The 144,179-nt window shown below is 39.4% G+C and overlaps 1 protein-coding gene, 1 non-coding gene and 1 pseudogene across 4 annotated transcripts; 1 reads left to right on the forward strand and 2 right to left on the reverse strand.

Moving 5' to 3' along the window:
- Positions 1–703: 703 nt before the first annotated feature.
- On the reverse strand, positions 704–776 carry Trnav-cac (transfer RNA valine (anticodon CAC)). Its single transcript has one exon. It is a non-coding gene; the product is annotated as a tRNA-Val (tRNA).
- A 3,309-nt stretch (positions 777–4,085) lies between these two features.
- LOC143396535 (splicing factor, proline- and glutamine-rich pseudogene) lies at positions 4,086–9,544 on the forward strand (annotated as a pseudogene). The gene is made up of 3 exons (XR_013155439.1): positions 4,086–5,766; positions 7,102–7,406; positions 9,138–9,544. The product of XR_013155439.1 is annotated as a splicing factor, proline- and glutamine-rich pseudogene (transcript).
- Positions 9,545–26,692: 17,148 nt separating this feature from the next.
- On the reverse strand, positions 26,693–79,299 carry Trmt9b (tRNA methyltransferase 9B (putative)). 2 transcript variants are annotated; one of them, XM_076852447.1, is made up of 5 exons: positions 79,220–79,299; positions 50,500–50,694; positions 38,775–38,929; positions 33,280–33,453; positions 26,693–27,726 (listed from the first exon to the last, which is right to left on the reverse strand). In XM_076852447.1, the coding sequence occupies exons 3-5, from the start codon at positions 38,926–38,928 to the stop codon at positions 26,693–26,695; spliced, it is 1,362 nt and encodes a 453-aa protein (XP_076708562.1). In that variant the 5' UTR covers position 38,929; positions 50,500–50,694; positions 79,220–79,299. The 2 variants fall into 2 exon arrangements, with proteins under 2 accessions (XP_076708562.1, XP_076708563.1); XM_076852448.1 differs by lacking the exons at positions 38,775–38,929; positions 50,500–50,694; positions 79,220–79,299 and having other exon boundaries at positions 33,344–33,395.
- Positions 79,300–144,179: the final 64,880 nt, after the last annotated feature.

Here is a 144,179-nt window from a genome sequence, read left to right on the forward strand (position 1 = left end):
ATGTTTAGGGTTAGTGATCAACCCCTATTGACCTAACATCCAGATGGAATTTCCTATATCCTAGAAATTTTAGAGTATGAATGTTGAAGAAGTCTATTAAGAATTCCTGTTGCCCATGTTTGTATAAATATGTCAAAATATACTGTCATGTGTATCTAAAAAGAACAAATAAAAAATAAAAAAAGAATTCCATCACCGATATTGGGAACTCCTAGTGCCTAACTCATTCAATCTTATCATTTTAGTACCAACGTCTTTACTATGTGCTGGGCACTGTACTAACTGGATTCATCTTCATAGCAGCCTTATAAAGACAGGTGCATGTAACAGGTTTAATTTATAGATAAGGAATTGACAGTGGTTAAAACAACCTTCATCTCTCCACAACCTCCAGATTTCTTAAAGCACCTCCCACTATTTCCCTCAGTGGTCTTTGATCCTTCAGGAGATCTGTGTCTTAGAACTTGAGCGGATCCTGACACAGCCCTGCTGATCCAGGGCATTTCTTCCCCCCATACTTTATCTCTACTACCCTGGGGCCACTGCCCTAAGCATGACACACTGGAACAAGTGTCAAATTCTATAAGAAGTTATATTAAGATATAAAAAGAAGCAAAAACCAACTGTTATGTAAACTCTCACTTCAATGAAGAAAAGAAGGCTAGAAGGAAAGATGGTGATGAAATTGTTTGAGTTCTTTTTTTGGTGGTGCTGGGGATTGAACCCAAGGCCTTATGCATGTGAGGCAAGCACTCTACCAACTGAGCTACACCCCCAGCCCTATGTTAGAGTTCTGGGATAACTTTTTCTTTTTTTCCCGTTTTCTTAATTTTCTGAAATATGGTTATATTAGTGAGAGAGATTTACCTTTTTGATTAATTTCAAGATTCTTTCTCAAACCTGAGAGACATCTGACAACCCACATGGTCACTGTATAATATGAAGTAAGCTTTACGAGTTACTACTCATCAATTGCTTAATAATTGCTTGATATACATAATAAAAATACAATCCCTTGTGGGTGGAGGACAGGGAAGAATGAAGGAATTTGGTTTGTTTTGGGAGGTGGGCTGTGGGGATGGGAAGGGCAGTAGAATGAGACAGACATTATTACCCTATATACATGTATGATTACACTACTGGAGTGACTCTGCACCATGTACAGCCAGAGGAAGGAGAAGTTGTGCTCCATTTGTGTTCAACATATCAAAATGTATGCTACTGTCATGTATAACTAGTTGGAACAAATTTTAAAAAAGAAAAAATATATAAAATATGTAAAATCTTGAATCCCCATAAAAAACTCACCAAAGCAACTATTATGTCCTTTTTGGAGACTGAGGAAGCCAAGGCTTAGAGAGAGCTCGTGATCTTTCCAATTCAACACTGATGGAATTAAGATTTACAATTGCCTAGTTCATGGGACTTCAAAGTGCCCTCTCAGAAAAATCCACATTGCCTGCATTTCTGTGGGCTGTATTCACTCACATCCTCTCAATTTATCAGTTGACTGCCATCATTCAATCATCATCCAACTGGTAGAAACAATTATTATTATTTCTTATTTTCAGGGTTCCCAGAAATTTTGTTAACTGTATCAAGTTCACATGAAGAGCGTCAAACATTGCCAGAATCTACAGCCTCTGACTGTGCTCCTGGGCCCAGCTTCTAACTCTGACTCATTATTAGCAGGTGTGCTTGCCTGGCTCCAGGGTGGCCCCACTGAGTTCCTGGATTCATGCTCTTGCTGAGTCCTCTGTGGTGGTACATCAGGGTTGTTCTGTGTTACCAGTGGAACACAGCAGAGGTGGTGAACTGTCACAGTTGAGACTAAGTCACAAAAGGCATCATGGTTTCCATGGTTACTTGCTCACTGAACTTGAATCACTTACTGTGGGGGAAACCAATGGTATGTTGTGAGAAGAAATATGTAAGCAATTCATGCAGAGGTCTACAGTGCTAAGGAACTGAGACCACCAGCTGCCAGCTAAGCTAAGAGATCTTAGAAGCAGCCCCTTCAGCCCAAACAGGCCTGCAGATGCCCGTCGTGCCAATGACATCTTGAAGGCAAACAACCTCTTGGGAGACACTGAGTCAGACCCATCCCACTAAGTAACTTTTAGATTCCTAATCTTTAGACTGTGTGAAGATAAGTATTTGGGGGTTTTTAAGTCACTACGTTTTAAGGGTAATTTGTCATGTAGCAATAAATGTCACTGCTGAAAAATTGTTAGTTTCATATTTGGGTTGAAAAGATAATTTTGTAAATTCAAGCAGATTTTTTTTTTTTTCATCCTACTTACGATGTTAGTTTGTATCTGGAATGTTCATTCCCCAAGGCCTCATGTGTTGAAGACTTGGTAGCCAGCTGGTGCTAGTATTGGGAGGTGGTGGAACATTTAGGGGGTGGGGTCTAGATGAAAGAGGGGGTCACTTGGGCAGGACTTTGAAGGGTATATTTTGTCCCTGGACCCTTGCTCTTTCACTACTTCCTGGCTGCCATGAAGTGAGCAACTTTGCTCCACCATACCTTCTACCATAAAGCACTGCCTCACTTCAGGCTCAAATAACAAAGCTAAGCGGCCAGAGACAGAAACCTCAGAAACTGTGAGCCAAAATAAACCTTTCCTCTTTTAAGTCGTTTATGTCAGGTGTTTTGTCCCCATGATGAGAAGCTGCTACAACTTGCATTTATTCTTACTCCTGTTCTTCCACCATAAGCCCAAAAATTCATTTTCTTTATTATCTAATTTCTTAGTTTAGACACTTATCTACTCAATAACTGTACATATTATAGAGAACTTAGCTATAAACACAACATTCAAAAATTTTATTAAATAGTCAGGCCCAGAGGTACACAGCTAATAATCTCAACTTCTTAGGGAGGGTAAGGCAGTGGGATTGCAAATTAGAGGCCATCCTGGACAACATAGCCAGATCCTGCCTCAAAATAAAAAACTTTAAAAATAAAAGAGCTTCGCTGGGTGCTAGGGCACACACCTGTAATTCCAGCGGCTTGGGAGGCTGAGACAGGAGGATTGTGAGTTCAAAGCCAGCCTCAGCAATAACGAGGCACTAAGCAACTTGTGAGACTCTGTCTCTAAATAAAATACAAAATAAGGCTGTGGATGTGGCTCAGTGGTCGGGTGCCCCTGAGTTCAATCCCTAGTAACCCCCCTCCACCAAAAAAAAAAAAAAAAAAAAAAAAGCACAGGGATGTAGTTCAGTGGTAGAGCACTTTCCTAGCAATGCACAAGGTCCGGAGTTCAACCCAGGACCCTTAGTGGAAACAAACAATGCATAGACCGTTAGACCATATTGTTCCTCCAGTAGAACTTGTTTCACCTTATTCCTTAGCCCAAACATCACATGCCTTACATCACCAAAAAGCCTCTAGTGTGCAGGAAGAATTTCATCTTCCTAGGGAACAGGTCGGGACCATAAACAATGTCCCCAATGTGTCATTCACCGCCTGGTCTTCAACTGGGGTGAATCCTCAGGAGCTTAAATCATTTGGCAGAGGGATGTTACCCTTTAGAAGTCAATGGCGTGCACCTGCATCTATCAACACCTATTCTCGGTTCATTTTTGCTATGGCACAAATTGGAAAAAGTGTGATCCATGTGATCAGTCATTGCCTGGCCGCTTTGGAGTCAGAAGGAAACCCCAGGACTTCAAAACCGAGGCCTGTGTCATCCGCCGTTTTTTTTAGTGGTGGTGGTGGGGGGCTTACGGATGATTGAACTCAGGGGCATCCGACCACTGAGCCATATCCCCAGCCCTACTTTGTGTTTTATTTAGAGACAGGGTCTCACAAGTTGCTCAGCGTCTTGCTAAACTGCTGAGGCTGGCTTTGAACTCCCGATCCTCCTGTCTCAGTCTCTCGAGCCGCCATCTTGTGCGAAGCCAGGTAGCCTTCACACGCCGGTAGCGTCTTCCTCGCTTCTGCCCGGACCACCCCTTGGCCGCAGACGTGTCTCGTGATTGGTTCCGGAGTCGCGGCGGTGCCGGTGGCGGTATCCACGATTTCCGCTTTCCGCTAGCCGGCATGGGCTTCCACCAGAACCGCGTCCCCAGGAGCCTGAGCCCAAGCTCGGCCGGGCCGCCCAGGCTGCCCTAAGCCCTTGATCCTGCCGCCGCCCTCGCACCAGCAGCAGCCGCCACAGCGGCCACAGCGGCCCCAGCCGCCGCCGCCGCCGCCGCCGCCCCGGCCGCTGCAGGATTCGTCCAAACCGGTGGTCCCTCAGAGGCCCGGCCCCGCTACCATGGTAGGCACTGCGCCGCCGGCTTCCGGCTCGGACCCGTCCGCCCTTCGGCGCCCGACCCCGCCGCCCGCAGTCACCTCGGCCCCGCCAGGGACGCCTCCGTCCGCGCAGCCGACTAGCGACGTCCCCACCACTCCCGGGCCGCCTCCACCCGCGCACAGCCTGGACCCAGGGCCTAAGCAGGGCCCAGGCTCCAAAGGCCCCATAGGCAGCAAGCAGCCTGGAGAGCTGAAGCCTGGCGTCCGCTGGGACCTGAACGCCCCTGGTGGCCACTCCCAGCCACTGCAGGAAGGAGGCGGGGAGCCTTACCACCAGGAGCCGCGCCAGGGTCCCTCGCCCGACAGCCACGGCGAGGAGAAGATGACTCTCCTGAGGAGGCCTGGAGAGAAAACTTATACACAGCGTTGTCAGTTGTTTGTTGGGAAACTACCTTATGATGTCACAGAGGATGAATTTAAAAGACTATTTGCAAAATACGGAGAACCAAGAAACATTTTTGTCCATCAATACAAAGGATTTGGACTTGTTAGACTTGAAACTAAAGCCTTGGCTCAACTTGCCAAAGCTGAACTTGATGATACATGCATGAGAGGCAGTAAGATTCAGGTTCGCTTCGCCAGACGTTATAATGCCTTCTCTGTTCGTAATCTTTCACCTTATGTTACCAATGAACTGTTGGAAGAAGCTTTTAGCCAGTTTGGTCCTGTTGAAAGAGCTGTTGTAATTGTGGATGGTCGTGGAAGATCTACAGGGAAAGGCATTGTTGAATTTGGAACTCTCAAAGCCAAAATGAAAGCATACCAACGGTGCTCTCAAGGTGTTTTCCTGCTGACGACAACTCCTCGTCCAGTTATTGTGGAACCTCTTGAACAATTCAATGATGAAGATGGTTATCCTGAAAAATTGGCTGAGAGGAATTCAAAGTATCAAAAGGCGAGAAAAAAGCCACCTCGTTTTGCTGAGTGTGGCACATTTGAGTATGAATATTCTCAGAGGTGGAAGTTCTTGTATGCAATGGAAAAAGAGCAAAGGGAGCAAGTTGAAAAAAACATAAACGATGCAAAAAGACAGTTGGAAAGAGAAATAGAAGATGCCTACCAGGCAAATCTTTTGCGCCAAGGTCTGATGACACAGCCAGGAGAAATAAGAGGTGGGGAAGAACTTTACGATCAAATGCAACGGAGACAAGAGGAGGAACAGCATAGAAGAGAGGAAGAGATGATCTACCAATGTGAAATGGAAGAAATGAGACACCAAGGAGAAGAAAGTTATAGCCAGATGGACTATGAGGATCCAAGTGAAAGAGACTTGAAAACAGGTCGGGGAGGAGCCACCAACATGGGAGCTCACTATGGTTCAGGAGGCCAGAAATGTTCACCTGTAGGTGGTGGCAGCCGAGGGACCCGCGTAGATTATGAAGCTAATCCTGGAGTTCCACCAGCAACCATGAGTGATTCCACGATGGGAAGCTACAGGTGTACTGAGCCCTTTGGGCAGGCAGGTGAGGGGCCTGAGTGTGGACAGGATCCTAGAGGAAGGGGCCCTGGGACTCCAGTAGAATATGGTAGAGGGAGAGAAGAGTATGAAGGCCCAAACCAAAAAAACTTCGATTTTAGATGTGATATCTAGGCTTACATTCCAGTTTAGTTTTGTCTTTTCTTGTTTAGATACCACTTTTAAATTCTTGCATTTTAGTAAGAAAGCTCCCTTTTTATGTATCTTAACAGTTTATTGACTTAATATTTGTACATGATCTGTTTGGGCAGGTAAAATTATGTAATGCAGTGTTTGAAATAGGAGAAAAAAGGTTTTTTACTTCTTTTTTTCTTTTCTCTCTCTTATTTTTTACTATGTGATGTCCCTCAAGTTAATGGCAGTGTACCTTGTGCCACCGAATTTCCAAAGTATACCAGTTTTCTTTTCTGTGCTTCAAATAAATAGAAAAATAGTTTGCCATTCATGCTTCTGTGCATGTTAGGGTAAGTATTCCATTTTGGAAGCATGAGAGTGTTGAGGCCTTTGAATGACAGGCATATGCCATTTCTGGGAAATGTAAATGGGGGCTAAATATTGCTTTCTACAGGTAACTGCCCCCTTATTTTAAAAAGAAGAAATTCAGATTGAAGTAGTTCACAGTTTGCTTTGCATTATAGGAAGCAAGCTCGTGCTAAGTATTTTTAAATGGTTATGTGAGCAAAGCTGAACTGTAAATCTACATTTAGGAATATATATTAAATTATGGAATGGGTATGAAAGTTGGTCAGGGAGAAGGTGGGTTTTGTTAATGGATCTTTATGGCCCTATGGTCTACTCTTTCCTTGAAAGTTTTTGAGAAAAGTAGAAAGATCATTTTGTTGCATTTCCCCTATTCTTGCTTTTAAAAGAACAACAAATCCCAAGCCCTACAGATGGCTTGTTTTGAACTTTTACATTTGAATTAAAAGATTGTTAAACATTGGGAGCGGGGAGAATTTAAACAGATAATGGTCTGGCTTAAGCCAGTTCTTTCAACACTTCTGTGCTTCCTATCAGGAATGCTATATAATACCAAGGACAAGCAATAGTAGAATTTGCCTATAGAACACTAAAGATTCAACTTCAAAAACAAAAAGGGTGAGATACTACCCATCCCCATAGAACCAATTACATCATGCTCTTTTTACCTTAAATTTTAAAAATTGTAATGAGCAGGGCTGCACCACATATGGCCAAGAGGCATCCAATTTCTGGCCCTGTTTGTTTAGCAGGAACAGTATGGAAGGCTTGCATTCAGGGAAATAGAATGTGCTGGATCCAGTAATAAGGTGGGTAAGAGATAATGTTTGTGTCTTTCCAGAAGGTGCTGAGACAGTGACTTGGGGACCTGAGAAAGCGGTGTGTCATGATGGATCCATTAGTGGGACTCAAACCCCAGTTGAAACGATTGCAGGTCACTCCACAAGTGGTGGTGCTGCACAAACCACTGTCTGCCATGTCCACAAAAGAAAAAGGTACAGGAAAAAGAAGCGAATTCCATATCTCCCAACTTGGACTCAGATGGAGGGGCTGATAAGGGAATCTCGGAATACGATTGAGAGTCAAGGAAACTCTGTGACGCCAGCTACCATGTTTATGACAATGCTGGCCATTGTAAGTTGCCAGGTACGTATTGTGGCAGGAGAGACTTACTAGACATATTTTCCAGACCCTCCTGTTACTAATCCTACCTCCTTGGTAGGAGGGTCTGTTCCAGTGTTCACAAATCACTCTGCCATGGTGAGTGGTCAATCTGACTCCCTCTCATTACTTTAATTATACTTATTTTGGGTACAGTGCTGAGGCCCCTATTTACCTGTCTATTTGCCAGAAAACTGGGTGCTTACAAGTGTCCAAGAAAAATAAGACATCTTTGTTGCCAATGTTTCTGGTCCTTTGGAAAATATATACAAACCATCACTAAAGTAGCATTTTCTAAATCCAGTTGTGAGAACCTTGCCAAACACCCTCCAATTCCTTATTGTCTTAATTCCACCACCTTAGAACTAGGGTTTTTCCCCCAATGGCTTGATTGTGCTAACCTAGTCCCTGTGAGACATAATATTTCCCAGACTGAGTCATATGTCCTGGACTGGTCTCTTAGGCTTGATCCAGCGCATCCTCATTATGAGTTCATGCCTCCTGGAGGGCTTGTTAGTAATATTTAGACCACAAGTTCAGGTGGCACACAGAGAGACTTATGTCATCTTTTGGCTGCTTTGGATTTTTGTCAGCATCTCTAGTCAATCATTAACAGATCTAGCCAGTGGTTGTACCATTAGCCCATGATATGGTTTTCATGTGTGTACAGTCTATGTATTATTAACAGGAAATGTTAATATCACCAAAATAGACAGGAAACATTCTGTGCAGTGTACTAATTATAATCTCACTATTTGTGTAACTAGGCATAACAAAGATCAAGATACTCTGGTTTTATACCAGCCTTCCTTTCTTATGCTTCCCACTGACATTGCTGGTGACTGGTATCCAGATGCAGGGCTGTAAGTTCTTCAAGAATTTCATAATGGGGATATAGCCTAGTCAGTAGAGTGCTTGCCTTGCATGCACAAGGCCTGGGGTTCAATCCCCAGCACCACCACAAACAAACAAACAAAAACTTCTTTTTTTTTAAAGAAAGAGGGAGAGAGAGAATTTTAATATTTATTTTTTAGTATTTGGCGTACACAACATCTTTGTATGTGGTGCTGAGGATCGAACCCGGGCCACACGCATGCCAGGCGAGCGTGCTACCGCTTGAGCCACATCCCCAGCCCCCCAAATTTCTTAATTGGTTAACTCAGTCATGTTGTGCAGCAGGACTTATAATCTTTGGTATCATTATCCCAATTACTATAATTCTGCAATCACTTCCTCTGTCACCTGGTGGGGGCATCCAAATGGCCCATTTTGTCAACAATTGAGCTCTCCAAGGTCAGGAGGCAATTGATAATAAACTTGAAGCTAGTTGAATGACTTAGAGGCTACTGTAGTGGGCGTGTGTGATCAGATACAAAGTCTTAAGGTCAGGCAACAATTAAGATGCCAGGTCACTTATCAGTTTATTTGTGTTACACCTTTTTCCATGCAGTCCTTCCCAGTGGGATTGGGAAAAGTTAAAGATGCATCTGTTTGAAATTTGGAATCATGGCAGTGTTAGTTTAGATCTTTTGCAGCTGTACCACTACATTCAAGTGATACACGGAAGCTAGATTCCCATGTTATCTCCTACTAGTTTTGCAGAAAAGCTGTTGGATGACTTAAATGGTTTCAATCCTTGGAATATGCTAGAACATACTACATAGTATTTCATAGGACTTGTTTTCTTGCTCTTAATTCCGTGTTATTTTCTCACAGTCAGCTGCAAAGTCGTTGGATCCCAGTTCCAATTCAGAAGATATACATCGGTTTTGGTTGAAAAATAAAGAAGAGGAAGATGAGGAGAGTGAATATGCCCCAGATGATCCTGCTGTGTTGGCAAAAGCCAAGCCTGGGGAACATTCCTTGCCAGAAGATGAGAATATATGAACAGCCTTGACACTCAGCTCTGATGCCAACAGTTAGCAGATGTTCCAGTATAATGGGTTTTCTGGGTATAGCAGGATAGCTGTACCCAGAGATGTTCTGAATACCGTAACTTTTTAGTGCACAAAGAAGCCTGTTGATAACTCACAGGCCTTGAACAATTTGCAGAGCTTCTGTAGTTAAACTTCCTGAACTTGAAACTCTATGTAATAAACATGTGGAGCTAGTTCTGGCCCACTGTTCCTCCATCAGAGGACAGTGTCCCACCTGGCCCCAGCTTTACTTAAAAATGTCTCTGTGTTTTTATTAATCTCCTGTCACCCCTCCTCGTGATCTTTTGTTGTTGCTGCACAGATCGTGGCACACAGACATATCTTTTTTTTTTTTTTTTTTTTTTTTTTTTATTTTTTTTATTTTTTAGTTTTCGGCAGAAACAACATCTTTTGTTTTGTATGTGGTGCTGAGGATCGAACCCGGGTCGCACGCATGCCAGGCAAGCACGCTACTTCTTGAGCCACATCCCCAGCCCCCCAGACATATCTTTTGGTGGCTTTTATCTGGTCTACACTAGTCCTGGAATTTCTGGGTCATAGCACACTATTGCAGATTGATTTAACCATGGCTCTTTGTCCCTTTCTAAGTCCTTTGCCATGTGACTTTGTAGTGTCTGCCACTGTAGGAGATGCACATTTTTCCATCTTGTTCCACATTTGCTACAACTTTGTGGTTATAATGCTTTTTAATTTGAGACATTCTTGGGTATTATCTCTTTTTTACCCATGTTTTCTGTTTGAAAACTCTTAAGCCATTATGGAATGAAAGACCATATGAACACTGAAGGGATGGAAACAGACTCAAACTAATCTATCCAAACTGGTATTATGTATACACCATGCTTATAAATCAACAATTTATACTGACATGGAGCAACCCAGTACAAATAATAAATCTCTAAATATATAACAGAATGTACAAAATAGTCCTTAACCTTTAGTTCATGTTTTACATTCCATTCTCAAAACTGCAGAGCCATCTGCAGAGATAAATGTTTTTCTAGGGCATCAATGCAGTTGTCCTCAGCTCCTGGTGTGGAGTAGGATGTGGAGAAAGGGTGAATGAGGGCAGGAGGTGCTTGAGCACAGGACTGTTCCTCTCCTGATGTTGGAAATGTCTTTCCTTGGGCCCTGGAGCTCTCTGGCCCCTAAGTCTCTTTGTTGTTCTTCCTCTCTCGCCTCCAGTTCCAGTTTTCATTCATTGGATTTTGTTGTTCTGATGTTGTGGGTGTGAGTCTATGCTGTGCATTTAGGGTTGGGGCAGCAGAGTTGTTGGGGCAATGTTGAGCCTGGAAGGAGGAAGAAAGAATGTGAAAAGAAGCCACTGGAGGTTTGATCTTGGGGTGGAGCAGCTACAAAGCAATTAGACTTTTCTTCCTGCCAACACTTATTGCTTCTTTGTGATGTAGGATATAAAGATATCTCTCTATTCATTCAGACTTGCTTTCGAGGACTGCCTTATAATTATTTTTATTTTGGTTTAGGCAAGGCCTCTAAAACTGTGGGCACAATGTGTGTGTGTGTGTGTGTGTGTGTGTGTGTGTGTGTGTGTGTACCCAGAATAGGTCATTAGCACAGCATGGGGAGAAATCTTGTGTACACAAATAATTACAATATTTTGTGCTGTAAAGTGTTAGCTGCCCCCTATCAAATATGCCCATTAACAAGGCTGTATATTTAGGGAGAACATCATTTCTCAGTATTGCCTCAAAAGAAGAAATTAGGATATTTCTATGACCAGAGCTGGGTGATTTTCAGGAGAGTTTTGCAAGAAGAAATTGGGATTGGGCAGAATTTGCTTTAATAGCTTTGGCTGCACAGGCACAGTGAAATAAGAGTCTTGAAGCCAGGGATGATGCATAAACCATGAGTGTAGAGATTACTCTGCTTTGTTTAGTTGGTTTTCCTCTAGGACCATATATTACTTGGAGCAAGCAGCAAGGCTATTTTTGTTTGGTCGTAATATTATTTAACCTAGCCTATGTTTAGGTTAAATTGTTTTGGTTTTAGTTGCTGGGTTCTATAAAAGTGGGATTATAAAGAAGGGAGGAATTAATTCTTTTAAGGGGAAGGTCATAAGGAAATTCTCAGAATTTGGGGCTGGGGATATACCTCAGTTGGTAGGGTGTTTTCCTCCAATGCACAAGGCCCTGGGTTCAGTCCCCAGCACCACAAAAATAAAAAAACATGGAGTCACTTGTGTCAACAAACAAATAGTAAATAAGTAAATCCAGGAGGTTATGAAGGAAGGGTTGTCATGCACAATGGCCTGATAACAACTATCCAAAAAGACTGTATTACAGCCTTGCATAAAAGCCACTGTGTGTATACACACACAGCTTCTGTAAGCACAACTACCTAGTAACTATCTGTCTAACCTTGGATAGGCACCACCTTTGCTTTTCATCCTAGTGGCCAAAGAGCATTATTTCAAAATATCTTATGTATCCCTCATTTTGCTTTTTTAAAAATATTTTATTTTTTAGTTGGACACAATACTTTTATTTTATTTATTTGTCTTTATGTGTTGCTGAGGATTGAACCCAGGGCCTCGCACGTGCTAGGCGAGTGCTTTACTGCTGAGCCACTACCCCAGCCCCCTCATTTCGCTTTTAAGAACTTCTTGCATAATATCTTTAAATGTCTCATGGCCTACAATGGCATGTGTATTTCCTTTGCATTGCCATTCTGTTCCCAAATAAAGGTAATGTACTCCTTAGAGAATCTCCGTGATTCAGTTTAACAGGAGTGAAGAGAGTGATATTGGGAAAGGCTTAACAGAACAGACTTATCTGAGCCAGGGATTAAAGCACAAATCCAGAGATGCAAGCCAGGAAAGAATCAAGTGTTTCTAACACTTTAATGTCCTAACATTAAACTTCCTGGGGATCTGTGGTTCTGAGTTCCCAAGTAAGGTTGATACTACTCGTCTATGGACCACACTTTGAATAGTGAGTCCTAGACCAAATAGAATGTTTTCAAAACCTTGGCATGAATTGATGGTGTGTCTTCAGGGGATACTGGCATGTTTGTGTAGCTGGATTGTCAAGTGTGTGATATGAGGGTGTGTGTGGTAAGGCATGAGGAGAAAAGAGCAGCCCCACTGCAGAAGGCTTGAGTGCCCAAAGAGGAGTTGGGACTTGGCTCTGTAAGTTAACGAGTTCCTGGCATGACAGCACATTAGAATCCACTAGGACACAGATCTGACTTGGTGGATTCCAAGTGGATCTTGTTCATTGGTGTGTATTAAAAGCTCTGAGAATATTCCTTTTCTTGGGTCACACTTCTTTTTGTTTGTGATTGACACATATAACTCTACATACTTTGGGATAGCGAGGAGTTTGGGGTTCTTTGTCTCATGAATTTGAAGAATGAAATCCATAAACACAAGGTTGAGAGCAAAGTAACAGACTTTATTAGAGTAAATAAAAGAAAGCAGAGCTCCCAGAGGGGAGGGGTCCCAAGAGAGGGATAGTGTGAGTGGCTCTTGTCTAGAGTTTATATTGATCTACAAGGTTAAGACAGCAGCTGCCTACCCAATCCTGGGTAAGGCGCCCGCTCAGTGTCCTCGGAGCTCTTCACATTCTTTTTGGTCTAGTCCAGTTTCCGAGCCCCATTTTTGGTGGGGATCTGTGTACCAGGAGAAGGTGTCTCACTCTCAGTTACCTCTCCATCGACCTGACCTTGATGAGGCTTGGCTTGTGTCTGTAGTTTCTCAGCCCAGCTATACAAACCTGACCTTAAAGGAATCCAAGTTTCCTGCCTATCCATTTTAACCCGTTCTCTTCTCTTGCCTCAGTGAGATACATACATTGGCTACTAATACAATCTGTCACTTGGCCAGTTCTTGTCCTATTTGCCTCTTAAAATGAAATATCTATATAGCGTATTACATTGAACCACATGCCAGGGGACCTAGGCAGCTGTTTCCTTTCCTGAGGTTTTGAATCTTCAGTGTAGGATCTATCTCATGTGATTGGTCCACAACTGTGATCACTAATCTGAATTAGAAATTTTGATCACTAATCTGTACAGAAATTGTACAGATGAGAAAGCAATTTGGTTAAGCCATGATGAAAAAAATCCAGAATGTTTGGAAGCAGAAGTATTTGAAATTTCAGAATTTTTTCAGATTTTGAAATATTAGAATACACATGAGATATCTTGGAATGGGGCCCAAGTTTAATCATGAAAGTCATTTATATTTTGTATACATTATATATATATATATTGCCTGAAGGTAATTTTACACAATAGTCCAAATAATTTTATGCATGAAACAAAGCTTCATGTATGAGATTTTCGTCTTGGGGTGTCATGTCAGTACTCAACTAGTTACCTCCCTCCTGCTGCATGTTCACCATACTCTAGTTTCTCAGTTGTACCGGGGGGGGGGGGGGGGGGGGGCGATTTTTCTCTGCAGATCAGACAGTCTGAAGGAATCACTCTCAGTTGTCAGGGAAAGACACCTTTAAAATCTGAAAACTAAGACCACACTTGACTGGGTTGACCTGGTGTTATGGTTTGGATCTGGAATGTCCCCCAAAACTCATATATTGAAGACTTGATTCCCACTGCAGCCATATCCAGAGGGTGGGGCTTTGGGAGAAGTGATTGGCTCTCGAGCAGTATAACCTTATCAGTGGATTAATCCATTTGATGCATTAATAATTTGAAAGAACTACTGGGAGTAGGTGGAAACTGTAGGTAGGTGGAACATGGATGGAGGAAATAGGAGACTGGGGATGTGCCCCTGGGGACTATATCCTGTCCTGAGCACCCCCCCGCCACACACACACACACACACACACTGCTTCTCAGCTGCCATGAAATGAGTAGCTTTCCTCCTCCACACCTTCCTGCCATTATGTTCTGTCTCTCTTCATGCTCAAAGAAATGGAGCCAGTTGGCCATGGACTGAAACCTTGGACCAAAATAAACCTTTAAGTTGTGTCAGTTGTTATGGTCACAGTGACAAAATACTAACACCTGGAAAAGGGATGAGCAGGGCCATCAGGAAGAGATGACGAAAGGCTGAAGAGACACCCTCAAGCCCTCCCCACCATCCTAGCCCAGTTGGCCTGAGAACATCATCATAGCCCAGAGCCAACTTTCACCCATCAGGTACTTAATGTGAGTGATCACCATAGTTCAAGTACTGTTCAGGTGGGGGAGATGGAGCAGTGACTAAGAAAAACTCCAAATCTCTGTCCTCAGGAAGCCCTTTATCTTGAGGGGGGGAGCAGAAAATAACATTTATGAATAGAATATATAGTGCTTAGAGAAGAGACAGAAAAGGGAAGCTTGGAGGGGAATCGGTGGTATGTTGGGGGCAGTGAGGAGGGATGTAACATACATTTTAGAAGGGTTTGTCAGGGGAGACCACTTGAGAATAAGATATTCCAAGCCAATGCTAGAAGGAAGTAAAGGGAACATTTCTTATATTTCAGGGTAAATCATTCACAGTAGAGAAAAACAGAATACTAAGTCCCCAAGGTCTACAATGTTTGAGGAATAGGAGACAGAAGTCTAGAGCTGAGAAAATGAGAGAAATAGATTAAGAGATGAGATTAGAGTCATGGGGCCAGTGCTGTGGGTCCTGGAAGGCCGTGGCCAGCTTTCTTCTCCTGACTTCAGGTCATGCTGTCCAGCATCCTGAGCTGACGGCCACCATCTGACCCTTCCTAGGTGGACAGCCCCTTTCATGGACCAGGACACATGTAAGGCACAGGGAAGGATTACGGGAGAGTAGACATCTGGCTGGATGTTGGGTCTAGGAGGCAGAGCTGAAGACCTCTCAGTGAGGCTGGTCCCATCGATTCAGTCATTTCCCCCTCTTACTGTTGTCTTTGCTAAACTCTACATATAGTATTTTTAAATTGTTAAAACCCCCCACATTTCAATAGTTGATAGCTTTTGTTTTAATGTCATAATAGCAGCTAATGCTCATGTTGTCATTTATCACTTCTGAACATATTAATATTCTCAGAGTTTCCTGCATTTTTCCTCCATTGATAATATTTATTTCTACTCTTAAGTGAATTCTGCCTCTAAAATAACTCCTGGGTCTGAAATGGTATACACTGGAAGATGTAATAACTTGCTTTGGCAGTCTCTTGTTCTATGCACAACTAGATCTGTCTGAATTGCTACCTGGTTACCAGCTCATTGGTTATCAGGTGTTTGAAAGGCCAGTTTGATTGTACTCAACCTTATTGCTTCTGGAACAGCATTTAAATTGCTCTAGCCCTGGGCTTTAATTCTCCAGAAGAGGGCAGCCTGGCTCTACATTTCTTCCGAAGACCTTTCCTGCAAAGGGTTTCTTCTCTGTCAAGCTTTGTTTAAGAGCGTCTCAGCCTCCTGGGCAGCCAGGTGGGAATTTAGGAGCAATTGTTTCTTTTTTCCTCTCCCCTGACTTTCTAACCAGATTCTAGTTCATTTCCTCTTCATTCTGGATGTATGCTCCCCTGCTGCTGACCCTCAAATCTCAGACCCCCCCCCCACCTGTTCTTTTCTCCAGAGAAATGTGCTCACAAATCCTCAAAGCCTCTCTAGTAATCAAAGAAACAAATACGTATATTAGGCTAATGTCTAAACGCTTAATCCCTTAGCATGGCATTCAAGACCCTCAAGAGTCAAAATGCAACCTACTTCTCCAGTTTTTCCACCTCTTACTGCCTTCTCATGTGTAGAACTAAGGTTTCATGGGAATGCATCTTAGTGCAGAGCTGAACACCTTCATTTTCCACTGATCCGGCCTTGGCACGTAACCTAACCAACCTCTGAATCCCAGTTTCCATCTAGAGGTGGAGCCCACTGATACCTACCTACCCTCCAGGTTGATGTAACAAATAAATGATGAACATTCTTGGTATGTAGTGCACACATGATAAATGCTACCTTCGTTGTTATCATCATCACCTCCCTTTCCTGGCTTCTGTTGTCAAATTCCCTGCCCTCCTTAGCCACTGACATTCTGTCTCCAAAGGTAAGCCTTGTGTCACCACCTTTAAATTCCTCTCCCGCTGTGGGTCCATGGCTCTCTCTATCTTCCTCTGGGCACTGCCGTGTTCTAAGAGCAACAATAAGCTCTTCCTTCACCCATATGTCCTGAGTCCTCCCGACTACACCAGTGCTATGCCAGCCATTGAGGGGCACTGCTGTGAAAGAGGCAAACGGGTCCCTGCCCATGAGACTTGTGTACTCTGGAGGAGAAAAGATATGCTAAAGAAATAAATGTGTGGGCTGGGATTGTGGCTCAGTGGTAGAGCACTCACCTAGCATGTGTGAGGCACAGGGTTCGATCCTCAGCACCACTTTAAAAAAAATAAAGCTTTGTGTCCAACTACAACTAAAACGAACATTTTAAAAAAAAGTAAATGTGTGTGATGAATTTCAAAAGGAACACTATACTGGTGACTCTGGAACACAGTAGGAACATAACTTAGTGTCTGTTCTGGGTTAGAGACTGGAACACCAACATCCTATGTGAAAAAGGCATGTGGAAGTAGAGATGGAAACATAATTAAGTCAGGCCAAGTGGAGAGTAAGAGAATATTCCAGAAAGAAAAGTGCATATCTTGTCTATCCCGACACGTTTTAATTTGCCAGGAACAGGGACTAGCCTTATTTCCAGTAAGTCTCCAATAGAGCCTAGAAAGCCCCTTGTCCACGGGAACTGTTCAAAAATTATCAAAAATATAAAGAAATGTAGAATGAAATCACACCTTTAAAACAATAGGGAAACAAAATCTTTTCTGTCCTCATATTTTCTGTATCTTCCTCAGGGTGGTTACACACTTTGGGTCCCAACATAACATTTTGGAAAAAAACCCAAAAAACTAACAGTTCTGCATAGATCACCTCCCTTTGAGGCTGAGGTCTCACAAGATAGAATGAGTGAGGGTTATTTCCTCACTGGGGTCATTTCCTTGGTTCCTCTGCCTATGTCCGGCTGTTCAAGTCACTTCAGTCCTTATACTGAAGTTCCTTTCTTAGTAAAACAGCAGTGTGGTCTTGGATTGGGACACCCTACCAATCAGCTTCACGTGGGGGTTTCACGGTCCTTTGTGGGTTCAACGACATTTGTTTTGATGAGAGACTTTCAGTTGCCTCTAATGAGGATGACCACAGGCTTCCAACCATCTTGCCTCCATCTGGGAGTGGGGACAGCTCTACTCACTCCATGGCAAACCTGAACACAGGAATCTTTGCCACCATGGAGGTCGGGCTCATGCTCCATTGGTCACAAGGACCATTCCTAATCAGGTTCCTTCTTCCTCAGGGGGCCCAGGCTCACTGCCCCAGCTGACTTCTAGCTAGTACGGCTTCTCCAACCTTCTTTCATTATAGCAGTCTCCATGAGCAAGCCCTTTGGGAACCCTGGCCTCTCAAAGACATGAGTGGAGTGGACTTCATGGTGTCCGTTGGCAGTCCTCTGCATTAAGGCAGCTCAAAATTGTCTTAATGAAGGCCTAACTACCCTGATTTTCCAGTGGGGAAATGTGAGGAAGTAAAGGATTTCCCTTTCTATCTCAACTTATGCTCTTCATTTTAGTTAATTTCTATGAGCTTTTACTTTTTAAGAGAAAGAAAAAAGCAGTAACAGACACTCAAATATTGGTCATGGCTGGTTTTCATTTTTACCCTTCAACAAGGAACTCTGAGGACCCAAGCATACATCATCAGTTTTCATCAGTATGCAAATAAAAATCTCAAACACATGCTGGGCTCAGTGGTGCACGCCTGTAATCCCAGCGGCTCAGGAGGCTGAGGCAGGGGGATCGCAAGTTCAAAGTCAGCCTCAGCAACGGCAAGGTACTAAGCAACTTACTGAGACCCTGTCTGTAAATAAAATATAAAATAGGGCTGGGGATATGGCTCAATGGTTAAGTGCCCCTGAGTTCAATCCCCAGTACCGAAAAAAAAAAAAAAAAACACACACACACAAAAAATTGAAAACTCATTCCAGGCGGAGACAGGAAAGGTAAACCAGAGTGACCAGAGAGGTAAGCTTGAGGACTGTAAGTTAACGAACTTGGGACCTAGCCCTCTTGACCTGCTGATCCAGGGAACAGATCTTCAATGCCAAAGTGAGCTCCTGGAGTGAGCTGGTATCTTAGGGTGGTTTTGATTTGTGTTTCTCTGACTGCTAGATATGGTGAGCATTTTTTCATGTACTTGTTGATTGATTGTATGTCCTCCTCTGAGAAGTGTCTGCTCAGGTCCTTGGCCCATTTGTTCATTGGGTTATTTGTTATCTTATTGTCTAATTTTTTGGGTTCTTTGTATATTCTGGATATTAGGGCTCTATCTGAAGTGTGAGGAGTAAAGATTTGTTCCCAGGATGTAGGCTCCCTATTTACCTCTCTTATTGTTTCTCTTGCTGAGAAAAAACTTTTTAGTTTGAGTAAGTCCCATTTGCTGATTCTTGTTTTTAACTCTTGTGCTATGGGTGTCCTATTAAGGAATTTAGAGCCCGACCCCACAATATGTAGATGGGAGCCAACTTTTTCTTCTATTAGACACAGAGTCTCTGTTTTGTACACAATTCACAATAGCTAGACTGTGGAACCAACCTAGGTGCCCTTCAATAGATGAATGGATAAAAAAAAAATGTGGCATTTATACACAATGGAGTATTACTCAGCACTAAAAAATGACAAAATCATGGCATTTGCAGGGAAATGGATGGCATTAGAGCAGATTATGCTAAGTGAAGCCAGCCAATTCCTAAAAAACAAATGCCAAATGTCTTCTTTGATATAAAAAGGGCAACTAAGAACAGAGCAGGGAGGAAGAGCATGAGAAGAAGATCACCATTAAACAGGGACGAGAGGCGGGGGGAAGAGAGAGAGAAGGGAAATTGTATGGAAATGGAAGGAGACCCTCATTGTTATACAAAATTACATATAAGAGGAAGTGAGGGGAAAGGGGAAAAAAAAACAAGGGAGAGAAATGAATTACAGTAGATGGGGTAGAGAGAGAAGATGGGAGGGGAGGGGAGGGGAGGGGGGATAGTAGAGGATAGGAAAGGCAGCAGAACACAACAGACACTAGTATGGCAGTATGTAAAAACGTGGATGTATAACCGATGTGATTCTGCAATCTGTATACAGGGTAAAAATGGGAGTTCATAACCCACTTGAATCTAATGTATGAAATATGATATGTCAAGAGCTTTGTAATGTTTTGAACAACCAATAAAAAAAAAAAGTGGGAGCTCCTTTTCCCTACATGATAAAAGCAGACTGGGAGTCACGAGTGGGTGGGGAGCCTCTTTATAATGCATTTAGAGAAGGCCCTTTAAAGTGGGAAATGTTAGATTGTTCCTGGAGGTCAGGGCAAGGAGTGAGAGAGGAGAAAGAATCAAGGTAGACAGGTGACTGGAGCCGGCATGGCTTTGGTCAGTTCTCTCTTTAAAAACAAAAACTGGGGAGATTTAGGGGGAAATGCAGGAGGATGCAGGAAGGGTCCTTGCTCAAAGTGAATGTGGCAAAGAGTGTTTTAAAGGAGCCTAAATACAAAGGGCTGTCAGATAGTGAAGAAGAAAATCACTGTGGAGCTGTCAGACCAGGAGCGTGTCCCTGAAATGGGACCTGGACTGGGGATGGAGAGTGACAAAGATCTGAATGAAGGCTGCAGCCACCTGAAAGAATTCAATGTGAGGTGGTGAGCAGCACCACAGAAGGGAGATCACAAGTCTCGTTCTTGGCTTGGCAGGTTGCTTGCTCTTGGAATCAGGGGCTCCTAGGGCCTCTGACAGTTTCCCGTGTACTGGTGTGCAAACACCTCCCTGTTGTCTTCTGTGCCCTGCCCCCGGGGACAGGAAGGGAATGGAGTATACAGTAGAAAGCTGGTCCTGAAGCTGACACTTTCCTTCTGGTTTCTTTTTTTGTGGTTGTTTTTGGACACAATATCTTCATTTTATTTATTTCTTTTTATGTGGTGTTGAGGATTGAACCCAGGGCTGCACACGTGCGAGGTGAGCGCTCTACCGCTGAGCCACAATCACAGCCCATTTTTCCTTCTGATTTCTAACAGTATCGGAGCCCAGCGAGGTGGCACAGGCTTGTAATCCCAGCAGCTTGGGAGCCTGAGGCAGGAGGATAGTGAGTTCAAAGCCAGCCTCAGCAAAAACGTGGTGTTAAGCAACTTAGTGAGACCCTGTCTCTAAATAAAATACAATATAGGGTTGGGGATGTGGCTCAGTGGTCGAGTGCCCCCAAGTTCAATCCTCAGTACCAAAAATCAAAACAAAACAAAACAAAAAACTAACAAAAAACAGTGAGGAGACTTTACAATTTACGTAATTTTGAAGCTGAACTGATACTTAAGACATTTACAAACTGGAAGATGAGCACAATGATGGCTTCTAAAGATAATAACTTGTGGTGTTTGTAAACCAGGAGACTCATGTCCAAGAGTCCAAAGCACATGACTGAGATCTCCTTGATTCTTGACAAAAGATCAGAGCAGAGTGTTACTTTTCATTCATTATCATTTTAGTCTCTCAAGCAGACACTGGAAGGGCCAAACCAATCCTCTGAAAAGATGGAGTCAATTCTGACTTCCCAGGTGAGGAGCTGTCAGGCTACAGGATGCCAGGACACCATCTGCTACTAGATTGCACCTCCTTTGAGCTGTGTTATAGCCACAGCAGTCCCCAACACAAATCCCTCTCTCTGCTGGCAATGATCTGACAACCTACAGATGGAGCAGGTTTTAATGTTGTAAGCAACATTAAAAAAAAATGACTTTCAATACTTCAACATTGTTGAAATTGTTAATGACTTTCAACATTAAAAAAATATTTTTCAATATTTGTATCATATTTTCATACACAGCCACTGTGGTATAGTCTGATACATTTTTATTGATCTTTAAATATGTCCTTTCTAAGTCAATAATATTTTATTAACCCTTTAATCTATCGTTAAATGGTTAACTTGGTTTCCTTTAGACAAAGATAACAGAATTCCAATGTGAGTGTCCCTGGTCCTGTTGAAGTGTTATGAGAGTTGGCTGTTTGACTCAAATGACACCTGTCCTGTCACACACAAGAGTGAAGGAAAGAACAATTTTGTTCATCTGGGGATATTTTTTAAAAGTACATTGACACACAACTTAAATAAGCAACCTAATACATATCATAAACATACAAATTGTGCCATTTTAAATAATATTTAATACAAAATGTGTCTGTAGTTGGCTAATTCAAACAAAATATCTTCAAGTAATTACAGGAGTCAAGATGGTCTATATCAATTTGTGCTTTAGAACTATTGCTAGCTTCCTCTGGGAAAAGCTGAAATAACCATATATTGTAGGAAAAAAAGTTTTTGCACATTTGACACAAATACACATGTCAACACCAGAAGAGACATGATAACATCTAACAATCCTCTTTAAATTTTCCTGAAGCAAAAAAAAAAAAAAAAAAAAATCTATTCCATGAAATACATTTCTATGGTAATTATTAATTTAATGCTTTTGCAAGTATACAAGAGAGCTCTACTTTTTCCTTGGTCAGTAATGACAGCAAACGTGTCTACATCTATGAATATGTATATATATGTATACATATTTACATACATACATATTTAAGAACATTTAAAGGAAATGGGACAGTCTCATACACATATTCAGTGTCACAGATATTCCACTTAGGTCCACATTAGTGAGCTTTATGTATTGCCAGAGTTCTATATGAATAGAGTAGAAAAGCAAACCTTTGCTAATGGAACTCCTCTCTATCCATTCATAGAAAATCTAGGTGGAAATGGAATGATTAGCTCCCATAAGAAAAATGCCTGTCCTTCTCACCAAATTTCTCCTGGGTAAACATAAATGTAATTGTAATTTGTTCTGGGAATTCAACATTCAGTTACACTGGCTACAGATGAATCACAGTGACTCACTGTTTTTCCTGTGTGGAGGTAATATCCATAGAAAAAGAAATGTTCCAAGTGGAGAAAATACAGCTTCGTGTAGATTAATTAATGAATTTCTCTGGGGTAAGCTTTACTTTTTCCAACTTCAGTTGAAAGAAAAACAACTATGTATTTGTCTCAGATCCCTGAGACATATTATAGGACAGCTCCGATCCTTCCCAGATAAAGTGACTCATTATCTGTGCATAATCAATTGGGGAAAACCTGTATTATCAAGAGGGGATAGAATATGGGGTATAAATGAAATGATTCACATTCTAATCGTGTCACATTCACATACCACGGGTTCCCTGGTGAATCAAAAAACTGTACAATTCGGTCGGTATTTTCTCTTTGATTATCTTAGGTTTCTGTTCGTGCTCTCATGCCAAATATATTCTATTTTCATTACAATTTTAATCTTTGGCTGATGAGAGTTCTTTTTAAATGTTCCCATTCCAGTTTTGTACATAACTGAGGTTGCAAATGGAATTTATGATAGCAAAACAGAAATTATAAATCTGAGCTAAGGTCGAGATGAGGGGAATTAAGCATTCCAATCTGGGGCCCACTAAAGCTTCCATAATTCTCTTCTATTCCCTTGCTTTGTCATCTGTTGGATGGGTGTGCAATAACAGTTCTCTCATATGTCTCTTAATGGAACGAAACTCATTTCATGCATTCGTTTTTGGAGAAGGCTTACAATTATAGTATTTTAAATCTGAGTGTATACCTAGGGGGTGGGGCAATTACTTGTTGTTATGTAATTTCTAATGATAGCATTGTTTAAAATCGCAGATTACAGAATAGGAAACATAGGTGCAATTTCAGAAGGCTAAAAAATAAGTCAGAGCTGAAATATGAAAGGTCTGAATGCCATCCAAAAGAATTTGCATTTTACTCTATAGGACCCATTGTTTGGTGAAATTATTTTCACAGAGCATTTGTGCTAGAGGATGTTGTTATGCTCAAGGCAAGCTCAGTTAAATACATTTGGGTTTACTTATAATAGGCCTTATGTAATAGGCCTTATGCTTATGTGCATTGTGATTCTACAAGAGGGGGTTTTTATTCTTTTCTCAAACTAAAGAATGTAACATGGTAATAGACATACAACAAATGTGAAAAATGTTCCAGTTTGACATGGCAATGTTGGAGATGAAGAAAAGCTAGCTGTTATTATTATTTCAAAATTTTCTATGTAACACGAAAGGAAAAATGAGGCTTGCCCTAACTTGTTCTTCCTAGGCTGCAACTGGTCCTTCTTTCCCTCTTAGTCCCAAAATCAGCATTCCCAGCTCATTTTTAAGGGGTTCCCTCCCCCACCAATTTCAACTGTTTAGACTTTCTGTTCTCTAACCAAATATATACATATACACACATATGTGTGTGTGTGTGTGTGTGTGTGTATACACACACACACACACTCATGTGTATATATCTCTCTACCTGTGCATTCTTTTTTTGCAGCCAATAATAAACAAGTACATTCATGTTCCTGGCTAATTTATACTTTGACTATTTCCTCTCTGGAATACCTCAAGTTTTTGTCCATTCAATGGAAGGTCAGTTTATATAGAGAGGAACTCTTGGTATCTAGAATTAGGGAGGAAATACAAAGGAAAACTAAAATACTGACACTATTCTGCATAGGAATGTGTGATGAGAAAAGGAGACCAAGACAATATAACGGGTCCAAAATATTTGTCTGGTTAGTTTGTTAGTTACCTCTTCCATGCTGCTGTTATTTCATTGTTCTGTCAACAACTACAACCCAATAATTTAGAAAGGCTGTTTGTATGGCTTCCAGTATAATGTTGTTTTGGGTGTATCCTGTGGTCATGTCAATGCATTTTCCTCTCAAATTATTTGGATGTTTACAGAAAATTCCTCAAATAGCTCAGTGGGCATCAGTGAGCCAGAAAATTTATTTAAAAGCCTCTCCAATAATCCTGCAAACTCTCCCTTCTATGTGAGATAGTGGGGTTCCACACTGATGCCAGTAAGTAAAAGAGAAGGAAGCAGAAGGACACTCTTTGATCCAGGGTTAACAATGAAGAGAATTTTAAAAGTTCTTCAGCTAGATTAGTAAAATCTAGAATCAAGCCAGTGGAGGCTGACCAAACACTTACAAATATGTTGTCTACATTTGTACTTATTTATGCCTCACATTTCCTTTTGAGGACAATTCTAAAGATGAACAAGATTTCTACATGGTCAGGATATTTACATTAGTTTGGCTCTTCAATGGCCTCCCACCATCCCCCCCCCCCATCCAATCCAAAGACAAAGCTGAATTTAAGGGTTTTTCATATGGATATCCCAAAGAGAGCTTATCAGCCACAGGTTAAATATTTATGCACAAAATTATTTTTGATGCATAGAATTTTTGTACTCTATAGTTGAAGAGCAAAAATATTGCTATTATCAGTGGATTTTATTTACAGCTCTATCAAAATTATGTGAAAATAATTCTCTCCCAAGAATCATTCTAGACATCTTTCTATACAAATTGGAGTGTGTGTGTGTGTGTGTGTGTGTGTGTGAGAGAGAGAGAGAGAGAGAGAGAGAGAGAGAGAGAGAGAGAGAGAGATTGGTCATACAGATTAGCTCAAAAGCTATTCTGGCACAGTCTGATAAACTGAATTGCATGTAATGACCTTTAAATAGTAGGCTACTACCCAGAAAGAGATGACTTCAAGCTCAAATTTCTCATAGCAAGGCTTGGATTAAAGATGTGACAACAGACTTCAGAGAGAGGAAAAATCCATTCATCATAAAAAGGCCATTAAGCTCCAGTTGTAAGAACATCTTTGGCTCAGAATTTTTTTATTTCCACCAAGAAAACCACTTATGCTCATGGTTTAATGTCCTAATTTGAAAAATGGAAGACACACTAAATTAAATTTTAATTTATACTGCACTTCTATGTCTGCTTTCTTTGTTTCTCTAATGCAAAATATGCACCAAATGATACAAATCATATGTATCATTTCCATCAGAGAATCCCACCAAAACAGTGATGATGCAATCTTATTTTGAAGCCAAAAGATAGAAATATTAATAATTTGCAGATGCACTTTGAAAATAATCCTTGAAATTTCTTCAAAACAACATCATTTTAGGTTACAGCACAATAGCTGATGGAAAAGAGAACTCCCAAACAGATGACATTCACAACTGTTTTAGTTAATTTTTTAGTGGGAAAATAACACAAAATTGGATTTTCACGCAGGATTACAGTGGTCCTAGAAATAAAAAGGTTTTTCAATTTCTCCTCATTAAGGAAGTGAGACCATATTCCTGGGTCAATTTGTTTTTGTTTGTCATGTCTCTAGTTCAGTCTTGATTATCTTTATGTCTCAGAATCCATGACATGGATTTAAAAATCTTTTTTATTTTCTTTGGGTGGTTCTGGGAATTGAACCCAGGGCCTCATGCATGCTAGGCAAATGTTCTACGATGATCTACATCCTCTAGGTCTCCAAGGTTAAATTAAATAGATGCAGTGATCCCACAATACCCAGACTATTTATTTCGCTGTAAAGTGGAAGAAATTCAACCTTTAGTAATAGGAGTTAGTTCTACCTAAAATCACTAATATAACTAATAGAATGTGGTCATCTTCAATAAGATCAATGCCCAGATATTGTTTTTTTAAAAATCCAACAACATATCCCAGTTATAACCCCCAACCAAGGCCAAATATCCGGCAACTTCACAATCTATTTGTCCTCAGAGGTAAAATAAAACAGTGCTTCAACTAGTCTCTCCTAATTTCACTTCAAAAGAAAAGGAAGTTTCCTTTTGAAAAGAGTCCCTATAACACTACCTGTTTCTCTTTTCCTTGTCTCTCAATTTTCTGAAGACTTTTAAGTAGAAGTCAGGCCTTGACAATAAAATATCCCATCATGTTTTAATATTTTGCTCATCTGAGAAACACAATAGGTTTCCTTGTTATCTTACACATAGATCTAAATTATTACCTGAGAACCAGAATTTACCCCCTTACTTTATAAAAATACTGTTTTTAAAGGTTTACTTAACAGCAGAATCTTTTAAAATAAATATGTAATACTGAAAACTAATATACATATATTCTCATAAGAATTTCATCGTTGGGGGGGAAATAAAATCTAAACTGTACTGAAGTGCGTCCTCTATTGCTTCTTCAGATCTTTCTATATACACTTAAGCACAAATACCCTGGGTCAAATGCTTTAGGTGCAAGGTGTTGTGCTTACCCAAAGATTTAAAAGATTATCAGTTCATAGTATTTATGGAGCAAAGCATATGTGGGTTTAAAAGTAATAAAATTGGATGCAAATTTAGGTGACCATATATAACTTAGTGAAAAGATTGTGGTTCATCTTTTGGAGAAGTTGTCTCTAAAACAATCCAATTAATCACAACTTTCCTTTTTCTCTGCAATAATACACCAGTTGCCATGATCATTTCCGGAGCTCAGAATACGGAGCTCGGTCACGTTCTCCTGCAGCAGGTCACAGAGCTCACCTTCACGAAACACGTGGTAGTAGCGCATGAAGGCTCTGGAATCCAAAATGTCAGGCTGTTGTTCTTGGACAGAAATTGTGTCATCTGGGTTGGAATCTGTAGAGTCGACGGTAGAAATCCTTCTCAACATTTTACTGGCAGAAGGGTTGCCTTCCTCTAAGCTACCTGCAGTCACATGATTCTCATTGGTATTGGTGCTGTCCAGAAAGCTCCCCTCTCCATTTCTCTGATTTTCTCCTTGATGGTCTCCATTTAAGGGCTTTGAAATACCTGAAGCTCTCAGCCACTCCAAGTGTTTTTGAGAAGTTTCTACAAACACTTCCTCATCTAAGCTTGATGCTTTTGTTGAAAAAGGCTCTTGGTGATCCAAGTCTAAACTGGAATGTCGAGAAGGCTGGATGGATACAGTGCTATTGGCCCAAACTTCTGTGGTTTTCAAGGGTCTCACTTTTTCAATTTGCTTCCGCAGAGTGGACTCATCCAAAGATCTGGAGAAAAACCAGGAACGAAAAGATCTTCCTAATGTGTTATAGATGCCATTCTCTTCCTCACCTTCCTTTGAAGTGTTTCCACAACAGGTCCTAGCCATAACAGGTTCATAGTCCACGCTGTGGGACCGTCTGGAATCACATCGCTCTTTAAAACAAATGGAACAGCCATACTCAGGGCAAGCGGGGTGGTAGGGATGGCTTGTTTCTGGATGTCCACACTGCCTCTTTCTCCCGGACTGGCTGGATTCTGAGAAGGGCTGGGAACAGAAGGCCCTGTTCCAAGGAACAAGCACATCTTGCTTCTCAAAATGTCGGTTCTTTTGTTCCATTGCCCAAACATAAATCATCATCTGTCCTCCAGGAACTAAAACCCTGGCCATTTCTTTTATTGCTCGGATTCTTCTTTGTTTTGTAGAAAAATGGTGTATAACTGAAAAAGAGAAAACTAGATCTCAATGTGTGTATACACACATAAACACACACACTTAACATACATACATAATATGTTTGCACATAACAATGATGAAATTTTGACATATAGTAAAACCTCCTTCTTTCCTACATGGGAGGAGAGATGGAAGAAACAGCATAGGTTTTGGGAGACATAATTTTTGCTTTGGCTTCTGTACATATTAGGCAGCTAATCTTGGGCCAGTTATTTAAGTTTAATCAATTTTAAGTTTCTTAAATCGTAACAAGAAGCCTAGAGTAAATAACCTCTGAGATCCCATTAAAATTCTGTGAATTTTGTTAACCATAGGGTCAGGTCTGAATTACTAAAATTGTAAGGAATACTAAGTTAGGTAAATGTTTTCTGGTAGCATTTTATAAAATGACTCACTGATTTAATGAATGATTGTACTTCTATAGCAATAAAAAATTAACATCACTAATTATTAGTGTCAATAAAATTAATAAAGCAAACAAAAATCAAGAAAAATGTTAAAGATTGCTTTTCTGTCTAAATAATATCAAAGATACGTAGCCTACCACAAATCCAAATAATTACATGTTTTTTTAAATGCTAATATACTATTGTGTGTCGTTAAAAAAAAATTGATAGATTATCATTTTGCTTCCAATCCCTTCAAAATGAGCCTCAAGCAAAACTGCCTTTATCTAGGCTTATTTTTATCCAAAATATGTAGAAAATGTTAGTCTGTTAGTTCCTGGAGGAATCTAATCACAGTATTGTGTCAAGAGAAAACATCAAATTATTTTTCTGAACACAAGTGCACAATATATCTCAGTGAGGAAAGGAGTCCCAAGCAAAGCTGGGAGACTCTGGCTCCCATATGAGCAGTAAGGGCAGACAGTGGCTAACACCGCTGCTCTAAAGCTCACCATAATCTTACTGTTAGTAGTGATTTTAGGTATATTAATGTCTGCAGTTTACCTGCCACAGAGATATATTAAGTATCTAAAATGAGACTCATCTGTAGATAAAACCGTTAAAGGCAGTTCATGCAAGAGGCAAACTGTATTAATAGCCATCAGATTTTTATTCCAGTCAAGAGCATACAAACCCTGCTATCTTTACCATGCAGCAGTGTGAGAAAGCTAGAGGTGTGAGGGTTAGATGTGTTGAAGAACAAGACACCAGCATATTCCAACCTAGATCTATCAAGAGCTAGCCTTGTGATCTTTGACCAAGCACTCTGTCTTACTAGGCCTTAGTCTTCTTTTCCCAGTCCCCTGAGAGAGGGCCCTTTATGGACCCTCAAATGCTTCATTTGAAAGCATATGTTTCTAGAAGTAGTTCTTTGGTCAGTGAGCTACAAGGAGGCCTAGGGGTCAGAACTGAGAAAGATGCAATGCATTGCTGATGTTTATATCTTATCTACCACTGTTCAGGGCTGTTGACCTCTCCCATAACCTGTGCCTGATGCACTCTAAAATTTATACGGGTACTTTTTAAAAAAATTTTAATTTGTTATATATGACAACAGAATGCTTTACAATTCATATTACACATATAGAGCACAATTTTTCAGATCTCTGGCTGTACACTATGAGTACGTTTCTAAAATACAACCTATTCTCATTATTCACAGATTCTGTATTTGCAAATTTGCCCACTTGCTAAGATTTATTTGTAACCCCCCAAAATGAACAGTCCCAGACTCTCATGGTCATTCATTAGCTTGTGCAGAGAAGCAATTTGAGCCTTTCAAAGAACACGTTCCCACCTGAGGTGGAACAAAGCAATCTTCTCATTTTAATTTCAACTCTAATACTGTAAACAAGTGCTCTTTTCATGGTCTATTTAGTTCCCTGTTTAAAACAGCCTCCAAGCATAGCACTGTCCTATTGTCTGGGCTCCTAAGCACAGAGGCTGTGACATAATGTGCCCCAGGGAGAAAATACAGGAGCTACATGAGCTTTATCCAGGCATGACTGAGAATGCTGTTGGCATGAGCTTAAAATTAAAGTGAATTTAAACAGAAACATACATAAAACAAGTTTATGTATCAACTATTGACAAAGATATATATTGACAAAAATGCTAAGGTCAGCAGCTTGCAGGAATCCCATCCTGTATTCCTTCTGGGGTCACAAATGCCCACAAATTTCCTAATTTTGTGCTCATGGGAACTTTTATAGAACATAATTCATGTGACTAGAGACAATTTATTGTGTTGCTTTACAAAGACTATCAAAGGAAAAAAACAACTAAACTGAATTATTTTATGGTAGACTGATAGGTCTCTGATATTTCAGGATTCCATTCAGCTTCCAAAGAAGTTTTATATTTTAAGAAAGAAAGTCTTTATTGATTTATTGATGAGTAAGTAACAATTCACCTCTAACATATTTTCACCCAGAAAAATCTGAACATTAAACATGTAATAAGTAACAACTTTAAATCAATGTTTTTGGAGGAAAAAAGGTTAAGAATAAAGATTTCTTCATTACATATACAATGAGTCACACATGCATATACATAAACTATTAAGAAGCATTACAAGTATATCTGCAATGGGATACAGAATATATCTGAAATATCAAAAAAAAAAAAGAATGAAATATCAATGTCAGGAAACTACGTTGAATTTTTAAAAGATGAAAAAAGTCCCCCTGTCTATAAATCATAATAAAAAATAGCTTAAAGGCTATTTTTTTTTCTATAGCAATATTTTCTTGCTAAGATGCTAAGAGCCTAGAAAATAGATAGGTTGAATTCAATTACTGGATTCCAGAATCAGGTGAAAAGTGACACAAGATTACCTTTAAGGTCCTGTCGTATCTTGATATTTTATGATTTGCTGTTATTTAATTTTAAGTGTGTGGTGTTTATCTCTCTAAGCATAAAAAAGTTATAGGCTTAGCATAAAACCCTAACCCTACTGACATTTGGGTATAGATAATTCTCTGCTGTGGGGAAGCCCCCTTAGATGACATTAGCACACATTCACCTACCCATTTTAACCATCAAAAATATCTCTGGACATTGCCAAATGTCCTTGAGGGATGGGGGAGAGGAGTAATATAACCCCCCAGTTGTACCTTTATTTTATTTATATGTGGTGCTGAGAATCTAACCCAGCTCCTTACACATGCTAGGCAAGTGCTGTCCCACTAAGCTATAACCCCAGCCCCAGAATGTTTCTTTTTCTAATGTGTCAGTAACACATGATGAATATATAACTAGGCATGATGCTTATCTCTCATATTATTATTAAGAGATACCAAAAAGTAAAATTTTCACGTAAAGATAAGCAAAAAGTGCCAAATAAAAAATTTTAAATAGGGAAAATAGAAAAATGTAGACACGAAGAGTCTACTGAAATTTCTCATACTTTTGTTCTAAATGTGAAACATAACTGAAAATGACCATACCCCATTAATTCATAGTTACAGTTTATAAAAATATGTGTTATTTTTCCACCTAAGGGAGCGTCTTAAATTGGAATAGCAATCAGGTGTGCTAGTCATTTCTGTTGCTGTAACAGATTACACAGACGGTAATTATAAACAATACAAGTTTATTTGGCTCATGGTTCTGGATGCTGAGAAGTCCAAGATCAAGGGACCAGCATCTGGCAAGATCCTTCTTGCTGTATCATAACATGGTGGGGCGCATCCCTTGGTCAGGAAAGAAGAAAAATCTGCCCAACTGATCCTTTCATTTGAGGTCAATTTCCATGATAACGAAACCACTCCCACCATACCACCCTTAATACATTCACAAGGGGCATGCCCTCTTAAACTCGTAAAGGTCCCACCTCTTAATATTATTATGATGGCAACTAAATTTCAACATGGGTTTTAGAGGGGACATTCGAATCATAGCATCAGGTACACTCCATTTTTCTCTGAGGAAAATAGAGGATTACCCAGATTCACAAGGAACATTTACTCAAAGTCAAAAAGCTGGTCAATATTCTCTTCCTCAGCAATGGCTCCGTGGCACAGCCTGAATGTGAATATATCCTCAATGGTCCTAAAACTAAGGCAAATGAAAGAACAAAGAGAACTCCTTCTATCTTCATTCCACCGAAAGAACTATCTCTAGTTCTTTCGGTGGAATGACTAAACCATAAACTTTTCCCACAAAAGATTCAGAACATTGCCTAATGTTGCTTCGTTCAACAAGAATCTTAGTAATGTTTATGCTCCCCCAAGATTCATGTCCAAGTCCTACCCCCAGTGTGATGGTGTTAGGAGGCAGGAGTTCTGGGAAGTAATTAGACTTAGATGAGGACACAAGGGAGGGTCCCCATGATCAGCATAGTGCTATCATATGAAATGACCTTGTGAAGACACCGCAATAAGGTAGAAGACAGCAGCCATCTATTAGCCAGAAAGAGAGCTTTCGCCAGAATTCGACTCTGTTGGTACCTGATTGATCTGACTCTCACCCTTTAGAATTGTGAGAAATAAGTGTGTGTTGTTCAAGCCATCCAGTCTGTGATATTTTGTTACTGCAGCCTGAACAGACTAATTCTTACAACCAAATGGACTAAACAGTTTCAAGTGTAGAGAAGTAAGATGTCACAAAGCAGGTTCCCATGGCAACCACCTCTTGTCAGTTCCAATCAGTTCCAAGGTTATGGTATCTGGGCTGGCATCCCTAATTGTGTGTAGTAATGTAGTTGAACAAACTAAATCCTCATGTATTTCAGGAAAGAGAAAACAGTCTTATTCTGTATTTCTTCATGAATAGCAGTAGTCAGTTTTATGTAAGTTCATTTTGCTTTGATAAAGCTTGTTATACTCAAATAGACTAATTTTTAAGTGTTTTGGAGCAAGTAATTGACTCTGAAAAATATTTTCTATTGCAAAAGAGCATATCATGTGATTCCCTTAAATACAAGGTTTCCTAGCACATTTATAAATGACTAACATATTAGGTATCAGGAATATATTTCAAGCACTTTTTTTCTTTTTTTGGTATATGTGTTTTCTGGGCATATTTGTTGGAAAAATATGAGGAACTTGTTCCCTATACTCATAAACAATCTCTGGCATTAAGGAACAGAATGGCATCTGGGACCAGGTGGAACCCATCTTCTCCAGGAACTTGAGTACCAGTGAATGGCAGTTGATCTTGATAACATTTGGTTTTATTAGTCTTAGAATTATGTTAATAAAGGGCACTATTGTAGCCTGAAAAAGCCAATATGATGCCCCCAAATCTACTTCATTTTGGAGGCTGGCTTCATTTCAATAGAACAAAGTACCATTTTCAATGAGCAAGATTTCTCTAATATTTCCTTATTCATTAGTGAAAGAAATGGGAATTAATTACCAAAAAGAATAGAATAACAGCTTAAAGGTTTAAATAGTTATAACAACATATGTACCATAAATGTATCTGAGGTTAGCCAAATAACTCAAGCAGCTGAAATATTTTTAAAAATTAGATAAAATGGATTACATGACCACTCTATATACAGAATAATGTTGAGTCATGAGAGTAGCTTCAACCATGTAAGTTATTCTCATGGCAAAATATGAACATGTGATCCTGCTGCCTTACCTCCTATGGAGATGATGGCATCGAAGCCCTGATCCCTAAAGGGGAGATTAAGGTTGTCACATACCATGACTTCACATCCTCTACTCCGGGCAATCTCTACCAATGGTCCGCAGTAGTCACAGCCCAGGGTATGTACCTGGCTGTTTACTTTAAGATACTTTCCAGTTCCACAGCCTATAAAAGAAAAACCTGTGTTATATGCAATCTTTAATAGAGAGTGGAAAATAACTTTTCTCACATCAATATGAAGTTTACATTAAATCACCAAGGTAGAATATGAGTGTGAAGGTATTCACGGAGGCAAAGGAAGAGGCTTCAGAGAGCACTCACATACTTTCATATAGAAGAGAAAAGAGAAATGGAATGGAAAAAAGATATTTCTTGAATAGTCACTGAGTTAATGCCCTTAGGACTGACTGAGCACACTGCACAACTAGACATGTTAGCTAGCCCATTGCTGGGAATGACAGTTTCAGCAACCTGAACGAGAGACAGACAGGGTACAGTCTCTACCTTAACGTGTATTCCCACTGTGCATGTATGTATATTATAGCATTTGTTCTCCTGATGCTTCTCCAAAGATTCTTATCATTTGCCCACAAGGTTCAACTACTGCCAGCAACTTTCAGTAGCTATAAATAAAAGAATTTACACAATAAAACACACTCTTAAACATTTTTAAATCTGAAAGGGGTGTTGTAGCTCAGTGGTAAAGCGCTTGCCTCGCATATGTGAGGCACTGGGTTCGATCCTCAGCACCACATAAAAATAAATGAATAAATAAAATAAAGATATTATGTCCATCCACAACTAAAAAATATTAGAAAACAAAGATGGCTCATGTGGACTTCTTAAAATTTTTTGAAAATCTAAATATGAATAAAAAAGAATTGTTAACATCATTTCATTCAATTATTATATTATTGCCATTACTTATCTATCACTAGTCCAAGACTACTGGTTTGCAGCTTCGGTAATACGTCATGACACTCCTTAATAAATCCTCCTTAATAGGTGCTTTTCAAACTTCTAAAAAAATAAAAACCAATAAAGAAAAAAGGTACATCAACAAATAAAAAATATTATTTTTTTTTAAGATTTTAGGATACTTTTCTTTGGGGTCAGAAAAAAAAGGGAATTTTGCTCAAAAAAAAAAAAAAAATCCAGCTCTGGACTTTCTCCTACTTTCTAAATTCATGCAAGTGAAGATTTCAAAGCACACAATGCTCTCCATGTCTGATGCACTTAAAATTGACTGGGTGGGGGAGTGTTAGGGAAGAATAGAGGTACTTTGGATTAGACAGAGGGGAGTGAAGGGAGGGGAGGGGATACCGGTAAGAAGGATAGTAGGATGAATTGGATATTATTACCCTATGCACATGTATGATTACACGACCAGTGTAATTCTACATCATGTACAACTAGAAGAATGAGAAATTATACTCCATTTATGTATGATGTGTTTCAGGTCAAGGTATTGCCATAATTGCCCGGCTCACAGTATTGCCTGAAAGTACTGTGGTGTTCCTGCTCTTTGAAGTTGTTTTAAGTTAGGCCACATTTCCTGCTCCTTTACTCCCTGATTCCGAGATTTAGCTTCCCTCTGGGAGTGCCTGCCACACACCTCAGCCAATCAGCTTGGCTAGGGCACTGGGTGATGCGGTGAGTAACATTTCAGTTAACTAAAAGCTTCCCACTAAACTTCGAAACTGCCTAGACATTTCCAGTCTGGGAACTGGAACCTGGTTACTGCTGAATTTTTGTTTTACTACCATGTTTGACTAGTTTTAACTCATTATAATTAATTATAAATTGCTAATGTAATAACTAGTCAAATTAAATAGCATAACAGTCGGTTTTGGCAACATAAAAAAAACTAGAAATCAACTTTCCTTATGAAGATAGTCATATTATCAGGTTGTCTTTTTTTCTGCTCATCCCTTTGGACTCCTTTCTTTCATTTTCTTCTATTTCTTCCTTAACTTTATTTTATAATATATCCTTCCTTTTGTCATCAAAACATTACTGTTTATTGACTAGTTTAAAAGTGTGAATTATACAAAATTCAAAACATATATACAAACGGGCAAAGAATTGTTTGTTACAGATCCAATTGTTGGCTCCCATTGAAGTGTTCAAAGAATATTATTTGCTCATAATTTGTAGCAGTAAAGTATATAAAATAACATACTGTTTGTTAATTTGGCACTATTAGCATAAAATGCTATGTGGTTTTAAATCTTAGGCAACTCTACAAATGCCCAACCATACACACTCCTAGAGGCATAAAGATACTTATATTTACATAAACTATCCCAAGGTATATAAGAAACTAAGAGCATGGTTACCTAGGGCATGGGTTTATTTGGTACCAGAGACTGGGATGAAGATGTTTTTCACCCTTATGTGTCTTTGTTGCTGAACCCTGTGAATGGATTGCCTTTCAAAATATCTTTAAGCAGTTTGTAAACAGCAACTTTTAAAAAACTACTTGTTCATATCCTTTTCCCATTTTCTTTTGGCTGTCATTTTTTTTGTGTGTGGGGGAGGTACCAGGGATTGAACTCAGGGGCATTTGACCACTGAGCCACATCCCCAGCCCTATTTTGTATTTCATTTAGAGACAGGGTCTCACTGAGTTGCTTAGGCTGGCTTTGAACTTGCAATCCTCCTGCCTCAGCCTCCTGAGCCGCTGGGATTAAAGGTGTGTGCCACTGTGCCCAGCTTGGTTGTCATTTTTCTTCCCCCTTTTGAACTTATTTTTTTTTTGTCTAACTGAAACTATGCACCCTTTAACCAAAAACTTCCCATTTCCCTCCCCTCCCACTCCATCCCTGCCCCAGCCCTTAGTAACCACCATTCTATTCTCTGTCTTTGCAAGTTCAACTTTTTAAAGTTGTTGCATATAAGTGAAGTCATGCAGTATTTATCCTTCTATGTCCTGCTTATTTCACTGAACATAACATCCTCCAGGTTAACTCTACTATAACAAATGATAGGATGTTGGGCCTTTTTTATATTCACTTAAAAATGTCCTGGAGATTAAGAAAATAATGTATTTTTTTTTTCTATCAGATGTGTTGCAGATACTTCAGGTTGTTTTTTGTCTTTTGACTTCATTTATATATTTATCTAGAATTTTGTCTTACAGTATTTTTTAGTTTCCATGGGAGTGAAAGTTATCAACACAGTTGATCTTTGTTCCTAATAGATTCATCTTTGCTTATTCTTTTGTATGTTAAAATTTACTTGTAACCCTAAAGTCTGAGCACTTGCATGGTCGCTCTCAGACATGTGCATTGACACAGCAGCCCAAACTTTGACCTGCCCAAGATCCTTGTATCGGGCCTTCCTGTTTCAGCTCTCCTGCTGTTGCCAGGGGAGATCTAAGTGGAGCTGCATTGATCCCAGGCACTTAGAATGGCGTTGGGAGAACTTGTTAAGCCAGGTTTCAGACACAACCGCAGCTGATCTTTGAACAGAGCTGTCTACACCACCCCAGGACATACTGTTCTTGTTAACTGGGCCAAAATGCAATTTTCTGGAATGAAATTCACCAGTCTTTGCAACAGTTTGTGAGATTCCTCTTCCCCCTTAAAACTGTCCAGAGACTGAGAATGTGCCTATTTCCTTTCTTATAATCATAATTCCTGACAAACAAGTGGTGCAATTAGCAACCTGCCTTGCTATTTATGCTATAAAAGCAGGCATCTTCTTGCAAAACCTAAGAGCACAGTTTCAAGGCTACTTAAATTTAGTGTCTCCTGGATTCCAATCCTAATAAGTCCCAAAATACATGTAATTATCCTTTGTTCTTGACTAGATTGATTTTTATCTTGGTCAACACTATAAATAAGTGTTCTTTCCATAATCTATCGAGTGCCATGTTTTTTGCATTTTTGTGATTATTTTGTTGGTGATCTTTCTTTTCAAAAGGCCCCCAAATAGTCTAGTCTTTCAGAACAGAAGAAGGCTGTAAGGTCTCTTAGGAACAAAATATGGAAATGGTAAGCTTTGTTCAAGTATGAGTTATAATGTGCTGTTGTGAGTTCAGTGTTAATGAATCAACAATAGATAGTGAGATGCCTTTAAACAGGAACTCAAGGTTATGCATTGATGCACTGACAAAAATGTTGTGACCCAAGTCTTACAGGAACCCTTCCTATAAGTCTTCTCAGAACAATGTTTCAGTATTCACTAATTCTGTATTTATGAGAACTTCGTAAAACATGAATACCACGAATAATGACAATTCTATTTTCTTTTATAATTTTAGGTGTGTGTGCATATGTGTTATATGCAGAGAGGCCATTTGCTTTGGAAAATATTTTAAAATAAACTAATCATCATCTAGTCCTCAGTGATTTCATTTTCTTTTATCTTTGCTTCATGTGCAACTTATTTTGGTGAAAGCTATAAGAAAGTAACTCTCTTATTATATGTACAATTGTGCCAAAGCCATTTATTGAATACCCACTCCCCCATTAATTTTAAGGTCTTGGTACTTTGCTTAAATTGTGGGTAGTAAGAGTTTCAGAATTACTGCATCTTCTGAAATCCAGCTGGTTTCTTTTTTCCCCCTTATGAGGTGCTGGGGACTGAAGCCAAGATTTCATGTATGCAGAGCACATACTCCACAACTGAATTCCATCCCCAACCTAAAAAATCTACATTACAGCGGTATTTTTCAAAGTCTCCTAATTTCAATGTGACACTCTCCTCTTCCAAAAATTCCACACTGTTTATAACCATATAACAAGCTAGGAACTGTGGACATGTATGTGTTTCTCTTACCCTTATTGAGTGGGTCAACTAGACTGAGAGATTGTAACTGCAGACTTAATGATTCTTATGAGCACAGTTCACGGTGTAATTGCTAGAAAGCAGTATTAGATAGGCATGCCTCAGTGGGAAACCAACCCCATGTTAATTTTAGTCTTAGATCTACTGAGCTGTGGTTTATCACTTCTTGATTCAGAAAGATATAGCGCTAAAGTCTTCCAGACAAATCAGTGATTACGAAAATGTTATCCATTTAAAGCTATGCTCTAATAAAAAAAAATAACTACAGAATAAAAGAGAAGAGGAACCATGAGATTAATAAAAGGATATAAGACCTCTTCCATAGCCCCACGATTCTGGCTCTTTTACCCAAGGTGAGTCTCCACTATAAAACACATTTTATAAATATGACCATCACTACATATGAAATTATCATTGTCACCATCGTTTCTATCTTATTCATTCAATGGATTAGGTCAGCTTTGGTGGAGAATGTGCAAAGATGGACCCTATCTAAATGTGGGTTTGAGGCTGTGCTCCATCTGCTTTGCGACTTGATGGTATGCATTTCTGCTATAAAGAGAATATTCTAGGAACGGGCATGCCAAGGGCACCATTTCAGGCTTCTTGTTACAATAAAAATGAAAAAAGAATCTGAAAAGAACAGGCGGGACGGAATATACATCGTGCTAGGGGGCACAAGCCTGGATTACCGATGTCAGCGACGAGGCTGCCGGGCTTCTGCTCCTGGAGGAACTGGCGAACTCGGGGCCAGGCTTTGCTCTGCAGGTCGCTGAAGTAGGGGGCGGTGTTCTCATAGACATCGTGCACGTGCTGCTTCTCCAGCAGGGCAGCTTCGTGATCCATCCTGGGGAAAGCAGGACCCACCCAAGGCAAGCAGGTCAGAGAAGGCACCAGAGGCAGCTGAGGGAGGTGCAGACTTCCTGAACTCGGGACCTACAACTGCAAAAGTGGTAGGGTTCTTACGCTTTCTCGATGCTGCAAGGAAACTTTCATGTAACCCCACGGTTGACAAAAGATTAGCAAAGTATGCATTTTCTAATCTTCAGAAAAGAATGGTTGGGGAATGAGCTAATCCTTGTAAGTTCCTGTGCAAGATGAATTCTTAATTTTGGAAGCATAGGCACATTCTTACCAAATGGTTCACTTCCGATAAGATCATTCTATCTGATGCTAAATAGATTTTAACGTTTTATAACAAGGAGTTCTTCACTCCAATCAAGAAGCCCTAGGAATTTTACCTTTTTAATGTGTTTGGATTTCAGCCATTTTTCCACATCCGTTACTGCTTCTGTTTTAAATAAGGTGCTGATTTCTTGCCTGAATTACTTCAACAGTCTAAAAATGCATTTTCTAACTCTTCAATGCTTTTCCCTCAATTATGCCTTAACTATTTTTTTTTTCTGAAATATAGATCTAATTGTGTCGCTTCCAATGTTACCACTTCTCCAAAGGCATTTTATAGTTGTCCAGTTGAGTGCAGTTGGTGTAGAAGGTCATGCAGAGCCTTTCTGATCTGGCCTCAACTTACCTCTTAGGATTCATTTCTCACATCTTCCCCCAGTATCAAAGAGCCTGGAACACCCAATGATCCATGGTTTCTCATAAGTGATACATTCCCTGACATCCAGGGACCTAAATAGATACTGTGCTTTATGCGGCTGACTTCTATTCATTCTTGGCATAAGCGTCACTTCCTTCAGGAAGGCTTCCCTGACCTTCCTTGTGAGACGAGGTCAATTAGAAAGGAATGAGAATGGTACAAGGGCAGGTCCTGGAGGTCCCAGCTGCTTAGCACTTAATCCTTTATTCTAGTGTGACATATGAGTGAGCGGCAGCCCAGGGAAAAGGCCATGGATTTGGTGGCTTTTACCAATCAGCATCAAAGTATTTTCAATAATTAAAAATCCCATTTGTCCCTACTTGTGCCTAACAGCTAGTTCAGCACTTTCCCTTGGACAATTGCCTCTCTTGTATATCTACATGTGTCACGAAGTTCTGTAATAGTTGTATTTAGATATGTAGCTCTACCATTAGCTGGAAGGCTCTAAAGGGCAGGGACTTATTTTATATAATGCTGAATCTTTAGCACTTAGGCAGAGTAGGCCCCCAACAAATGTCACACAGGAGAGTGAGGCAAAGGGGGGGACTCTCCACTGCCAAGAGTGCTTGTTCAGTGTGACAAAAGAAAAATATTGTCCCTGGATAGCTTCTGTCCTCTCTTCCCTACCTTCAGCCTGTGAAGTGGGAGGCACTTGGATAAAATGGCATCTACCAGGTCATGTCACTGTAAAGTACATTTTATAAATTTAAGAAATATCTGGTGGAGAGATTCTTTGTGACTCCCACACATTCTGTTTTTCATATGTTCATCTCCTGTTTAAGCATCCACTGTTGATTCTTGCCCAAAACAATCATTCCCACCAGTATCACCAAATTCCCATGTACCTAATTCTATCATTCCTTCTACTGCAGAGAGAGAGAGAGAGAGAGAGAGAGAGAGAGAGAGAGAGAGAGAGAGATTGACTGATTGATTTTGGGGGGATTTACTCTTTAGAAGCAATAGACTGTCTTTTAACTTGGTGGGCCTGCCCATAGTCCCTTCAAAACGCCCTACCAGGCTGCTAACCATATAAATTTAATCTGTAAGGCCTGACAAAACTTCCACCTAAATTGAAAGATTTTTATGTGGCACTTTCAAATGGAATTTACAAAGTAAATATAGGGCTGGCTTTAACTGCTCACATAGGAGAAATATCCAAACACTGCATGCTTTTCTTTTAAATCAAAAATCTCAATAGATTTAAGTCTATTTAAATTCCCCCCTCAAGAAATCAACCAGATGGTATAATTTGGAGAACCCTGGAACAAATACATTTAATTTTATTGTACTTGCAAATGTTAAGTGACAACTGACATAAACTTGATTCCTTCCAATTTTCATTTAAGAAATGGTTCCAATTTAAGCTCAGAATGTGTAGTATCAGAACAGCACTACTTGGAGACATTTCTCTTAATTCTCCCCCAAGTTGCCTGGCCTTGACTATAAGTAACCTTGGAGACTGCTGTTCTTATATGAGTTGGCAATATAAATCCATTTCATTTTTATTATATTTTATAGTTAAGTTTAAATGCTGCAGAATAAATTGCTGACCATGAATATTGATTTATATAGTCGGGGCTATCCAAAATGCTATTTCTAAAACTCTCTGGATTTAAATTTCCTATAATATATATTTTTTGGTAGATGGACACAATACCTTTATTTGTTTGTTTGTTTGTTTGTTTATTTATTTATTTATTTATTTATTTAATGTGTTGCTGAGGATCAAATCCAGTGCCTCATACATGCTAGGCGAGTGCTCTACCACTGAGCCCAAGCCCCAGACCCTCCTATAAAATTTTCTCTGTGAATGTTATATATACTATAAAAGCAAATTCCTTGTGAATTTGATAGCATGAGTAAGATAATAGTAAAATAGTAGTAAAATAAAAATGACAGGTACTGTGACACCTGCCTGTAATCCCAGTGACTGAAGAGGCTAAGATAGGAGGATCGCAAGTTATAGGCCAGTCTCAGCAACTTAGTGAGACCCTAAGCAATTTAGCAAGGTCCTGTCTCAAAATAAAACATAAAATGGGTAGGGGATGTAGCTCAGTGGTAAAGCATCCCTGGGTTCTATCCCTAGTACCAAAATAAATAGATAAATAATAAAAAGAAAAGAAAAAGAGCACAGGATTCCAGTTGAAGCAAGAATATGGAATCAGTTCAGTCAAGTTTCCCAACCTGTGTACTACCAAATTCCAGAGCAATAAAATGTTCCAGATGAAGGGGTCAAGAGTCAAAACCTCAGATTTTGCCCCTTCTTTTATATCCAAAATGTACATTACCATACTATAGGTTTGAGAAACCTGCTAAAGTGTCCCAATAGATTTTTTTTTTAATTTGGTTTTCTCAAAATCATTGTGCCTATAATGCTTTTTTCTTTCTTTAAATATCTCTTTGTCTTCTTATAGAACTATATTCTGCAGGTGACATTTTGGGAAATGTTACTTTAATGTTTTCCAATTTAAGAGTATCCTCAGAACAAAGGGAACTATATTCCCTGGGTATCCTTCAATATTCATGTAATTTTAAGTGAAGAGTCAGAAGGAAGCCTAACAGTCGCTCATCACCGTGTATCTGAGAGGAGCTGCTTCTGAAGCACATGCTAGATGCTAGCTATGCTGGCTGGACCCACACTGAAAACTAGAGCCACAGGGAGACAGTTCATGGGTGAGGCTGGTCCAGCCTTAAGGAGCTGAACTAAGGACCTGCATAGTCAGATGCCTGCAGGTGGTTGGATGTGGTCACTTGGAGCCTGTGTTTGGGAATCTATTTTAAACCATGCACATGTAGATGAATCAGGAGAAAACTGATCTGAAAAATGAAGGTAACTATAGTGAGAAAAGCAGGACACAGTCTTTTTATAAAGATTGTGGAGAGGAGAAAGGGAAACTGAGAGGGATAACTGATATCTGATCTTCTTGTTTATTTTTTATGTATTTTGGTACCAGGGATTGAACCCAGGGGCACTCAACCACTAGGCCATATCCCCAACCTTTTTTTTTTTCTTTTGTATTTTATTTAGAGACAGGGTGTCACTGAGTTGCTTAGGCCCTCACTAAGTTGCTGAGGCTGGCTTTGAACTTGACCCCCACCGCGCTCCACCCCCACCCCCACCGTCTCTAGATCAGCTGGGTTACAGGCATGCTCCACTGTGCCTGGCTTATCTGATCTTAGTGTTTTAGTTCCTGTGTGGGGTCTAGGCAGCAGCTCAGGGTAACTCAACTCTAAGAAACCTGTTGATTTTATAGGACTGGGCTTGTTTTTGATGTACTTCACTCCCTAACTTTGACATCACATCCCGTTTTAGCTGTAAAATATTCTTCACTTCAACTTATTTCTGTTTCTTTTAACTACATCTTTCCTATGCAGGCACACTGTTTTTAATTAAAGAACATTTCAAAACATTGAAAAGTAAAATATGATTTTACACTTCAAATAATTAGTGTTCTGGATGCTGACATGTATTGTTATAATATCTTATCTTCATTGCTACTATTCAAGCAGTCTTATAAAGCTTACAATGGAACCTTTGAAACAAACAAACAAAAAAATAGAATGCTAACAGTCAAAAGAAATCATAAACATTAGAACAAAACCAATAAGTAAAGGTTGGAGATATGACTCAGTGTTGGAGCACTTGCCTGGCATGCACAAGGCCCTGGATTCAATCCCCAACACTAGAAAACAAACACAACAACAAAACACCACAAGCAAAACTGAGAAGAGAGAGGAGTAACTAATTTTGCCAGGAAGCTGATGGAAGCACACAAGAGCCCCCTGAGTATTAAATCATCTCTGCTGTCCCTCCTCTTCCCTGACAAACTCTGCTTGCCCTCCCTAGGTCTCGGACTGGTATTCAGGAACATGCTGCCCTTAGCTACTTCTTAATACTTCCTATACTTGTTCATGACCTATCAGTCATTTGCAAATCTTTCTTATTCTGACTCTAAAAAAAGCCCAGTCTGTGCTTTCCCTTCCTGTTTGCTTCTATTGCAGGCATCCTGCTGACGCTTCAGAGTTCAAGTTCTTTTTGTTTTCTTAATCTCTTAAGTAATTTAAAAGATTTTTTTCCCCCTAATTATCAGAGAAAGCCTAAATGTACTAGATTCTGATTAGTGTCTGCCAGAGCTTGAGATAGAGGGTCGGAACTGACTGCAAAGGGGAATGAGGATATTTTTCAGGGTGACAGAAATAGTCCATGTTTTGATTGTAGTGTTGGTTTTGCAACTTTTATTGTTGTGGTTTTCTTGCAGTGCTGAGGCTGGAACTCAGGGCCTGTGCATGCCAGGCAACCTTGCTACCACTGAGCTATACCCCCAGGCTTGGTTTCATTAATTTTTGGTATAACCTATGTTACAACGTATGGAAATTTAAACTTTAAAAGTATGAATTTTGACTGGAAGTAAATTGCACATATGTTATGAACTACCAAACATCTGAGATTTTATCCTGCAAGTTTCATGGATGCTAGAAGAAGGCACAAGACTCCAAGGTCATGGACAAGGGATGTTATTTTTCAAAGCACAGCACACAGCATGAGCTGAGGTTTGCAATGTTTCCCCTTGGCCTCAAGTCTCATGCAGATAGATGATGCCGAGGCAGAAAATCTGCAACCAGTGAGTTTGCATTACAGATGAGGAATCTCCAACTTAAGGGAAGCTTAATCTGACATGGGGGCTCCTAGTCAACCTACATTACTCTTGCCCTGAAGAGAGACATTTTATTATCATAGAAAAAAAATAGATAAATCTGCTCTCTGCCTAAAGGAGACATGTTGGGTTAAACATTAGTCAGTGCCTTAGGAAAGCTTGCAGTGAGATAAGAAAGACTCTAAAGAATGTGATAACAAAGGAAATGGAGGAGGGAAGTTGGCCACTTCCCTTGTCTCTAATCCTTAGGTGAGGATCAAAGCAGAGCAACCTTGGTTGTAAAGTAAAAGAATGTTCTCATTAAGTAAAAACATCTGAAGGAATCCACCTGTGCAGTTGGCATGCAATCTACCATCTATATTCTTCCTGCTTGTGGGTGTGATGTGGCCCTCCATTGCATCCCAATCTGCTGCCACCAAGAAGCAGGAGACCAATAAAATGTCCAAATCCTCTTCATTGAATCTTCCAAGTTCTTTTTTTTTTTTTTTTTTTTTTAGGATCTGTGAATAGTACCTTGGGGCATTTGCAGCCCTGTGGCTGAACTTCAAGCCCATTAGCTATCCAACCATCCTTGAAAAGATAGTCTAGAACAAAAGTTGATACACACATGCAGAAATGAGAGTAAAACGTGGAGAATTGTCTCCCAACAATAAACCTGCTGTGTGTGTGTGTGTGTGTGTGTGTGTGTGTGTGTGTGTTTTGGGAGGTTGGGAACAAGAAGAGAGAGAAGAGGGGAAGACAGATAAAAGGAGTGAAGGATAAGAAAGGTAAGCAAGTAAAGATAAGTGAATTAATTTCAATGCCCAAAGGTTAAAACATACTTGGGGAAAGAAGGCTCCTGTAGCTGATGCCGCAAGAGAAGGGAAGATCATGTGAAAGGTAGGGAGAAGTCATATAAAGTACAGCCCTGAAAATCAGAACTAATTTGGATTTTATTCAAAGTGAAATGGCAGGTAGCTTTATGTTGCAGGCATGGGGAGAGGAAGCATGACTGGATTTACAATTTTAGAAGACCCCTAGAGGTTTATCCAACTCAGTAAACTAGAATAGCTGTTGTTTTTTATTTGCCCAATTCTGTTCATCATCAACCTTCTTCTGATCATTTGTATCTTGCCCTCCCTGGATGAGCATATGACCCAGGCCTGGCCAGTCTTGGTATCCCACATCCTGGGCCACAGGCATTGGTCAGGAGTGGGCTGGTGATGAAAGGCGAGCCCAGCACTGTGGCTGTCTAAGATATCTCAGTATGGGGCTAATAAGAAATGGTGCTGCCTTTGGCATCACAGAACTGAAGGATGTAAAGATTAAGGTGTTGGCAGCATGTTTTGTACTGTACAGAAAAGAGAGGGTGAAGTCAGGTAAAACAATCTGAGAGGAAAGATAAATGAGAAGAACGAGTCATGGCAGCATGGATTTCTTGTTCAAGTCTCTGAGGTTTGGCTTCTGAGGACTACATCTTACCTTTTTCAACACAGAGTCAATAATTTACACTACACTTAATATTGTAGGATTTCTGACCTTACCATCAGAAGAGTCCTCCTTAATTCAGCAGACTTTTTACACCAAGTATTTGGGGTTTTGTTTTACTTGCAGTCTTTACTTCTTGGAGGATGGAAGAGCGGGGAGAAAGGAACAGGAAGTTGACAGGATGGGTAAATGGCTTAATATATTTCCCATGAATACAGAATCAGAAGGACATGAACAATTCCTACTTCTAGCATTAGGATCCCTTGGGAAGTCCCAGTGTTCGGATTTCCTTTTCTGGATATGTGATTAGGATAACATTCACCCACTTGAATTCAGGCAAAGCCATGGGACTTGCTGTGGGTATTAAACATGATTAGCTGCTTGGCAGCAGCTGCACAGGCCAGTGTGTGGCTTGCTAAATTCTCTTTCCCTGCTCTCTGCAAGGAAAGTTTTCTGTTCATGGAAGGTTAGGTCTCCAGAGGCAATTTAAACTCTTAAAAAAAAATAAATAAAAAGAAGAAGAAGAAGAAGAAGAAGAAGAAGAAGAAGAAGAAGAAGAAGAGAGGAATGAACAGCTTAGCTCATTGTAAGAAATGCTAACTATCTAAATAATGAAAATGTCCTATTAGAAAGTAACTTGCTATGAGCTGGGGTTGTAGCTCAGTGGTAGAGTGCTCTTTTCACACGTGGGAGGCACTGGGTTCGATCCTCAGCACTACATAAACATAAAATAAAGATATTGTATCCATCTACAACTAAAAAAAAATTTTAAAAAGTAACTTGCTACTAATTTTTTCTTGATAAATCTTTCCTATTTCATGTAGATGTATTATTAAAAAATTAGAAAACTGGATACAGTTTCATATCATATTTTAAAAATTTAATTTAATATTGTGAACAAAGTAGTAATTTTTACCTATGGTATTCTCCAATCTTAGAAGATTTAATGCCTAAATCCTAGAAGATTTAATGCCTAAATTCTATAGGACTTGAAATGTTTTGCAAAGTTATCATATATTATTGAAGACTTGGGTACTTCTATCATAGAAAATTAGGTACTTCTACTGGATTCTTAATTTTAAAAGAAGAAACATTTCCTTGTATGTTTATTTAGCCCCCAGTATCTAGCACTAGACTTATAGGTATTGTGGAGAAAAGAGATACCCTCTACACCCCTTAGTTCTTAGGGCTCTTTGATTGAAATCTAGGAACACAATTAATATAAGAGCTGATTAATAAAAGAAAGCATAAAAGAGTCTGGGGTTATGGCTCAGTGGTAGAGCGCTTGCCTAGCATGTATGAGGCCCTGGGTTTAGATCCTCAGCATCACATATGAATAAACAAATAAAATTTAAAAAAATACATTGGCAACTAAAAGATATTTTAAAAAAAGAAAGCATAAAAGTTTTATTAATTTTGCATGTACGTGGGGATCTTCACGAGCTAGTGAAGTCTGAAGAAATGACTAAAGCATGGCACTTTTAATGCTTTTTAGACAAAAAGTAGTAAGTTTGGAAAGAATGAAAGGACAGATGGATCTGGGTAAGGGTAGCTACATGGTGGGCAGGGACATAGAAGCAAGTGCAAGATGAGGGCGACTTTTGCTTATTCAGGTTCACTGCAGCCCCAGTTATGAGTCTATGGTGATGGGGGTGAAGGACATCCCTCCCACAAGAATCTTCATGGCTTGCTGCCTGTAGTGATATACAGGTCAAATGGCCCATTCTGAAGTTATAGTTCCTCAGGTAATTTCGCTTGACACAATCAATATATCAATCTGACACATTTTGAAATGACATGTCCTTTGCTTCTCAGGCTAAATATGTTTAATGAGTAGATGAAGAATGAAACTCTAGCCAAGTGAGCAATATCTCTGTTTTTATTTTTAAATTTTATTTTTATTTTTCACTTATTTTTAAATACTTTTATTTAGGTATAATTGACACATAACAACCTGCACATATTTAAAGTGTATAGTTTGATAAGTTCTGACATATGTATACACCCAGGAAGCCAGCAAGGCAAGATGATGAATCCATCACCCTAAAGTTTCCTTATGTCCCTCTGTAAGACATCCCTCCCATCAGTCCCCACCTTGAATGATCTTCCTGAATGCCATGTTTCTGGAATGGAAAGAGTGACAGAAAGGGTGAACATTGAAGTGTATATCCAACGGTCATGATTTCCAAGGCAACTTTAAATATGTGGTATGTCCACAAATAAAACAAAATGAAAAAGATTTTTTTCCAAGTGTATAACTTCCTAATGATCACTGCAAAGTGCACACATGCATGCATAAATCAAGAGTAAAAATATTGCTGGGCACAGTGGCACACACCTGTAATCCCAGAGTCTTGGGAGGCTGAGACCAGAGGATCACGAGTTCAAAGTCAACCTTAGCAAAAGAGAGGCACTAAGCAACTCAGTGAGATCCTGTCTTTAAATAAAAATACAAAATAGGGCTGAGGATGTGGCTCAGTGGTTGAGTGGCCCTGAATTCAATCCCCAGTACCCACCCACCTCCCCCCAAAAAAGTAAAATATTCAGTGTAGCAGAATATTTTCAGCAACAGGGAAAAGATTTTCCTACTATGTCATCAAAGAGATGAGACACTGCACTTGACCTACACAGATAGGGATCTAGGTTTGAGAAGGCTTTGTTTTGTCCCCAAGAGTGGTTCCTGTCCCTAGGGGCAATATATCATTTGTGTCATGCCTGGCTTCTACCTACAATTTGTAATCCCCACCCTATGGATCCAAAAAAGAAGATTAGAACTCTATTTCATGCCAGTGCTGGATTATTTTTCCTGCAATATCCTTTTACTAATACTCCCTCCTGTTGAAAAACCCTTCAAGGGTCCTCTGTTGCCAGGAAAACCCTCCACAGCTGGAGGCCAGCCTACCTGTCCTGTCTCAGATACTGTAATTGCCACAACTGCAATCTCAGCTCCACCCAAAGAAATCTGCTATGGTTTGGGTCTGTCCCCGAGAGTTGCACAAGCTGGAAGTTTGGTCCCAGTGTGACGTTAAGGTGATAGAAGCTTTAAGAGGGTAATGAAGTAATGAGGGCATCATACCTCGAAGGCATTAATGTTGTTCTTGTGGAGTGGTCAGTTCTTGCAAGAGCAAGTTGTTATGAAAAGATCAAGCCAGGCTCCTAAATTCCTCTGACTTCCCGTGTCACCGTGTCTTCACTCTACCTCTTTTGCACACTCTTGCCACACTTCATTCAGTATGTTGTGATGTGGCCCGGCAGGCCCCCACCAGAGGCTGAAATAATGCAGCCACTCAATCTGGGACTTTCAGTTTCCCAAATTACAAGCTAAATAAACTTGTTTTCCTTATACATTACCTGGCCTCAGGTGTTTTACACAGGAACAGAAAATGGCTAACACATCTACTCACTTTTTCCTTAGTAGGTCTTGTATACTGTCCCTTATTCATGTCTTTGGTGAATCCAGCAAGCTATTCTCTATCGTCTATATCTTTATCATCTGAAATGCTCTCCTATCACATTCCCCTTCAAAATCTTATCTGGTTTTCAAAATTTAGCACAGCTTCTTCTTGCTCCATAAAGGCTTTGTGGATAACTATAGATAAAAATAGTCTCTCCTATATTTCTACATATTGAAAATTTATCATCTCTACCTCTTTTAGGTCATTTCTCCTGATACCATTTTAAGCTCCCAACTCTGTGTTCGCAACTGTATTATAAGTTCTTGGAAGGTGGATATGACATTTGATCCATATATGTGTGATCACATGTATATACATGGTCACACACATACACGTATACATACACATATATACATACATGTGATATGTATGATGTATATATGGATAACACTTACATGAGATAAATATAATTCAAACTATATATACATGGATCACATGTATGGATCATATATATATATGAGTGTGAACAATTAATTATACAGCAAATGAATCAATGGGCTATTTCTTTGACTTCCTCTGCAAAACAATGATACTTTACTCCAGCAAGTTGTTCTTCAAGTCTTTGGTCATAAATTATAAATACACTACTACGGGCCCAGTAGCACTCAGAGGAAAGCAGAGCTGAGACTGAGCTTACCTGGATTTGTTTTGTGTTTTAAGATTCTCTGCTCTAGCAGAGATTTGTTTTATAGACACACCTTAGGTATATAATTGCCACACTTTAATAACTAAAACCAACTATAAGTATTATAAATTCTTCCTCTATTTTAAATGCCACAGAAAACAAGTATTAGAGAAAGAGAAAGAGCAAAAATTTCTGCTTTAAATTTCAAAGATACACTTGAACCCTAATTCTAAATACAAGTTGGTCAAGACAGTTAAAAGCTTTATATTATTAAAAAGACTTAAATGTAATATATGTAGCTTTTATGCTTTTTAATTCATGGGTACTTCAAACTTAATATCTCTATATTATTTTAAAAAACTATCACTAAAGTCTTAGAAAAGCACCAAAAATAAATAAATATGTTTGTAGGATTTTCCTTATCCTCTGCGCCCCCCCCAAAAAAAAACCTATTTTCAAATGTTTTTCTACTTGGTGCATGAACAAACTTTTTTTTTATATCACATTGTTATGCATTTAAAATTATGGGATTTGGAATTAATTAGGTTTATTTAACATGCACATTACCAAAAACATAGTATTTAATTGCAGTGAGAACTGAAAGCTACTAACCTGAGTCATCTTGTGGTTACAAGAAAATTACTTCTTGACTTTGTAAATCATGGCAGTTTCCTCCCTCGGAGAGTGATAGTTGTTTCTTATGACTCAATGTGTAATGTAAATGAAAAGTAGTAGGAGTGAAATCAAATAGCATGGTCCTTCACATGATCAGCCACTTGGTAGGAGTCTCTGAAGGAAATACAGGCCCTACAAGGAAAAAACAAATACTGAGGTCATTTTACATAACAGAAATACTAAAGCAGCTATAGCCCAGCCTGGCCTCTTGACCTCTGCATAAATCATCCAGCAATGAAGGGACTAAAGAGAAAAGTTAATGGGCCCGAATTACAAGAGGAGTTTACAAACCAATTCTTCAGCTTTCTGTAAAATATACAGTACTTTCTCCCCAAATTAAATTGAATGATTTCATCTTGTTCCTGGAAAAATTACAAGGATGGACAGTAAACTCTGAATCCAGTAACTAAATTAAATATATACCAACTATTTAAAACAATGTTACTACATTATATTATATTATTCTGATACAACAGGACTGCTCCATCTTTGTTCCTAGTATCAGCCACTTCCATTACTTTGACAAGGAATCCTGGTTCTTCTTAATTTGTTCATACTTAATTTTTTTCTTTTTTATAAGTATGTCACGAGTTCCATCAAAAGGTTTTTAGTTACTTGAAAAAATTGTACTTTGTATACCAAAAAATGCTTTGTAACATAAAAGCATTTGGATAGAGCATGAGATCCTAAGAGCAGCCTACTATGGTAGGAAAAAATCCCCTAACCCTACTCCAGGTCCTAATTGCTTGTCTGTAAATGAGATGACTGGACCTAAGTCTGGATCACAATCACTTCTCCTGGTCTCCATATCTCTAGTGTGTACACCACTGCCACCACCAGCTGTGTCTCTTACTACACAGGGATTCTCAAGATGGCAGCATGGGATGCATGTGGCTTCCCTCAACTTCCGGCTGCTGCCCACCTCACTCCAATCTGGATCCCTGTTTAAGAATCATTATTCTGTTTATGCTTTCACAAGCTTCTCTCTGGTCTTGGGAATCTGCATATATAATTCATCCTGAGGCAACTCTTTCCTAACCATATGGGAGTATATGAACTGTGCTATTGAGAGTCATAGAAGCTGGCTCTTTAGAAGGTAAATTTAAGAAGGATTTCAAAAGAGCTACCAATCAAAGCACCTCATCTTTCCTCATATAGTTTTAGAATCTAGCTTAATTATAAAGGAGCGTGCATTTGTTAATTCACCCTCACACAGCGCTGCAAGCTAACGGCTGTCTACTTGGATGCCCTTCTAGACCCTGACCTGGGCATCCTCTGTCCCAGCTGATCTGGCTCTCTCTATATCTTTCCTTCAGGGATTAATGCCCAGAGATATTAGCCTTCTCAGGTAGCTACTCAAGACATGTCCAACACCATCGTTAGAAAGAGTAACCTATGAAAAAAATTCTAGATAGTGTAGAAGGCTTATGTGAGCCAATTAATAATTGGGTGGGAGCAGGGGCTGGAGGTTTTTCTATATGTCTAATTCACATCCCCCACATACATACCTACACAAATTACTGACCTCCCTTAATTTTCCAAAATCACAGGAAAATTTTCCCTCTAAAATGATGAATCCTACTATCTTTAGCAAGAAGTTGCTGGGTAAGAATAAACTAGTATAGTACTATATATATAAAAAAGTTGAATGTTGGTAAGTCCTTTTACTATAGCAGCCACATAGCTCTGCATATTTAGAATGTAAAGAAATGCATTTCCCCTTCTTCTTTCTCCTTGAATAAATGGGAAGCCATAGTCTCGAGCAAAGCTCCATAACTTAAACCTTCTGAGATTTGGAGGTAAGTCATATGTGTGAATCGTCCTAAGAAGAGGGTCAACACCTCACACTATGGCTCAGGGAAAGTCAGGGTTTTTTTTTAAATATTAAAAAAAGGAGCCAGAGGTGGTGGCACACTCCTGCAATCCCAGCAGCTCGGGAGGCTGAAGCAGGAGGACTGACAGTTCAAAGCCAGTCTCAGCAATGGCAAGGCATTAAGCAACTCAGTGAGACCTGTCTCTAAATAAAATACAAGATAAGACTGGGGATGTGGCTCAGTGGTCAAGTGCCCCTGAGTTCAATCCCCAGTACCCAAATAAAAAAGGAATTCTGTGTCAATTTAAAAATACACAATCATCTATTCAACAAATACTAATTAAGTATTTGCCAGGAAAATATTCTGATATTTACAAGTTACTAAAGAGAAAGATATCCACATCCCTCCCCCACCAATCAGAAACCCAGGATTTAATATGGGAAATATACAAAGAAATAGAAAATTTAAATATAGTAGAACTTTTAGTTTGGGGATGGATAGCTCCTGACAATTGCTAACCTCATGCCTTGCTTTATTTTATCCAAATAATCATAAATATATAGATATAATTTTATTAACCCCATTACAAATTGATAACATTATGAACTTTTAGGTCACTCACAACCACACATGCCAATGGCCCATATCTGGAGTGTTCAAGTTATGATCCGAGCATGCACAGGTAACATAGGGGCACATGGGCGAGACAACTAATGCAGCCTATAGTGGGGGAGGGGGACAACAAGGTCTCCCCCAAGGGGATCACAGCCAAACTGAAGCTCAAAAGATGGGTAGGGGGTCAGCTAAAAAGGGGAAGGTGGTGATTCTATGCCCCCCAAGGGAAAAAATGAGACCAATTAAATCTTTTGGGTAAATTTAAGGCAAACTTATAACAACAACAATACTAACACACAATATATTAATTACTTACTATGGGCCAGGCCCTCTTGTAGGTGTTTAGCATATTCCATTAGCTCACTGAAATCTTCCCAATAACTGTATGAAACAGGAATTACTATTTCTCCCACCTTCCAGACAAAAAAATCTGAGGTAAAGAGAGCACAAGTGACTTTCTCAAAGTAACACAGCTAATAAATGGCAGAGCCAGGATTTGAACCCAGAAAGTTTGACTCCATAGTTCACATTCCTAACTCCAGCTGATGGGGAAGAGAGGAGGAAGGGAAGGGAAGGAGAAATCAAAGCCTACAATAGTAGGAAGGAGTCAGATCTCACAGGACCTAATTCGGCCTTCAAAGGAGTCTGGATTTTATCCTGAACATAAAATGGGGAACCCTTGAGTTATTTAAGAAATAATGACAAAATTAGGCCTGGGTTTTAGAAATCTCTTATGGTGATGGTGCAGATTAGCATTGCCTGGATGGATCACAGCAAAGACAGAGAAAGAACCTGGTTAAACTCTTCAGACAAAGAATGATATTAAAGATACTTAAAAGGAGTAAAAAAGGAGATAGAACTAAATTGATAGGTGACTGATGAAGAAGTAAGGCAAAGGACACTCTGAAGGTGAAGTTGTGGTAAGCATGGGGCTGACATAGTTGGATGTGCCACTTCTGTGCTAAAGTGAGGTGGAAGAAAAAATATGCAAGGTAAACAACAGGAAACTCTGGTAGGAATCTTAAAAATCTCTGAGAAACCCTTCCTTTGGAATGCATGTGAATACCTCCAAAGACATTTACTTAAGATTTATGCATTTGCAGGACACAGAATATAGGAAAATCTAGGTGTTGTTAATGGGTTTTGAAATGCCAACATGATCATCAATGTGTTATATTTTATATTATGATATGCATTGTTTGTATAGTTCTTTATATTGTATATTTGATTTCAGCACTTTCCAGGCAATGCCCAGAGGCAACGTCTCTTACGATCTCTGCATCTTTGTCTGGTACTGTGGTTTACAGTGTTCAGTAAACGTCTACTACATTAGCAGGTGAAGAAAGAAAAACAAAGAGGTTAAAACAATGACCCTGGGTGTATGGTGCTGATTTACCACCAGAAAGAATGCAAGAGGAGGTGGGGTTTTCAGGCTTGGGCAGTGTTTCTGTAATAACAGAAGGACGTATAAGTAAGATGGACATGAAGCTCAGGGAGCAGGCTGGATTAGAGATCATGTAAAAAAATCATCATTATCCTAGGACTTGGCAGTTACAGCCCAGGGCATAAATTAAATCAAAAGATAATGAGCAGAGCAAGAAAAGGAATGAGGTCAGAACACCAAGGGTCACAAACATTTAACCCCTGTAAATGCCAGTACTAGAGGAGCAGCTAGCCACCTGCATTAGAATTCTACCATTATGGTTTGGCTAGGTGGTGTCTCTTCAAAGCTCCTGTGTTAATACAGGAAGTGAAAGGATTTGATTATGAGAGCCATAACCTAATCAGTCCATTCAAATTTGAATGGACTAACTGGGTGGTAACTCCAGGCAGGTGGAGTGTGGCTAGAGGAAGTTAGGTCACTAGGGGCTGCTCCAAAAGGGTGCATGTTCTCTATGGCCCCTTCCCTTCCTCTCTCTCTGCTTTCTGGCTGCCCTGAGCTGAGCAACTTTCCTCTGCCATGCCAAGGTAGGGCCATGATGCTCTGCCCTATCTTGGAGCCCAGAGGGATGGAACCAGCCACCCATGGACTAAACCTCTGAAACCATGAGCACAGAATAAAATTTTCCTCCTCTAAGTTGTTCTTATCAGGTGTTTTGGTCAGCAATAAAGAGGTAACACAGCTTCTGCAACTGAATTGAATTAAAGAATTATTGACTAAGCACCTAACTAGGCAACAGTGGCATTGGAAGCTCTAAGAGCCAAAGATGTGGGGAGGAAGGTCCCACTGTCTAGAAACTACGGGCTTACACAAGACTAGCATAGCATGACAGCTGAATCACAAGGGTAGGAAGCAAGTATGTGACTGACTGATAGAAAATTACAGATAGCAAGCAAGAGTCGATTCCACAGTTTGGGGGTGACATTGTGACTCCGACTCCCTCTAAATAATGAGGCAAGTGAAATAGCCTCATTAATATTCCCAGCTCTACATTGAACTTCTTAATGATGTGTCAGAGAGATCACAGTGAACATGGAAGGCAGAGGAACAAGTAACTGGCATTTCTAATTGAAATTCTATGAGCAGAACCAACTCAGGGCTTCAAAACAACAAAATATGTGACACTGGGAAAATATGACCCTCTCCCTCTATAATCCCAACAGGGACTATAAAGTTACCTGGAGGAACTATATTTTGAAAGAAAATAGGCAATGGGAGTGAAGTTTATCTTAAAGGAGAGAGACCACATATTCCCTAAGAGTATTTTGTTTTTCTTGAAAATTTTCAAGGATTCCATGTCTCAGTGGACTTCTGATAGGAGTAGGCTATTATCTCCAGTATTTAAATAAAAGACATGAATGTGATAACATGCAGGTGGGGAACGTGAGTGTGTGTGGCTACAGGAGGGGGATATAAAAAATAGGCCACAAGAACTCATAGCCCAATATTGATCATGAGATCCCTTATGAAAAAGGTTGTTCCTCCAAGGCCACACCGAGGCCGTATTGGACCTAACTGTGTTACAATTCATTTTGATTTTGTAGATTAGAGCATGCCAGAAAAGAACAAGAAAATCAAATATGAGATTTAAGGAAAATGAAAATAAAGCACCGGCTTCCCCCAGGCATTCACTGCTGGTGTCAATTTGACAAAACCAGCTCTCAGTCTGTGCTAAGACAAAAGGAATACGATCCCGGGAACAGCAGCTTGCAAGACGAGGGTTCTGCTGTTATGAATGACAATCCCAGAGCAGCAGCAAAACCTTCATTATTCTCCCTTTCCTCTCCGGAAGGATGGTTTGGGCAGAATGGGAGACGAGGAATCCCAGTTATTTCTCTGGCAAAGGACTGTTTGAAATCTGTAAACCTATAAATCATCTAATGATCTTCCAGCAATGGGGTTAAGGGGGAAACATGAGGGTGATTTACATATGTGCCTCTTTCATGTGAATATATTTACAATACAATTGACCCCCAAACAGGCATTCCAGGAGTTGTTACTAAAATAAAAAATAAGGTCTGTGTATTTGGGTTTCAGGAAGAGATTCCATTTGCACACAAGGTGGGGTGAAATCTGGGTTGTTGAAATCTCATCCTGTGCATTCTACCTCAGACTCTCTCCTCTCACCTATCTCCCCATCTCCATGCCACCTCCTCAGCCTAAGGTCAAGTTTTGGACAGTTGAAGTTTTCATATTTTCGTTCTCTTTTTTCCTGGAATTTTCTTCTTCCTCTAGACCACATAACAGATATAACCCAGACCCAGCTGTGTCATCTCTCTCTGAAGTCTTTCCTGTGCCCCAGATAGGATTCATCACCCGTGCTCCCTGTGCTGTTCCTGAATTAGACACACGCACTTGGGTCTTGGCACTGTGGTGGCCAGTCTTTTGTTTACCTTGGCTGTCTAACGTCCTGCTGGGTTTTCCGTTGGAACAACCTCATTGTGTAGAGTACTGGTGGGATCTGGGCCTTGCCTCTCTCCATAGACACTGAAACAGAATATTTCCCACTCCCTGTGCCCCGGTGGGATGGTGACCTCCCCTCCTCCCCCCCCGCCCCCCGCCACAAAAAATGTCCACGATCTAATCATTGGAATCTGCGAATGTGACTTTGTTTGGAAAAAGAGAACTGACATGTAATTAAGGATCTCGAGATGAGCTCCTCCTGTTTTGTACAGGTAGATCCTACACCCAATGGCAAGAGTTCTCACAAGTAGAAGAGGAGAAGGCAAAGAGGGAAAGCCCAGAGGCAGGGATGAGAGCAAAGCTGCCACAAGCCAAGAAATGCCCACAGCTATCAGGAGCAGGAAAAGGCAAGGACAGATTCTCTTCTAGAACCTTCAAGGGGAGCATTACCCCCACTGAGGACTGATTTAAGATAGCTCTAGAGCCGTGAGAGAATGAATGTCTGTTGTTCTCACCCGCCCAGTTTGTGGTAGTTCATTTACAGCGGTGCTAGGAAACAAACACAATGGCCTGGTCATGTGACCTAGATTTGGTCAACCCTGGATTCTGAAACCAAAGCAAAATGTCCAAAGGCCAATGCACTGTGATGGTGTCAGCTGCAACTAGCCTATAGCAGTGGTGGCAGTGGCCTGGCCAAGTGACTGCAACTACAAAGGGACCTTGTCTTTCTCGAATTGCCTTGTCCCATTTCCCAGTTTGGGTTCTCTTGAGTCTGTGCAGTCCCCAGCATAGTCTAGAAAGTTTCTTCCCTGCTCAAGATGTCTAGAGTTAATTGCTATTGCTTGCAATTCAAAATTTTGATTCATTAACAAAAAAAGCATGGGTAGTTGTTGTTCAATCTATTTAGGGAAATATGAATTTCAAAAAGCATCATTAATATTCCAGAAAGGGAACCTGGCAGCCAACAGTATACGGTCGTTAAAATCTAATTTAATTAGTCATGACCTGTGGTCATAGGAATTAGTTTCCAAATAAGGCAAGGTTTGTGGGGGGCAGTCAAGGCTGCTCCCATCAGAGAATATATGACGGCCTGGAAAAGTAAGCCGGTGATGAGGCATCTGCATAACTAATTCTTAGCTCAAGAAGCAGCCTTGATTCTTTTCCCTCTTGAAGCTGCACAGGGCCAGGACAGACTGAAAAAATAAAATCCTGGTTAGAGCCAGTGGCTTGGCAGATTACTTAAACCTGCAGTCTTTCCAGGTATTTTACATGTATTTCAGGCCATTGTCCAAGAGAAAAGATGGGACCCTGAGAACAGCAATAAGAATAGAAGGATGCAGCCCCTCCACCCTGCTTGATAAGGGCAATCCTTATTTTCCAAAAGGCCCTACAATTCTCTCCACCTGTAAGAGGGACATAGTGCAGCCCATTCTACACCTCTGCCTTCCCTCCACCTCTCACTGTCCCCAAATCTGTAACTAGTCACTTTCTGAATGTTCCAGAGAGACAATTATAAAGTCAAACCCGGAAGGCTTAACACAACAGAAAAATTACAGGTGGTTAAGTGAACAAATGCCCCCAAATAGCCAGAAGCATCTATTTTAAAGCATCTTTTTCCTCTTCCACTACTTTTGGAAGAAAGAAGCAAAAAGAAAAATTCTAAATGTTACCCTACATATGCTCGACAATTTTATGTGCAACCTAATATTTGCTATATATATCAAGTATGTTCTTCCAGGGAGTGGAACATTGGGTTCCCAGGGTCTCATAACAGTGAACCCACTCATCTATTTGTATCTGTTCTCAGAGGCGCCTCCTCCTGCCAGAGGGACAAGCACAAACTGTCTGTACCATCCTATGAAACATCCTCAATCAGCTGTACATGGAATCCTGTTTGGATAATGAACAACTTCCCTCCTACAATTTCCTTAATCAAATTCCCCCCTCACTGCTGATCTTTCCCATTAGTGTCAATATATGCTTCAAGATCTCTTAAAAACACAACCATCCCCTCTTACATCATCACAGATCATGGTCTATTCTAGGTCCTAATTTTACTGCTTCCTCTTATGGCAAAGTCCTTTTAAAAAGTCTCTATTTTGTTGACAACTTCCGGCTTATGATCTTTTAGGTGAGCGCAAAACATCTGCCTGTCTCAGGACTGCAGAGCTGTACCCAGAAGATTGGGTGGCAAGAAAAGAAGAGGAAAAGAGTGTCACCTGCTGCTGTCTTGCTTCACGTCCCGTTTCATGCAGGGAAGGTGAAATCTTGTTTCACTAAGAATGCAGGGGATGACCTCCAACCCCCCCCCCCCCCCCCCGCAGGGTCCTCCACTTTCCACCAACCCCAGATCATCACTTTCACTGCAGATCGGGCTGCCCCAGACTGACACACACTGCTTCGTTTTACCTGAGGGCTTCCCCACTACTGAAAACGTTGACTTGCAAAGCCATTGTGTCACACAAGCAGGATTTGTAGGCGATTTTGTGTCCCTGGAAATCTAGCCCGTGGGGCCTGTTCTTCTGCTGCTCTTGAAGAAAACCCGGGCAGGGCCACTGATTTTTACATCAACTTTCAGATAAGAAAATGCTCTTCAAACCCTTCATTTGCAAAACGCTCCCCCTTCTGAAATTAATATTGCCCATCCAGTGTAAAAATCAAGGCTCCGGATTTCATTGCCCTTTGAAATTCCTCATCCCCAGAGCAGCCTGCTGCCATCAGAAAGGTGGTAGGAATTTGAAGCATGGTAATTTGGAGCATGGTGGTCTCCTTTCTTTCTTGACCCCCTCACTCCCAGCTCCAACTAGTTTCTGGCCCTTTTAGGGATGCAGGGTTAGAGGAGAGGGGCTGGCAAGAAGTTGGGGGAGCCATACAAATCCTTTTTGAGTGAGACCGGTATATGTCAATGTCAGTGATCTCTGGGCATGGTGGGAACTGAAGGCTGGATCATTTTGTCCTCATGGAACATTCCACTAGTTCTTTGCAGACCCTCGTAGCTGAAGACCTGTCACCTGCAGTTTCCTGACACAGTGAGTCATTGTTCTGCTGGCTGCTTATGACAGTTCCTTCAGTAGGCGGTCATTTAGCCTTACATGTCCGCTACTTTCCACCCTTGATCTCTTCACCTGTCCAGATGAGACCATCACCCACAGCACCTAGGCCAATGCCATCTGTCTTGTGAGGCCAACATCCAGTCCAAGGAAAACACATGCCTGTGATCCAGCTCAGTGAGGGTGCTGGTGCTCCCCAAATAATATCCCTTCTCCACTGCTGCAGGCTGCTGTCACCAGCCTTTGGGTTTTCCAGGTGTAAGCTGGACCACTGACCAAGGAGCCCTCTAAACTGCAGGAGGCACACGTGGAGTTCACTGTGTGGTCCTTTTCAGTCTCCTGCCACTTGGCTTGAAGATGAGGACAAATAGCTCCCTCTCCTCTTCCAAGAAGCCACATGAGTGTTAGCAAGGGAAGAAGCAAGCACAGCATGTCAACATTCTCCCTAAAAGCATCCTCTCCCCAGCACCCAACTGCTTCAACATAGGGGTTATCCCAAGGGCCACAGAACCAGATTTCCTTGAAAAGGAAGGAAATTCTGATGTGTGCTACAACCTGGATGAACCTAGAAGGCATTATGCTAAGTGAAATTAGCCAGTCATGAAAGAACAAATACTCTATGATTTCATTTATACAAGGTTCCCCCAAACAAATTCACAGAGACGAAAAGTAGAATGGTGGTTGCCGGGGACAGTTGGGAAGGATGGAAAGTGCTGGAAATGAATGGAGATGATGTTGCACAGTGATGTGACAGTACATAACGCCACCAAACTCACATTAAAGAATGGTGAAAATGATAAATTTTGTCACGTATATTGTACCACAATAACCCAGAAATTTCAGCCATTTCTTCTATCAAGTCCTGCTTGTGTAATCTGGCAACTGGCTTGAGGACAGGGGAGTGACTGCCACTAACATACTTGGGACCGTGCCTGTTATCAAGTAATTGTCTCTGGACTCTCCCTTGTACACACTGCTCTGTGCAGTGAGGGTGGGGACTCTACAAACAACATTTTTTCTTTGCCAGGTGACTCTGCCAGAGGGGACACCATGGGGATCCCTGTGGGCACAAGAGGCAGAAGGGACCAGCTCCTGTCTGTCCTTTTCCTGCCAGTGTTGCCCAGCAACAGGCCTTCCCGGGCAGCAGTGTTTGTTCCCAGTTATATCCTTAGCTTCCAGTCTTTTCCACTCTCCCAGAGAGCCCTTTGCACCCCAAGAGGCACCACACCAACCAAGCAAGACCCTCCAAGAGACCTGTGTCCTACATCCTCAGGAGACCTGTTCTGTGTTCTCCATGTATCAGCACAAGCTGCTCAGGGACCCCTCCTCACAGGGCTGGGTCCCAACTCCAGGGAACCCCTCTCAGTTCCCAAGTCTGGGTCTCCTTCAGTTCTCAGGTTCTGACAAGTCCTGGCTCTTCTCTTTGCTCCTCCCAAACACAGCGAGAGGCGCTTCCTGCAGTCACTCTTCCTTCCTACCTTACTCCTTGTTTGCACTTCTACTCCTCTAATATTGGTCCAGCCGATTCCTTACATTAAATTCTCTCTGCTAACATCACTAGTGTGGTTTGTTTTCCTGAACAGACCCCTAACACTTCTTTGAAAAATACAAAAACAAGAAATGATTTCCACTTTATCATCCTACAACAGTTATTTATTGTCCATTTCTTCCAACTAGTTTGTAAACACCATGATATTATACCCACCAGGGAATCTGGGTTGGTAAAATATACACATAGCACTATGAACACAACCTGGCCTGCAGCAGGTAACCCATCATATTCATTGGATAAATGAAAAGGAAATATTTAATTTCAATACACACACACAAAATGTGGTTATAAAACTGTGTTTATAATATATAAGGTAAATATATTCAGAGGAAGATAAGTAACTCAACTTTGCAAAACTCTCTTTCAGAATTTTTTAGCAATATTTATTTTCTGTTTTTTATCTTGCTTACTGATTTTCTTGCTTACTAATTTTTATCAGTGCAAGTTTCTCCATATTCTTCTTGTGCATTAGGGTATGTTATCCATGAGATGCTCATTCAGTCAATAAAATACTTTTTAATCTCAAGTATATACTAGGTGTTATTCTAAATGCTTTAATGATAAGTCCATTTTAAATCCAGCTAATATATAATTGAAAACTGAAGCATCAATATGATGTGTTTAAACCTCACAAAACTTTAAAAGTGAAAGTCACAGCATTTGGGGATGATAAAAACAACAACAACAACAACAACAACAGAAAAAACCCAAAAAAACCAATATTATGCTAGAAGAAGAATACCCAGGTTGTAAACCCAGGCCTGCTATTCCCTGTCAATATGAACTTGGGCAAGTAATTTGGCTTCTCTAGGTATCTGTTGCCTCCTCTTAGAAATAAAGAAGTATAGATAATTTCTCAAGTGTCCTTCCTTTTTATGACTCCTGATTCTTCTTATAGAAATGTTCTCTAAATTTCCAAGAGTACAACAGAATTTACAAACACTGGTAGTCACCATGCAGACTCAAATCTTTCTCATCACAGTCTTCATGCTCATGATTCCCAGGGTCTGAAAGGCACGAAGTGATCGACAGTAAATAGGCAGTCTAAGAAAAATCTGTGGTGGCAATTTCTAGTTCCACTTCAAAATGAAATTACAATTTTCTGTAGTAAGAAAATTATCTGGGTATTTGTAAGACCCTGACCAGTGGAAGAGTATTTATATTGACAGCTGCGTAGATCATCAAACACACTGGAATACAGCTCAGAAAAGACCAGATCGGGACAGCCAGCTCATCTCTTTTACTGACACAGTGGCCAGACTGTGTCAGACAGCCCAGAAGGCAACTGCCTGAGATCTGCACAGAATACACGATTACCAAAGGGGAACCCTGAACCCAAGGACATGCCATGAACATGACCTGAAATCATGGCACAGTGGAATGTAACTGCCATATATGTTCTCTCTTTACTGTAAGGAGAGAACCGCAATATAAATATTGGCTGTGCAGCTCAGTGGTAGGGAGCTTGCCTAGCTTGTGTGAAGTCAATCTCCAGCACCGCTAAATAAATAAATAAATAAATAAATAAATGGATGTTGGCCAAATGCTTCTTTAGAAATAGGGAAAACAGGCTTCCCCTGAAACATGAACCCCAGAAACAAAAGTTCAAGGAGAGTGAAGAACACACCAAGCCATTTAATAACAACACATGTCTACAGAAGTTAGTGGAGGAAATTTTTTTTTCATAAAATTTTATTCATAGAAGTATGGTTTGCATATGCCTAGAACAAAATCAAGTAGTATTGGAATTATCACCAGGAAAGACCTTAAAAAAAAAAAAAAAAAAAAAAAAGGGAAACCTGGCATCAATTAGGGAACCTAGTACCTAGAACAATTCTATTTAAACCTGTCAGTCAGGGGCTGGGGGTATAGTTCAGTGGTACAGAGTTTACCTTGTATGTAAGAGGCCCTAGGTTTCACCTCCAACACTGCAAGACAAACAAACAAATAAATAAATTTAAATATGTAAATATGTGTAGTAAACATTACAAAAACCAAGAGTGGCTGACTTATAAACTTATGTGAATACAAAAATAGGTAGCACTGTCCCAGAGCCCAGGAGGAAAACCCAGGTGTGACCAAGAGAGGCAGGAACTCTGGTTTTATATAAATAATCAGCCCTCTAGTATCTGCAGATTTAACCAACCTCAGATGAAAAATATTTGGAAAAAAAAAAGAATCCATATTGAGCATGTACAGATTTTTTTTTTTTTTGCCATTATTCCCTGAGTAATCATGTAACAACTATTCGTATAGCATCTACATTGTATTAGGAGTTATGAGTAACCTAAAGATGATTTAAATTATCTGGGAGGAGATATGCAGGTTATGCAAATACTTAAGTATTTTCTATAAGGGACTAGTGCATCTGCAGATTTTGGTCCTCTTGGGGATTCTGGAACTAGTCCCTCCTATATGCCAAGTGAGGTCTGTATGTAAATAAGCATACGCTTACTTAGGAGACTTCTGAAGTGCAGTATTGCAGACCTGGCCCATGTAGTTAATGAACAGCATGGCTGCATGTCATCTCTTCTAGGGACTAACTGGAAGATACATATTGGTAGAGGAGGAGGTACACACAAGGAGCCCTGTGTCAGCGACATGAGGGCAGCCTCATGCTCAGGCTTGTCCTTACCATTCTGAGGACTGGGTCCTCCCTGAGTGGGGAGCTGAACATGGAATTCACGTGGGCATCAGCTCACACCTGGAAACATCCCTGACTTAAAATTCCTCCTAACCTAATTTCATTTTATAAAAAATTGGGCCACATATTAAAAGCAGGAAAAGATTTTGGTAATTAATTAGAAGCCATCAAGCTCTTTATGACAAATCAACCTGAATTATTCAAGTATCTTTCACTAGATGTTATGGTTTAGATATGAGGCATTCCCCCCCAAAGTTCATGTGTAAGACAAGCAAGAAATTTAGAGGTGAAATAATTGGGTCATAAGAGCCTTAACCTAATTAGCGCATTAATCCAGTTGAATAGATTAACTAGATGATAATCTTAGCCAGAAGGGTGTCGCTGGAGGGGGCAGGTCGCTGAAGGTGTGCCTTTGGGGTATATATTTTGTCTCTGGTGAGCAGGGCTCTCTTCTGTTTCCTTGTGGCCATGTCCTGAGCTGCTTTCCTCCATGATATTCTACTTCACTGTGGGCCCACAGCAATGGAGTAGGCAGTCTGTGGACTGAGACGTCTAAAACTATGAGCCCCAAATAAACTTTTCCTCCCCCAATTGTTCTTATCAGGTTTTTTGGTGATAGCAGTGAAAAAGCTGACTAAAGCACTGGCTAATATTTGTTTATGAGAGGAAAATTTTTCATTTATAGCAATTTCATCTAAAAGATGTAGCCGGCAAGTTTCTAAATGAAAGGAATAAAAACTGGGAAGATCTGCCCACTCTTCCTGACCTCATCTTCATCAAACAGGCCACATTTCAGAGACTTCACATACTTCTGCAGACCTTTATTGTCTCTTGGATCTTGGATGCCCTTTGTGATTTGAGTAGTATCTCACTTAAAACACAAATAGTTCTATTCTGTCGTCTTTTTTTAGCAGCTGTGTTGAAAGATTCCCTCAGCCTGGGCAATGACAATGGCTAAAGTAAACCTGCAATAATGCTTCAAAATCCATCTGTTAAGTCCCAGTTACCACTTTCATACCTACAATTACTCTATGGTCTAAAGTGAATGTTCTGAAAATGTATTAATATTATTCTGGCATTCTAAGTGGATTAGTAATTGTAATTCTACCAGGGAAGTGACTACTAAAAAAAAAAAATTTAAACCAGCAGATTTTGTCATTTTTTTAAAGAGTCACTTTAATTTGAAAGGATCCATTTAGTTATAGTGCATTGGTGGAGAGAATTTAACAATCTAAATGGAGAAAGCCTGAGTTGGTCAAATGCCTAACACGAGTAAGTTCATTTTCCACGTCAACATTAATATAAGAAAAATTGGTGTGGCAGGCAAATCACCATTGTCATCATCCCTGCCACTGCACTGTGATCTAATGAGGGTCAGCCTTTGTGTGGAAGCTGTAGAGTGGAGTGCCAGAAGCCATCCATGACCCATATGTGAACTGAGCCATGTGTAAACTGAGCCCTGTTGAAGCCACTAGGCAGGAAAGCCAGGGCTCATGTGACATCCTACCTACCTCCCACTCAAGCTCTAGCATAGTTCCGGAGATGGGGCGACACTTTGGAGTCACATAGCCTCTCCCAGATGGGTGTGGCTTGCCAAAATGCCAGTCAACGGTATTTACTGCAAGACCCTGCCACACCCAGAAGCAAGCACCCAACCAAGACTCCTCCCATTAAAACCTTATTTCTGCCTTTGATGTACTCCCCCTTAAATAAAGAATGGGAGCCCTTTCCAGTTTTCAGTTCCAGCTCCTATCAGGTCTGCAAGACCCATCAGGTCTCCCCTTTCCATATCTAGTTTCTGGATCTGTTTTTATTTCTTACTGATTATTTCAGACTTCTTATTTCCCAAGCGGCTCACCCTTCCTGAGCAGGAATCTACCCTGTGGGCATGCTGGTAACCCCATTAGTGGGGCAGGAGTTAAGAACAGGACTTTGAAGACCACAAGTCCCAGCTGCACCATGATCTGCTCCCATCATATGTAATGGATGGTGTGTGTGCCATCTGTATTAGTCTGAAAGTCCAATGCTAAATAAATAGGTACTGATGTCGAAATCCAGCTCAATTTAAGTAAACACTAAGTCACAATATTTAACAATAGATAAAGCTGAGATTGATCCTTTTCGATATTTTAATAAGGTTCATGGAAACCTTTCGAACATATTTTACATACTTTTATTCTAAGCAGCCTATAAATAACATATTTTATTTGCCACCATAATAGCAGTGATGTTCTCCCAGGCTTAATAAAGTTCCAGGGGATTTATTTCTGGAAACTCCACTCCACCCATGGATACCAAAATATGAGGATGCTTATGACCCTTATTTAAAATGACATATTTGCATATAAATATATGCACATCTTCTTATATATTTTAAATTATCTCCAGATTATTTATACTATCATATACAATGAAAATGCTATGTAAATCATTGTTATAGCGTATTGTTTAGGAAGTAATGACAAGAAAAATTCTGTATAAGTTCAGTACACAGTTTTTTTTCCCAAATATTTTCAGTTCCTGAGAAACCACAGATATTGAGGGCAAGGTGTACTTCTTTTTTTTTTTTTTTTCCTGGAATTCTACCCAGGGGCACTTAACCACTGAGTCACACCCCCAGCCCTTTTTTTGTATTTTATTTAGAGATAGAGTCTCACCGAGCTGCTTAGTGCCTCACTAAGTTGCTGAGGCTGAGTCTGAACAGGCAATCCTCCCACCTCAGCCTCCCCAGCTGCTGGGATTACAGGCATTTGCCACCATGCCCAGCCAAAGTGTACTTCTTAATCCTTTCTCCGCCCTACCTTGCTGGCTGTCACTTCTCATTCTCTGTGTTCCCATCTCCAGTAAGTGCTTCCACTTTCTAATTTGCTGCATTTAGTCTGCTTTGGACTTAAATCAGACAATGCTGTTGGAATCCTATCTAAAATATGAAGAAAAACATTTGCCTTTCCAGCATGTCATATGGTTCGGGTCAGGAGGGGTCAGCTTTGGATAAATGGGCTTGGTGACATCAGTTTATAGGCTCTTTGCTCTGGGTAGGATGATGGGGAAGGCTGGCTGCACCTGTGACCTCTGCTGTGTCCTTGGGTACCGGTCCTCTGATAGCCACCCTTCTGCATTTTAGTCCCTGACACCTTTTCAGGGCTCTGTGTTCATTTCTGGGCTAGTTTGCTTTTATATATTCTGAGCCCCTTAGTAGCCCATAGCTCCCCCATTGTCTGCAGCACCCCACACCTGCTTAATACCTGTGACAACTGATGCAGGGAGTATGATTTGCATGTTTACATCACACTGAGAGGCTTTCAATTCTGAGTAAGTGCCACAATTATGAAAGCTGCACTGAAATAGGAAATAGACCAGTTGAAAGAACGGTCTCATTTGCAGGCAGCTCGCATTGTATTTTATAAGAATGTGTTTGACATTTTAAGCTTTCCCGTGGCAGCAAATTATACTTCTCCTAGCAGCCGGAGTTATTAAGTCTGTGCCCAGAATAAACCAGACTGTTTTGGAAAGTTTAATTTTTTTCAGTTTCCATACTCCATTTTATGACTGTGTTTGTTTCTTCAGAGGTAAGACTGCGTAAAAGCACATCGTCTATTATTTTCCATTTAAAATTACAGATATCATTTCTTTAACCCTTAAGGGGTTCCATCATAATCTACTTTTAAAAAGTTAAAAAATAAGTAAACAAACAGGAAAACAGTATTCGGGTCCTAAGCTAAAAATTAAAAAAAAAAAAAATAAGTATAGACGAAACATTCAACCTGAAGTTCCTGAGGCAGGATGGAAATATTTCTTGTAAATGGATACACAACATGTCATGGAAGCTAGGATGCCATCTGTTTTCTCATATGTATAATTATTTTACTTATTGCCAAGAAAGATGAGGATATGCCTCCACTGAAGATGCACACTCATGCCAATGATGTTGAAATGTGAAATAATGTTTTTAAAATAATGAAATACAACATTTTTGGAACTTAGTTTTAAAATCACAGAAATAACATGACAACAAATGACTTGAGTCTTTTAAATTTTCTTAGGAAGACCAACATTCTATTTTGGTCAACAAATTTCTTTGTTTTATGGTGTCCCAAGTTTTTGGAAAATGAGAAGTTCCAGAGCTTAGACATAAGAAAACCAGATGCAAAATTCAGCAAATGGGTATAAAACCAAAGCTGCCGTTTTGTACATACTTGAGAATCAACCAGTACAAAAACTATCTAAAATTAGTTTCTTGAAGACCAAGGACTGGAATCCATGGGTGTTGATTCTACAAGTCCATAGATCCACCATGTCATCCTGCTGTTTAGTTCAAATCCACAGCCTTAACCAAAGTACATGTTACACAAAACAGTCAATAACCTCTGTGAATGTTTCAGTGATTATAATTTACCTGCAATAAAATTTAACATGTCCAAATACAACAGTATTTCCTCCATTTTTAAATTATTCAGTTTGTCTTTGATTTCTCATTTTAATGAATCAGTCATAATACACAGAGCAGTGGGAATAATTCAAACTTCAAAATAATGTGGTTAAAAGTTGGTAACTTAAAAAAGTAAGCTGGCAAGGTAAACATGGCCAATAGCAAAATACAGAGCCTTAGTATGAAGTTGATCAGCTTTTAGTTGCACCGGGAATAGGATTTCTAGGATCTTCTGCATTTCAGAGGTTCACATGGTATACCACCCATAAAGCCATTCATTTTATGTCCAAATTCATCATCTTAATGAGAATAAAATTTTCTGTTCGCATACCCTGCCACTACATTTCAAAAGACCACATTTTAACAAGCAGAATAGACAAACTATCAAACAAGATATCATAAATTACTTTGGCTAAAAAAAGATTCTTTAAAAATATCTAGCTCAAAGTTCTGCTCACAGGTTTCTCTATATACTGCCTCCTTACAGGAGTGGCTATCTAGCCTTTTTAAGGAAATGGTGTATGATCTCCTTCCTTTCCTACAGTTATGTAGCAACCACAATATTCCTTCCTAGCAAAACAAGAGAAGTTAGATTGGCTTTTCGGCCAACTTGACGCAAAACCTCAAGAGCTTCCTGCAGAGGAAAGCCGGGTGGAGAATCTGTTCAGGTCTGCAGTAGGAAAAATCAATAGTAGAAGGTTGGAGGGCCATGAAGATGGATGTCATTGCCACTTTGGGGCTGTAGATTTCTCTGTTTTTGGCCTGTCAATGCATTCCGTGGGCTCTAACTCAAACCTTTAACCAATAGGAAACTGGATGGCAACTCTGCTCAGAAATCTGGCTGAGTGCATCCTTTTCTCCTGCTAAAAGCTTGGGAGAAATTTCTGCACTTATGGTGCATTGAAGCTGATAAGATGTTTCTGCTGGGAAAGGAACAACAGAAATATTAATATCCTTGACCTGGAGCTCTGCTCCTTACTACTGGACCTCTGCTCCTTACTACTGGACCTGCTGTCACTCAGACTCCTTGAGTTAACACTTTCTACATCTTCTATTCTAGCACCAAATAGAATTTCTTGTTCATTTAAAAAAATATTTCATGAAATGTTTAAATTAAAACCTTGCATCCGTGTGGTACTTTCGTTACCACTAATGAACCAATATTGATTCGTGAATATTAATAAACACCCATAGTCTATTCTAGGATCTACTCTTTGTATTGCACAGTTCTGAATTTTGAAAAATGCATAATGTTGTGTATCCACAATTACAGCCTCACACAGAACAGTTTTATGGCCCTAAAACTTCCCTGGGCTCCACTTATTCATCTCTCCCTCTGAATCCAGCCCTCTGGCAACCAATGATCTTTTTAATATCTCTATAATTTTGCCTTTCCAGCATGTCATATGGTTACAATCATACAGTATGTACCCTTTTCAGACTGGTTCCTTTCACCTAGCAATATGCATTTAAAGTTCCTCCATGTCTTTTTGTAGCTTGATCATTTTTTTATCACTAGATGATATTCTATTGAATGGATATGCTACAATCTATTTATTTATTCACCTATGGAAGGACACCTTGATTGCATCCAGTTTTGACAATCATGAATAAAGCTGCTACAAATATCCATATGCTGGTTTTTGTGTTGACTTCCCTATTAATTTTCCAGTCTTCATTGATATAGGAACAGTTCAATGAGAGTAGACCTGAAGACACTGTTCATTCCAGGAAGCTGAAAGACACTAATTTGGGGTCCATTTTTTCTGAAAGCACCTTAATAATTCTTTGGCTTTTGGCTACCATTTCTGATTATCAGATAACTTCTGCAAATGTATTTTCTGCAGTTCAGTTACTACCTATGCCCAAAAGTTAATCAATTTTTTCCAAGGATCCTGTTATTAATGAACAGGTGTCCTCTGTTGATTACAGAGGACTGATACTGCCTAAAGAGAGGAGGAGCAATTACATCCAATGAATGTAGCAATTCCACATGTCAACATTATTCTCCAGGACTATACCTACCCAGTGGAAATAGAGCTACTTAAAATTTCAAAGAATAGTCACATTTCGATGCCTCTGCTTCTATAAGGGGATTAGCTAAATTTAGATCACAGGCACCAATATTCTTGACATTGGCATTCTGATATCAACATCCACAGTCAAAGGTAGATTACTTTTTTCTGTAACTGGAAGGTCCATATTCAAGTAGAATCTGTTTCAGTTCCCAACTCAATAGTAGTTGGTTCCATTCCCTTTTCCCCAAGAAGTACATGATCCCCTGTGTTTCAGAAATTTGGTCACGTGGAATATTCTGGGTTCCACCTCATGCTGTTCTAGTTTTTGGTGCTCTTGAAGGCCACTTGCCTGACCTAGAATCAAATATTTAAGATGCCTGCCCTTTCCCCCTAGCAACATCTGTAGTCTGTGTATGACTGGTAGTTATGACAGAAAAAAAGAGCTTTCTTTCTGTGTTGGGATGAAATTTGAGACCTTGGATGCTTTTTGCAGCAGGAAGTTTCTTGAGGTTATCTGCAACATCTGCTGTTCCTGATGAATTCTGCAAAGGCTGAGCTGGGCTCCAATCTGAAGCAATACTGTGTTGGAGAAACATGATCAGAAAGATCCTATAGAGGAAAAGAATTTTTTTTCTTTTTCTTCCATTTTGAACTTCTTTATTTAAAATCAATATTGTGGGCTGGGGATGTGGCTCAAGCGGTAGCGCACTTGCCTGGCATGCGCAGGGTGCTGGGTTTGATCCTCAGCACCACATAAAAATAAAATAAAGATGTTGTGTCCACCGAAAACTAAAAAAATAAATATTAAAAAATAAAATAAAATAAAATAAATATTGTGAGAATATACCAAAAAGAACTGAAAGCAGTAACTGAAAGAGATATTTATATACCCAAGTTCAGGGCAGCATTATGTACAGTAGCCAAAAGGTGGAAGCAACCAAAATGTTCAACTACAGATGAATGGGTAAACAAAGTATGGTAGGTACATACTATAGAATATTATTCAACCTTAAAAAGGAATGGAATTCTAATACATGCTACAATACAGATGAATCTTAAAGACATTATGCCAAGCGAAATGTGCCAGTCACAACACAACCAATACCGTATGATTCCACTTATGTAAGATTCCTAGAATAGTCAAAGCCACACAGACAGAAGGTAGAATGGTGTTGTTAGGGACCTTGGGGAGGGGGAGGGGGAAGGGGAGGGGGAGTTATTGTTAGGTGGGTCTGGAATTCAACTTTGAGAAGATGAAAAAGTTCCGGAGATGGATGGTAGTGATGGTTATTCAATGGGAATGTACTTCATGCTGTTTGTTGAAGTGTACTTTAAAAGTGGTTAAAATAATATATTTTAAGTTATGCATATCTCACCACAATGGCCTTTTTTTTTTAAAGTCAATATTAAAATTAATGCAATCCTGTGAGATAACTAGCACCTCAATCTTGGACATCCATAAGTCTTGATCACTCAAAGTTTTCTGAGTAGTGTTCACTTATACTTCTTTTCCCAGGGCAAATATTAGTACTGTCCTCTTTATTCTCAGAGTGTCCTGGTTTAGACAACAAGTTGGTCACTGTAGACATGTTCACCTTAGATCTAGTTCATAACTGCATAAATCATTTCATTGCCATCTTTGTTTACGAATGACTTATTCTGACTGTCTCTGTATTTTCTTGAATTACTCTAATTCTAAATTTGATGTCCAGTGAGTAGTTACAGAGTCTGAGAATTTTTTAAAGGATATCTGATTACTTTTTGAACATTGATTAGAGTACCAAAAGCAGTCCTCATCTCTTACAAACACATTACCTCTTTAAATACTAAAGCCCTTTGATTTTCAACAAGCTCACCTATTTCAATTTCTGTGGGTTGAAGAAACAAATATAAGAACTGCAGTTACTTTTTGCCTCTTAGCTACCTTTTAATTTTTGTTAAAAATATGAGCAACTATTCTTTGAGGTTAAAACTATATTTGTTTGAAATAATTCCATCTTTCACCTTGCAATGACAGAATATGCCACTTTCTCTTTGATGAAGCCATGTTCTTCGTGCTTATTATTACAAGAGAGCCCACTATCACAAGCCTTTGTTATCTACCCCATAGAACATCAGCCTCTCAAGGATAAAACACCAGTCACCATTCTCCATACACAACATGCTCTTAATATCCACTTCTTGAATTGCCAAGTAAACAAATCATTCAGTGATGTTCAAATACTAGTTTTGCTTAATTCTCCTCAAATTTTGCCTTAAAAAATATGCATGTTCCCTTTATCTAGCTCCCCCCCTTCCATACGGCTCATCAATGATCTAACCTGAGAGATATTTCAGATTGGGATGTTCTAAAAAAATTCTATAGACTACTTAGCAAATTAAAAGATAATTTTGATTTTCAATCCACAGAAGGAAATTTTGTACTAGAACTTCATTTTTAACCAAGCTCCATGCAGCAGGAGAAAACAAGAATTTATCATTCTTATAACCTGGAGTAAGGGAAACCCAGGGTCTTGCCTCCAATGTTTGTACAAATTGGAATCAAAGGGAAAAAGTGCCTGAAGGGAGAGAGCATTCATGCATTACTATAACACAAAGATGAATACTCCTACTCTCCTTCATTTGATCAAATAACATTTAATTTAGTTATTCCCTGGATGGAAGACTTAAAGCTGCATTAACAGAGTACGAGCATTGTTTTATCTTCATGTGTTAATCCGGGGTGGCTTGGGGTGGAATCAAAATTATCACCACTGAACCCCCAAATGCAGTCATATTATAGTATAATTTGCTCCCAGCAGCTTTTGTAATTCTACACTAAAATGCTTTCATCACCTAACAAGAGATGAATAATCTTACCTTCTGAGATCTGAAACTCAATCTAAGAAAATGCATGCAAACAGTGACAAATTCACTAAGTTAGTCCATTTCCTTAAGATACCCTTCTGTCCTTTTCTAACTCCAAGCATCAGAGGCAAATTCAAGATGATTTTTATCCAACAATCAAGACTATTCTTAGATATACTCATGTAATTTCTGAGTGCAAATAAACTGATAATTTATTACCCAGGAATAGAAGAGATCCAATCATATTCATATTAGTGGTTTGTAAAAAAAAAAGGGAATTGAACAGGTGTGAGGGTATAAAATAAATGATTGGAGTAAATTCAAGCATACTCTTATTTTAATCTATAATAAATAGACCATGTCTATCTTTGTAATCCTTAAGAAGAACACTATGAAAGTTACAGAGAAAAGATAGATTCAACAAAAACACAAGTACACAGTTAATACATCTAATGAATAAACTAGCCAGTCAGGACTATTATTTCTAAGAGTACTATATTCTTTCTTTGCATGATTCATGAAATGGGTAGGCTATCTGGAGCATTGGTGGGGAGAACCATTTTAAAAATCATTTTTTAAAATATTTTACTTTGATTACTAATCCAAATCAAAGGAATATTTTTTACTTAAAAATTTATTTTTACTTAAAATGATTTTTTTGTTTATTTACTTAATGCTTATTCTAGTCATTGTAATCTATAATATCTATCTGTTTGAAAGAGTAACTGGTTAGTAACTAGGTTTTTTTTGGGGGGGAGGGGTACCAGGGATTGAACTCAGGGGCCCTTGACCACTGAGCCACATCCCTAGCCCTATTTTGTATTTTATTAGAGACAGGGTCTCACTGAGTTCCTTAGTGCCATGCTAAATTGCTGAGGCTGGCTTTGAACTCAGGATCCTCCTGCCTCAGCCTCTGGAGCCACTGGGATTACAGGTGCGTGCCACCCTGCTAGCTATTAGGTTGGTTTTGATTTTTATAACACATCTTCCAAAATCAACCTCAACCTGCTTCAAATTAAGTATTCTAAATCTCCAATAAACTGTATTTTAGATGTGGTGGGTATGATGGCTTGTCACTTAACATTTGTTTCTACCTCCTTCAACTGTACATTATTTCACAACTGTGGCTAGAGGCCTAAAAATTACATTTCCCAGAGTCCCTTGCCCCCAGGACTCTGGGCATGGAATAGGTTCTGCCAATAAGATGAGATGGAGGAGAAGGGAGGTGGAGGGTTTCTAAGGATGATGTTTGCTAGTTGGTTTTTGTTGTTGGTAGCAATGGTCAGTCACTAGCTTCCTGGCACTTTGCAGCAGCTTCTCTGATCAATGGAATACAGCCAAACAGTGTGCTTTTGATGTCAGCGGTTCCAGTGGCTCTCATTCCCAGCCTCTAGCCTGTGGCAGTAATGGGAGCAAACCTGGGCAGGTTCAGGCAAGCTGCCTGAGAATCACCTCATGAGGCTTAGCCAAGATCCTCTCATCTCTTATAAGTAGCAACTTTCCCTTCCAATCTTCTCATGAGCAACTAATTCCCTTATTAAAGCTCTTTCTGCTTATAGTAGCTAGGGCTGTTTCCCTTATCTGCAACCTTACTGATAAGAGAAAGTGAAGGCAGAGATGAGAGCATTCTGTACACCAAGATGGAGGGAATATCTTGGGAGAACCGTGAAGGGGGAAAGGTTGTGGCCACCTGACAAACACAGTTACGCAACACAAAACCAGCCAGGTACCTAAGTCAGGGTTGATGGCACTTTACGGTCTGGAGTTGAGAAAAAAAAAAAAAAAGAAAGAACTTATGAAATCTGGGAAATAACTACGGGGAACACTGGAGAGAGAAGGAGACAAAGAAAAACAGACAATAATACTATGTACTTGGGGAAGAGGACTGCCCACCAAGTCCTTGAAATGACCTTGAGAGAGCAATCCAAGGGAGAGGCTGCTTCGGGCCACTGCTCTGCAGAGTGTATATCACAACCTCACAGAGCTGGGCTCAGGGACTCTCAGATACTTTGGTGACCTTTCCATGTGAGAAATACGAAGCAATCGGTCCCTGCAGCTCTTCTATAGATATGGATTAAAACTGAAGGGGTGACTGTGTATGGGTGTGTGGGTGTGATATTATGATAGCTAGAAGTATCCATGACATGTATTTTAAACAGAAATCTGTTCAATTTGAAAGAGAAATTAATCCAAAGCATTTTAAATTCAGACTATAATACAAAGAGCGGGCAAATTAATCTATCATGGTAAAACTGTTTTCATTTCTGATCAGTTAATAAAAGATTACAAATATCATTTTTATAATTCAATAGAGTAGTCTGAAAAACTCTAAGGTAATATGTTTCAAAAACAAATAAGAGTTGTACTGAAACCATAGCCTTACATAGAAAAAAATGTTTCTCATAACTTAGACCTACTGCTTCAGCCTCCTACATACTGTCTTGCCCTCTTCTTCAAAAGTACCTGCTCTCTTCTTTGTTCTCCCTGAAACACACACACACACACACACACAGTCACATTCAGGGTCCCTGCAGATGCTGTTTATTCTGCATTAAACATTCTTCCCTCATATCACTTCCTTATGTAAGCATTCCTATCCCACAGATCTAATTCCTTATTTCTACCTTCATGCATTTCTAGTTGCTATAACTGAGTAGCAAAGGCTGGGTAATTCATAAAGAATTGAGTCTTATTTATCTCATGGTTCTGGAAGCTAGGCAATCTAAGAATATTGCTCTACTCAGCATCTGGTAGGGGACTTCTTGCTGGTGGTGAATCTCTGCAAAGTCCCAAAGAAGTATCACACGGCAAGAGAGCAAGCCTAGTGACTTGGGTCTTTTCCTAAGAAGCCACTAATACAATCCTAGGACCCCAGCCTTATGACCTCATTATTCTGACCTCCAAAAGCCCCATTTCCAAATACCATTAACATACAACTCCAAGGATTAAGTTTCAACAGGAGTTTCGGAGGGACACACACCTAGACTATAGTACTGCCCTTGACATTTTTCCCGCAGAGCACTTAGTAAAGATTAAAATGATAGGTTTACCTCTTACCAGCAAACATGCATTCTGCAAGCAAAAGGTTCAAGTCTGTTTTTCTTGCTCTTAGTGCCTTGGGTGCCTTGGGAATGTTGAATGCCTGAAAAGCTGAATAAATAGTATTACTGCTTCCTTTCCACAGCCTAAATACTAGACCCTATTTCTAAATTCTAAAGGATGTAAATTTTGTGAAAACCAAAAATTAACATCCTGTTATCAAGACTATACTTCTAAAGACATTAACAGAAACTAGTTAAGCAAATGCATAAAATTTATTTTACAAGTTCACTTGGAAAGCTCCTCCCTTGCCCTATTATCTATCTCATCATTATCTCCAAAAATAATTGCAAGTGACCTCTTTAACCTTGGTAACTCAAAGGTCTGTCTAGGGTAGAGGAGAAGCAAGTGTGACAGTGTTAGCCTCAAGCTCCTAGGCAACACTGACTAGGAGAGGAAGGGGGAATGACATATTGACTCAAGTATTAAATTCTAGAGTCAATTATGCAGCAACCCCTCTGCAGCCCCAGGGAAATGATATTAAATCAACACCGCTACTTCTTAGTATAACCACTCTTCACGACTGTTCACAATGTGCCAACAGTATACTCAGCATTTCACACTCATTATTCCATCTGCTTCTCATAACCACCTTAGAAGGATCATTATGCCCATTTCACAGATGGGGAAATGGCACTAAGCTGAATTTCACTCCAGGCCATCTAGTTCAAACTTAAAAAGCTGCCCTGGAGTAGTAGGAAGGGTCTCTGCATGAGATGTAAGTACCCAAAATAAATGGCATTATCTCCTCTTTGAACAGCTCTTAGCTAGGGCTTTTATCCTCTCTTATGCCATCAAGAGAAGAGAATCACAAAAGCTATGGCCATGTAGGATCACTATTCTTTCAGCCTTCCCAGGGACCAAACTATGCCAGAATCCAGCTCAATATTTAAATCCTTCAGTTTGTCCTTACATAATTCTTCAGTTATCTTAATACTTGCATGCCACTCTACAGAACACTTCCTAATTTGTCTAAGAGTAAAAACATAAAATTGCACAGACAAGTGCAGACAGCCTAATTTTAACATTCGTTACACCATGGGCTAACTGCAATTAGAGTATTCACTCAATTCCTTCTTAAAAATATAAACCCAACATCCACATGCAGTAAACACAAGAAATTCATTGAGTTTTTCTCTCAAAATTTAGACTCTGAGTATTGCTTAGCATCCCTAGCTTGTGCCTTCTTCAAAGCAATGATAAAGCCTTCACCATGTGTCTCAAATTTTGGAGCCTAGTTCTCCATACTTTCAAGTGAAATGCATTAAAGTACTCACATACCCATCTCTCAGAAATACTATATGTGGTGTCTGACTAATACCTTTTCTACACTGCCCTTTTAATCATAAGTAAGCCTTTGCTTTGGAAAATACACATAAACAGAGATTTAAGATGTTCTAGGATTTTCTCCTGCTAACCTGACCCTCCATTTTAAGGCAGAATTAGTTAACTATGCAGACTAAGTGTTTTCAATGTCATCATCCCTCTGGTAAGTAAAATTTTATTAAAACCTCCAAACTACCTTGATGCTTTAACTATATTAAGATATATGCCCCAAATGGGGGGGGGGCAAATTATTCCCAAAGAACATCATTACAGTAATTGAATCTTTCTAGAAATATGATTTCTTTTGAATTAGGAAGAGTCTGTAAGAGTTCTCTTTTCAAATCTGACCAAGCACATTAATAAAGCGGCAGTTTTCTGAAGCAGTTTCCTTAGTGACGAGATACTTCCAACTTGTCAAGGTCTCCTTTAAATAAGTTACATGCAATCAACGGCATCAGAGCCGCTAGCATCCTTCTCCAGTGATCCTCTCTTCTGAGCATCTCTAAGGCACCACTCACAATATTAGAGTTGTTTACACTGCATTTTCAGCCAGGAATCAAGGGCATAAAAACCTACAGTCTCCCTTGTAAACTTCCAAACAAATTAACCATTCATTAGCCAGGAAGGCAAAGGATTTGACTTGCTAATTAGTCACACGAATAATGTTTTCCTCTGCTGAAACAACACCAATCATTACCTGTAATATTGCAATAATCTTAATACAAAGCTATATAGATTCATTTGAGCACTTTTCCCCATGTGAAATTTCCTATGTACATTCAAATTCATGCATACTCACTTATATAAAGCTTTGCCCGTATATCTTTGTAATCTTCCCCTCTTTCTACATAAAGTATGGTTTGCTTACATCATGTATTACAAAGAACCAAAGCAATATAAACAGAGAGACAGCGACAAACACACACACACACTCTCTCTCTCTCTCTCTCTCTCTCTCTCTCTCACACACACACACACACACACACACAGAGAGAGAGAGAGAGAGAGAGAGAGAGAGAGAGAGAGATTAAGAACACAAGTAATATTATATAAATCCTACCATCCTATTTTGGCATTCCTTTCTAAAAACCGTATTTTCATCTTCAGCTTTGAAAACTTTCTGCCTTCGAGTTATCTTAGTTCTCCGCCTCCTGCTAGTTAAAAATCAATTCCCAAGTGATAGCTTCTGCAGGGAAAGATACACGTGCACTCCACGAAAATACAAATTCATTTTCGCCTCTAAGCCACTAACCGTGTCCCCTTCAGCTCTGAGCTCTGATTGATGGGTTCTCCCATCTGAAGCACATCCCGCAATCCCTTACAGCTCCACAGGCTTGCCGGCTTTGGTCTTGTCTAAGTTTGCAAGGTAAACAGGTCACCCATGGTGACAGGAATGGCCTAGGAAGAGCAGGAACTCACCCAGGCGGTCAGATCCCGGGCGTGCAAGGCGATCTGTCGCGCCCTCTCCTCCCAAAGGGCGCAGAGCCAGCAGAACTAGGGCGGAAAAGAGGCTTCTCGCGGCTCCCCTCTGCAGACCATTGTCAGCGCCCGGGTCGCAGGCGCTTTCTGCACGGTTTCAGGGCGGGAAGCTCTCCGAACCAAATAGTTACAATGCTCTTCGGGGAGCTGCCGAAGAAAAGCTCTTTTGCATCCAGGTCGGGGCGGTTCTAGGTGTAACTTCCACCTCTTGACCTATTTTGGAGCGTGAGAATGAAAGGAAGAGGGAAAAAAAATAGACGGAGGGCGCGTGAGCGCGCGGGGTGCTGTTGCGCGCGAGGCCGCGGGGAAAGCGCGCGCGCGCCCGCGCGCCCGGGATCGTGTGGGGCTCTGGAAGAGAAGTTGGAGCGAGGCCCCGGAGGCCTCCCGCTCCGAGTCTCGCTGCCCGGCTCCTCCCGCCGCGGCCGGAGTACCACCCTCGCCAGACCCTTCCCCGCGCGGAAACGAGCTTCCGGAGCTCGGGGTGCTTCGGGCAGTCCCGGCAACGGTACCTGGACGACCGCCCGCGGCCCTGGGAGCGCGGGCTCCCGCCCAGTCACCATCCCGCCTCCCAGACCCGCCCTCACCTCTCAGGAGGTGGCGCTCCGGCTCCGACTGTCCGGGAACTCAGGCCCGCGGCGTCTCCGGGGCGGGAGGACGAGCAGACTCAGAGGGGCGGCGGGCGCCTGGCGAGCCGGGGGAGTGTCTCCTCCCCACCCCGTCCCCTCCGAACGTGCCGGGGAAGTGAGGCGCGATCGCTCTCTCCCTGCCTGAGGCCGGGGGTGACCTTCCTGCCTCCTCCCCCTGGCTCTTCTGGTCGGTCTCTGGCGTGGCCCGTCCTCAGTGGGCGAGGACACCGAGGCGGGTACACCTGGTCGGCCCAAAGCGCTGCAACGCAGTACCTGGGGTGACAACACCGTGACGCTTCAGCGCGTCTTTTCTGATTTGGTCCTGGCAGCCACCTACTTCAACGGAAATGCCCCCCATTGGGTACCTGTGTACATGGGATAGATAACTAGATCAGAGGATTTTGCATAGTCCAGAGTGCCACTGCATGGACGCTCCGAATCGTTTTACTGAAACAGTATGCTCCATCTGTTAAAGAGTTTTTGCCAAAAGAGCCCCATCAAGTGGCATCTATCAGAGGACAGGATGGAACCTAGAAGCTTTTCCCCAAAAGGGGACACAGACACACCCCTCCTTATTTCTGTAAGAATATCTCTTCCACGTCTTTAGCGTAATCACATTCAACCTCTATCAGTAAACTACTCATTTGTCATCAGGGGTCTATGTATTTTTTTTTTAAACCCTTGTTTTCCATGTCAAACGATTAGTCCTTTAACTGTTCTGTTGACCTTTATGTACAAGGTTGGGACTCCTGTTCCCATGGGGTGGAGGAACCATTTCACCTTGAGTTGTTTGTTATTCCAGTCATGTTCATTTGTGTGGACCCAGCTATATGTCTAGTGTGTAGACACTGGTGTATTCAGGGTGGTACTAAGAGGGCCTGTTGGAGATCAGCAGACAGTTTCTGATTCTGGAACAGTTTCCTAGTGCCACAGTATATTGAGGTGGGGTACAGGGAACATCTGCTCACACCTCTTTATTGTCATGCCAAGGGTAACCAAATAGGCATTGCCTTTTTCTGTAAGTACCTCTCACTCCCCCACCCCCGTTTAGTGTTGAGGTGTGGTGCAGGTCATGAGCCTGGTTTTACATATTCTTCTTCAGCTGAATGCCAGCCCACAGAAATGTCACTGTTCATTTTCATTTCCATTCAGTGAAGCTGCAACTTCAGTACAGAGGACGCGCATTAGATACTGAAATGTTCCCTGCCTCTTCCAACAGAGCAAGACAAAGCACATCTAAATAGAGTAGTGCCTGACATATTGTAGAGACCTAATCAATACTTATGGAGTGAATGTTATCTAAACAGAGTGTGATGAACAGGAAGGTAGCCTGTTCTAAATGTTTCAGGAAAACATTCACATTCAGATGAGGTGGTTAGGGAAATAATCCTGGAGGAAGTGACAGGTGAGGAATTTTGATACAAGGAACTGGCTTAGGAGGAGGGAAAGTAAAAGTATGTTTGATGTGATTTCAAGATATGGTCATGGTAGAGGTTCTTAACTTTTTGTACAAATAGATCCTTATAAGAATGTGACAGAAGTTCTAGAGCACCCTACCTAATAAACAAATGAAAAATATATTTACATATGTTTTCTGGGAGTTCATAAACTGGCTGAAGCCGATCTGTAGAATCTCTTAAAGTCTGCAGACTTGAATTTCTAATTCTTTGTTTGGAAGCAGGGAGAAAAATAAAGACATTGTGTTAGCTGTTTGCTCCTGTGACAAAATACCTGAGATAAGCTACTTAAGAGGAAGAAAAGTTTATTTTGGCTCATAGTTTCAGAGTTTTTAGTCTATGATAGGTTGGCTCTGTTGTTTTGGGGCCTGTGGCAAGATAGTAAGCACATCATGGTGGGGAGTGTATGATAGAGCAAAGCTGCTCATATATGGTGGCCCAGAAGCAAAGAGAGGGAAAAGTTAGAATAGAATCTAAACATCTAAATAGAATCTAAACATCATTAGAGCTAGAATCTAAACATCTTCCTCAAGGACACCCCCCCACCAATGATCTAACTTCCTTCCACTAAGCCCCACCTCCTAAATGTACCACCCCCTCCCAATAGCTCCACAAGCTGGAGTCCAAGTCTTTAGCTTGTTGGCCTTTGGGGGCATTTAAGATCCAAACCATTAACAGAGATTATTCTAGTTGAGGCCATGAGAGAAGGCACTTCTTCCATGGCACCAGGAGTATTTGGGTAATGGCTATGGGAATAGAATGAAAAGTGTGATATAAAGAAAATTTGTACACTAGAAAAAGTAGCAGAATTTTTAAACAGTATTATATTCTTTTTATATATGAGAATTTGAGATCTCAGCAAAAAGGGAAATGGGATAGATAAAATAGGGTTGTCTAAAATGCTGATGCTGGGTGGGTACATGGGTTTATTGTATTCTTGTCTCACTGGGATGCTTGACATTTTTCAGGGAAAAAAATTTGATGAACTTTTACCCTGGGTTAGTCATAACCAATCCTATGGCATTTCCTAGAATGGAGAATTTGTATATTATGAAGAAAAGAAATGAAAAAGGAAACAATATAAAGATGTCAGTGATGTTACACATAAGATCATTATTAACAAGCTTTTTGTTGTTGTTGTTGTTCTTTTTAGATATAAGTGACAGTAGAGTATATTTTGATATAATATACATACATGGAGTATAATTCATTCTAATTAAAATCCCATTCTTGTGTTTGTAAATGATGTGGAGTCTCACTGGTTGTGTATTCATATATGAACATAGGAAAGTTATGTCCGATTCATTCTACTGTCTTTCTATTCCCATCCTCCTTCCTTTCCCTTCATTCCCCTTTGTCCAATGAACTTCTACTCTCCCTGCCCCCCCTATTGTGTGGCAGCATCCACATTATCAGACAGAACATTTGGCCTTTGGCTTTTGGGGATTGGCTTATTTCACTTAGCATAACAAGTTGAGTCTTTATTGAAATAATAGATTTCTCTTAGAATGAATTATGACTTGTGTTCATCATAGTCTTGACAGAAGCCAGATAGACCACTGTGAACACTGAACAGCATTCCATATTTCTTTATAATCTTACACCTCAGTTTGTACTGCTTAGTTAACTAAGCTTCTTTTAATTAGAGTATATAATTGTATAGTGCATATTTATGTATCTATTATACCATACATTAATATTACTCATTTTTGCCCTTTATACTATTAACCTATTATATAATCATTATTATATTGCTTGGATAATGTAGTTCCTTTGTTAACTCTTTAGTTCTGGCCCACACCTCCTGAAGTAGCAAGGGCAGGCTATGATCCGCTGAGTACCTGCCTTGCTTGCTGCCTTCTTCTGAGCAAAGCAGCCACAGTGGTAACTTACACACAGGTTGGCATTGTTCATCATGTGACTAATTCAGTCAAGGATAGCTGCTTACCCAAAGGAATTACATAACTTATCCTGTGGCTTATGAAGCAGACTCTGGAGAACACGGCCAATTAGGTACAAACTGTGTTGGATGTTGATGACCTGAGCAGATCAGGTTTTTCCTTACTCCCAGGTGTCTTAGAGGCAGGGCTGGGATTTGAACTCAGGCAGTGAGTGCTCTACACACTCTTCACCACTCTGTTCACTGCCTCAGGAGAAGCACAGATAGTTAAATTGAATCACATGCATGACCAAGTCACATTATTGGGAGCAACCGGTGCCTTGGTGACTAAGGAGCTCACTCTTCTGTACTTCCTGGCACTACTGTGTTTCCTCATGGATGGTCCAGAACCTTCTGAGTTGTTCATAGTGGTGAAAACTAATATGTTCTTTCTTCCTTCCTCATGAAGCTCCATGATAAAGTATTATCAATGCAGATCACGTTTCTCTTCTTTATGACCTGGGCCAATAGGACCGTATAACCTACTGTTGCCTGTAATACCTTCATGACAGGAAATAGAGCTATGAGTCTTCCTTCCATGGCTTTATCCTGTGCAGCAGTCTCTGATGCAAACAGAAGATGTTCCTTCTTAGAGAGGTTATCTTAAAATAAATTTCTGCAAATCAAGCCACATTTTCCACCTGACTTTTTATTAGTAAAATAAATATTTTTCCAGAAAAAATTTTCTGAACCATCCATCTGAAAATTATATTTAGAATTTAGCAGCTATTATGTTAACCATTTCTTGAAGGAAATATAGAATAAAAATAAAGTCAATAAATACTAAAACCAAATTATTTCGTGACCCTGTTGCTTGAGGTCCTTTACCACCTCTCCAAGGTCTCATTAGATAACACAAACACATATAGGGGGGTGCAGCACTGCTCACCACCTAGGCCCAAACTAGCTCTCAGAGTCCAAGGGAAATCATGAGATTTCTCAGTTCATGTAGCCCTAAGTTTTAGCCTCTAGTATCTTGAAGTGTGGGATTTAGGTAAATAATTCATGTAAGTTCTTTTCTAGCCTGTTGACCATTATCTTACCCATTTTATCCTCATTGCTTATCATAGTCCCAGTACTTAGTGATAACTTAATGCATGTATTTGAATTGAGTTTGTATATATTGCCATAAGTCTCAAAATGTGCTACATGATGTTTGTGTCACAATTTCATTCATTTAAACTCTGATCACCTACTACATTCAAGGCCCTGGCCTAAATCCTGGCTGTTAGCCACTTTGTATGCTTTATCTATCATTGATATAATGAAGAATTTTAAAAACTGCTGTGTTTTAACCAATGTCCTCATTTCAAAGTCATCTCACTTTCTTGAGTGCTTTTAACTAGTGCCTCATAACACTACCTTGCTGCATGGTAGAAAGGGGTGAGACCAGCTTTGGCTTACAGGAAGAAACTGTGAGATGCTCCAGTCTCCCCAGAACAATCCCTTCAGGAGACTGGAGACAAAGTAGTCCCACAATAGGGACAGACAAAGACCAAGCTTTAAGGCCTCATTAGTTTTGAAGGATTTTTTTTTTTTTTTTTTTTACAACAAAGCTGTCAGACTGGTCTGAGGATCAAAGAGCTCACAGCTGCTTACAATACAAATCAGCACGATCTAGAAATGGGAGTGCTAACCAGAGTTGTCTTTGGCATCCTGGGATGTGCAAGGGCTGCACCCCAGTGTGCTGTCTGCCTAAGTCCTAAATCCTTTACTTCTTCAGTCCTTTTGGTGCCAGAGTCTAGAGCTGCTGCCTTTGTCTAAGGAACTGGGATCCTACACACCTGCGAATGCTGTGTAACCTTCTCAGGTCAACAGTGAATTTCCCAGCACGGTGGATCAGATGGCTTCTTATTTGGCAGAGTTCTCTCTCTCTCTCTCTCTCTCTCTCTCTCTTTTTTTTTTTTTTTTTGTCCAGAAGAGAAACAATCTGTTTCCTCTCTGTTATTCTGAATTATGTGAAAGCAGACCTGCCAGATCTCCTTATTTTTCAAGCCCCTGATCTCCATCCCCTGTCTTTCTCTTGCTATGATCTTTTTCAAGACAACCTCACCCACTTTTCTCACTGCAAGGAGAAACTCTATGGAGATGGCTCAAAAATATGTACCTCTGAACTAGTCTTCTCATAAACCTCCAGATCCACATTGCTGGTGTCTCGCTTGATATCTCCATCAGGGTGACTCAATCTATTTGAAAGCAAGGTCCTGTGCCCTGCATGGACCTAATCCAGCTACTCTTTGCTTTCTTCTACAAATCTTGTCCTCCCAGTCACCTGGCACATTCCTAGACTCTTGCTTCTCCTTGCCTTCTATATACCACTGGCAGCCACACCATCTGCCCATTTTATCTTTGCAGTATATTTATCCATCTATTTCTCTCTCTTCTAATTGTTTCTACTCTAGTTTTATGTGTTCCATTATTTCCTAGCTGATTGTAATAATTGCCTAACCTGGTTTCCTAACTGTCAAATCCATCTCTTCCATGAAAACTTTTAGCTTTTTTTTTTTCTGGAACTTACCACTCTGTCCTGAGAAATTAGTAGTTCTTGTCTTTGTCCCTCTTATCACACTTATCACAATCCTCATAAAAATATTTATTCATTCATTCACTTTTTCAACAAATATTCAATGGCAACTTATGTGTCAGGCACTGTGCTAGGAAAATGAGGGTGAGTAAAACAGATAAAATACTCACTTCTGTGGCATTTATAATCTAGTGCAACAACAGACATTAACCTGGATATCACAACAGTAATAAATAAAATGTGCAATCTCAAAATGAAATGAATATCTTAAAGGAAAGTGTCAGAGTTTCCATGACAGGGATCATGTTCTGTAGGCCTTCCAGAGGGAGAACAGGTATAGGACTCCTTTTTGTATCCTCCAAGTGTAGCCCAGAGCTGTGCACCTGGAGAATTCAGTGAGTTTTGGTTGAAGGACCATATTCATCTTCTGACATAGAAGTATATGATTTTTTTCTGGAAAGCACAGTGCTCAATTAAATACACAGCAGGTACGTCCTCAATGATGACCTCGACATTGCCACTTAAGCTGTTTGCTTTGTTTCTTTTGCCACAAATCCATTGGTCAACTATCTCCAAATACAACCTGTTTCTTTTGCTAGCAAGACAATATGTAAAGCTTGCTATCCTAGTGGCACTATCAAGAGCATTCTTTATGGCAGAAGCTCTTATACACACTTTAATAAATCCCTTTCTTCACCAATACAAGCCCATGCTTCCTCTTCTTTCAGGGTGATAAGATTTGCTGAAGAGGTAGAACTTTTTTTTGCCTCTTAGGAAACTGGGTCATCCTTCAGATGTCGTTTGGGTCATTTACCCACTTCCTCCGCATCTCTAAAGCTATTTAGGTATGACTTTTCCATCCTTTTTTACTTTCTATCATGTTGCTCTTTCCTCCTTTGCTATTTGTGGTCCTATAAATTTCTGGAGTCAGCTTTTTGCTGGAACAGTGAATGACATGTATCACTTGATTTATATTGTTTCTATTCTCCCCCCCCCCCCCCCGTGTGATTACATAATACTTTTCAAGAAGCACTCTCAGATACAGAATCTCAAGTCTGATTTGTGCATTAACTGGGGTTTTTGTTTGTGTGTTTTATTTTTAGCTTAGGAAGGAAAATTCGTGACCATAAGTACTTGTGCTTACAAGCATGTGTAGTCCATGGAGAATTGATATTCTGGGAAAAATACAGAGTGAATTTTGAGATGATTGGTTTCTATTTTTTTCCTCATGGTATTTTTGGAATTTGGGGGGGAATGGAAGTACAGAAAATTTTAGAATAAGTTAACATTTAAGGCTAAGTGCTATAGTTCACAATAGTCAACCTATGAAATCAGTCTAGGTGTCCATCGATGGATGAGTTGAAAAAGAAAATGTGATTTTATATATATATATATATATATATATATATATATATATATATATATACACAATGGAGTTTTATACAGCCATAAATAAATATTAAATTATGTCTTTTGTGGGGAAAAATGGATGGAAATAGAAACCATCAGGTTAAGTGAAATAAGTCGAGCTCAGAAAGTCAAAGGTTGTATGTTTTCTCTCACTTATGAAATCTAGAGAGGAAAAAGGAAAAGAAAGATGGGGGTGGATCTCATGAAAATCACAGGAGATTAATAGAGGAAAGGGGCCAAGGGGTGAGGTGAGAACCGAGGGGGAAATTGCTGGGGAGTGATATTGGCTAAATTATATTGTAATATTGTGTGCATATAAGAATATGTAACAATAAATCCCATCATTTTTGTTAAAAAAAAAACTTAAAAAAAGAGTAGGTGCAAATGTATACTACTAGAATTCACTTATGGTAAAATAGTTTCAGGAAACTGTGCAATAAGAAAATTTTATTAGAAAATGAGCTGTAATCACTGAAGTTCGGTTATCTTCTGAGAACAAGAAAGGTAAAACCATAATTGCAGTACTGCTTCTAGGGTTCTACTACGGGAGCTCTATGACCCTAACTCAGTCTAGATCTCTGGGCCTTAAGTTATCTATCTGAAAAGTTCGAGGTAAGTTAGTAGATCATTAAGGTGCCTCATCATTCTTTAAACAACAACAAAAAAATTCTTCTTGGATCTGGAAAATTGGGCAATAAAAGGGAATTTGGTGCCTTTTGAAAATGGTATTTATTTATGACCTAAAGTTTCAGTAGAAGGCTCCTATTTTCCAAGCTGAATTTCAAAGGAGTGGATGTAGATTTAACACTCAATAACAGCTTTTATTTAATTCATTTGACAAATTTAGGAAGAACTTATGACACTGAAGAGGAAGGAGACTTATTCCAAGAGGCTCCAGAGGGCAGACTTGGACCAGTGAATGTGAGTTCTGGGGAAGAAAATTTAGACTCAACAAGAGGAAGAGAGTTTTCAAGTTTAAACTGCTTGAAGTAGAAGGACTCTTTCAGGAGTACGGTTATTTATCCTTGACCAGGCAGACCAAAAGGACTGGCTCTCTTATTGATGATATTTGCAGAGGGAATCCATATTTGAGAGGAACTCATGCTAGACACCTCAAAGTCCTCTCCAAGCCTGTGATCCTTTGATGTGATTTTGACAAAGGACTTTGATAAATGGCAGCATGCATGCAGATTCTCTTCAGGTCTGAGAATGTAGATTTAGTGATAGAATGCTTGCTTAGCATTCATGAGTGAGGCCCTGGGTTCAATCCCCAGCACTGGAAAAAAAAAAAAAAAAAAAAAAAAACCAAAGAAAAAGAAAAACAAAACCTTTTTACCACATTCTTTCCAGGTGTTTGGACTAAGAATGAGCCTGATGTTTGCACAGCACAGCCTTTGTAGCTCTTCTCTCTCTTACTCTGAGTCATGTCATCCTCTGTATTGTTCTAGGGAAACTGGTTATGTTTGAAATTGCAAAGATTGGTTTCATATCATTATTTCAGGGGTTCAGCTGGGACTGGAGCTTAGTCTTTGTCATGGAGACCACCAAGAACCTGAGGCACAGATAATTGGGGGGGAACTGGGCCCTTGTTTTGGTACAGGACTGTGTTTATATCTGTCAATCTGGAAAAGAGATACATCCTTTTTTCCGACTTAACATGAAAGAAGGAAAAGGAAATAAAAATCAAATAAAGATAACCAGTAGGAAGGTGATAAAACTATAAAAAGCCCAACTGAGCAAACAAAGCACCCACAAAAAGCCAGATAAGATTGTTTTCAAAAACAAAAATATTGCTTGCTGGCATGCTGGAGACCCTGGGTTTGATCCCAAGCACAGCGAAAGGAAAAACATTGACAAGAATAAAAAATATTTTTTTGAGTTAAAAAAAAAAAAAAAAGCCATTGTGCCAAAAGAATAGCACATCAGGAATAAGTGACTTCCCCCAGGAAGACTGCAGGTGAAATTGTCAGAAGTTGAAGTCACTGCCTTGGGACAGACAGGTGAGAAAATCCTTGCCTGGACAGTCTCCATTATTAAAGAAGAGAATTTGTCCATCATTTTGGACAGTGGCTTTCATTCCACGTGGCAAAAGCTCATCAGGAAAGAAATAAAATACCCAAACTTTCTTTTTAACTTTCCAGCCACATTCAGGAAAGTGTAACATAAGGGTAACCTTCCCTCATGAGCTCAATTCTATCTGATGGTAAATCAGATCAGTATAACCTGCAGTGAAAGAATTTAAGCAAAATGTCAAGCACAGTTTTTCCAAATCTAGATTGAATACACATTAAAAAAAAATTCATTTACATAAGGGTTAATTTGACTTAAGAAATGTTCATGCGAAAAAGAAAGCCCCATTACATGAAAATAAAATGAATATTTTCCCCCAATAATTCAATTTATACGTAAGTCTGTAAACTGGAGTGAAAAAAAATAAATTTAGTATATTTTAGCTTTAGCTTCAAAGAAAGCCTGGAATGGCTTAGGATTCTGGAGTTCTATGTCACTGATTGTCATGTTCAACTGTTGGTAAAATTTTACATTGGAAATTATTTGGAAGTATTTCAAGTATTGTTTCAGAATCTAGGTGCATGTTAGAGTGGAAAAAAAGAGAAAAACAATGATTGAAAAGATATTTTAGCTCTTTATTAAAGACTAAGAGAGAGAGAGAAAACATCTAGGAGCAAAAAAACCTATTTGCTTCTCAGAGGATTAATTTTTAATGTTGCTGGCCAATTATTCTAAGACAAGAACAAAGCAATGGTTTCCTCAGGGAGGTCTTGCCTTTATGAGAAAATAGTGTAAAAGAATCACATCATGTTAACAAAGCAATTATGTGTGCATGCCAAGTTTAAGAGATGTAAGGGATTTTAGAGATAAAGAGTGCATATAAAAGAAACAGACTGGGGATGTAGCTCAGTGGTGAATACTTGTATGCACGAGGCCCTGGGTTTGATCCCCAGAATGGGGGGGGGGGGCGGCGAAAAAATATAGAAAGAAAAGAAAGAAATGTTTACTCTAAAAACATCTGAAGATTCAAAATTGTGTGACAATGAAATTAAAAACATCCATAATTGTACCGCTAAAGACATTACCGTTAACATGTTCTATTTCCTTCCTGTGTCAAGCAAATTGGGATTATATTATACTTTTTTTTTTTTTTTACTTTTAAGCTGTATTTTTGGGCAAAATATCTTGTTTTAAATAATCTCCATTGATAATACTTTTAACATCACCATGATATTTTACTTTAAAAAATATATCTTGTGCCAGGATGCATAAACTTATGTAATTCTCAGGACAGCCTGAGGATACCTTATTGTTACTGTTGTTATTATCCTTCAATTTAAATTCATTTCTTCCTTCTTCTTCTTCTTTTTTTACAAATAGGGAAAAGGAGGTTAAAGGAGGCTAAAGATTAAAGAAGGTTAAGTAACTTGTCCAAAGCCAAGAAATGATCAGTCTATGACTTGAAATTATTTGTGTCTAATTCTAATGCCAATATTTTTAAGGATTATAATAAACCATATCTACATGAGAAATGTAAATGACCCAAATAAAATACCAAAACTTTCTTTTTTAACTTGTCAGGAGATTGAATAACTCCCTTCAGGAGGCTTACTGAATAAATCACCATGACAGCTAGATGAACTGCATCTTCCCTCAGAGAACCAATAACACTCTGTTCATCAGAATCTGCAGTTTTCTTTTTCATATTTCTGATTTTTCAAAAAGCCAATATATTTTCCTTGGCGTTTGGAGAATACTGTAAGCCAAAATTAAAATTATGTAAAGAAATTCAGAGAGCGGAATATCTCATAATAGTGTTATATAAGCTATAAATTACAGCCATAAAAAGTGTTACTTTGTATTTTGGTACTTGCCATATGCCATATGTCCTATTTATCTCAGTCCATGTTAAGTCCTTATTCCTATCTAAAATTTAAGCTCCTTCAGTATATTGTAGTATTTCTTACATTTCAGAGGTTAATGCCTCATCTTGAAAAGTAGTTATTCAGTATTTGCCTGCAATATATGTAATGGTGATTATGTTCAGAGTATCAATACTTAAATACTAAATACTTAAATATGAAACAATTGTCCTTTTAAATGAATTAGTATTGATACATAATATTGTCTTTGTGACAGAAATAATACTGCAGCCACCTCCTCTGGACACAGGGAAACCACATAGCCCAGTATCCTTTGTAGTTAAGTGGACCATGTTCATGTTCTGACCAAAAGAACGTGGGCAGCAGTGATATAGGCCTTTCCGTGGCTGATCCTTACTCCCTGCAATCTCTGTCTTCAACCCTAGCTCTTGATCCTCTGCTGTTCCACTTATCACTCTGTCTCCTGCTCTCCTGCTCTCTTTCTATGTATGTCTCTGTTGCATACAAAATTACTGAAGAAGACAGAACTACTAGCTTCATAGGCAGTAAATCTCCATGTTGAAGACCACTGACTGAATACTAAAATCAACTGTGATGTGAGCTACGGAGAGTTGGGGGCTGTTACAGCACCTGGCATCCAATTGACTTATCATATATTGAGTTAATGCATTAGGCACTATCCCAATATACCCTCAACTATCACATTTCTCTTGCCTTTGCTCCTATAGTTCCTTCAATCTGAAATTCCCTTCTTCCATACCTTTACCTATTTAAACTCTAATGAGACAGATCACAAATGCTCCTTATATAAAGTTTTATTTCCGTATCAAAGATAGAACAACCTTGCTCCATTCTAACTGCCACAGAATTGTATTTCCTTATTACACTGTCCATAGTTGAGTGTTGGTCCCCATTGTATTACCAAAGCCAAATGGCTGGCACTTATGGTACTTGATGATTCTTCTTCAACAAATGAGTGAATGGATGAAGAATGAATGAATAGGAAAGTGCATTTCATTCCTCCTACAGGTTTGACAAATTCTTTGAGTGTAGGATCATGTCTCATTCATCTTTATACTTCCCAGTGGCAGGCACAAAAGTTGACACATGACAGGCACTGAGAAAATGTTTGCAGAATGGCTGAAGTACTGTTGGTGATGGAGAAAGATGCAAAAAAAAATATTTTTTTTCAGGATAGAAGATCATCAGAGTTTTGTGATTCTTTAAGTATTTAATAACTACCACAGTTGGGAAATTTATCATTAAATTTGACCTACATCCCTTTTGTTGCAGTTTCAAGTCTTCCATGATTTTTAGTAACCCAACAGCCACAGCACTTTTGAGCCGGAAGAGGTTCAGTTCTTGTAGCTATTTCTGTCTGATTGATGTATTTACAGAAGGGATGGTAATGATTCAACTGCTCTAAATCAATACCACTACATTATTTCAAGAAAGACAGGATTTTTAGAGTCTTCGCCTACTGTGTCTTCCTTTTCCCTTTTGATGTCTATAATTAGTCACAAATTCATGCTCATATGTAGGGTGGGAAAATGGGATATAATTATTATGGGGAGAAATTAGGGACATGGCAATTGGTGATGATAGCTTTACTGTGAAAACTAAATAAGTATTAAAATAGAAAAGAAAATTTATTTATTTTCTAATTATAAAATCAATAAATATGTATTTTATAAATATGTCAGGTGGTTAAAAAATCACACAGAATTAATTAATTTTTAAGAATATGATCATGGGCTGGGCTTGTGGCTTAGCGATAGAGCACTTGCCTAGCATGTGGGAGGCTGTGGGTTCATTCCTCAGCACCACATAAAAATCAATAAGTAAAAGGTATTGTGTCCAACTGCAACTAAAAAAAAAAAAAAAAAAAGGACTGAAAGGCTTTTACACTTTAATTATACAAATAATATCTAAATATATTTTTATAAAAATTCAAATAATAAGGAAGATATACAGAAAAAAAAGTAGCTTTCACAACCTACTCACTGCACTTTGTTTCCAAAAAGTAGCCTTTGCTAGTATAGTAGTTCATGTTACTACTCTAGACTTCCCTGCAATTGCAAAATATATTTGTCTATGCAAACGTGATGGAGTAGCTTTACATAAATGTCATCATATGATGTGTGTTATTCTGCAACTTGTCTTTTTTATTCAGCAATTATGCCTTGAAAACTCCTTTTATGTATAAATATAGATTTGTCTCATTTTAAACTGTTGTTGTGTCATCTATCACATGAATTTACCTTATTTTATCTAACCATACTTTATTAATATTTTCATTATTTCTCAAGTTCTGTTATTGTGAACTGCAATAATGAAAATCACTGTTCATGTCTGTTTATGCTCATTTATGAATAGCCTAGTAGGTTGGAAAGTGAAAAGTGTAGTGTCTTTATTAAAATATATTTATAGTAAGTTAAAAAAATTATGGCTATTCCTCAGGGAAAGCCCCATAAATATTTTATGCCAACTGTAATTCATGAGACATAAAAACTATAGACATTAAAATTCCTTGTCATTTTTTTTTGCCAATTTTCTACTAACAAAATTCTCCTTGCTCTTTTAATTTGCACTTTCCTAATTGTTAGGAAGGTTGGACAACTTTTGTCATTTATATTCCTTTTATGAGTTTCCTATTCATTTTATTTCCCCTGACTTCATTGGACTGACTGCCTTTTTTCTATTGATTTGTAAGAGAGCTTTTTAAAATTCTAGTAATCCTTTGTTTGCTATAAATATTGCAAATGTTTTCTACCAGTTACAAGTCTTTATTTATTTTGTTGTGTATGTTTTGTTATATGACAGTTTTTAACTTTTAGGTCATCAGATCTGTTAATCTTTCATCTAGTGGCTTTGGGGGTTACTTTTGTTTATGAATTTTTCTCCTTCTCCATGATTACAAAAATATATGTCTGTATTTGCTCATAATGCCTTTGATTGTTAGTATTATATTGCTATGGTGTGAGGTAAGGTTCATGTAAACCAAGTGGATGCCCCCCTCAATAACGAGGGTTTGGGATGTGGGTCTCATTCTACCAATCAGAGCTTCTTATGTGAGACTTTTTTTTTTTTCCTTGTAATTAGAACTGACCTATTTAGAGAGAAAGGAAATGTATTATTCATTTGGCAAGCTTTGATCACAGCAGAGGCACTGCAGCCAGAAATCAGCAACTGTGGTGGCCACTTCTAAATAATAAGATGGGTTCCTATTTTGGCAGCTTCCTGAGATGGCAGGAGTATAGCTCTGAAGCCAGAGCTGTGGAAGAAATATCTTGTTTCTACAGCTTCCTCTTGTAGTATATGTGTCCATTAGCCAGGGCTGTTTACTTCTGTGATGTGGTTTTGGTAATCATTCCTAGAAATTGAGACTGAGATCCTTTTCTTTTTCTTTCTTTTCTTTTTTTGTACTGGGAATTTTTTTTTTTTTTTTTTTTTTTTTTTTTTGTACCTGGGATTGAACTCAGGGGCATTTAACCCCTGAGCCACATCCCCATCTCTGTTCTATATTTAGAGACAGGGTCTTGCTGAGTTGCCTTGGGTTTCACTAACTTGCTGAGGCTGATTTTGAACTAACAATTCTCCTGCCTCAGCCTCCTGAGCCTCTGGGATTACAAGCGTGTGCCACTGTGCCCGGCTCTGCTGGGAATTTAACCCAAGGGCAATTTACCATTGAGCCACATACCTAGTCCTTTTTATTTTTTATTTTGAGACAGTTTCTCACTAAATTGCTGAGGGCCTTGCTAAGTTGCTGCAGCTGGCCTTAAATTTGTGATCCTCCTGCTTTAGCCTCCCAAACATCTTGAGATTACAGGCATGGGCCACCATGCCCTGCTTGAAATTCTTTTCTTCATGTACTCACTGCAACAATTTGCACACATTTCCCATACCCTTAATAAATTCCATTTACTTTAAAATAGATTAAGTGGATTTTATTGTCTACTACTAAGAACCTTGGTTAAAAAAGGGTTAACATCATGTTTTCCCCTAAATCTGTTCCAACATTATTTATTGAGCAATTTTTTCTCCACTTGATTGACTTGCCTATACCAATAGGTTTTTATAATTACATTTTAAGGTTAATTTCTGTACTTATTTCTATTTCATTGATTGCTTTATCTACTTTTTGTACTGATTCTACACAGTTCTAATTACTACTATAATTATATATTATTTTTATACAAGTAGAGTGTTTCTTTACATTTACTTTTTCAAAACTTCCTTGGCTTTTCATTACATTTTTACTTTCCAAATAATCTTCTGAATTAATTGGTTGAGTTGCATAAAATGTACAGTTAGCATTATAATTTCATTTTCCTTCTATGGATAGACTAATCAAATAAGATACTATAAAATAGTAATTTTTAAACTTTTTGGTCTCAAGACCTCTATACTTTTAAAAAATTAATGAAGACTTCAAAGAACTCTTGTTTATCTGATATATATATCTGTGCACATTTATCATATTAGAAACTGAAACTGATAGCACTTAGAAATATATACTAATTCAGTTGGATATGATAGTGCACACCTGTAATCCCAGCAATTTAGGAGGCTGAGGCAGGAGAATCGCAAGTTTGACACCTACAACACCCTCAGCAACTTAGTGAGATCCTGCCTCACTAAAAATAAATAAATAAATAAATAATAGTACTGGGGATGAAACTCAGTGGTAAAGCACCCCTGGATTCAATTCCCAGTTCAAAAAAGGAATGAAGGTACTAACTTATTAAAATTAGTTACATATTTGTATATATATTTAATATGAAAGAAACATGTTTTATTCCCCCCAAAATTGTGAGAAATTATTTTACATTTTTATAAGATTATTTAATGTTTGGTTTCATAGAAAAGAGATTCCCACATTTTCTGCTTCATTCAATCTGTTGTGATGTGCTATTTTGGTTGAAGTTCACTCATTCCTTGTTTTTTTTTTCTTTTTTTAGTGGTAGTTGGACACAATATGTTTATTTTATTCATTTATATGTGGTGCTGAGAATCAAACTCAGGGCCCCACACGTTAGGCAAATTCTGTACTGCTGAGCCACAACCCCTTCTCCACAGTTCCTCCCAATGGATACCAAATTCTATGGATTCACAAATCCCTGATATAAAATGGTATAGTAGTTGCATATACACCCTCCATATACTCTAACTTATCTCTGACTTACTTATAATACTTTATATAATGTAAGTAGTTATTATGCTGGGAATAATGATGGGGGAAATGTCTGTGTGTATTCAGTATAGAGATAATTAAAATTTTGTTTTTGATTTGTAGTTGGTCAAATCATGCAGACTCTATGGATATGGAGAGTTGACTGTATGTGAAAACAAACAAACAAATAAACAAAAACCCTTGACCTTGCACAGTGGAAAGAGAGCCTCTTTCCAATCAAGGTTGGTAGGGATTTAAGCTTTTATTCCGAGCATGATGGCACAAGGTTTGTGGAGGGTGTTAAGCAAGGAAGTGACGTAGTAAAGTTTGTATTTAACAGGATCACTCTGCTAAGTGAAGCAGGGAATGTAATAAGCACTTGTGTTCATGTTCATTATCCATTCCAACACCTTTCTAGAGTACCTTCCTATCCTACAGACACCCAAAACTTAAAAGCCATGTCCCCTGGATTCCTGTTTAAATGGAGTTCTGGATGTGATTGATGTAGTTTCTACCAATGAGCTACACTCAATTAGATTTAGTAAGGTAAAGGCCATGGATTGGCTAGTTCCATTTTCTGTTGGAAAATATAATTGCCAAGAGTGGCTTCTCTTTACCAGAGTATCTTCCCATTTACAGCAGACACCATGGTTTTGGATGTGTCTGCTGACAAGTTGAGTCACTGTAGAAACGACATGGCTCTCTTGGTGTCTTGGTCCTACAGAGTGGATCTCAAGAGTTTTTACTGTGGGCTCAAATTGATGTTTGTTTCTTCAGCCTCTCTATTGATTTCTATAAACTACTGAATGGCTTCTAGTAAATTTCTTTCCACCATACTAATAATATTAGACTCATCTCTGTCCCAGAAGCAGGAGCAAGGATAGAAACATGAAGAGTGGCCAGGAGTCTACTGCAGAACCTTGGGAGAGAGACATGATGGTATAATATTGGGGGTGGGGATGACAAGAAATCTTCGAATTCAGAACGTATTTTAAAGACTGAGCCCAAAAGAATTAAGTGAATTGAATGTTGAGTGTGAGATAGTGAGAAGAGTAAAAGATCTTTTGTTTAGGGAAATCGAATAAATTGTTGATACTATTTTCTGGGATGGTAAAATTTGGAGATAGAGCAGGTTTGAAGGGGAAAAAGTTTAAAGTTTAATTTTGGGAAAGTAGGAGATTCTTTTAGATATTTGTTGGACCTAAGAGTATAAGCAGATGAATGCCAGAGACCAAAGTTATGAGAAAGATCAAAGCTGGAATAGATATGAAAATTAGCACTATGCAAACGGACCACAGTACACAGCAGTATGGATAAGACTGTGAAGGGGGTGTTAGATAGAAGAGGAGAGGGGAGGGTGGGAAGGAAGCAAAACTAAGCTTTGGATATTTGGAAGATGTAATGGTTAATTTTAATTGTCAATTTAATTGGATTAAGATTAAGAGGTTTCTGGGTGTGTCAATGAGGGTGTGTCAAGGAATGATTGACATGGGGGATAGCAAATTGAAGTGGAGACCCTCTCTAAGCCCAAGCAGCAGCATCCAATAAGTTGGAAGCTTGGATGGAATAAAAATTGGAAGCTACAGTGGATGCAAGCTGGATTCTTTCTGAATGTGGGATCCCCCGAGGATGTCAGACTGGCTCCTTCACTTTTCCAAAATGGACTCTGCCACTGGTTCTCCAGGAAGTTTCCAGAAGCCTTAGGTCTCAGGTTGGGGTAAAAAAACGTTGATCCCTCTTGTTCTGAGGTTTCAGCATCTTGAACTGCACAGCTACTGGTTCCTCCAACTTTCTAGCATGCAGGTGGCCATTGTGGACTACCCAGCTTCTGGTTGTGTAAGCCAATCTAATAAATTCCTTCTTTATAATCTTACCTTCTATTGGATCTGTTCCTATAGTGAACCCTGACACATACAGAAGAGAAGATGATTCAGAGAAGCAGACAGAAAAGGAGCAGCAATATGTAGACAGTGTCAAAGCCCTGTAGCCAAAGACACCAGGAAAACACCTGCAATGGGACACTTGGGTTTGCTGAAGCAGAGAACACACATGGTGGAGAACCATGGGTGCCTCGATAAGAATGTTAGATAGGACTGGTTATCATCTCTGGGCTCATATTAGGTGATACTGGATGATTTGGGGGAAGAGAGTAGGGGGACTTTTGGCTTGTCTAGATGCTCTCAGGAAGAGGACATAATTCTACCACTGGGTCTCTCAATACATCTTATCTAGAAGAGGCAAAGCCGAGAGTAAAGGTCAGGTTGTAGGTGGTGGATCAGGCAGGCTACTGGGATGTGGTGGTGTTTTTCAGGTTTAGACAATATTCATATCTAAGACTGTGTTCAGACAGGACTATGATTCAGTCTTGTATTTGTGTTGACACCCAGTGTTTACGGAATGGCCTGTCTCCATGTTGATCACAAGTAAATTATTTTTTGAATTCTATAAACATTTCTTTCCCTCTGATGTCTCTTCTCAGTCATCAGCTTCCTGGCCTCTTTGTCTTTGCCCTGAGCTGATCTTACACACAGCCTCTCCTTTCCCTACATCTTTTCCTCTGTTCTCATCTCCAATTTCCCTCTGCCTTGCCTAAGTAGAACTATTTAGCTCTAGCATCTACAGTGCTTCCACCCAACTGAGATCAGCAAACATTGGGCCCTTTGGTGATCATAATTTATGCTTTCTGGGTAACATTTGAGGGGTTTTAAAGGACTAAGAATTTTTTTTTCAATTTCCTCATTTTTTTATTTGTGCATTATAGTTGTATATATTGATGGGAAGGATGAAGAAATTTTGCTTCTGTCATACAAACAACTATCTTTACAGGTATTTGGAGGATTAAATTAGATATCAAATGTGATGTGATGTGATGTACCTGGCCAAGTGCCTGACATATGTGATCAATAAAAATGAGTTCTTGTGCTGAGTGCAGTGGCTGGCACACACATGTAATCCAGAAGCTTGGGAGGCTGAGGCAGGAAGATGGCATGTTCAAAGTCAGCCTCAGCAATTTAGCAACATCCTGTCTTAAAAAAGAAAAAGGGCTGGGATGTGGCTCAGTGGTTAAGTGCCCCTAGGTTCAATCCCTGATACAAAAGAAAAAAAAATTTATTCTTGATCTTTCTTGCTTTCAATTTGTGATTTGTGTGTGTGTGTGTGTGTGTGTGTGTGTGTGTGTGATTCATGTTTTTATCTTTTTCCCCCCAGTACTAGGGATTGAATCCAAGACCTCATGAATGCTAAGCAAGTGCCCTACCTCTAAGTTACATCTCTAGCCCCTGATTTTATCTGTAAATATTTTAAAGGCAACTAAGGGAAGTAGCTCATCCACAGGTGGAGGCCATTCCCAAGCAAGCAGAATGTTCTCATCTTGGTGCCCCTTGCTCCCTCAGCACTCCATATTGAGACCCCATATTCTCACACTGGGGTTCAATACATATGGCTGAGAAGCACCCACAAGTGGGTTCTGATTACTTTTAATGGTTGCCTTGGGAACCAAATATAAGGCAATATGCTGATAGGTCAAAGCACAGCAAAGAGGTTCTTAAATGCTCTGTTGGTATATTTTAATTTCCATGTCACTGTCCTTATCAGTTTCCACCCAATAGCTAAAAGATTGAAAAGCTTAAACTTAATGTTCTAGGTTAAACTCAATGTTCCAAGAGCCTTCCAAGCTGACAGCAGCAAAATATTTAAGTCTATTAGCCCATGGTTCCAGGAATGCTTTTGTCAAATGACTTCCAGCAAGGACATACTCAAATGCATTTATCTCATCTGTCTGAGAGGACCTTGGAATGGAAGCAGGTCATTGGAGGGATTTTGCCAGAGGACCAGATCCTTCTTTTAAATTCATCAGTCAGCTTTTAATTTATGACATTTGAAACCCTTATTTGCCAACAAAGATGAAAGTTAACTGTTGATTCAAGAGACTGGCAGCTCTTGGCACAACTTGGCACATGTAAGCCAGACACTCGAATGGGTTTTTAAAATGAAGCTTGAGACCCCATACACTCTTCTGCTCCCAGAGTGGGAAAGCACGCCATTAACCATCAAATGCAGAGATGATATTTAACAGCTGCTATTACCTATTATAATTCCAGTCTGGAGCTTTAGCTTGCTAAGCCACATTCAGTCACCACCTTGTACACTGCTTTCCACCAACAGTTACCTTGAACATTGTTCCCTTGTGTGTACATCAGATCATCTCAACGCTCCCTTTGGAGACAGGGCGTCTGCCTTACTTAATTTCCTCCCCTCCCCAATAACCCACAGAAGGAACATCTCATAAAAGGATGACCTTGTGCCTTACACACGGTAGAAAGAACACAACAAATATTTAAGCACTGGGAAGAAAATAAATACTTACAAGATCTAAAATTTGGAGTCCACCGGAGCTGTTCACAACTTTGGAGTAAGATTCGTGCATTTAGTCCTCAGTGTCTGAGACAGCAAGGTGATTCTCTTCACGTAGGAATACACAGTCTACTTCTCTCCCCAATTCTTCTCTGACTTCTCACAGGGAAACAAACAGTCCTCCAAGACGGTCTCGCAAAACTCTGACCATGGTCCTGCCTTCAAGACTACCTACTGTACTTTCCAAACATCAACTCAGCAAATTTAAAATTGTCTCTGGGGTCCACACATTTTGGACCAAGGAACACGGTTTGATTGTGTTTTCTCAGGAAGGAAACCTCTCAGCCCAGTGAAAATGTTCCTTGGCCTGTCAAACTCCACATATATAAACTGGGCCACCAGGATATAGACATGCAGGAATGATAGCATTAGATCAGTCCAGAAACATAAAATGCCTGGGCTATTACTTTGCAATCCACTTTTGTTAAGGAGCTGAGTTAGGCAAGGCATAATTTTAATTACGTTAATCAATAGTGAGATGCCAAGAAAACCTCTCAAAATGTTTTCCTCCCTTCCTCCTCCCTCCCTCCCTCCCTCCCTTCCTTCCTTCCTTCTTCCCTCCCTCCCTCCCTCTTTTCCTTCCTCCCTCCTGTAGAAAGGATCAAGTAAGACTGCATTCAGTGCTGGGAGCCGTATACATTCATCTAGGTCATAGCCTTCTTGTTGTTTTGATGCAATTATTTCATTAGCAAATGACATCGTATTCCTGGTTGATTCCTCTGACCAAGATTTCTATTAAGTTAATAGAAGAGATTAAATCAAGATAATTGAAAAAAATTGTAATCCCTTTAATGCAATCATTCATTTGTAAATCTAATTACAGTGTCAAGCACAGGACCTGAGTCATCCTTCTCTGATAGGGAGGTTTTCTACTAGGCTGGACCCACCTCTGGGGAGAGAGGGAATACTGGTAGTGCTTTCAGACTTTGACTTCAGTAAAATGGACTCCATGGAATCAGGTAAAAGCCTAGAGGTATGCATTAGCAGCAACAACAAAAGCGGTAACAGAGCACTTTGGGGGAGATTCTTTCCTTCCCCTTTTCACACTCTCTATAAAGAAATAGGCTGATATACATCCTCCTCCTCTCCCTCCTCCTTCTTTTTTTTTGGTACTAGAGATCTTGGTACTGGAAATTGCTCTACCACTGAGCTCTACATCCCCAGCCCTCTTTAATTTTAATTTTTATTTTGAGACAGGGTCTTGGGTCTTGCTAAGTTTCTGAGGCTGGCATCAAACTTATGATCCTCCTGCCTCAGCTTCCCTAGTCGCTGGGATTTCAGGCATGTGTCAATGCACCAAGCTCTAATATACATTGGAATAGAGTCCCCAGCTGATAAATGATAAAATTGTACATAAATAAGCAGCCCTTCCAGGCTAGAAGGAACAGCTCATAAAGGATGACCTTGTCTTTGAGGCTGATGAGATTTGGAGGAAGTAGGGAAAGACTACCCCTTGGCAAAGGATGAAGAATGGCCCAGGGCAGGATATCCTTCCCATTGGACATCCCCCTATTCAAAAATCTACTTGATTTTTTTTCCATTTTACTATCTGCTAGAAATTAATTTGCATAAAAACACTTTAAATGCAGATAGCCCTGGGAGCTTGTCAGCATTCATGTATCAGAGGAACTTACTCTAATCACTCTAATTTCTCAATTTATAATGAGATTTTTGGAAGCAGGGAGAGGTTGTAGAAGGTAGTCTAAATGCATTATGTTTCTCATCTTTCATGTAGATGCTTAATTTTTTCATCCAGGAAATCCATAAATGGATGTATTATTTTAAATGATGAAATTAGCTACCAGAAGCACTGTGAACTATGAGCTGCTAAAGGTGATTACTTCAAGGGAATGGAACGCTGTGAGAAGACTCTAGCTTTCCATTCTAGAAGTTTCTACACGGTTTGATTTTTTTTCCCTTTCTCTCATAGGCAGACATCGCTTTAGTAAAAACAAAAGAACTAGTTTAAAATAATTTTAAAAGGTCAGTCTTGTTTAAATAAATTGCAGTATATCTACACCATGAAGAATTATACAGCCATTGGAACAGGCAAAGTAGGGGTAGATCCTACCTGTTCTAAGAGGAAAGCTGTCTGAGAGGGGAAAGTGATGAACAACAGTTCTAGTACAATATGGATAATGTCTCATTTGTGTCGGGGGGAAAAGCATGTATATACCACCACAGTCTTTGTTTCCACTTCTTGTCCAGTGTTGTTTTTATTAGTGTCCTCTTCCATTTTCGCAAGTTTTCCAGTTAGAATGGTCACTTCCCTAGTGCTCTGACTCTGACTCTAATGTATCCATGTGTGTAAATGTGTGGAAAATAACCTGTGAGGATCCATTCCACTTTTTGCACTGAATGAAGACAGAAGACAAGGACTTTTCTGCTTTATTGTGTGTGTGTCTGAATTTAATTTTACAGGGAACACGGTATTTGTCTGCTTTAGTTTTGGAATTTTGGGGGGAAGGGATTTGCAAACAATTCAGCAACATATTCTCCTCATACAAGTGTAAATAATACATATAAAACAAAGTCCCCTTGGCCATCTCTCTTATCCTGATGTATTAGTCCATTTTCTCTTGCGAAAAACACTATACCACAGACTGCGTAAGTAATAAAGAACAGAGGGTTATTTTGGCTCACATTTTTCATCCATGGTTGAGGGGTCACATCTGGAGATGCTCTTTTTGCTATCAAAGTCTTGGGATGACACAGGGAAAGAGATGGGGGTACATCTTCTAGTCTCCTTCTTCTCAAAAGGCCGCAGGAATTCAACCATGGGGATTCGACTCTAATGATCTCACCTAATCCTGATCATCTCCCAAAGCCCCCACCTTCTACACACCATAATCAGATTGAGTTTCTGCTCTCTTAATTGTTTCTAAAATCTCAGAAATACTAGGTTTTTAAAAGTAAATGAGATCAATTTGCTTTATTGTGTGTGTGTCTGAATTTAATTTTACAGGGAGCCTGGTATTGGTCTGTTTCCGTCTCTCTTTTTTAAGTAAATTAGATCAGTTTGCACTTTACACTTAACTTTTTATCTCATAGAACTTTCTATGTCTCTGTATGTAGTTTCTTTCTTTTTAACTGTTGCATAATATAAGAGTGTTGTGAGCAGAATTGTATCTTCCCCAAATTTACATTTGACGTTAACCCCAGTGTGTCAGAATATGATTGTTTGGAATTAAGGCTTTTAAAGAGATAATTAAGGTTAAATTAGGTTATAGTGGTGGGCCCCAAGTTGATATGACTGGTGATCATGTGTGAAGAGGAGATTAGGACATAGATGGTGAGGGGCAGAGAAGAGGAACCACATGAACACACAGGAAGAAGATGGGTGCTCTAACCCAAGGAGAGGAACAAGCCTAGAAGCCTGCTGACACCTTCATCTCAGACTTCTGACTTCCAGATCTGTGAGAAAATGTTTCTGTTATTTAAGCAACACAGTCTGCTGCGCTTCATTATGACACTCCTAGATAAATAATAGGCATAATAACAATGTACCATAATTTATCTGTGGCCCTGTGGATGGACATTTAGATAATTTCATTTTCTTTTCTTTTCACCAATGCCCTCTCCTTTTTTGGCTGTTACAAATAATACTGCAATGAGATTTCTTAGGTACTGTTTTCTGTGTAGAGATGGAAGAATTTCTCTGCGCACATGTATGAGACAGCCCTTTTTGATATCAGGAAGTGTAATCACCAGTAAAACAAGTATGTACCTTTTAAAATAAATTTTAAAAAACTCTGTTAAATGGTTCACAAAAATGTTTATAATAATTTTTAAAAATATTTTTTAGTTGTTGATAGACCTTTAATTTATTTATTTATACGTGGTGCCGAGAATTGAACTCATTGCCTCACACATGCCAGGCAAGTGCGCTCCTGCTCAGCCCCAGCCCCAGCCCTGTTTATAATAATTTTATTCTACCAATATTATTTTTTCACATTCTCATCAATGTAAGCTATTTTTAGCTTTTTCAAATGGCCAAATTTGGTGGCAAAAACAGTTTGGTATATATTTTGTTGCACAAATTTTTCCTGAATATTTGATGACTATCATTTTTTTTTTACTAGTTAGTAAGTTTAGCACATTTTCCAATCATAAACTTTATGCACAGATGTCAGAGAAGGATGGGATATGCTGCTAGTTCCTGAATGACAGTAGTTGAACTTCTGGACAAGAAAACAGGTGACTCTGCAGGAAGTGACCAATGGCCTGAATGAGCTTTTGCTGCACCCCAACCAGACCTTAGTGTTTGCCCCAAGGCTCCTTTCAACTCCTCAACCTGCCACCTCCAAGTTCAAGGCACATTTCAACACAACTTTCGCTGCAGTGCTCTCTTACCTGTGTTTCAGGATGTGATCCATCAATCAAACATCCAATCTCTTGTCTTTGGGGGATTTTTCATTATGTCTCTTGAACTGAGACAATACTATTTTGTTTTCTGGATTGTTAAATACACACACACACACACACACACACACACACACTTAGTATTATTTCTGGGGAATTATAAGCAGAGAGATAAGTTGCTCAATCTGCCATGTTTCTCTAAGCTGTCTGTACAGTATAATCCATTGGACATATATTTGAAATAGATGGATAGATAGATAATTGACTCCACATTACTCCAATCATCACCTATTCAGTTCAAGAATGAGGACAAGGTGAGAACTGAAAACAAATGAGCTTCTGGCTGTGCTCAGTGTGATCCTAGGGTTTTAAGATGTATAGTTTTGGATACAATATTGCCCCTGAATACAAGCCAGCTACTTCATCTGGTGTTTAATTGAAGAATCTGTTCCAACAATGGAGAAGTAGCTATGCTGGAATTACAAAATTACCATAGGTTGGTCTTCATGTGGCATCTGCCTATAGAATTTTCAATGGTAATTTTTATTATAGACTATTTTACCTTTATATGTTGATTTTAGAACCTATTCCTCACCCACAGCGTGAAAGACATAACTTTCCATTTATTAACATGATCATTTAAAACGTTTTTAAAACAGCAAATATTTTAGAACAGCATCTAGTTGAGATTATTGTAGAAGAAAAGTTTTGTTCTGAGGGAGGAATGTGTAAAGAATTCTAAGTTACATGAGTTTTGAACATGGAATCAGTCAGTTAGAGAGAAGTGTAACCCAGGGCTCAGGAATTAATCAATGAGGTCCTTGGGGTTTGGTCTGGAAACCACATTACAATCTGTGATATTTATATTACTGAAAAAAAATATATATTAAGTTCTAAAACAATCTTTATTTAGTGAAAGAATTGGATATTTATTTGTGGGTTCATTTCTGGATTCCTGCCAGCAATTTTATGTGGATTTTTGCCATCTGCGTCTCAGATTTCTTTCAACTACAAAGTTGTTAAAATGTGCTTATGCATATCATAGAAAAAATATTGAACAGGTCAGATAATAACTATTTAATGCTTTGAAAGTGGACACTTTACTTCCTTTGTGATTTTTAATTCTTAGAATTCTTGGAGATAAAGGAATTTTTCAGACCATCTATTGCAACATATATATTGCTGAGAAACAGAGACCTGGAAAGGGGGTTGACTGATTCAAGATCATGCAACCAAGTATTCATTCATTCAAGTGTGTGTGTGTGTGTGTGTGTGTGTGTGTGTGTGTGTTTGAGTGGAAATGGTTAGGTCTCCCTCTACCTCTAAGGCCAGGACTCTTTTCCACCAATTCCTGACAATGAATCATTAATCATCATTATTTGAATGCAGGTGTTTATATCATTCTCAAAGCCTCTGTGTTACTTTCATTTATCTGTAATGATATCATGGGATACTCTCTAAAATACTTTAATGCTAAGATAAATTCGATTGCAGTATTCTCTTGCCCTAATAAGTGAATGGTTTTAGGAATTTAACTTGACATTTTTGTTGATGAAATATTTTAATGAATTTGTTTATTCACTCCATCCCCAGATTTATTCTGTTCTCCTATTTACCCACTTTAGAAAATCTTATCCATTGTGATAATTCCCAAATATATATATATATATCTCATCAGCTCCTTTATTTCCTCAGAGTTCCATTCTATCTCCAGATATTTTCATAGATGCCTATTTTATCTCCTTTTAATAGCAACAGCCTCTCAACCAACTTCTATCTTCTACACCTCTGATTGCCAGTGCCCTCTCGAGTGTTCTCTCTACATCATCAGCCCAGTTTATTAAAAAAGGCATTTTGCCATGTTTTAAAAGATTTCTATGGGGAAAAGAGCATAGTTCATCATGGTAGGCAAAATTTTAAGATACATCTCCAAGATTCCTGGCCCTAGATATTCAATCAAATACTAATCTACTTACTGTGGTGAACGGATTGTGCAGATGTGATATAGTCCCAAAGCAATTGACTTAACATACAGAGAGTGACCTGTGGGCTTGATCTAATCACAGGAGTCCTTTAAAAGTAAAGAGCTTTTTTACTGATCAGAGAAAGGAAGACAGAGACATGCTCTGGCTGACTTGGAAGAATGCAAAGCCCCAGAATGTGGCAAAGTCTATGGATGCCACCTGGAAGGAATCTGAAAGAACAACCTAAGACTATTAAGAGACATGAGCAACACCCAGCTGACAGCCAGCAAGGAAATGGACATTTCAACAGGGGAAATACTAGGGAATGCTATTGGCCAAATTATATTCTAATATTATGTGCATGTATGAATGTTACAACAAATCCCACCAGTATGTACAACTACAATGTGCCAATAAAAAATAAATGGAAAAATAATATCCTTGGGGGGAAAAAAAGACATGGGTATTTTAGTTCTGTATCTACAAATAACCAAAATTCTGTCAACAAGTAGGCACTTCATAGTCGGAACTTCCCTAGACCCTCCAGACAAGAATCAAGCTTGGCCGACACCTTAACTTCAACCTTGTGATAACCTGAGCAGAGAAGCCAGTCATGCTGTGCCAGACTTCTGATTAACAGAACTCTGAGCTAATAAATGGGCTTAAAGTTGCTAAACATGTGCTCATTATTACACAGCGATAGCCAATATGCTTCCTTAAGCTCACTTTGGAAATACTGAATTAAGTAAACTTAACACATTTCTTTATTTCAGGAATTCTCAAGTGTTGATTGTGTTTGTTGTTACTGTGAGACTCCAAGAAGGACATACAGTATGATGTGTCTCCTAAACCATGTTGGGCACAGAAATTGGGCAGGGACACTGAGCTACAAAAACCAGTTTGCGAGGCTTCCCATAGAGTTGCAGAACAAGTTTAAAATCTGTGGTGGTTTGTTGTCATTGATCCAATAATCTTTGGATATCTTCATTTGTCTTTAAGGGACCTGAGCACTCTCGTCCCAGTCTGTATTTCTAACATTGTCGTCTCTAGACAAAGTCATGTATATTTTCCTTGGGTCTTTTCCCTCTCATAACTTTTACACCAACTGAAGGCATCCTTATCACCTGCTCCACAGATAGCCACTCAGTTGAGAGTGTCACATGTTCTAATAAGGTCTGTATCTAATAGGGGTCAGTATAGTTAGTAGATTCTGACATACAGCATTGAGGCCACGTCAAGCTGGCAGAAAAAGGTACACTATTAAAATAGTCCTCTTCCTTCTTTGTTTTTATATTCTGTGGATTTATTTATTTATTTTGGCAGTACTGCGATTAAACCCAGGACTTCACTCAGGCTAGGCAAATGCTCTATCGCTGAACTACATCCCTAGTTCATTTTAAATGCTTTTATTGTTATAGAAGCTGATGATGTCTTCCAAATATCCATCCACTCTTGTACCTGCCCAGCTTCCCTTGCAGAGATGTTGGGCTGTGGGTCTACCCATCAGTCCTTGGGGAAAGTGAAGCATGTCACTTGATGTCCTAGTTCATGTAGGATCTCTTTGTGTGTGTGTCGTGTGTGTGTGTGTGTGTGTGTGTGTGTGTGTGTATTTATTAGAGTCAGAAGTCTCATTGAGTTGCTAAGTGCCTCGCTAATCTTCTGAGGCTGGCTTTGAACTCATGATCCTCCTGCCTTAGTCTCCCCAGTTGCTGGGATTCCAGGTGTGCGCCACCGCACCCAGCTTCATGTAGGATCCCATATACTCCTTCATCTTTCCCTTTCCCTGTCATGGTGACCTGGGAGGCCATAAGTTTTAGATGGTGTCACCTCAAAACGGGGGGAAAGCCAACTGATCCTCTTAACTTTGTGTGAAGCTGATATTGATTTAAAACCACTGAGGATTTCGGGTTTGTCATTTATGTAGCCCAGCCAAGCTGATCCGAGCTGTCTGAGTTATACATTTAAAACTTGAAAGGAGTCCACAAGAATTCACTGGTTGCAAATATGGAAGTAAAATTGGAAGATTAATTTGAAAGGAGTCTCTCCTCAAGAATCTCTGCAGTCTTTTCCAAGTAAAGCTCTGTTGTTGAAATTTAAATGCTAAACAAATGCTATAGACGCTCAAGATGATAATTAAAGTAATCGGAAGGAAATACATTTCCCACGCACAGATATAAATTTATCCAAGAACTAGGCTGTACCCCTTCCAGTATTCTTTCAAAACTCTTAATTATAGAGATTACTAGCTCAAGGAACAGGAGGTTAAGCATCTGCTTCCTAAAATGAAGCCAAAAACTCAAAACAAATAGGCTGATTCATAGTGAAAGTAAAGAATGAGAGGCTAAAATTAAACATCTCCTCCAGCATCCCAAGCTTCTTATAATGAAAAAATTTCATGTGTCAACGACCTAATGGGGAGGGGCAGAGATAGGCAGTGGGTACCACCCAGAGTGGCATCTATCTATCCATGCTACTACCTATCCTTCTTCCTCTCTTCTTACATACAATCCCATTGTTTTTGCTGCTTCTCTGAATAGCTTATAGTAGTTTCAAGACTGTGTCCTTGTCTTTCTCTAGTCCTTGGAAAACTGCACCCAAAGCAGCTTTTTATACAATCTGATGGAAAAGCTCAGGGTGCACTGTGACCCCAGGCCCTTCTCTCACTGCCTTCCTCCATCTGATGCCTGAAATATCAACTTTTATTACTTTGATATTAAAAGTAATGAAAGTTAAAGGTCTTTGATTTTTGAAGGTCATTTTTAAAATTCATGTGGCCCTGTGGATTAGTTACATGTCACAGGAGATTTCTACACATCTTGATTACTAGACAAAATGGAAATGGAGAGGCTTCCCATAGAGTTTAAAACCTGTGGCAGTTTGTTATCATTCAATAATATTCGGATATCTTCATTTGTCTTTAAGGGACTTGGACACTCTTGTCCCAGTCCAGTCTGTTTTTCTAACATTGTTATCTCTAGACAAAGTCATGTATATTTTCCTTGGATCTTTTCCCTCTCAAGAATGGAGTGGGAAGGGATGGAGGGCTAAGATAGGGAAGATGCAGGTGACAATGACAAGTTTATACCTTTCACAGCTTTGTCCTGGGATTTGGAATGTGGTGGTGATGTCCTTCCTCCTCAAAGGATCATTTGAACTATTTCCTCAATCATTGGGCACACTGTTTTTTTTGGGGGGGGAGGTGGTGGTGGTAGTGTTGCTGGGGATTGAACCCAGAACCTTGAGCATTGGAGGCAAGCACTCTACCAACTGAGCTATATCCTCCGCCCTCAGACACACTGCTTCTGGCATACCAGTGTGCTTGATTCTCATTTGTAGGATCTCAGAAGTACCCCAGATGTAAAAGTGTTGCCGGTGGCTAGCTAGTCAAGAACATCTGTAGATCTCTCTTTCTGGCCTTTCTTAATCTGTACAGAAGAATATAAATTGACCAAATAAAGTTTTAATTTCAGCTCTTGTGTTTTTCTTTTTCTTCTATATTTCAGAGTAGCCTAAAATACAAATTTAAAACTTTTTGTCCAAAGTTATTACCAGAATTCAATTTGGCTCTTGTGGATAGATCTAGCTTAATAAATGAACACGGTTGATGAAAGATTGTTGAGCTTTTTTTTTTTTTTTTTTTAAAGCCATATTTTCTATAATGGGACTTTGTAAGACATTTGAAATTTCTATGTATTAAAATATTTTTATCACTTTTTATTATTTCTAAGAAATAGGTTAGGACATTCTCTTCTTACAGTAAATCGATATTAGAAAGTTCGCGTGGGCATTGTTAGAAAAGCATACTCATTCATAGCTAAGGAGAAAAAACATCAAGCACCTGTGGCTGGCCCTAAAGCAGCCGCCCTTCTCTTCTCACCGGCTTCAGGCTTCAGGAGAAGGATATGTTCATGTGGACAAGGCAAGGAAACAATATTTTATTTATACCCCAAAGTAGCACTGGGGGAAAAGAATAGACCTCTGAGGCTTGCTTTCTTTCCTTCCTTCCTCCCTCCCTCCCTTCCTTCCTTCTATTCTTTCTGCTTAGAACTCAAAACGCTTCCTTTGCCTACCTTTTTCACCAAGCCCAATCCCAAATGCCATATCTTACTGTTCCAAAGAGAAGAAAGTCCACCAACAGGAAGGAACATACCATTGAAGGAGGCAGGTATGTCAATGGACTCAAAGTTTGGGTTTTCACTCCCCAATTCATATTTGAAACATCAGTCCCCAAGGTCACAGTATTAGGTGGTTGGGGCCTTTACAGAGTTATTGTGTCATGAGGCTGGAACCCTAATAATGATGTTAGCGCCCTTATAGGAAAAGCCCAGAGTCAGCTAGCTTTCTTCCTCCATGTGGAGGAACACTGAGAAGGGGACCCAGAGCCTCTCCCAGTACCTGACCATGCTGGTACCTTGATCTTGAGGTTCCAGTCCCCTGAATGAGGAGAAATTAATGCTTGTTGTTTAAGTCACCCAGGCTATGGGATTTTTATTTGTTCTTTTCAGATACACATGATAGTCGAGTGTATTTTGACACATATACATACATGGATATAACTTCCCATTCTTTTGGTTGTACATGATGTGGAGTTTCACTGGTCATATATTCATATATGAGCATAGGAAAGTATGTCCAATTCATTCTATTGTCGTTCCTATTCCCATCCCCCACCCATCCCTTCATTCCCCTTTGTCTAAGCCAATGGACGTCTATTCTTCCCCACCACATCCTCCTTTATTGTGTGTTATCATTGTCTTATAGAGAGAACATTCAGTCTTTGTTTTTTGGGGATTGGCTTATATCACTTAGATAGTCTCCAGTTCCATCCATTTACCAGCAAGTGCCATAATTTCATTCTTCTTTGGGGAGAAGTACTATTCCATTGTATATATGTACCACATTTTCTTTACCCATTCATCTGTTGAAGGGCAGCTTGGTTGGTTCCCAGGCTGTGGTATTTTGTTACAGCAGCCCAAGCTGACTAAGCTAAGTGTTTACCTCAGGTTCTTCTCAGATGGGGCAACAGCTTTTGTGCTAGGTGCTGGGGTCAAGGTAGGTGTGAAAAGGAAGAGACTGGTGCCCACCACTACAGTTCAGCAGGAGGCAGGGGTGAGTCTGAACTCTGCACCCACATGCAAATGGCCCATCTCTGGGTGTAGCAAATTCCTCTCCCACCAGCACAATAAAATATCACTGGGCATGACCAACCTTGGCTGTTCGTCTTCTGCTTAGGGAATGGTGGTGGAGAGCCTTTTATCTGCCCCTAGACAGTGCCACCAACTTTTCTCCTTTCTGAAACAGGAAATTCTTTGTGAATATACTCACTTCGGGAAAAATAAAGTGTAAGGATTATTAAAAGTTCACTGAGTGCCAACACAAAGATTAGTATTATGGAGGCCTTCTTCAGTGGACCAAACATCCAAACCAGAGACAATATGGGTAACTGCACAAGTCTTCAGAAAAGAACTTGGAGAGGTGGTTTAAATCACCAGTAATCTGAGCCAGGAGTCACATATCTCCACAGGATCATAAATCCTCAGCTGAAACGTAAGAGAGGCACCACAGAGATCTGGGTCAGAAACAGTCCATCTCTGGTTTGAACTAAATTGTCACTTGCCTTTTAAATTTATATATTAAATTTATATACTAAATTTTATTTTATTTATATATTACAGTTTTTAACAATGACAGATATTTTGCTCTATTGTATAAAAAGTCTGTCCTGGTAGTTTGAATAACAAAAGCATACTCCTGGCTGAGCCTTGGCCAGCTCTTAAGAGTTAACTAGCCTTGGGAGGGGCAGAATCTTCTTAGCCAGAAAGGTTCTTAAGAATCTGAAGAACACATTGTAATACACAGAAAAAATTTTAAAAAATCAATACATCAAACAATACAGAAGCATAAAAACAAGACATCAGCAGTCTCTCCCACATCCTTCTCCAACCCCTTGTGTAATTCCATCTCATCTGAAGCAAAGTTAGTACTCAAGTATGTTTTCTATGCAAAGATATGTGAACAAACATATGGCCCTTCAAGGCAGGGCTTTAAAATTAAAAGTGGGCTGGGTGCAGTGGTGTATGCCAGTAATCCCAATGACTTGGGAAGCTGAGGCAGGAGGATCACAAGTCCAAATCCAGCCTCCTCAGCAACTTAGAGAGGCCCTAAGCAATTCAGGGAGATCCTGTCTTTAAATAAGATATAAAAAAAGGACTGGGAATGTGGCTCAGTGCTTAAGCGCCCCTGGTATAAAAAAAAAAAGTGGGTTCACGCTCTTTCTGCTATTTATTTTCACTTGGACATGATTTAGTGAATAGCCCTTCACTTTAATATGTGCTGACATAACTTTTTACTTTTAATAGATGCTTGATATTTTATAGGAGAATATCCTGATCTATTCAACCATTCTCTTTCATAGACATGTAGGCTATTTTCAGGCTTGTTGGGTTTTGTTTCTTTAGATAAGTATACATATTCTTCTACCAACATATCTTTGCATATAAATGCTCATGTTCCCATGCTTATTTCCAAGTAGGATAGGAGAGTTAATGTGTACCTTGTGAATGTTAATGGATGTGTTAGATAGTGACAGATTTATTTTCCAAAATGTCTTAGCAATTGATACTGGTATCAGCAATGTGTGAAAGTGTTCTTTTTACCAGTTTTGGCCATAATCTGGTCAGCCCTGGGCATAATAATGTTTTTAATTTTTATAAATCTGATGGGTGATGATTTCATTATTTTTCTAATTTATAATTCTCTGACTGCTAAAAACACTGAGCATATCAGACGAAAAGCTCCTTTATTGGATTTAGTAAGAACTAAAAGAACTGCGTTTCTCTCTTGGTCTCTGAGGAAGGTTTGTTTGCCCTAAGGACGTGGATATGTCATTGCACACGGTGCATAAGTGCAGCTGTTTGCTCTGGGTCCCACAGGTCTGTGGGCTGCATCTTCTGTCTCCCTGGAATCAGATGCAATAAAACTCTGGCCTTTTCCAAATTCATTTTATTCTGACTGTCTACAGGATACTTTGATAATTCTGTTTGTTATCTTGGGAAATAATGAAGAGCGCTGTCAGCTGCTTCCTTCTGAATGCTGTTCTAATTTATTTTCTTTGAGGAGTTCACATTGCATTGAGTATGTTTAGTTATTTGATATGATTTGATTGAAAGTGCACCAGCACTTTGTTCTGTCTTTGAGTTCCTGATGACACTAGTGATCTGTGGTTTGAGGTATGGCTAAAACCATGTCTGGCCAAGCCGGAAAAATCAGGGAACAATCAGGGAATATCAAATCAACCTTTGGTTTCTCCAAGTGAGTCTAAAGGCAATTAATCTGGTGGGGCTAATCCTTTATTTCTGATATAGTGGCATGGGGGCTTGTTGAAAGGGTCTCAGTGGCCCCCTTTAGTAGCCAGGAGCATTGCCCATGATTAGCATATAGAGGGTAGCACTAAAGTAGTTGTATTGGTCAGAGTTCTCCAGGGCATTGAGACTTAACAGGGTATCATCTGTCTATTTCATCTATCAATTTATATATCATCCATCTTCTACCTATCTGCTACTGTTTGATGTGTCCCCTCAAAACTCCTGTGTTAATGTAGGAACGTTTAGAGGTAAATTGATTAGATCATGAGAGCTGTGACCTAATCAAATGGATTAATTTATTTGGTGGATTAATAATTTGAATGGCCCAGCTGGATGGTAACTGTAAGGCAGGGAGACTGTAACTAGAGGAAGTAAGTCACCAGCAGTGTGTCTTTGGGGTATATATTGTGTCCCTGGTCCCCCTCCACACACACACACACACACACACACACACACACAACACACACACACACACACATTTTTTTTTGTCTGCCTTCTTGCTGCCAAGAGCTGAGAAGCTTTCCTCCCGCCACGCCCTTCTACCATGACATTCCGCCTCATCTCAAACCCACAATGATGGAGTCAGCTGACCGTGGACTGAACCTCTATAACGGTGAGCCCCAAATAAACTTTCCTCTGCTAAGTTATTCTTGTTGGTATCTTGGTCACAGCAATGAAAAGCAAACTATCTATCTACCATGAAATTTATTTCCAGAAACTGTCTCATATGATTGATGGTCTAGCAAAACAAATCTGTAAAGGAGGCTAGCAGGCTGAAAATTTAAGTAAGAGTCAGTGTTGCAGTCTTATGTCTGAAGCCTGGAAACTCAGGCAGCTTTTCTATAATACAGTCTAGAGGTAGAATTCCTTCTCTGGGACATCTTGGTCTTTGCTCTTAGGTCTGTCAATTAATTGGATGAGACTCAGTCACATTATGGAGGGTAATATATTTTACTTAAAGACAACTGATTTTAATCACATCTAAAAAACACCTATGGATTAATGTTTAAGTAAACAACTGGGCATTGCATTTTGACCAAGGAAGATACATAAAATTAATCATCACAGTGGGATAAATCTTACTTGCTTCAAATGAGTGCAAAAGATAAAACCACTATGTGTTTCTCTGTTGGAAAACAACTTTAAGTGGAGCCTTGCTACAGTCAAGTTATAATCCAAGAAGGATCCTCATGTTCCATTCATTTCCAACACATCTAACCCCATGAAGGACAAATGCCAAGGCCTAGGTTATAATCTGCTTTAGGAAAGTGGTAGGAAAATAAGTGAAGAATACAGGAGTCTCTTACTCTCTAATCTTCCTTCTTTTCTTTATTCATCCACTTAACCTAATACATTGACCTCTTTTCTTTTCTTTTTTTTTTTTAAGTGTCTAATGTTAAAAGCATTCAATTGAAATAGAATAAACCATTTCCTCTTGGCACAATTCTTCTGCTTAACGGAAAAAGGCATTCTGGAACACATGGACTAGTTTTATGTAAACTTTGTACCTGATTGCTAACCTTAGGATTGATATTGATGAAATGCATAGAATAATATTTAAAAGTCCAATTCTACTTCACTTACATAATTAAAAAATAATTTGTGGTGGTAAAATTCACATAACATAAAGTGAATCATGTTTTAAGTGGACATTAAGTACATTAGCAATATTGCACAATCACCCTCTCTATCTAATTCCAAAACATTTTCATCACTTTCACAGTAAACTCCCAACCCATTATGCAATTTCTGCCCACCCCCATTTCCAAGACCCCCAGCAATCAGCAATATGTGTTCTCTCTCGATTTATCTATTCCTGAGATTTCATATAAATGGAATCATACATTATATGATTATATGATATTTTATGTCTGGCTTCTTACATCTAATAGAATGTTTTTGAAGTTCACTCACATCATATCATGTATCAGTTCCTTTCTATGCTGAATAATATTCCATTTTGGGATATTCCACAATTTGTTTATCCACAAAATATTTATCACTGATGAACATTTGGGCTGTTTCCACACTGTAAATGGTGCTTCTGTAAACAGGAATGTACATGTTTTTGTTTCAGAAATTGCTTTCAGTTCTTTGGGGATATACACCTAGGAGTGGAATTATAGCGCCATATGGTAATTCTCTAATGAACATTTGAAGAACTGCCCAGTTGTTTCTACAATGGCCAAAGCATTTCACATTCCCACCAGCAATGTACAAGGATTGCAATTTTTCCATGTTCTGGCTGACACTTGCTATTTTCTATTTTTAAACTTTGCTTTATTGTAGACATCCTAGTGTGTGAGTGGGTACTTCCTTATAGTTTGATGTGCATTTCCTTAGTCATAAATGATGCTTCACATTTTTCTTGTGCACTTGTATAATTTTAATATGATGCTTTCATACTGAGTCCTAGGTATGGGACAGCTTCTCATCTGATGTGACAAAATAGAAGTCACAGATATGGCAAGTTCTTGACCCCCCTCAGCCTTTGGGGTTACTAAGGTAGATTTCATAGAGCCACAGTCCCTGCGATCACTCATCTTAGGCTGAGCAAATAATCCACTTTCTCCAGTGGACCATGTAATTTTAGAAATTTCTATTTGTGCCAGTATATGAATGATTTTGAGAGTACTTAATCATAGGCACGTAGAAAACTATAGGTTTTTCCATCTATTTTATTTAATGGAACAACAACCTGATCTTTTTCCCACATTTGAATTTCTGTAATTTTCATCAGAAATCATAAAGAAACCTTTCTGAAATAGCCCACTAAAAATATCTATTCTTAGTCTATTTTCCTTAAACAGGGCCTTATATGCATGCAATTAGAAGTCTAATGATATGGTACCAGTCACAGTAAATCACTTGGAGTTTTAATCTTCAAAATGGCATATGAAATATGAATACTAAAATAAAGCAGAGCACCATGTGTTTTATATCATGATTTATGTGAGATATGAAATTTGGATACATTCCCAACTCCATGCAGTATAAGGATCATCCATCGAAGATGAGTGGTTAAGGCCAAATATGTCAATAGCTTAGCTTAATGAGTTTTTGTCTCTCAGAACTGGTACTTAATTAATAGTGATGCAAATTAGGCAAGTTCTGATTGGGACCCAGAGATCAAGATACAGGGGTGGGTTAGTTGATTTCACAATATCTGATAACCAAGAAACCCAAGGTAGTATCAGAATATCAGTGTGTTAGACAGATTTTGTCACTGTGACAAAATACCTGAGGAAAACAACTTAAAGGAGAGAAATTTTATTTTGGCTGATAGTTTAAGTCCATGGTCAGGTGGCTCCATTGTTTTGGGGTCTGTAGTAAAGCAGAGCATCATGGCAGAAGGATGTGGTGGAACAAAGTTGCTCACCTCATTGCAGCCAAGAAGCAGAAATAGAAGAGATCAACAGAGGGGCCTGGGACAAGATGTACCTTTTCAGTGCATGCCCCTGGTGACCCACTTCCTCCAATAACTCCTTACCTCCTGAAGTTTGCACCAATTCCCAACAATGTCATTGAATTATGAACCTATCAATGGATTCATCCACTGCTAAGGTTAGAGTCCTCATGATCCAACTGCTTCCCCAAAGCCCCATATTGAACATTGCCACATTGGGGTCCAAGCCTTCAACACATGAGTGTTTGGAGAATATTCCAAATCCAAACCATTCCACTGTTATCAGGAGGACCAGCAGAAACAGAAAATACCAGTTCACCAAAAAGACCAAGAAGCCAAGAAGCAACTCAAAGTTAAAGACGTAAGACATTAGTCAGTGAAGTCAAGGAGAGGAAGCAAAGTCAGTGACCTCCCCCTCACTGGTTAGGTAGCCACAGGAAAAGCTGAAATCCTAAGTTGGTGCCACTTCTGTAAGGCACTGACTTCCAGTGGAGTTGGAATCCTAACTCCAATAAGCTTTCAATATACATACTCTATTTTGCCATCTATTTCAAAGTTCCCCAGATAGGGACTGGGTATTATCTGTCCTCTGAGCAATATACAAAAGATATGATAGTGGTTTCTCCTAAGATTGGAGAAAAACCACTGAGATGGGTTGCTCCAAATCAGCTTGGGGGGGCAAAAATAAAGGTTGTTAAGTGAGAGATTCTACAGAGATTCTTTTATCATAGAAAATAAGATTCACACCCTCAGTGTCACCATCATGTTGATAATGGTGCTAGGTTCGTTTGGTTCTTAATCAAGAACATTTTCACCACCTGTGACATTTTTATCCCTACAGAAAACAGAATACCAAGAATATTATACTAATTAGATTAAAATAAATATCCAAGACAATTTATGGTCAATCCAATGTAGGACATAAAGAAGGCAAAGAAGACAGCAGCAGATGTGTCAAACAATAAGCGATTTGGTTGACAAACTGCTGCAGGATCTCCTTGTTTAAGACTGAATACTATGACAGAAGGGCATTTTTTTTAATCCATTCACATGTCAACAGACCCTCAGGTTGTTTCCCTATCTCAGCTACTGTGAATAGTGCTTCAGTGAACAGGGGAGCACAGATATTTCTTCAAGATGCTGATTTCATTTCCTTTGGGCATACACTCCGTGGCAGGACAGTTCTTTTTTTTTTAATTTTTTTTCTTTCATTTTAGAAGGATCACTCTGGTGACTGCCCTGTAGAGAGGGCAGAAACAGAGTTCAGGTGATTAACTGGGGAGCTGTTAAGATAATTCAGGAGAGATGAGGTGGCTCTGACCAGGCAGAAGCAGCAGGATGGCGTGGAAGACTCTGGAAGGATCCTGAGGCTACTCCACTACATCATGTTGTCCTGTGACTTCTGACACCAGCACACTGTGACCAGACAGAATGAATCACTTCTGCATGACTATTGACAAAAGGTAATCTTCAAAGCAAAGTGTAACAACAACAACAACAAAATAATTTCCATGTTTTTAGTATGAATTCACTTTTCTAAAGGTAGACTTTTGGGAAGTGGTTGGAACATGAGGGGTCTAATCTCATCAGTAGATTAATCCATTGATGGCTGAATGGACTACTGAGAGATAGTAGAAACTGTGGTGGGGCATGATTGGAGAAAGTAGATCACAGAGAACATGCTCTCGGGGAATGTACCTTGTCCCTTGGCCTCTTCCTCCCTCTGCTTTCTGGCTTCCATGAGCTGAACAGCACCACCCCTCCGGCACCACCCGCTTCGGCCATGGTGTTCTTTCTTATCTCAGGTCCAGAGCAATGGAGCGAACCGACCATGGACTTAATCCCCTGAAACCATGAGCCAAAATAAACCTTTCCTCCTCCAGGTTGTTTATGTCCATTATTCTGATCCCAGCAATAAAAAGCTAACATGCTACCAAAGTATGAAAGGGGAAGATCGCTTCACTAATATTCATTTAAAGAGCAAAAGAACCGTGATAGGAATGTTTTACTGTGGAATATTATTACCTCACCAACAACTCTCGAGCCATAACATTACCATGAAAAGTTAAAACTTTTTATTTCTGCAAGCTCTTCATCATTCTATTTTATATTTACTTGCTTCTGGCTAATAATCTAATTTACAAGGGTTAGATAAGAAGGTTCTTATTTAGCATTTCAACCTGTATGTATTTTCTTTCTCCCGATAAACTGAAACAGAATTCACTCCATTGCCAAACAGCAAAACATTTTTATTCATTGTTGAGAGAGCAAGTGGGTTTGGCCATTGGAAAAAAAAAAAAAAACAGAAAATGTTAAATATTAAAATCAAGGACCACAAATTTCATCCTAACACTGAGTGTGTGACACAGATTTGCAGCACCAATAACACTATTAAATTCAAATGAGTTTATTGAGCTAAGATCCAGTTCTCATAGAGCCTATCTACTAATTGCATAAAAATATCAATACACACAACTCCTGGTTGGGGATAAAAAGAACTACAGTTACTAACTATGGTAATAAATGTATGCTGGTTAAGGGCACTGTTTTAGTCAGTTTTGCATTACTGTAACCAGAAGACCGGACAAGAACAATGTAGAGGAAGAAAAGGTTATTTTAGGTCATAACTAAAATAAACTCCATAACTCCAATTCCATAACTCCGGCCCAAGGTGAGGAAGAACATCATGGCGGAAGGACATGGCAAAAGAAAACAGCTCTGGATATGGCAATCAGGAAGCAGAGAGAGCAGCAGCACAGACTGGGGCTAAAATATATACTCCACCAGGGACCTCCTCCTCCCTCCACACCTGCCTGCAATTCCCACCCAGCTAATCCACCAACTGATTAAGTCAAAACACTCTGCATCTAATCATTTCACCTCTGAATGTTCTTGCATGGTCTCCCACATTTGCTCTCCCACACCTCTTGTCTAAACCATAACAGGTACATTCAACAGCTGAAGGAAGAAAACGTGAGTAGCTTAGTGACTTGGCAAAAGAGAAGCTTATTTTTACTAATATTAAGTACAATTTGTTTTAGGAATTACAAAGCCCGTGTCATCCAAGGTCTTTCTTAGCTTTTTTTTTTTTTTTTTTTTTTTAGGTCAAGAAGCAGTCAGTTTTTCTAGGCCAGGAAGGCCCTATATTTCTAGACTATTCTCCTTCATTTTTTTGCTTAAAAACAGACAATTCACCTCTTTCTTCTGCTATTATGTTAATCATAGCCTGTCACAACCAACACTCACTTGAGGAGTCTCATTTTCCAACCTCTTTTCTTCAGTGGGCTGTGGAGGGCTTCCCAGGTGATCACAGGCAACTCTTGAATGTTTAACCCCTGTCTTCTGGGTCTTCCAGTGTCTTCACCTCTTGCTGCCTGAACTCTATGTCAAACATTCAGGTTTTTGTTAAAATAGAACTTCCTTTCCATATACCAATATCCATATTGTTTGGGAGAGATAGCTGTCACAACACATCAAAACCCAAATCTTGGCTGCTTACTAGAAGTCTGATTCTGGCTTGTGTGAAATGCACAAGGAATTAAGGAAAGGAATTAGGTAGGATTCAGACTAAGATTGGAGTCAGGGCTTGCTTCAAAAAGAAGTAAAGGACATTTTGAATCCTATTCACTTTGTTGGATTTCTGGAAAGAAGCTGCCTTACATGAAGTCCGTGATTTCTTTCTTGTGGTTTATACTTAATCCCAGAGCCTCAGGGCTCTTAGAAGTTAAATAAAATGCCAGATCTCATAAAAATTACTTCTAAACGCAAGCTTTTGCTACACCAACTCCATCTCATTCCTTTAGATCATTAGTGTAATGAGATTGCCCACAAATATTGGGAGGAGTCACTGATTATAAAGCAAATAATGTACACAGTATAACAACATTAATTCATCTGTGCTGATGTGACACAAGACAGAGTCATGCTCATTAAAGGCAATGATGGCTTTAGTGGTCAAGAGGCTGGGCTTGGGAATCAGGCAGAACTATTTGCCAATAGTTAGCCACTCCAAGGACAAATATTTTTGATATATTATTTATTTATATATTTGTTTTGGGGTACCAGTGATTGAACTCAGAGATACTCAGCCACTGAGCCACATCCCCAGCCCATTTTGTATTTTGCGATAGGGTCTTACTGAGTTGCTTATTTCCTCGATTTTGCTGAGGCTGTCTTTGAACTTGCAATCCTCCTGCCTCAGCCTCTTGAGCCGCTGGGATTACAGGCATGTGCCACTGCACCCAGCTGACATATTATTTATTAAGTTGATATTTATTATTACATTAAAGAAAATTATAGTAAAAGAAGAATTATTTTCATACTGTCAAAAGTAACTTCTAAAACCCAAACTCTTAATGAACCTAAAAAGTAACCAACTCATAGATATGAACTTTTTATAATCTACTCATAAACCAATTTGATGAATCTTGACAGAGAGCGGGTATTGAGCATATAAGGAGCAGTACAATTAAATTAATCACCATCTTGGGTGTTGTGAAAAATTAGTTTGGAATGACTTGACAAATACTCTGTAGGCCATTATTACTTTGTTAGAGACAAAATTTGCTGATAGTTCCATAATGCTACCACATTATCTTTTAATGTTAATAAAAGTACTACAAGCTTTATGGCTAGGGTTATTATTAACACTTTTTATAAATAATTAAGCTGTATTTCTGTACTTTGACAAAATAATTCTACCATGGAGTGTTAGTATCAGAATCTCATGGGCACAATTTGGTCATTCCAAGTTTAACTCAAAGTTGTCTGGTGGCCAAAAAAGATTTAATGGAGTTTCTCTCATGCCCATCTTAATATATTATTTAAAAAAATCTTAATATTATCTCTGTGTGACATGAAATTAAGTAATTTTAGAGAAATTTTAGGGCTACCTAAGCTCTAATATCATCCTATAATTTTACAAATGAAGAAATTCAAGTTCAGAAAAGTGAAGTAAATCATTCAACATCATAATTAATGAAAGAGCTAGATCCAGAGTTCAGGCATTGGAGTCTGGTCTCCAAGGGCTTCATGCATAGCCATGATACCCCCGGTTACTGGTGGGCGAGAAGCACGCCGTGGCAAGCATATGAAGCAGGGTTAATTTAAAAAGGGTAACAGACTTCTCCCAGGAGGGAGAGGGGGCCATAGCTGGTACCCTGGTTTTTACATGGCTTCCTTTGTTCTCCTGTTCTCTTCTCCATATCTCTCTCCTTCCTGCATATGTGAGTAGACCCAGGAGATTCTCAGTGGGATGGCCAAAACGAGAGAAGCAGATGGGCTGAGGGACCAAGGTAGTCTGGGCAGGAAGGGGGCCCAGGGTGCATTAATTAACAACTTTTACAACTCCCTGTAGGGAGGGACAATTCCTAGGACAGGTTGTCTGAACAGCAGGTTGGAGCAGGGACAGTTCATCTTGATAAGGGTGGAGGAAGGGCTCTGAAGGAATTAACATTTCAGTTCCCCCATTCTCTGGATCCAACCCTTGCCTATCTGTCTGTCTAATTTTGGCTCCAGCAGGCCCTCCTTAAAATGCAAAGGATGAAGGAATGGAATGTACAGAACCAGGTTTAGCCATCAGGTACTCTGAGAAAGGACTCCAGGACATGATCACATGGAACCAGAATTCACATCAATGACACTAAAAGGCTTCGGGTAGTATAAAAAAAGTATATGGATTTGTATTTGGTAATTCTGACTTAACTTTCTCTAAGACTGGTTGCATTTGTAGTCACGGTAGCCCTAATCCTACATAGTGTTAGAACTGTTTTTATAGGGAAGGATTATATTTTTTCAAATAGCTTAATTTCATAATCATGTTATTAAGCTACAGTACATGCACTCTAAGCAAAATCTATTAGACTTGTGTTTTAACCCTTGCTAGTATTTTGTTGTTGTTGTTGATTGGTGGTTAGGTTGCTTTGGTCATGATTTATTTATTCTCTTGTTTGTGCTTCCTAGGATAAGGTGAGTTTGTTGAAGATGCTAATTAAATTTGCACATTTAGTTTTTTTTTAATCACTTGAACTGCTCATTTTACCCTTGAGCCCATAAACATGATCTTTTTTTTTTATACAAGTGCGTCCACTTAGCATTTAGATTTAGCGTGGGTTTATTTCCCTTTAGACATCTCACAATCAACTGTACAAAAACATGACAAAAATAACCAGGATTTGGGAGGAATTTTTATAGAGCAGAAGTAATGAGCTTGATTCTCTGACTCATGAGTTACAGATGAATCCCACTGTCAGGTCAGCTTGAGAGGAAGAAAGGCAGAAAACAACTTTCCCTTGCCTAGTGTCTACGACAGGGAGGGTGTTTATTTCTTAAATTCCCGGAGCCTACTGCACACCTGGGAGTGGATGTGCACTCTGAGCCCTTGCTCTCACTTCTCAGACATGCTTCCCCCATGCTTCAGAGAAGCTCTCAGGATGCAGCCCAGAGAGCTACAAGGTGCTTGGGAACCGTGCCCCAGAGCAAGGAGCAGGAGCTGCCTTCTTCTTCCCCTCCTTTAGGTAGGAGGGGCTTCTGCAAGGTCTGGCGAGGTCTTTGTGATGATTATTTCAGACAAAGGAGGAAATGGGTTTTCCTTTGTTTGTTTTTACTGACAATTATTGTTAATCTCATTTAGAGCGGGAATTGAGCTTTTAAATCAAACTATGATGACTTAAAGGAAGCTAAAGGACAAAAGATGGGACTTTCCTAAGATTCATAACCAGCTAGTGGCCGAGCAAGCATTGATTCCTCATTCCATCAGTCCATCTTTTATTAAGTTTTCTCTATAATATGCAGCACATGCTAGCTGTTCAACAAACTGTTACTGGTTTAATTTGACTCAGTAAAGTTAATCATAGTTGACATAGTAATTTGGATGCTCATGATCTTCTTATATCTGTTATATGCAGCAAAGACTTCCAGAAAGCAATAAAGTATAATGAACATTTTTTTCCCTGATGACTTCCTAGCATCTAAAAAGTTTTTAGTAGTAAACTTCAAAACTCATTTGTTTATTGGAAATAATAAGATGTCATGGATCTCAAATGTATACGTTGCTTATAGCATTTCAGTAAGTATAGGACCAGTTTTTATCCAGCTGCTTTACTCTACTTTTGCATCACCGTGACTAAAATGCCTGACAATGAAAAACCAGCCTCTATCTCAGAGCAAAGCCTGTCCAAGGAAGGGACATGCCTTTGTCCTTGGAAAAACCCACAGAGCACTCCTAGGCACATTCCCACCCTGCTAAGTTGTATATCAACAGGAGAGATCTGCTGCGCCAGGTGTCCCTGACTCAAGTCAGGCTAGGTGGGGATCCATAGCAGCCCCCTAGCAGCCACCAATCAGCATGAGACAGGGAAATACCTGGGATGCCAGATGACCTTCCCAGTATAACAAGTTGGGAAACCATGTCGTTCAGCAGGAACACCCCTCTTGGCTCAAACCAATCAGTTCAAACGAATACCCCTTTTGTACTGACCCCTACCCAACTTGTTCCCACCAGTGAATGTGCTAATCATGTTTTAGAGTTATTTGATTTTCCCGCGGTGTGTGATGATTTGCTATGATGTATGTGAAGTCCCTGCCCTCTCCAGAGAATGTATAAAACTGCTTCAAACCCTGGGCTCGGGGCCTCTCAGCGTCAACAGTTGCTGTGTGTGTGCGCGGAGGACCGAGCTAGCTCGCAATAAACACCTCTTTGCTGCTTACATCGATCTTGGGTCTCTGGTGGTCTTTGGGGGTCCCGAATTCGAGCATAACAACAAAAACAACTTAGAGGGGGGAAGAGTTTATTTTGGCTCAGGGTTATAGAGGTTCTGCCCATACACGGCTAATTCCACCACTGTGGCCCCAAGTAAGGCAGAACATCATGGTGGAAGGGCACGGCAGAGGAATGCTGCTCAGAACATGGCAATCAGGAGGTGGAGAGAGAGAGAGAGAGAGAGAGAAGGAGAGAACACAATGCTCACTAGACACAAAATATAAACCTCCAAGGTGGCCCCAGTGACCTACTTCCTCTAGTCACACCTTACCTGCCTAAATTTATTCAAGTGGATTAATTCATAGATTCGAGTACAGTTCACATAGTCTAATCATTTCACCTCCGAACATTCTTGCATTATCTCACACATGAGCTTTTGGAGGATACTTCATATCCAAATGATAACATCAGCTCAATGTAGTAAGGGTAGATAGCACTACATTGCAAATTGAAAAGTATAATGACCTAACAAAACCACGTTTTCATCCCAGAATTAGTAGGGAATGTCAAGTGATACCAGTTGCCAAATTTGGGGAAGCTTATTTCTTCAGGGAAATCAAGTATTGAAAAAAGACTGCAGAATTTCTTGACCTCAATCATCCCACTCTGAATAATTTTACATAAGTAATGAATCTGAAATATGATATGTAACTTGGAAAAGAGTCCAAGAATGAGAGACCTTGTTTCTAGCCTTCACACTCACCAACCTGCAGTACAAATTTGGAAGAAGTACCTACCCTTTCCCGGTCTAGTGAGGCTCAGTTTGTTTTCTGGCTTAATACTTTCATACTCTGGGATTCTACTCTAAATGCACATATACTCATAAAGAAAAAAAAAAAGAGATTGAAAAGAAGGCTAGGTCAACCTTAGTGAACATGAAATATCTGAATCTTGTTAAAAACAACAAGATTTCTGGCTTGTGAACATGACCAGTTCCATTCTCTCTTCTTCAACCTTGCAGTCACCTTAAAAATCATTGACCTTCAATCATAGTGGAAACCAGCCCCCTGGAAGCCTTCAAAGAGGTCAGACAGAGCTGTAGTTGCTTCAAAACCTCATTTCCAGAGAATTGCCATTATTTGATCTTTCCAGTGGTTCCCGGGAAGACCCTATCTTTATTTGACCTGACTCAGTGCTAACTCAGTGCAAAAATCCTTTCTCCTTGGGTATTTGTTAAAAACAATTAGAGGTGATTATTTAGCTTTCTGGCTACCTGAGATGCTGTATAACAATTGAGACAAATAATAAATTAACTAAAAGGCTTAAAAAACAAACAAACAAACAAAACCCTGGGAATGGGATGTACAGAGGAAACTTGAAAAGTTCCAATAATATCCTAGAACTCTTAAATTAGGCATGAAAGGGATTTGTGGGTCTTGCTAATGGGAAGGATAAACCCCTTCATGCCAGTTTTAGTCTACATTTGAGTTCTCTCTATTTTCTCCTGGTATCTCCCATGAATCAGATAACTCATAGAACAAAGACATCTTTCAAATGGCTTCTCTCCCAACTAAACCTGTCCTTGCTTTTGATTATATCTTCTGAATTAGAGGATATGAGTGGATTATTGTGGGACTTCTCAATCTAATTTCTAGGCACATCATTCTTTTCCAGAGACATAACAAGCTATTTTCCAGTGTGTCTCTCCAAATTGACCTCACCTGCACTGTTTCGAGCTGAATTCCTCGATTCTGTTGACATGTATATGACACCATTTCCTAGTGTGAACAACAAGCCAGACAGCCTTTGAAGATGTTTCATAGGTAAAGTCTTAGGTGTCTGATACAATGTTTTTCCTTTCTGCAAATCAATGCTTGATGGAATCTCTTCCATCAGGTGACATATACAAGATGGAGTCTTCTGATTTCTCATGGCCATATAGTTTAACCAAAAGAACAGTGGTGTTAACCAGGTCGAGAATGAGGGAGGACTTCTTAGGCAAAAGGAACAACATTTACAAAGAATGTGAGGACAGAAAGAGCTATTTTTAGAAAACTGGAAGAAAGTGTGGCTAGAATATGGTGGATGATATTGTGATGGTTAATTTTATGTGTTGACTTGATTGGACTATGGTGCCCACCAATGAGGTAAAACACTATTCTGAATGATTCCATAAGGGTAGTTTTAGATGTTTAAATTAGTGGAAAGATGTCATGATCTTATTTACACTTTTAAAAGGTCATCTGGCTTCAGTGATGGATCAAATTCGGGATATATTTTGGCAATGGATTGAATGTACAGAATAAGGGAGATTCATTATTCTACTTACTCAAGAATAAGGCTTGTGTAACTCTCGACCTCGACCTGCACAGACAAGACAAACTGGGTTTAAATGAGCTGGCTGCAACAGAAGCTAAGAAGGTGATAGCCAAAAATCACAGAATACAGAGAGTAGTATCCAAAAAAAACGGGGAAAGGATGGCTCTCCTTGGATCTTATGGGTTGAGCTTCCATGCTGGGGAGAGATAAAGAGAGAGAGAGAAAGAGAGAGAGAAAGAGAGAGAGAGGAGAGAGAATGAATATGAGCGCAAGAGAGCCCCTGTTTCCTTTATTTTATAGAGGGGACATTAGAAGCAGGGATAAGGTTTCAAGGGCGGAGTCTTGCTTCATGATATCTTGTGGTCAGCAGATTGATTGACATCTAGGCAGGTCACACCCATCTCAGGTGCTGTGTGGGATCTTAGGCACAGCTTGAGGGGAGGTTCACCTGCAGCAGGCAATCAATCCCTGAGGGGGTGCTACAGGGAGTTCCCAATGCCAGACCTATCCCCTCATTTGGCTCAATCCCCTCAACAGTCCACACACAGCCCATGGACAGCTCTTGACCAGTAACCAGGCAGACAACGTCATTTACAAGTACATGGAAGCTGAGGCAGAAAGAAATGGGCTGGTCTAAAAGCCAGTGAGTCTACTCACTTGATCAGTAAACATTCCCTGGGTGCCTCCTACACCTGGCACAGTAGTGGAAACCGGAAATGAAGAGGTATAAGACATGATTTGCTTTCTTTCAAGGAACCCAAAGGAAAGAGGGATGTGTGGTCAGCAGAACTAACCCTTCTGTAAGCCTAAAGAGTAAACACAACATTGCCTTGTCTGGTAGTAGAGCCTCGACTGCCCAGTGAGTATTAAAGGCAAATTTATGAACTGCCCACCAAGCTCATGCCCACCCAGGCCTCTCTATCAGGGCACCCTGTTAGGACTGAGTGAGGCAGCGGAGAGGTGAGGCCACTTGCCTGATGGATTATATCTGTTACGTGGCCTCATTGCTGTCTTGAGGGTAAATTAAAATGAAAGCAACTTAAATCCTAATTGTCATTCTTTCCTAGTTCTGATATCTGACCAGTTGCTGATTGCCTGGTAAAATTCCTTTGGAATCAGTAGGGGTCAGCAAAAATGACTTGTGCTTTGGTAAGGAATGGGAAGCGCGAGATAAAGGCACGTTCCCTTAGTCACCATGGAGGTCTGCTCTTAAACCATCGCCTTCTGCGCTGTTGCTCAATGTGCACTGACTGCCCCTGAGCATTTTGGGAGGGGTTTGAAGTACAAGACCTATTGCCACAACAGGTTCCTCAGTCTGTCACTAATTAGGTCAGCACCAGGAGGAATCAAAACACATAAATTTGGAGGAGGTTTAGGAGGCGGAGATTATGGCACTAGCTGTTCATTTGGAAGAGTTCTGAGCCTCTAGTGGTAGCAGTGACCCTGGCCCCTTCCTGAGCATTATCATGGCCATTCTCTGAAGTCCCCTGGATTTCTCACTGCTTCATTCCATAGGAAGGTCCTTAGGGAGGGGCTCCTAGCCATTGTGAGCCTCCTCCCCCAGGACTAGTACCAAATCTAGGCTTACACCAGGCAGTTAATGCAGAATGAGTGACAGATGTTCACTGCCCTCCCAGGATATGCTAGAAGACTAGTGAGAAGCCTCCACCACAGTGGAGGTGCTGTTGCCTTCTACCTGTGGAGCTTTGTAGTTGTGAACAGAATCCTGGCTTTGGGTAAGAGGCCTGAGCTCTTTGCTAGAGCAGTAGGCCCAAAACTTGGAATAGTGATGTAATTAATGTTTGCTGCACCAAATTAAGGGACTGGGACAAGGTCCAAATTCAAGGAATGTGTGCCCCTTTCCCCTGATGGCACAGATAGGAAACTTCCATACAAATTCGCCTGTGCTGTACACTGGAGCTACAGGTATCCCCTGGAAGTAGGTGGCCGATAATGTGTGAGCCGAGTACCTCCCTCTTCAGTCCCACAGGGGTTCTGACTCCGGGAGGTGCAGTGTCAATGTCATCCCAGTGAACTTGCTTAAGAGGAAAGAGGCACCAGGGAGTGGCATCCGCTTCCTTGATTATGTCTTATTCTAAATATCCTGTGTATTTGACTGGCCCTTAAAGTTGGACTGGAGTTTTGAGCTCTGTCTGAGCACACACAGGGCAAATAGAGACCTAGAGCAGAAAGTGATTCCATGGGGCAAGAACAGAGCTAGAGATTCACATGTGCCAGTAACACCTAATTTTAGTCTCAGAAGGAAGTGAAGGCTCTCAACCCCTGTACTGAATCATAAAGAGTGAAGAAAAGTTATGAAAGAGAAGGTCAGTGGGAGGTCTGAGTAGAATACAGACATTCTAAAACAGAAGGGACAGTGTGAGCAGGAGGGAGAGTTCTGGGAACTCATGGCTAGGTGGGTGCAATCTTTATTTCCAAAGTTGTTAAATGCATCCCAAGATGACGAAGTACAACTGTCTATTAATGCATTCAGTCATTCAGAAAACATTGATCGAATGCCCACGGTTTACAGGGTGAAAGGCATGGCAAGGTTAATAAGACTGTTCTCTTTCCTCAACGAATTCTCAGGTTAACAAGTCTTATTTATAAAGAGACAAGTGCTACAATCAGGCTTAGGACAGAATGTTACAGGAACATAAGAAGTGAAGTGATTACTTCTGATGAAGCAGCTTGAGAAGCCTTCACAGGGGAAGAGATGTTGTAATGGGTAAGCAGAACAGGAAAGGGTCATTTGTTCACATTGCCACGATGTTTAAATTTGTCTGCACCTATTTTAGTTGGCCCTGTTGGTGAGAATGCTTCAACTGCTGATATGCTTCTAAATTAGATGTTAATTAATGAAGTGAAAATGATGCCGGCGTGAGATGCAGATTTATTTTAGAATGACATGGTAGAATTGAGCTTCTTACCAAAGTCAAGTTATGCAAATAAAACTAACTGCATTTTTAATTGGAAGAGAACTGGGGGTGTTATTTAAATGTTAAGAAGACTCTCACGGAATATTTATAATGCTAACTAATTTTCTATTGAGATGAGGTATATTTAACACCATACATTTCTAGTTCCTTTTTTTGAAACAATTTTCTCCTCAGTATTAAAGTTGTTCTTCTCTGTGCACTATAGTGTATTGCCTCTCAAATTTGATGGATGCTCCTCTGCTTTACTTTCCATCCTTGCTTTAAAATAACATTTTTTATTGAGTCAAAATATAGACAAATGCACAATGCTGAAGTGCATTTAAATTATATATTTTTATTTGTTCTTTTTAGTTATATGTGACAGGAGACTCTATTTGGACATATTTGTACAAAGATGGAGTATATCTTACTCTAATTAGGATCCCATTCTTGTGGTTGTACATGATGTGAAGATTCACTGTGGTGTATTTACATATGAATGTAGGAAAGTTATGTCAAATTCATTTCACTGTCTATTCCCATCTTCCCCTCCTTCCCTTCATTCTCCTTTATCTAATCCAATGAACTTCTATTTTTCCCCTCCCTACCCTGCTTGCTGTATGTTAGCATCCACATATCAGAGAGACCATTTGATCTTTTTTTGCGGGGGTGGGGGGGGATTGGCTTATTTCACTTAGCATGATAGTCTCCAGATCTCTAGCAATGTACGAATGTACCTTTTTATCCACAGCCTACCAACATTTCTTGTGACTTGTATTCATGATAATTGCCATTCTGACTGGAATGATGTGAAATCTCAGTGTAGTTTTAATTCACATTTCTCTAATTACTAGAGATGTTGAATATTTTTTTATACATTAGTTGGTCGTTTATTTTTCTTCCATGAAGTACCTGTTCAGTTCCTTTGCCCATTTATTGATAGGGTTATTTGTGTTTTTTTTTTTATGTTAAGTTTTTTTGAGTTCTTTATATATCCTGGGGATTAATGCTCTATCTGAGGTACAAATGGCAAAGATTTTTCTCCCATTCTGTAATCTTTCCTTTCACATTCATGATTGTTTTCTTTGCTTTGAAGAAGCAATGCAGTTTGATTCCATCCCTTTTATTGATTTTTTATTTTACTTCTTGCACTTTAGGAGTCTTGTTGAGGAAGTCAGTTATTCGTGTAACTACCATGCAGATTAAAATATAAGGTATTTCTGACATCTTGATGGCTCTTTAAAGCCCCTTCCAAATTAATGCCCAACCCTGCTGAGGTACTACTTTCTGATTTCCATCACTCTCAGTTAGTTTTGCCTATTTTTAAACTTTATATAAATGGAATCAGACTTTGTACTGTTTTTCCTCAATACTATGTCTCTGAGATTGAAGTATGCTGCCGCAGTCTGGCTGGGCACAAAATCACGAGCCACTCAAGCAGGAACAAACTTTATTTTTTGAAACTGCCGCCAATGATCCGTACGCCTCCGGGAAGAATCCCGATGGACCCATGCCGTGTTCTCCCGGAACCCAAGAGGCCGTTCCTCCTCCAGAATTCCCTCCTACCGCACTTCCCCAACCAATGGGAACTCTCCAGGAGTCCCATAGCAGGCCGAGGTGGACAGCAGGAGTCCAATATCCATATGAATGCAGATCTTAACATAATCATATCATCTCAATGGCTTGTTGGCGTCACCTTTCAACCAAAAATGCCATGTATCATATTACTTGGCTGTGGCTCTTAGCAGTATGCCACATAGTTTGATGAGCTATTAATCATATTTATAAATATACCAAAACCAATTCATTTCTATTGATGGACAGGTTTCCAGTTTGGGGCTATTAAGAATAACTTCTATTGGGGGGGGGGGGGCTGTGGTTGTGGCTCAGCGGTAGTGCACTTGCCTGGCATGTGTGAGGCACTGAGTTCGATTCTCAGCACCACATATAAATAAATAAATAAATAAATAAATAAATAAATAAATAAATAAATAAATAAATAAATAAATGTCTATCAACAACTAAAAAATATATTTTAAAGATCAACAAAAAAATAACTTCTATTTAGTCTTCCATTTGTATCTATGGGGAATTGGTACAGGACCCTTACCAAATGCCACAATTTGTGGATGCTCAAGTCTCTATGTCAAACAGTATAGTATTTGCATATAATCTATACACATCTTCCATTTACTTTAAATCATGTTTAGATTGTTTATGATACCAAATACAGTGTAAATACTATCTAAATAATTATACTGCATTGTTTAGGAAATAATACAGGAAAAAGTTTATACTTTTTTCCCTACTAGTTTCAACATGCAGTTGGTTGAATCCATGGATGTAGAACTCCCAGATATGGAAGGCCAATTGAATACATCTGTGATGGAAATAAACACTCGTATCTAATGGAATTTTTTCCTACTAGTTTTTCCCTACTAGTTTCAACATGCAATTGGTTGAATCCATGGATGTAGAACTCCCAGATATGGAAGCAATTTTTCCCCTACTAGTTTCAACATGCAGTTGGTTGAATCCATGGATGTAGAACTCCCAGAGATGGAAGGCCAATTGAATACATCTGTGATGGAAATAAACACTCGTATCTAATGGAATTACCAGGTCATAAGACGGTTGGATGCAGAGCCCTTTTAAGATTCCACTAAGTAGTTTCTCTAAAAGTGCCACAATTTAAACTCAAATCAACAGGTTATGAGAGACTTGATATTACTGGTCTTTTTAGTTTTAGCCATTCTGGAGAGTGTACAGTATATCCCCTGTGGTTATAATTTGCATTTCACTGATGACTAATCTTATTGAGAAGTATCTTGTGTGCATATTGGCCGTTTGGACATCACCTTGTGAAGTTCTGCTTAAATCTTCTGTTTTTGAAAGTTGGGCTGCGACTGAAGGATTTCTGTTCTAAACAAAAGTCCTTTGACTAATCTTCATATTGCAAATATCTTTCCCAGTATTTGGTGTGCTGTTCTACTCTTTTAATGATGTTTGGGTTTTGGAGTTTTTGTTTTGTTTTGTAGAAAATAACTTATTTACTTTAATAAAGTTCAAATTTATGAATAGTTTCTCTTGTGCTTAGAGCATTCTGTTTCCTTTTTAAAGAAATTTTGCCCTTAGGAGGGAGAAATTCTCATGAAATGAAACAAGAATGATGACATTTCTCATAGAATCCTCAACCTTCCTCAAATAGAAATTTAGATACTCACTTTGAGAGCCCTAACACCCTGCAGATAGATAAACACTAAAAGTTAACATCAAAATACCAGCATGAGGGGACTGAATTTTAAACCATATGGGCAAGGAGTTGAAACTTTAAAGTCATGCAGAAATATTGCATACTGGCGGAGTTATATGTGTCAGTCTACATCAAATAAATACTTAAGGATTACTGTATTTCAAAGACTAAATAATGTGGGAAAGTTCTGGGAAAAATAAGTACAAGGGGCTGGGGATGTGGCTCAAGTGGTAACGCACTCGTCTGGCATGCGCAGGATGCTGGGTTCAATCCTCAGCACCACTAAAAATAAAATAAAGATGTTGTGTCCACCGAAAACTGAAGAATAAATATTTAAAAATTATCTCTCTCTCTTGTCTCTCTCTCTATCTTAAGAAAAAAAGAAAGAAAAATAAGTACAAAATGAGAACATCAAGTTACTTGAAAAGTTTTGGAGCAAAACCCTGGTCTTTCCTTGCCTTCTGTACCCAATTAGGACCACATAACTGTCCCCTGGGCCCGCTTTTCATCACTACCCCAACACACACACACACACACACACACACACACACACACACACGATACTTACTGTGCCAAGAGAAAACCACACAACTGAAATATTTGTGGTTTCTGAAATTGGCTCTCTCTTGAAAGATCATAAGCATATAAAACAAAATGACTGACCTATGGTTGAATTTGCTTTTAATGGTTAGTTAAAGGCTCATATTTTCCAACTGAAAAATGCGTAGAGAATCACAGTTCCCAACAAAGGAATATCCTTATATTTTCATCTTTTAATTAATCAGATTATCATACAATCATGTATGCATGTACATACAAAACAGATTTCAAGTAATTAGTCATACTAAAACACAATTATTCAACATAACTTCAAAAAAAATTTTTAAGCCAAGGTCTTGGGTAATAAGTAGCATGCATTTATTCAGTAATTCCCAAAAGTTTAGATTAGTTTTTTGACATGGATTCTCTGTATAAATGAGAGTTTGCTTATAAAATAAAACATTTCTCTCTCCAGAAAAGTTCTAACTACAAATAGAGAAAGACACACTAAAAATGTATATGCCTTCCTATACTCAGAGCAAATCTATGAAATAGTTAACACTGTATATAAAAACTTGGCTGAAGACCTCCTGTCAGTACCCAGATGAGATGATTCACAATATTACGACTGCATGATTTATGTGTATGGACCTTCCCCAATTTTCCATGATTATTCTGGAAAAGAAAAAGTCAGTGCAAGAACTTTATCCTTGTTTTTAAAATTCATTAAAAAAAATAGTTTATGCACGTTTTTGTTCAAATGTGAACAACACCTGCAGCAAAAGATTACACATGTTTTGATAGAAGGGGAAAAAGGGAATAGTTGGCTATGAATGAAGGTGAGCTCCACTTGGCAGAGAGAGGGACTCAGGAAGCTTCAGAGAGTCAAATGCCGTGTTTGAAAGATGAGTAGGGACTTTCTTCTCAGTATCCCCTCTGCCTCTGCTTTCTATTGCTCTTCTCTTCACTACTGTTCTACTTTCCAAAAGCAGTTTCTTGGATATGTTAGTAAAAGCACAAACCAACCCTTCCACACTAGTTACTCCACTAGTTGTGATGATGTAAGGGTGGAAGACAAGAATCCAGGAGCTTCCTTTTGTCTTAACCTTGGGGAATCCACATGTGCACCTGGATTTTACATTGACAGAATAGCAAAGCTCATAAGAGACAGTTTAGGGTGGACACATACAAGATCCCAGATCAGAAAGATATATTTGTTGGAAAGTTCTGGAAGCCTGACTTAAGTGACAAAGTTTCAGAAAATTCAGTCATCTTTGGTTTAGCTTTAAAATCCTAATGAAGTTTCCCAATCTGTGTTAGACTGTTCCCTCCTGTCCTTAAGTACATCTCATTCTGTTCTACTTGGAGCAGGACTGAAGTTCACCCAGCAGGGAGCATGATAATGCTGTATTTCTAACAATTCAATATCCCTAGGGGCTCTAGTGCAATAACTACAGTGGACTTGAAGTGGAGCCCAGGTGAACTGTTCCTCTTCAGCTCACACGCATACTCTCGTTTCCAAGGAGCACTAGATCTCCATGATATTTTTTTTCTGCTAGACTTTTTCTGAACCTTCACAGCTAATTGTCAAAGAACATGCTCACCAGAGCAATTCTGATAACTAATTTCTATTTACAAAAGAAAAATGAAGAAATAAGAAGAGAACAATCTGAGCCAGCAAAATTATGCATTATTCATTCAACAAAAAAAAAACCCTCTTAATTATTTCTAGAATAATATGCTAGACTTGTCAATCCTGACAAGTTATTTTTGTTCTTAATTCTTTCCCAAAAGCTTATGCTTATTTTTCACATTGTATTAGATGCATGTGCTACTTAAAGATTATTCCTCAGTAGTTTTAAATTTGGAAGACATTTTTTATTAAATGGGAAGAAATTTGGGACATTTTATAGGTTTGAGTCATTTAATTGGTGGGAATGAGAAAAAAAAGTGGGGGAGATAGGGATAAAATTGTGCGTGCATGTGTGTGTGCACGTGCGTGCACTTGTGTTTTATTTTGTGTGTGCGTGTTTTATTTTGAGAAATGCAAAATGGGGAGAAGAGGTATTTTCAAGAAAATGAGCCAGGTGTTTGATGCATGCTTGTAACCCCAGCGACTCAGGAGGCTGAAGCAGGAGGATTGTGAGCTCAAAGCCAGCCTCAGCAACTTAGGAAGGCCCTAAGCAACCCAGTGAGACCTTGTCTCTAAATAAAATATAAAAAAGGACTGGGGGTGTTGTCCAGTGGTTAAGTGTCCCTGGGCTCAATCCCCAGTACCAAAAAAAAAAAAAAAAGAAACAAGAAAAAAAAGAAAGAAAGAAAATGACAGTTATGATAGTCCTTTCTCTAGCATGCACTGAGGAAGGACAGATCTTCTTAGGGTTTAGAATTGCCTAGGCAAGTGTAGTAAGCTATCAGAAGCAGTGGTACCTGAAATCCAGGATTGTTTGTGACTGAGGACATACAGACTAATGTGGAGACTTTATAGTCTTGTTAAGTTACTTTGTTTAAAATGTGTCTTTACCAATTCTCAGTCTATTGCCCAACCTCTGGTGTCATCTTTTAAGAGCCTCCAATTAAAATTCCCATTCTATAAACACTGTTAGCAGCAGATGTCTTGATGCTGCAGCCATCAAGGTTGAGGTAAGAATGGCAGGAAAGGTAAGACTCCCCTTTACTGAGCTTGCTGTGATTTTGGTGTGCAGCTCCTGGAATTTGTTCTGATCTACTTGCTCTCTGAGAATATTCTGGCAAGATAAGCTTAACTGCACATCTGTGGCCAAAAGCCACCTACCTATTCATGAATTAAAAGCCAAAATAAAGTTCTCTTCTTATAAACACCTTTTGTATTGTTTGGGCTCTTGTCTAGGTCAGAACTCATGTTCCTGCTTTGTGGTTGTAAGGACTTGTTGAAAGTTTCTTGAGCTGGCTGCTTCTTCCATTTCCTCTCTTAGATTTGTTTCCACACCTGTTAGCTTTTGTGAGTTTGGTGCCACTTTTTTTTTTTTTTTTAATCATTCTGATTTTTCCAAAATTTGGATTGATTTTAGCAGTTCTTTAAAATATTTATGTTTGCTCAAGGTGACAGGGTGGGGGTGTAGACGAAAAAGCTCCTCTCTGTTTAATGATTGTAGGTGCCAACTGGTACATGTGGGATTCATCAAACACTTCTCTCCACTTTAAAAATTTAATAATATTTGTTCTAATATTTTCATTGTTCTTTATGGCCATCTGTCTGGGTGTAAGTGAAACTTGCCATTTTCAATATGAGAAATATATTCCACTTGCAGAGAGGAGGGTTTGATAATATGCATTCACGTGAATATGGTAAAGGCACTGAGAATAAATGAATGGAGGCTAATTGCTGTCACAAAGAAGAGCTCTGTCTCCTAAATCAAAATACTCTCTTGATTTCATTTTCACCACTTTTTTCTAGGAAGATGCTTTCTTGATTTACTTTTGTCTAGGAGCTACTACATATTCCTTTAAAAACTTCATAAGTCTTATTACTGAGACCCTCTAAGAATATCTTTGAAATAAATGCCATAACATGGTTCAAATTGCTATTTTTTTATTGTTGGAGGAGGTTGATTGAACCCAGTGATGTTTTACCACTGAACTCCATCCCCTGCCCTTTTATATTTTTTCTTTTGAAATAGGGTCTCAAGATCAGCTGAGACTGGTCTTGAACTTGTGATCTTCCTGACTCAGCTTCCCAACTTGCTAGGATTACAGGTGTGACCACTGAGCCTGGCCGAATTGCTGTTTTCTTACAAGGAAGAGGGATGTTATAATGCAATACTTAAGGAAATCCTAAGTATCCCAGTATCATTTTAGGATCATTTCCTACAATATTTCTTAAAGTATACTTTACATGGTCTGGGGAATGTTAAAAGATGACACCCAGAGGTTAAAAGAGGCCACCCAGATTGGTTATATCTGAATCTGGGAGTGGAATGGGGGAGGAGTATGGGTCCAGTCATTATTATGAGCAGCCCAAGATTAAGAACTTTCTACCTTTTCATCTTTCCACTTATATAAACCAAGTTCTGCTATTAATGATTTTCAAATCTGGATCCTGTGCCTAGACTTAGAGTAATGATTTTAAACTTTAACTCTGCATCAGACTTTCTGGGGATACTCTGGGCTAAAATTCAGATCAATGGAGCCACACTCACATCCATACTGACTCTAATTCTGTATGACTAGTATTGGGCCAGGGGTCTCCTTTGTAAAAAGATTATCCCAAATAGTCTTTTGAAAACTGAATTTTGGAACCCAGGTGCGGTGGCACATGAATTGTAATCCCAGTGGCTCGGGAGGCTGAAACAGGAAGATCGCAAGTTCAAAGCCAGCCTCAGCAAAAGTGAAGTGCTAAGCAACTCAGTGAGACCCTGTCTCTAAATAAAATACAAAATAGGGTTGGGGATGTGGCTCAGTGGTTAAGTGCCCCCTGAGTTCAATTCCTAGTACCCACCCGCCTCAAAAGAATAAAAAAAAACTAGATTTTGGGAGCCACAGATCCATTGCTTTCTTTTCCCTATCAATCAAACATCAATTTAGTTGACAATTCAAGTGGGTGAATTTATTCCCTCTTATTTAATATGAGGCTTCATAAAGATTATTTATAAGGGACCAAGTCATGTAGAACCTTCAAGGCTAATAAAATGAGTTTAGACCCTCAAATTATGTATCTTTTAGAATCCCTAGAATCCTGGATCTGTCCATGAAGGGGTGCCTCAATTCTCTGGCTTCATCTGCCTCTGATGTCTTCAGATCTCTACCATGAGTCCTAAGACCATAACTTATTTCATGAGCCTTATCCTTGAGTAATGCTAGAAGTCTAGACACAGGCTGAAAATGTTCCGTATCTGGGTCAGGAGTCACCTGGTGGAAGATCTTGGAGAAGGAGCTGTATTTCTGGTGATGGGTTCCCTGGGAAGCTGATGGTATAAAAATGAGAGTCTACAAAGCTGAGAAGGTGCACAACTATTGAACCGGAGTCACCTGGTGGAAGATCTTGGAGAAGGAGCTGTATTTCTGGTGATGGGTTCCCTGGGAAGCTGATGGTATAAAAATGAGAGTCTACAAAGCTGAGAAGGTGCACAACTATTGAACCGAAAAAGCAATATAAAAGGCATAATGCTTCCTAATTAGTTTGTGTAACTGAAAATGATAAAATGAATTGATGATTATTTCTATTTTTACCAATTCACTTGGTTACCCCCCCCCCATTAATTTGAATCACAGTGGTTCTTACCTCTAGTCTTTCCCTTCAAAATGAATTCCCTCCAATTATTTTTTAGAACTTACGTTGAACACATTGTACCTAAAGATCTATGAAAGATAACTTTTGTAAAAAATAACTAGGCTAAGGACACTGCATTCCATTGTTACAATGATGGATTATGAATGGAGGCTAATGCAAACTTCAAATTATAAAATAACTCTTCCACTCCAGATGCCATAATAGAATAGCACTCAACTATTTTTTTTTTTCTGATTAAATTCAGGTCATAGGGGGAAAAAATCCAGTAAAAATTAGTAAATAGTATTTTAAAATTAGCAAATAGTATTTTTGATTGATTTCAATGTTAATTGGTTTTCATCCATTTTCACCATTGGTTCTAGCTTCTTCCTATATGTTTAGATATTGACAATCCTAACAAGATATGGCCATAGATGATTTTGAGTGGATTATTATTAATTATGTAGGATCTTATTCCCTATAAGGTTTGTCACCATCATATCCAAACATTTCTAATCTTTCCTAATTTTTTTCATGATCACTACCCCAATCTCTATCAGAAAAAGAAAGTCAAAATTCACACATCTTCCTTGGGGTATGAAATTCTCTGACATAACCAGTCACCTACTCTTGTGATGCTCTCTGTCTCCCTGTGAATTGCACCTCAGTGGGACAGGGGTTTGGTGCCAATAGTATGTCACAGACTTTAGAGCATAAACTGCAATATAAACATCTAAGTTCAAACCCAACTCCTAGTTAGAAGGGAGTGACTTTGGATACTTTATTTAATATATCTGAGCTACTGTCTCCTCATCTCAAAAAAAGGAGAAATGGTCATATGTTGTTAGAATTCAATAAAATGATATATGTAAAGTATCATCCACAAAGCCTGACACAGGTAAGTCTGAAATAATCAGTCATTGTTATGACTACAACTGGGTACACGGGAACCAGTGGTCATTATCACTAGTAATTACAGCAACAGCTATACTAAGTACCCTCTTTCCCACCTTCAATTTTGGAGGTTGTCCAGATAATTCAAGCTACTCCTTGAAGTTCTTCCCATTCCAAAATTAGTCTACCTCTGCATGGATCGTAGTGAGTCACTCATTCCACAGATATCATGGAGTGCCTTGGACTAGGGTCTACGGATGCAGGAGTCAGCAAGCAGATGGTCCTGAGTCTTGTGGAGGATGTGTTTCCAACCATGATGGATTCATAGGGACAAAACTAACCCTAACATGCACAAAACTAGAAGTTTTGTCAAAATAGATGAACCAACTGTTTTCAGACACTGGGCAATACGCAGTACATGACTGTGATATCTGACAGAAGGGAAACAAAGTGACCACAATGATTTTCCAGCTTTCTGTCCCGAAATCTTATCTGGATTGTGATACAGAGAAGAAATGCCCAAGTAGAGAATGTCAGTCCTGTGCAGCAGAGGAAATCAGAGAAACAAGAGGCAGCAGAAATTTGCAGGCAGAGCACGGGAAAAGGAATTAGAGAACGAGCTTCAGGATTTTGCAAACAGATCCTTCTGAGTCTTTGCCCGAATAATAAATGCACACAAATAGGGTAGGATGCTATGAGACTGAGCAATTTTGCAAAACTATCAAGAAAGAATTACAAGTAAGAAGCTAAAAGCTCAACAAAGACCAGCACTTTCCCAGGGATGAGAGACACTTCAGTTCTAGCCGCAGAGTTAAGATACCTTGTTTAATATAAAAATATTTATAAAAAACTTCAGAAAAGCCACATCTTGAGAATAAGATGAAACTAGTTTTAAATTAAGGTCATTATAGACTCATTCTAACAAAATACAAAACTAAGTCTCAAAAATATCAAGTTGGTCCATAGGTAAATTTTATCTGACAATATAATGTTCAATATTCTTTAAAGAAATAATTCACCACGTCTAATATCTAACAAACTACCCGACTAAGCTGGAAAATATGATGTAAAGGCAGAATAAAAATCAATCAATAGAACCAGGTCTAGAAATGACAGAGATGTTAGTATTTGTTAGTGAAAACTGTAAAAGATATTTAGAGATTTAAAGAAAAATCTAAACATAATAAGGAGACAAATGGAAGCTATATAAAAGAACTAATGGAATTTGCAGAACTAAAAAATTATATTCCTTATAAATTCCTTGGGTGACCATAACAGCTTAGTAGATACTGTAAAAGAAAACAGTAAACATAAAAACAGTAATATAGAAGCTGAAACACAAGAAGGTATGGCTATTCATGATAAAAAATATCACCAGGATTAAAGAGGGGTATTTCACAATGTTAGGCATGGTTAGGACTACAGATCCAGGCTCTGCACTCAGCATTTTACAGATATGAACATCACCAATGAGGAGAAAGAAGACTTGGAGGGGCTAAGCAATCTACACAGGGTCACACAGCCAGGACAGAGCCAAAAGTCCACAATAGGTCTCTCTACACATCATATTGCATCCCACAGAGAGACAGACCATCATTTCTTCCTCATACAGGCAGAGCCAGGAACTTCCATGCCTGAGACAGATAAATGGGGCACAATTTAAATGGAATTGCCTATAAGTTCTCATGGATCCCCCAAATAAAATGCATTTAAAAATTTTGTTAGTGTGTGTGTGTATGTGTGTGTGTGCATGCATACGTATAGATACATGTAGATAGGTAGATGCAAATATAGAAATGAGCTAAAATTTCCACACCTTAACATACTAAAGAACTTCATTGTAGTTCATATATTACAAATGAAGCTAGTTTCCAAAAGTGTTTTAAATAGATACAAAATACAGTGTCCCCAAATGGATGTGGTTTTGCCAATGGGTCTGAAAGATAATCAATACACAATTCTGAGACATCACAGAACTGACTTCCCAGGAATCTTAAATCAGTCAAGCATTCTGCCCAGCTTCTCTAACCAAATGTGAGGAACTAATAAATTGTCTCCCAGTACATCTGAATCACAAGTTCTTGAGAGGAATTTGAGCAGGACTGAGAATCTAAGGTCCTATGAAGACACGGTCATTTTCTATCGTCTCAGTAAACCGGGATTGCACTGGTTTTTATCCTGTGAAGAAGATAATAATTTTAGAAAGGCAGGCAACTAAGAAGATAAAAGACAAGCTGTGGTTGTATTATAGAACGAAAGAAAACTGGGAAAAAAAATGTCACTTGGAATTACTTACAAAGGAACAAATTTGAAAGGAGAAAGGTAGAACTGCAGAAAATTATTCATTAGCTCTCATCATCTGTGACTGTTCTCCATAACTACATTCTTTACTCCTTTTTACTCTGTAATTAAGGGGGAGAAAAGTGTCCAGGTGGAGAGAGGCCTAAGAAATACTTTATAACCTGAGGCAGGGGTCAAGGTCAAAAGGGTGCTTGAGAGGGGCTGAAAGTCACATGTGAGAACCTTTCCATTCAATGAAGTTAGGAAAGGGCAATGCTTTTCCCTTCAGAACTTCAGTTACTGAGTACAGGGTAAAATCTGAAGAGGTGCCACTGTGTAGGCCTGTTGATAAAGCACTTTCTGAGAAAAACCAGCAAAACCAGTTGACCAAATCAAAGATGCCCATCTGGGTAGACTGCCTGCAGCAGTTTTCAGAGAATCATTTCAACCAATGGAATACACATATCAAACAAAAGAAATAGGATATTAAGGTAGATTAACTTTTTTAAAAAGTAAGCTGATGCATTTGGAGATGAAGAAGTCTTATATATGACATGTTCAGGAAATAAAATATGGGTGAAAAGCAAATGTTGGCCACCAGAATACATAAGTATTTTTAAAAACTACTAGTAGCTTAGTAATCTTTATTCTAGGGTCTTGTAATAAACCAGTTAAAATTATATTTATTTGGCTGTGCTGAACTAGGTGTTCCCTTAAGAAAATTTCTCACTGAAGCTAAAAATCTGAAGGAACTTGAAAAGTGGATGTTAACAGTTATTGAAATATGATGAAAAAAAATTTTTAAAAAGATTTCTTGATCAGAAGAGACATCAAGATGCAGTAGGATTGATGAATAGAGTGCTTCTCAGACAAAAGGGGACAATTAAGCAGAAAGAATGACCCTACAGAAGGCTGTAAGACAAGAGGCCATGGACTTAGAGGAGCGCTGTATTTTTCTTCCTAGAATGTTTTAAAACAATAAAGCTGAACTAAACAAACAGGACTGGGCGGGAGCTCTGGAAAACACTGGAGAAACACAGACGAACGCCAGAAAGAGCAGTGGATAATGCCACTGCCCTGGAACCAGCCAAGCAGCTGTTCCTCCCTTGGCTAATGTCACCGAGCACCTGGGAGAGGTCAGCCTGCTGCTTGGTGACAGGGACACAGTGATTAGGACAACTGGCTGTGAGAATACAATACAATACACACACACACACA

This window comes from Callospermophilus lateralis, chromosome 4, assembly GCF_048772815.1.
Source record: "Callospermophilus lateralis isolate mCalLat2 chromosome 4, mCalLat2.hap1, whole genome shotgun sequence".
In the NCBI taxonomy this organism is placed as follows: Eukaryota; Metazoa; Chordata; class Mammalia; order Rodentia; family Sciuridae; genus Callospermophilus; species Callospermophilus lateralis.

Coding starts and splice junctions, on each gene's coding strand:
- Trmt9b (XM_076852447.1), bottom strand. CDS start 38,928: ATGGATCACGAAGCTGCCCTGCTGGAGAAGCAGCACGTGCACGATGTC. Junction 33,454..38,774: donor CAGCCTCGTCGCTGACATCG/GTAATCCAGGCT, acceptor TTTCTTTTATAG/GCTGTGGAACTGGAAAGTAT. Junction 27,727..33,279: donor TGCCATCATCTCCATAGGAG/GTAAGGCAGCAG, acceptor TCTCTTTTTCAG/TTATACACCATTTTTCTACA.